Source organism: Apteryx mantelli, chromosome 1, assembly GCF_036417845.1.
Source record: "Apteryx mantelli isolate bAptMan1 chromosome 1, bAptMan1.hap1, whole genome shotgun sequence".
Lineage (NCBI taxonomy): Eukaryota > Metazoa > Chordata > Aves > Apterygiformes > Apterygidae > Apteryx > Apteryx mantelli.
In genome coordinates, this window is record NC_089978.1 from 105176111 (window position 1) to 105320289 (window position 144179).

The 144179-nt window shown below is 41.3% G+C and overlaps 2 protein-coding genes across 4 annotated transcripts; one reads left to right on the plus strand and one right to left on the minus strand.

The window, feature by feature from the left end:
- The first annotated feature begins 24656 nt into the window (after positions 1 to 24656).
- On the plus strand, positions 24657 to 73325 carry SCAF4 (SR-related CTD associated factor 4). 3 transcript variants are annotated; one of them, XM_067299304.1, is made up of 21 exons: positions 24657 to 24950; positions 36655 to 36738; positions 37346 to 37390; positions 38072 to 38233; positions 40017 to 40152; positions 42738 to 42877; positions 44066 to 44242; positions 44602 to 44702; positions 45202 to 45249; positions 46459 to 46567; positions 46929 to 47096; positions 48621 to 48706; positions 50122 to 50312; positions 52582 to 52682; positions 53767 to 53880; positions 54582 to 54738; positions 56339 to 56493; positions 61985 to 62147; positions 62281 to 62361; positions 62460 to 62648; positions 70616 to 73325. In XM_067299304.1, exons 1-21 carry the CDS (start codon positions 24921 to 24923, stop codon positions 71455 to 71457), a joined length of 3279 nt encoding a protein of 1092 aa, XP_067155405.1. In that variant the 5' UTR covers positions 24657 to 24920; the 3' UTR covers positions 71458 to 73325. The 3 variants fall into 3 exon arrangements, with proteins under 3 accessions (XP_067155405.1, XP_067155413.1, XP_067155418.1); XM_067299312.1 differs by having other exon boundaries at positions 44605 to 44702; XM_067299317.1 differs by lacking the exon at positions 45202 to 45249.
- Positions 73326 to 75341: 2016 nt separating this feature from the next.
- On the minus strand, positions 75342 to 80597 carry SOD1 (superoxide dismutase 1). Its single transcript, XM_013955290.2, has 5 exons — positions 80439 to 80597; positions 79551 to 79644; positions 78950 to 79019; positions 76597 to 76711; positions 75342 to 75647 (listed from the first exon to the last, which is right to left on the minus strand). Exons 1-5 carry the CDS (start codon positions 80511 to 80513, stop codon positions 75537 to 75539), a joined length of 465 nt encoding a protein of 154 aa, XP_013810744.1. The 5' UTR covers positions 80514 to 80597; the 3' UTR covers positions 75342 to 75536.
- Between the last annotated feature and the right edge of the window lie 63582 nt (positions 80598 to 144179).

The following is a 144179-nucleotide window of genomic DNA, read 5'->3' on the forward strand; positions in this document are numbered from 1 at the left end:
TGACCTTAACAATTTAGCTGGAGTTGCTAAAGCTGGCTCTCACCAAATCTGAACAGTCCTGTAGATAATTTTACTGCTCTTTCCTACATCAAAGCTGGGAGTGGGAAGGTGCCAGGACCATCCCTTGGTTCCCAGGGAAGGTGACCTGAGCTGTCCACAAGTCCGTACAGTGCCAAGGCTGGATCCGCCAGTGGCTAGGCCAGGTCTGTCTGCATCACAAACATCTCCAGTCATTGTGGTGCATGTGAGGTTTTTAACAATATTATTATATTGGGGGAAAAAAAGAAAGCAGTGCTGCAAACAGTTACACTGGAGGAAAAAGTACATACTGTTTTCCAGTTGTGGAGAGGCTACAGTCCCTGTTACCAAAAGACGTGACTATGCTAAGAGGGTTTGCCGATGCGTTTGCTGTATAGCTGTGCTTCTAATGGACCAAGACATGTTTCAGGCAGACAGCTCCCAGGTGTCTCCTATGTAGCGAACCGGAACAAGGAAATAGGAAACACGGTTGCCCAAGGACAGGCGAGCAGACATACCTGAGTGCAGCTTGCGGCCAGTTCTTATAAGCTGCAGCAGCGTGCAGAGGAAAGGCGTAGCCCTGTCTGAACACACCAGTATGCCCTTGGGCAGGAAAAGCTGCATGGTAGAGAGTGCATTAGCAGTGGGGGACCAGCTCCTAGGTTAAATGGAAATCTGCGTTGCACAGCTTATGCACATGCCTGCGCTCTTTGCTCCCGGACCGTGGAGCTTGCCTTGCCCACCCTTCTCCAGCCTCGTCATCTGTAAGCGTGGATGTGCAAAAAAGGATGCACCACGGGATCAGCAAACCCTTCCTGGGCTGCGAGCACGTGGCCTTCAAGCAATGGCCTTCATCGCCCACTTCCCTGCTGGGGCCAGCTGGGGCGGGGGGATCTCGCCCACCACGGGACGGTGTCACGAGCAAAGCCAACCAGACACTTTGCTTGCCCCAAGGAATATACCTTCAAACAGGGGCGCGTGCCAGGGTGTGGGCTCACGGCACCCGCGCAGCTGACAGAAACATGGTTTTGGCCACTGTGAAAATTAAGCAGATGTTCATGGTATATTTTTCAGTCAAACATCTGAAAAACAGCCTCTTTTAAAAATAAAACTGGCAAGAAATGGCTATTGCAGAGAACATTAGGAGAGTCTGAAAGAAGCCAGTGAGTCTTTTTTTCAATTTACTCAACTTGAGGACTTAATGAGTTGACAGTATCCTTTTAAACAAGCGAGACCTCTCCCTTTGCACGATTTCTATCCTGTCCAGCTGTGCCCATCAGGGTGCAGTCTGGATGGAAGGGGGATCAAAGGCTGCATTCATTTCTGTCCTTGCTTTAATTTAAATTTAACTCCAGTGTGCTTTATTCTGAGCTGCGGTCTTTCTAGGTAATGACATTTTCTGATTAACTGTTGAAATTACTAATGAATTAAAGGCACTAGTCTGTCCTCAGGTTGCAAAAGCTGTAATAACAAGCTACTAAAAATAATTTAAAGCTTGATTTAAATCCACAAAAGCAAAGAAATTCAGAGTTACCCTGGCAGTATTGTCCTTTGCTGCCTCATCATTCTAAAATATTGTAGTGAAAGGTATTACCAGCTTGCAGGCTGAGAGTTTTACAGCCACGAGGAAGACTATCCCCATATTGGCCTTTTCGGAGGGTCAGACCCTACAGATGAGTTGCCCGGCTGCGGCACCATGGCAAAGTAGGATGCAGCTGGGCAGCGGGCTGGAAACGCTGGGGCAATAGCCGAACAGGGCGCTGCTCCCTCTGTTTGGCAAAAAAACCCATTTGTCATCCTGAAAGCCTATCAGCAAAAAGTTTAACCTCACCTTATCGTTGCTGCTGCTGGCACAGCTGGTGGTGGCAGCTCTCCAAGCATTGCTTGCTGAAGCACGGGACTGTCGCCTGGGATGCCTGAAGTCTACTTACGCCTCACCTGCACGCGTAATTCATATTAATTGCTCTCACTTGTCTTTCTCAAGAGATTTGAGACCCTTGAGTGAAGGAATGGTGAAATCTTAGCTCTCTTCAGTGGTACGATGGCAAATTAGGAAGCAGGTAAATTCACAAGTACACTGCACAAGAGCAACAAGTAAATTCGATCTATTCTGTAGCAGTCATTAAAAGTGGGTGAGCTCTGTTTATCTGCCATATCACCAGGCCTTTTGAAGCCAATGTTAACTGATGACTTCAGTCAGACTATAGGAGAGACACTGACTTAGTACTAATGTCTTCAGTTAAATGAAGAAAGACATGCCATTATTATTTATTCTCTTTGATATTTTTTTCTGCATTGAAATATCAGGGCTTTAATTTTTTTTCAACAGCTGTCCAAAACTGTAATATTGGGATTTCAGATGTTAGAGGAAGAATATTTACTTAAAAAGTTGCTTTAATTATAATTTTTGAAGCGTGAATGTATTTGCATTTGCTCTTAAAGGACTTATATGTTTTTACGATGTTTAAATCCCTGTCCAAGTTCAAACTGATAAGAAGCTTCTGAGTTTCCTGGCACCCCCACAGTAACAGATGATTTACCAGGGTGCCCTTTCTCCCGTGTACTATGACCCGTAACAAGCACAGCAGTGAAGAGCCCAGCTCTTTCAGTCTGACAGCGATGGCCAGTATCAACTAACAACATTATGACTTATGTTCCTACATGTGGGTAGTGCATATACCGTTCAGCTGACATTAACAGCAGTATATCTAAATCTGTGGAGTCTTCTAATCAGATGGGATGAATGTACTTCCCCTTTCAGTGGCAGCAGGAAATGGACTTTCACACTAAAGGTTTCATAAGCTTAAAACTTGTATTTGAAAAATATTATTGAACAAAATTTGTCCTAAAAAATGATCAGTGTATGTAAATGCAAAAGTACCTGAGTAAGCAAGTATTGAAACTAGTTGATGATTTTCACAGACATATGCTGGTGATGGTTTTACCTGCCACTGTCTCTCTGAACACCAAATGCACTAGCTTTTCCTGTGCTCCCACCAAAATCTCCAACTTGGTCTCTGCCCTGCAGCTTCTAAAATACAGTTATGTACAACCAATATGTGTGCAAAGGCTTGGAGATACCATAAAACAAACTGATTTTGATATCAAAGTAAATAGAAGGGGGGTGCTGTGCTGATGTTATTATTCTCTTTCATTTTTCATTAATTTAAAAGTTCCATTTTTGAATTTAAAATAAACTGCTGTGAAACACTCCATGCAGTGCGTGGTGTCATAAAATTTAGGACCTTGAATTTAAGTTTCATTTACATATGAGAGAACACAAGAATATTGTATAATTATGCCTCTGTGAAATACTTTGTATTTTGAAAAGCCTTTAGATACCAATGATGGATGACATGTAAAAAAAAAGGAAAATCACAGTTTTGTGAATCTCCGAAATTAATATATCTTTTCAGATTGAATTTCTCAAGTTCATTATGGTAATTTTTACAGCAATAGTAGAGCAAAAATATTGCACTCAAACACAGGAATGACAATACAGTGACCTAGTCCACTACAAGAACGTGAAATTAAAACAACAAGCAGGGCCAAAGTCTGCTCTAGGTCTTACAGTGTGATACCCTTGAGGCCAATGAGGGCAGGCAGAAATAGGTGTGAGGCATTATGAATGCCGCTAAGAGCCACTTTCTGGGTCAATCCACGGTGTCATGTTGGCACATCATTAATGTCCTCTATGAGCAATTTAAATGAATAATGAGACTGGAGATGAGCGGGTGTTTGAAATAAAGCTTTGCATTTGAGTAGGACCTGACACTAGTCCAAATGATCCTGTACAGCATTCGAGTAAGTGACCTGCCACAATGGAAATTCAGCATTAAGAAGCCCTCAAGCCCTAAGATGGTGTCTCCTTGCTCTTCTCCTTTTTCTTGGCAATAAATAGGAAAAGAGGCCAGACCCCCAGAAGAGAATTTACATCTGTTGATTTTCCTCCCATTCTTGGTGCAGGCTAAGCACCATCATGTGTATGCTTGCACCTACCGTAATCGCTGTTTTTTCAGTTGAAGCAAGTCAGCCATTTAAATGCTTTCTGACTAGAAATGTTCCAAACACCTTCTTTACATCTGTGGTAAAATGCGAACAACCCAGTGATTCACTCCTGAACTCAAATTTCTATGTTTTCTTGAAGCCCAAAAGAGTTTTTTACGACTGAATGAATTGTTGTAAAGCAGAGTTTTACAGTGGTAAAAGTACACATTACACGATTACCCAACGATTACAGACACATTCCCTATACGTTTGGGCTCTGGGAGTGCAATTACTGCCACTGCTGTCCTGAAAGCACTCAGGTCAAGCTGCTCACCGTCTTTGGCTTGCTCTACTTTAGCCCCACCGCACCTTTTCCTTGCCCGTGGACCACAGCAGCAAGCTGGCTATATTCAGCCAGATGTGCAGAGAGGCTAACTTAGCAGTGTTCCTCCGAACTCTTACCAGCAACCCGTGTTCCTTCCTTCAAGGTATTTAAAGGTTGCTGCACGAGGATTAGAGCAGGAGTTGGCTCCAGCTGCCTTTAGCTAGAGTTACCTGGATTTTTTACCCCGAGCAATTCAGCGTATCTCAGTTCTGGCCCAGGCTTCCTTGTTTCTTAATAGGTGCATGGTAACAGCTGTCCTTTACACTGTCCATAAACAGCTGGGTTCCTACAGGCGCACAATAGACTACAGTGCTAACTGAGCAATACTTCATCTCTGAAAAATATACCGAAGACAAGGAGTGATACATCTTTCTGATTGCATAGCATGGCAAGAAAAAACAAAACAAACTCAATAAAAGAGTTCGGGCAATCATCGTTCTGACCGTGGCATGCAACTCCCATCATAAAACTGCTATAAATACAAATCTCATTAGTACAGTTAGTGTTAATTAGAATTTGGGAAATCTTGTGCATTTAATCAGATTAAAAACCTTGAAATGAATGCAGTCTTGTCCTCAGCTGTGAAAACTCATCTTGGTGCTTTCAAACTGAAAACATTAATTTTCCCTGTGTCTTCCTTTGTATACGGATAGACTTGCTGCATGATTATTGGAAATCTCATTTGCAAGTCATGATTAACTTGCTGCAGTCATGTCTTTCTGTATGCAACTTTCCTAGCTATTGAAACTACAACAAAAATTTGGAGCTGGGGGATCCAGTTAGGAAGTGCAATTTTTTTTTAAAGGTGAATACTTTGACATATATTAAAGGCTTGGCATAGTCTTAAACACATTTCCCAAGTGATATTAGCTTAATAATAAAGTAATTAAAGGAAATTTTAAATTGTGAATCCTTTTCATGCAATTTTACCGAAACGGGACTCAGTATTTGAAATTTCTAACAATTCACAATTAGCATAAAAATCTATAGGGGACTATTCTTAATTAGTTGTATAACATAGGGAGTGCACATTGTTCTGCAAACATGAAAATAGGTATGGGTCCAAATCCCGGTTTCTTTATTTATGAAAGTTATGTTTTAATAGGACAGTTTATACAAGGAAAAAGGAAAAGATTTGGCCTTTGCTTCTAGGATTTCGCAAACACTGAACGGCTGAAGCAGGTGTAGGAGATAAGCAGTGGAAGCAGCAACCACACAAGGAAGGATCTGACAGAGCTGCCCCAGAAGCAGCATAGGTGAACAGAGGCAAGACTTGGAGGAATGCCTGAAATTTCAAGTGGAAACAGATGATTATGAAGAATCGGAGGTTCTGTAAGAGTTCTTAGGTTGGAGCACAGTGTGAGCCCTTCATGATCTAGGGTGCTTTGTAACAGTTTTTTGACATCTTCCGCTTCCCACGAGGCTTTACATCCACTACAAAGGCCTCCGTGAGTTAATTAGTACCTGTTTATTCTACCACCCTCCATTTAGTCTCTAGGTATTTCAATCTACAGGTATCTCGGCTTGATGTCAGGCTTGTGGGTTTTTTTCCTTTGCTTGCTTAAAAGAAAGACAACTCCAAAAAAAAAAAAAAAAAAAAAAGAGAGAGAGAGAGAAGAAATGCCTTTCTTTGTTACCTTGAAATTATTTTAGTTTTAATAAGGGCTTTCTGTCACATGGGCTTCTTCTGTTTAATGATTCAGTGCTGGTTTAATCCTGAGGATATAATGTGTGCCAGTCTGTTGTCATGGAAGTAGTTGTGATATGCTTTCTTTGCAGGATCAAGAGAGAATGGTCTAGCAGCGATCACATTCTTGCTCAAGCAGAAAGAACACAGTTATTGAACAAATTTAGCACAGTTAACAAAAAAAAGGGGTGGGGGGGTGTTTGTTCCAATAAATCTATTTATCGTAAAGTGCCTGTAAGATAAAATTATTTTGTTTAATTTCCCTGTAAATCTTAACTTTCAGACAGCCTGAACATACACACATTTGAAAAACAGATATATAACATGCTGGCCACTGTTCATCTCACACAGACTCCCACAGGACAAGTTAGCTGTAAGCCTCACTGCCAGACCCCCAGGCAAAAATTTGAGAAAACAGATGGGCCTTCCTTACGCCCTGAAGGTCGATGGACTTTGGCTCCGCTCGGCCACTGGGAGAAGTAAATTCCTGAGCTGGGGATGCTGCACAAAGAGAGCGGAGCTTACACTCTCCAGATGTTCGTGTTCAGGGTGTGTCAGCAAAAGCACTCTGGCTGATCTCAGCTGTCAAGATAGCGAGGAGAGAGGACGGAGGGAGGAAATTCCTCCAGCAGCCATGACCCGAGCTCCACGGCTCCACCGCTCTCAATCAGTAGCCTCAGGCTCACGGGATCAGACTCACTGTACGAGCCAATACCTGGAAATGAACACAACGGCTCATAAATGATCTTCATGCACACAGCTTTTGTATATGATTTAAATTTTGTGAAAGTTTCCTGCAGTGTGAATATTTTTTTAACCCTTTTGTTTTGGTCTTCCTCACAGCATAGTGTAAAGCCTGTCCTTCCAAGGCTCGCTTGCGTCCCACTCGTGCTTTAGTCCACAACTGAATCTTTTCGTATCGCATGGTTCCCTTTCCGCACTGCCATGTACCTACCTTAAATCGAGGTTTCTGACATCGGTGTCTGAGACTGCCACACTGTGGCCGCAAGCAGCAGCACCTTGGGTGCTCTAGCTCCGTTAGGGACCTTGGCCAACAGCAGCCTAGCCTGTCGCTGGGTGCTGCCTGCTCAAAGGGAGGTTTGCTCCCATTCATGTTCTGTTTTAGTTTCTTGTATTTTTTTTCAGTCTCAGAAGTAATAGCAACAAGCCCCCTTTCTCTGTGGAACTGGAGGGATTCTTGAGTCAGTCGTTATTTTGTCTCAGGCAATGAACACAAGAAATTAGACCCTCTGGGACAATCGATGGTTTAGACTGTCTGTCACCGTCTCCACCTTGCCCTTCAAAAAGAAAGTGATGGTGGTGAATGAAGCTTTTCCTTGCTGCCCAGTTTCTCACTGATGTCTCCAGCACAGAGATGGGTTTCTCACCCCAGCTCCCACGCAGGCTGCCGCTGTGGCCACTCGGGCTCTGTTCCCGGTGGTGCCGGGAAGGATTTACTTCAAGCACTTGGGGAGAGCGAGGGTGAGAGTCGGCCTGCGTTGGCAGAAGGAAAGTTGTACAGACTGTTAAAATGGCTGGCAGATGACCAAACGCAGCAGAAAACAACAGTTTTTCCAGCAGTTGCCCGCCTAGCAGCTATAACCTCAGCCAAATCAGCAGAGCACAGCATGGCCATGGCCGCAGTCAGCAGCTGGCACTGCACGATGCTCCCTGGCTGCAACTCCTGAGTCAAGAGAAAGCCGAAAACATCCCTGATCTGCCAACACGGCCGGATACATCTTTCTGACTGCCTCAGCAACAGGTTGGGTGTTGGGCTCTGTTCGCAGCCATGGGATGCCCAAAGCATTTTCATAGCCATGGGCACCCCTGCTGCAGTCGGGAACTCCCGAACCTCAAACGTACCGAGACAATGGCTTTAGGAAGGATTGCGTTTGGCCCCAGCCTGTCTCTGCATGGAGATCTTGGAGCTACAGCCAAAATCCAGCCTCCCAGCGCAGCTGTGCCAGCTGGCTTTTGTGCTCCCCTCTTGTCCCTCAGCCAGCTCACCTGCAGAGGCCACGCTAAGGACTCCCTTCCCCAGTAACGCTAATCCGCACCTGTAAAAATCATTACTCCAAAATCACCTCCAAAAATCAGGAAGCTGGCCTGAAAATAACAAGTGTTACCTCCTATTGTCCTTCCCTCCTCAGTTCTGACTTTTTAGGTTAGTGTTGTACAGGGCATTTAATATAGTTCTGGGCATATGTGACCTTTCAAACATTTGTTTGCAGAAGTAATCCTTGCTCATAAGAACACCACTGTTCAACAAAATCAGACTAGTCCTAGCGAGGAAGTTTTACAGATTAGGCCCAAAGTATGTAGGGAATGGCCGCATCCATTTTGAATGTAGAAAGTGTCATTTCTAAATTTTCTGCATAAAGGTTCCAGCCAATCCCTCCCTGCAAGGCATTCAGTGGTAAACTGGAACCCAGATCCCCCTGGGTCCAAACAAAGCTTCTACATTTTTGCAGGTGGGCTTTCTAGGAAAAGGAAGAAAAAATTAAAGAGAAAAAAATATTTCTGGGTCTGTATATTTCTATGATTACAGCATCACTCAAAAATGTATTTGAATATATAAGGACATCAGGTTGGTTGTTACAAAACCAAATAGATTATTAATTTCTGCACCTGTGTCTGCAGCAAACACATTCTCTCTGAATCAGCACTGATTTATTCACCTGGCTGATGAATGCTAAGTATCATGAAAGATCTGGCAGGGAAGAGGCATTACTCACCAAATCTTTGGCTTTGGTATCACTTCAGACCTTGCTTCCCCCTGCCCCTGCCCCTGCCCCCCCCCCCCCCCTTTTCTTAACTTGAATGGCCAAAAGAGATAATGTGACTCAGGTGCTGGGTGGCTATTTCTGCCTGTCAAAATAACTTCTTAGGTCATTTAAAATGCAGCCCATGAATGCATACACAAAAGGAAAACCAAGTAGGAGTAAAGAAGTTAAATTGCTAGAGTATTTTGCACTCACATAACCCTTTCTGGAAAAATGCATCTGGTTCTGCTCCCCACAATTCAAGGAGTAAGTTGGTAAACTAAGAAAATACTGAGAAGAGCTATGAGAATGATTAAAGGCCTAAAAAACACACTTTACAGTGGAAGACCTCAGTCCTTTTAAGCCTAGCAAAGGGTGGGGATGATTGTTCATAGGCTCTGAGTATGTCTAGGAACTATGAGCACACACTCACAGACAAAGCCGTAATGAGATCCAGGAGTTGGGAGCTGAATCTAGACAAGGCAAGCTATAAAATAAGATGCACATTTTTAACAGTGAGGGTAATTAACCACCAGGGCAACCTAGCAAGGCTCTATGGCACATTCTCCTTCTTTGGAATTTTTTAAATCCAAATCAGATGTTTCTCTAAAAGATGTTCTGCTTCAAACAGGAAGTCTGATGCTGTATGTCAAACAGGAAGGCAGAACACAGCATCACAGTAGTCCATCTGGCATTAGAAATCATAAAGTAGAATTATTTTTTTGTAATGAACAGGATTCTCATGAGAATGTTTTGCCATTGGAATTAGAAGTAATATCATTGAAACAGTGACCGTGCAAAGGTAAAGCAAAGCATCATTTATAGGGATAGTCACTATTTTAGTTTGATCAGCTTTCATGAGCTGTCTGTTGTTTTTTTTTTCCAGCTATATCCATTGATTTAATAAAATATTTTCTCTCTCCTGACAAACCCAGCTTCACTTATCATGCAAGATGATCAAAAGACTAGTCACAAGGTTGTCATTAGGAATTCAAAGGGAGAGAGAAGCAGACTTACAGTGAAGAAGAGAAGAAGCTATAAGACATGGAAGGGTGCAGGACAAATGGGAGGAAGTTGTATCTATGTGATGAATCCAGTGATATATTTAAATTCCTAGTCATTAGGTACACAATCAAAACAGGATTCTTGGTTTACACATTACAAAAGTGCTGAGCTCCTGAGCGCGTGTGGAATTTGGCACAAATTTTTGGAAAAGTGATGATGGCTAAATTGCCTCAGCTTCCTTCTAATTAAGATATCTATCTCACTTATGGAAAATAAGAGATCTAACCTATAACATTAGGCACATCATATTTTTCTGAGGCAGACCTTTCCAGATACCTGCGTTATCTTAGGCAAAACTTCTAACCCTTCAGAAGTGAGAATACCACAGCTTAAAATTGCTTTTATGATAAGAGCCATCAGTAACATGCTTGATTTTGCAGGAATGTTCAAGTTCAGCACCCAGGGCATTTTCAGCTGCTGCTGGCCCTAAAAAGGACTTGAGGTGGAGCAGGGAAACTGAGTGTGGTGCATGCCCAGACACACTCCTCACTGTAAGCTTGTTCTTGATGCCAGTAATCCTGCAAGCCCCTTATATAAGTACAGAAATGTTTTACTATGTCAGCAAAGTGAGCAGAAAAAAACCAATCAACTGACAGACAGTGAAAATTATGTAGCAAGAAGATTATAACAAAATACCTAGTAACTGAAGGCATTGCAGCATTTTGAATCATTTACAGTTATGCTATGATACGTGCACTCATTTTGTAGAGAGCTTTTTCCCTAAAATACAATAATGTAGCTTAGTAAGACAGATGAAAAAAATAGATCTTTGTCTTGAAATAAATAGAAAAACTAGTTTTAAGTGGATCAAAACCATACACAAACATATTTAAAGCATGATATTCAAAATGAGTCCATTCTTACAATTAACTTTCCTATTGAAATAACAGGATAATTCTTATACATAAGAATTACTACTTGAGGGGGTTAAAGGTTTGGGTTCACAATAGCCAAGGTTTCACCTAACCTGTTTAAGCAACAATAAGGAATATAAACAAGTCATTCTGTGGTCAGATTAAAGCCCGTTTTCTCAAAAACTCATGTCCTTTGCACTCGATTGCCCTGCTCTCATCCCGCCACCGTGTCTCCCACAGCTCTCCATCAGGCATCATAGCAGTGATGTGCGCATTTTGTAGCTGTGTGTCTGGGATCATGGGCCAACCAGTAAACATGTTACTGACCCACTGCTTCTGTTCTGCCTGTCTTTCCCTCAGTGGGGGCATTCATGTGGGTCTCTCTCCTTTGCACAACTACCGATTTCCATTAAATCCATGGGAACTTAATTACCTTTGAGACTTCTACTCCTGTTTCAAAATCGCTTGAAATTCTCCAACAGGTTCAAATGGTTTGGGAGGAGAGGGAGGGAAAGATAGATGTACAAAATCGCGATTACATGAGCTTCATTTTCTTAGTATTCTAAATAAAATCCTGACAAACTTCATGGTCTTTAAAAGCATATGCACACCGTTACCGTACATGCAAAATGTATCTCATTTCCAGTTGGTTGATTTCTAAACAGAACACAGAACAAAAATGTAGAACAGTTCTGAGAATCTTTCAAAAAACTTCCAAAATATTTATTTCTGAAATAATCTCTCAATCACTACATTTAAATAAAAGATCAACATGAAAATCTTACTTAGAACTATATGTATTGAACCTTAATATATATTTATAACTATATCTGTATGCTTATGATGGTATATCAAAAAAACACTATAAATGTGCTTATAATTTTACAATATATCTCATATTTGTGGATACAGATTAGTTTCAGGAAAACAGGACAACTTACATAAAGTAATGAATACATCAGAAAATGTGTTAGCAATACACATTTCTTATCTCACAAAAAGCCCCAGTCTTGTAAACATTAGTAAAATTAAGTGCATGCATACATGCTTGCAGGACAAGGATCACACTAATGAACGTACTGTGGCTGCCATTAACTTATCAGGAGAATCTCTGCAAACAACACATTAAAATTAAGACAGAGGTTATCAGTTTATTCTGGTTTAGCATTAGGATAACACATATGTTTTATGTACTACGTTTCTTTTTATCCACCCACTTATATGGTACGCCAACAGAAAATAATAAATTGATTTTGAATACACAATTCACTTTAGGTACTCTCCTAAGAATGCTCCTGATGGAAACTCCTTAGTCGCACTATCAAGTACAAGCGACAGCTCTAAAAGTACAAAGGATATCAAGACCGGGTGCCTCAAAATAAAGGGGCCATGGGCCAGAGCCCACTTGAAAGCACAGGCCAGCCCGACTTGCCCAAAGAGAGCTGTGGCAGCGCGGGCATGGATGGAAGCAATCCCGGTAGTGGCCCCACAGGGCAAGCAGCCGTGCCTGCCAGCACGCTGCCAACCAGCTCTTTTCAAGAACACTCTTCTGCTTTGGGAAAAGAAAAACAAAAAAACCCCAGAAAAACAAACAAAAAAGGTCCCTCTCATATTAAAGACACTTTTCAAAGGCAGATATAGGTATTAAACACTAAATTGCCATTGATAGTCAATAGGAATGAAGTGCCTAAGTGCTATTTCTGCCTCTGAAAATCCATCCTGGTAATTGTGCTACCACTGAAAAGATGGCCAGAGAATTTAATCTTCCCCAGGAACGTTCCCTCACGGGCAACCAAACACATTTAGCTTTCACTGCTATTTGAAATGACTCCGTATTATTCCAAAGATAACTTTTTACACGGCCTTCCAAATTTCAATTGCTTATCATGACGCATCTGTCACACAAATCTTTAGCTGCATTCTTACTTTCTATCCTTGAGCATTTTTATGTTTTCAGTAAACCAGGACAATCTCCGGGCATTTATGTCATACTTCTGTCAGCGTGCAATTCTTATACACTACTTAATCCCAATACAAAATAGGGTAACTCGCTTTGAGCAATATTAGATGTCGATAAGCGGGCAAGAAGGAGAAGGTGGTGTGCGAGCGGTCACATTACCAACTTGAGATAGCACTAATGCCTGCATATTAATATCTTCCAAAGAAAGGGTCATGCAAATTGCTATTAGTGGGTAGTTGCCTAGCAACAGTCCGGTGAGTACAGAAAACACAATCCTGCCAGACGAGAGTGCTACAGCGAGCGCTCAGAAGGCAAAATAGTGCAAACATACAATGACTCTGCAGAGCGAGAGGACAAAATATTGCTCTTTTTATCACGGAAACCAAAGGGAGAACCTCAAAAAACTTGAACGACTGCTTTGCTGCCAGCATTTGCAGCAAGGTTTGGGGCCAAACACCAAGTGAAAGGGCAACTGAGGCACCAGTGGAGCCACAGGGCTGGCAGAGGGACCGTGCGGCTGCTCTCCCGCTTCCCTGCAGCCAGAACGGGTGGCATCAACCGAGAGCGTCGATCACTCCTAGCTCCCAGCCCCTTCCTCCCCCTCGGCCCCTACCGAGCAGGCGCACTTCACCACCTATGAAGATGCAGCAGAAGAGAGCGCGGATTCAGTGCAAGCTCACAAAAATGCTAGGAGCTCCAGTAAAAATGTTGAATCCCCAGCTGTTTTGCCAAAAGGGATCCTGTGCCGTCCTGCGCTGCTACCTGGGCTAACTGGGGTAATCACTCCTCGCGAGGTAGAGTTATATCCCTAGGAACAGGAAATGCAGGAACCATCAGATGGTTCAGGGAAGAAGAAACAGACTATTGAGTCCTTATCAGGCTTATCGAATAGTCCAAGACCTGTACTGCACCTATCGACCACTCAGGAGTAGCACCAGAGTGTGTCCAGGGGCTGTGCTGGTCTGTAGTTAACAAAAATTGCTGCTGGGTAGGTCAGTCGTGGCTTGGTAGGTCATATTCCCAGAAGTGTCTGAAAGGCGAAGGAGAAGAAATCCGACCTTCAAAATGGTATGAACCTATCCGTGACCCAGCATGGATGGCATGGGGACATCTGACGAGGGGCCTTCCCCCAGGTGTGGGGGGGTTACCCTCTGGAGCTCCTAGCACCCTACAGCCTGAGAGCTTAATATACTACTGCTGAGGCCTGGGGCAGCTGCCTATAGTCTTTCCATGAAGTGGCCAAGGATTACCCTGGGGTCAAAGCAGACTTCAGGGTACTCTTGAGCTAACTTAGGAGCTTCAGCAGTGCTTCAACCAAGAAGACGTCTTCCTAACTAGAGCCTTCTGGCTTTCTCAGCAAAGTAGACAGGCCGAATTACCATCTCAGCCCAGCTAACAGGCATTGAGGTCTGCTATATGACACGCTGGAAGGAATTTACACCGATACCAAAGTCCACTTGCTTTTCTGCAGAAAAATACAGGACTTGAATCTGCAGACCTGACTGACTAGCACCCTGCATGGGTGTTAGCTTCACATGCAGACAACAGGATTTGTGTGCATGTGTTTGTGTGTATTTTTTTAAGTTAAACCAACCTACATATGTTTTGTAGGAGGCTATGCAATTAGCTAAAAAATTCACCTCAACAGCATATTGCTATTTTGATAGGCTTAATACCAGTTAATGGATTCAGAAGCTGTTCTCAGACTCTACCCAGTAAAATGTAAATATACCCCATAACACATTAAGGCAATTCAAATACGAAACATCAATACACATCAATATGTATTTTCTTGTTTTGCAATGGAATGGACATATTTTTTTACTTAGCTTCATAAATGCTCTACTTTGCAATTATTTAGCACCTTCCATCTAGGATTCTCAAAGTGAGCAATGAATTCTTCTGATGGCAACTATCACCATATCTTACACAGGGGTGTCACAGCAGAGTGGCTGAGCAGTCTCTCACAGGACCCTGTAGCAGAGCTACAAAGAGAAATCAGGTCTCCTGACTCCCACATTACCTTACATTCAGATCTCAGCTGTATGCAACTCAGGCTCTTAAACACCCATCTCTGTAGGTACCTGAGTTTCTTACAGTAGCGCATGAAACCACCTACCCATCATACATAATTTTTCTCTGTTTAAGTAGGGGAAGATTCACATATGCAGAGTAATATTTATTTTGATAGGGTCTGTTTTACTAATTATATATATATATTTTAAATGTTTACATTTCTACCCTGAGTTTTGCAAATGAAGTGTTTAGCAGATGAGCTGAACAGTTCATGGTCAAACAAGGCATGGTATTACATGTGCTTGTAGTAGCAGGTACACACACACTGCCAAGGGTTGCTTGAAGCCTATGACCTGTGCAGCAGGACAGCGAAAGGCTTACACCCTGCTGCCAATCACCTACATCCAGTGAAAGAACTACTGAGACCTGGTTTCCATGAAAAATAAATGTCAACATACAGTCTGCATAACAATTGTGCCACGTTCCAGCTAAGAGCTTGTTCTGGTCCAGCAGCGAGGCAGGACTCCAGCACTTACGCTGCAGGCTCCCAGAGGCCAGCTCACTCAGCCAGCCCACCCATAGTGCATCTCATAGCCCTTCCTCCTTTCTCAGCTCATAATCTTTTATCTTTTGCCAGCAGTCAAGTATTTGACATTGGCATACAATTGACACCAGAGGTATTTTCCAAATGCTTTCCCTTTCCAGTCTGTTGACTGCAGTCTTACAACTTCATAAGCCCCAGGAGCCCCTTCGATTGCTTACTGACTTTGTATTTGGATGTGGATCTTCAAATATTGGGCTGGGGTTCCACGTGGCTTATTTGGCCTTGAATCACAAAAACTAGCACCAGAGCAAGACAATGAACCGTCCTCTGCAAGCACACTGACTTCTATAATTCACAAGAATCCTTCTACACGTAAAGTAAAAAAATTATCTGGTTGCTAGTGGCCATGGTGAGACATGCATGTAAAACAGCTGTGTCCTGCTGACCTGTTAAGCTATACATCGTACTTTTCCTACCAAGAAACATCTGGTGAAAATGCAGATAAAACGTTTTCAAATTGTTCTCACAATTAAATTTTAACTTATACAGGACTCATAGGCTGACAATACTTAGAGGCAAGTTAGCACTCTCTTCATTGCAATACTTGCTGCTTTTATAGTGAGCAATGCAAACGATCTGCAAATGAGTTCTGAAAATAAATCACTGATTAAAAAAAAAAAAACAGCGGAGGAAGAAGGATGTGGGCAATGTCAGGTGAAAGGGACAGAATATCAAGAAGGGTCCATAAGCGTGGCTGTTGTGTAACAGGAAAACAACCTCAGTGATCCCCTGGCAAACCTTGATATGAGATTATGCATATAGCAGGGATAGGGGTGACTGGATCGTGACCACATGAGACCACCACAAGCACCCTTCCAGGGATTCTAGGCAGCATTACGCCCTGCATGGCAGTCCAGACAAACTGCTTGAATTTCTGCTCTAATCGAGATGGGGCCCATGATCTGCCCAAAATATGCCGAGGGTTTTTGGACATTGCCTTTGGAGAATTAGAGCCACTTTATATTTGCTCCCTTTATCTCCTATGTGCAAATTCTGGGCTCCATTGCTTAGAGCTTGCCTACACAGAACAGTTGTGTTGTTTTAATAAGACTAGCTTGGAACAATATCCCTGATGTTTGACAAAATTATACTGGGATAAATAGGTTTATGCTGGAATGGCTTATTACAGACGGCGATGAGAATTTAGTTATATGGGAAAAGAGTGTAACTTGATCTCCACTATGAGTATAAATATCATATTTAGAGGAGGAAGAAGCAGAAATACAAAAACACTAAGTGATACACTTATTCCAGGACAAAAATCTTTCTTTAAATCAGTCCTTAACGTGTGGCACAAAATCTCAGCTAGAATAAGTAGAAATCTCAGCAGAAAAAATGCTAGAGACTGTTATTAGATTATCCTTTTTTTTAAATGAAGATTTTTGTTTGACAATTGCCTTCTGAACACAGGGGGCAAGTCAGATCCTTACTACTGAAGAAGGAAATAAAGAGTTTCTATGTAGAGTTACAAGTTCCTGGACTTTGTTCTTCAATCTGTGCTCCTCATGTGCTATGAGATCAAAGCGAGCTTTTATCCTGTGAGTCATCATTTGCCTGAGATATTTACTGAAAAAAGTGAGCCACAATACTTATCAACATATTCACTGTGCAGGTAATACACAGTATTGTGACCATTTACTGAAGCATGCTTTAGGCCCTGATCCTTCATTTAGATCTCCATATGCAAACATTTAAATTTGGATCAATGTCAACAGCACCTCATATATGGGGTCAGGGGTAAGCCCACACAGACGAAGTATTAAATCTTATATAACTCTAGGATTAGAACCACATTAAGGTTGACATTAAACATGTGTCGTTCCATAAACATAAAATTTCAGTGAAAAAAATTATTTTAACCTCATTTATGCCTTCTTAGTATGTACATAAGTGCCATCTACTGGCCATAACAGCAACTGTAACAGAAGCTGTAAAACAAATTTAAAACTTTTCTTTTTTTTAAGAACTGCTTGGAGTAAAGCCTGTAAAGAAACAGAATTATTTAACTGAAGGTGGAGAAAGAGCAAGTGCAACAAATTCACCATGAAGACATTTCACCTGGAAGTTGCTTCCTAAAATTCATAGTAGTGACATTAGCAAACATCCTCCCAATGGCAGAGTGGGGAAGGACAAAAACAAAATCTCCACTTATCAGATAATGTGGCTTGCCTCAGCTGGAAGCAGCTGCAACTAGTGGCCCCAAAAGTCCTTCTTATCCTGTGTTCCCAAGATAAACATGCCGAAACCTGGAAAGCTAAACAGAAAGAACACGTGAGGATTGTGTCAATGGTGCTTCTCAATAGTACCAAGGAAAAGTGTTCAAATCTCTTTTATGGCACTTAAGTAGAACTTCAGTAAACCTGACATTTCTGTCACCCCTGTACTCTGTTGATGGACTGCAGCCTCACTGTGTAATCCTACAGATATTATGTACCTGAACTGACTGAATCTCAGCAATCTGTCCACACATCTTCCGCTAGGACAGAGGCCTACCCAATGCCACATTTTATAAACTTCGTCGAGAATCACTGTCACTTGCATATGTTTCTCTTTCTCCTCTCTCAAGTATAATCCAATTAGAATTTTTTACTAATATCCTATAAAATCTTTTAAAAAGAGATAAAAATGGAATTAGTTACATATTCCCCCTCAGCCTTAAACATTTTGTGGCTACATCCCATAGTAAATCCAGCATAACTGCCAGTGCTCAGAATTTTACGGCATCCTGTAACATTTGTTAAATGCCTTAAAATAGCACCTCTTGAAGTAGTGACTACATGATGATCTTGAGTTTTGTTCAAAAAAACAAGCTTTCTCATCAACTTATCAGGCAGAAACACTGAAAAACAGGAGTTCCAAAAGCTAGAAAGAAATACAAGAATAATGTCTATTGTTCTTGGTGATTTTTAAGTATCGCTCATTATGGGGGAGAAGGAAGGACTGAATCATGTTTTTTGAATGCCTGACGTATACAATATAAAATAAGGCACTTTTTAATACAGGCTCAGCAGAACTGGCTACTGCAAACACAGATTACACACAAATAAAAATATCTTTAAAATCACCACCCCTTTTCCCCCAGATAATATGGGGAGAGAAGGCTGGCAGGAACAATAGGGGGTTACTTATTACTGTTTTTGTGTAAGATACTTGGCACACACACTTTTGAGACCTAAAGTAAGCATGATGTTTTATTTGTGATCATCACTAAGGACAAAGCCTCCAATACTTCTCTGACCTACTGATACCAGTAGGAGTTTGAGTAGGCTCAAGAACTGAGGCCCCAGTTCTGCAATAACATATCACTGAATCTTGTGAAGTCCCCCTAAAATCTGTGGAAGGTCTATCTCAGGGAAATAATATAGAAGCACAGAACTGAAACTAAGCACAGCAGGTTTTGGTCCTATTAGAGCTGATCTTGCTACACATTTCGCTAGAAGAAGTGAATGTACCTAAGTTTTCTCACAAGAAACACAGTAAGCTGAAAGTAGATTTATAAAAATGGCTTCTGCTTCTGTTGACTGTGACTGTGCAAACTGATTTTTCATCTCCTAAATAAAAAAGCAAACAAACAAAATAAGAAACATAATACCTCTTCAGATGGGCAAGAATAATTTTTTACTTTTGCTCACCTCATCGTGACATAAAAATAAAAAACAAAAAACCTCACACATTTCATTGAATTCAAAATTAAACATTCTGTTTTAAAACATGCAACAGCCAAGATAAAGAATCAGAACCACAAAGTTGCCAGAGAAGGACGCAGAGGTTGAACTGGTGGTGAATGGTTTTACATTTCTAAAACTTTTACTGTGTTCTTGGCTTACACACATACCTAGAAATTAACTCAGGCTCAGAATTTTGGCTGCCCTAGAACTGTGGGTTCTTCTTTTCAAGTAAATGATTAATTGAAAAAAATGTCATTTATATTTATTAATTGGAAAAAATTGCTTTCTACGGTGCAAGTTTTCCAAAGCACTGAAAAATTTATTTTAAAGTGATGATGTGAACCTATTTGTTACCAACAGTTGTTCTTAGTCCTATAAACCTCATATTGTGCTAGACTGAAACTATTAATCATCACATATAATACATATACCTGTATCTGTTTCCTTGCCCTCTATATTAAATTCCATATGTTCACATCATCTCTTAATCCACATGTAAACATTGAATTTTTCAAAAGAACTAATTAGTCTTTGTTTAATTTTTGTTTGCTCTCAGCAGTCTCTGTTCTTCTGATGGACTGCAGCAGCACTACAATATTACAAGTACTCTCTGACACACTTTGATTTTCAGTCTTGCACCTACAACAAAGCCTTGTCTAGTCTCACAATCTTGCCAGCCTTCACATCAGACCAGAAGAGGTTGGTGAGATAACTACAGAGGAACAAAGTAGGAATTTTTTTTCTCATGTGTCTACTGGCAAAAGCAAGGTAAGTCTAGACTGTGCAGAAAATGCAGTTTGCCTTCTACCAAGTTAACATTCTAGCCCAAAAGCTTTCATGTGCAAAAATTCCATTTACTAGATAAGGAGTTGTACAAAGATCTTGCAAAGTGAGCTCCTTATTGCCACCTTCTCTGTGTAAGTTGTAATCTCTGTAAACATTCAAGGTAACATTCAAGAGCCATGGAAGGTATGGGATTTTAGCTAATAACTTCACTGGTGGGCAGGAAGGTAGTCCAGTTTCCATAGGGTTGTCCAAGACATTTTGTTAAACAAAAGCTGAGGTTTCATCTTGTCTGCAAAATATTAAAATAAATGGTTACATTAAGCATCGGATATAGACAAGCCACACCTTAAATGATTTGATATCCATTAAAAGCAGTTTTAGGTATTTATTGTCTCAGCAGCACTTTAAAAAACATTTTGAAATACTAAATAAATTAAGTCCATCGTAGTAGAATCATGGCAGATCATAAAAATCAAAATGCTCATAACAGACAAAGCACACATTCCTAAATTCCTGCTGTTTCAACTTGCCTCAACAAAAATAATGCCTGGCCAGAAAGAAGTGTTTTACACGAGGCTCAAATCTCAATATTCAGTGAGAATACAAGAGAAAGTCCCACAACGAGCGCATCTCACGTTCAGACATCATAGATCTGGCTGTCTGCATCATAGAACTGTCTGCAAAAACACCTTATTTCATTTCACTGCAACAGTGCAAAGGAAAAGAGACAATCTCTAACATGACCAGCTGTCAAACTTTACACAGCTTTATGAATTAGAACCCAGAACTTTATGCCTGCATACTTATGGTGGGACTTAAAATCAAATTGAAAGCTACTGCTGTCTAGAGCATAGGCATGGCTTATGCACACTGATTCACTCCACTAAGCGGGCAGGAAAACGCTCCTTGCACTATGAAGTTTCCAAAAGGCCTTCAAACACAGTTCCAATACAGCCTGTCTGTCAGAAGTACTTGAGCTTACAAACAGTAAAAGAACAGATCAGCATTAATGAGCATCATGTTAACTCAGCTCTCAAGTGCAGAATCTCAGTGCCAGGCCAAAGGGTCTAATCCTGCAAGAGCAGAGATAAACAGCAAGAGACTGACATACCTTTCTCTCAAAGACCTACTGATTTCAAGGGTCTGATTTTAGTGTGGCTTGTACTTGGTGCAACATTTACAGAGAACAAATAAGGGAAGCCTTCTCTATGATATGAGGTACATCTACCTAGAATGCCAATCACACTGCAAATATTGATAAATAATCAAGGTAAACACACACGGTATTACGTTAATAAAGAATAAATTTACTATAGCAATGTAGTAAACAATACACGAAAACTGATTTTGATACTTATTGTAGAATATGGGATTTCAGGAAATTCTAGCCAAGAAGAGTTGCCCCATAAATTATGCCAGTAAATTAAAGAGTGATAATGGATTACAAAGCCTTAAGTGATAACTTATCAAATGAGTCATCACAGAAAACATTCAAAGGCAGACATAGAGAATCAAAGAACAGGGAATATGACGTTTTTATGGATGATTATTCTCAGTCATTTTCTTAGTCAATAATGATGCACAATGCTAATAATAATTTAGGAGACTGAGCAAAATTTACAGTTCTTAATAGTTTCAAAGATCAAGACTTAATGTTACTGTAACAAAATATTAAGTAAGAATTTTACATAATGATATATCTGTCAATGCTCTAGCTAACTAAAATTTAGTGAAACTTGCATTTCATTAAGTATAGCATGACAAGGACTATACTGAAGGCAAAAATATTTCAGCTCTCAGCAAGCTTGAATAAGGCTCTGCACCAGCTGATGAAATACATGTGCCAAAGAATCATTACATCACATAACCGTAATTGATGTTCTGAATGGCAATTTCCATACATTTGCATACCTATTAATTGCCTGTCAGAAACAAAAGTAGGTAAACTGAACATAACTAAATAAATTAAATCCATGCACCAACAAGAAGCAAAAATGTTAAATGTAAGACGTAAGGGATAACATGAAAAATGTTATTATGAATAATGTTGTAAATATAACATATTGCTGTATATATTACATAAAAATATACAATTTTAAAAACATATAGAACATACGTATACAAACAATATGAAATGCTCTATTAGTCATGCATGATCTTCAGGGCAAGGACTGTATTTATATTGGACAAATATATGACATGCAATGCTAGGTACCATATTTCAGATATTTGTATAACGCCTAATGTTGTTATAAAAGCAGATTTTAAATAACAAACCTGCCATGAGCTCAAGTATTGACAAGTGTAAATTTGACAAAAACATAATCAAGAGAACATGCTTTTTATTAATAAATTATACAATTGTCTCCTTTCTCACCATAGGCAGCCATAGTATGATATAAACAACAGGAAATTTTATTTTAAAATTGCTGAGCATATGATCTTGCTGAGGCAGGTCTGCTCTGAAGGGCATAAGCACAGCCTAGTAAAACCAAGACTTAGTCTAAAACCTGAGTGATTAACCCGCTTCACCCTTCCACACCCCCAAACGCTGAAAGAAAATATATTCAGCCCCCAAGGAACCAGAATTTCATTCTCAACGAACAAAAGTTGCCAGGGATAATTCTACTGACACTAAGGATTTGCTTATACTGCAAGCAGAACAGGGACCATACTATAGCACAGGCACAACCACTCCAGATTTGAGCTTGGTAGTGGAATGAGTATGGAGCTTACTTACCACAGCAAGGTAAGCACTAACACAGCTAGCCCATTGAGCACCAAGCCATTGCAATTATCAGTGCTTGTATTATACAAGTTTTAAACACACTAGGGTATGCCTAAACTATTTCTTCCTGCAGTTTACATAAAATCTTATTATTCACAAAGCATTTTTACAAACTTGCTACAAAAGTAGATGCTTTTGTAAGACGATTCATAACAAAACAATAGCTAACATAAATAGTAATGAGGAAACTCAAAAGTATTTACATGCAGAGCTTTCAGAGGAACCACTGCTAGACTCTGCAGTGACACCCTGTAAAAGGCAAATACATAATATAAGCAGTTCAAGAGGTTTTAATATGTGAAAGAATTTTCAAATTTAATGTGCATTTCCAGGATCACTGACAGCCTTTCCTTTCCTAGGAAGCTTTTGTTTTTCTGTACTCTGTATAAGCTATAGTGTTGTGTTGAGAGAGCTGCACTTGTATCATCAAGTATATACTGAAAGGAGTTTAATGTCTGACACCCAGCATTACAGAAAGAGCTGTCACCACTTAGTGTCTAGGTTTCAAATTTGAGAATAACTTGCCAGTGTAGGAAGTTCACTCCTTCTCTCTCCTCAACTCAAAGCCTTCGAAAGAAATCTTTCTTACTTCTCCACCTTCTAGCTGCGGAGAGACCTGGACGGAGACAATTCACAATTTTCAAGCTCTCACCAAGTAATCCAGTTCTCCCATACATGAAAGTCACATATGAAGTAATTTGTCATGTTGAAACTGGCAAAATCATAAGCAGCATCACAAACACTGACACTACAAGTACAGTATTATCTTTCTTTTCCTTTCCTATCCAATTTGGAGGCTTTCTTTAAAGAATAACTGTGCGAGTTGGAAAGTGTTTTCTGTGGGTGTGTGGGGGTGGGAGTTGGTGAAGTCCAATCTAGAAAAATGGGTGACATTTGGACAAACTTCCATTTGCCTTCATAACCTGTTTTAAAGTGTCTTCTGAATATTAGCTAGTCATACAAAAAAAATCTTCTCTATATATTTTTGTAATCCAATTAGAACAAGAGGTCTTGCCCCTCCATTAACTTTCTTGAGTTTTATCGATGTTTAAACGTGAGTAATTGTTGGAACTGCCTTATATTGATGGAGGGGAGAGGGGACTCTTGAAGGTAACTTGCGCTTGATTAACAGTTCTATTAAAAAGCAGCCACAGTCTAACTGGACAACATAAATAAAGCCAAACATGCTTTCTGCGAGATTTGTGCAGCACTCTGAGCCCCGTCCTCTAGTTCACTCCCCGGCCGATGTTCTGGACTAGAGTCAAATGATTAAATTATGGGTTAAACACTATCATTTAAAACACACCATATCACACAGCACTACGCAAACCTCAGATTGCTATCATTGGACATGGATACTAATACGTTGCTATAGCACTTGATGATGTGCTTGACAAACGTGCCCTTTAAGAGATGCCACAGTCAATTAATGTCCCCGAAACTACATTTTGCAGGATGCATGCAATGTTAGGTTAATAATGTTAGTTCCCATTTTTAGTATGAAGGCAGCTACAGAAACGGTCTATCACATCGGATTAACCATCTCTTCACCAGCACAAAAGGCTCATCTCCAAGAACGGCCTTTGCGTTTTGTCCAGATTTACGATATTTAAGGCACGTAGCGCAACACGGGCACAGACCTCGTGCCAGGCTGTAACGCACGGCCTGAGGCCAGTCCGTGAGGCCACCGCAGCTCTGCCCGGCAGGCGCCTGCCGCGGCCTGCCACACACGTTTTACAGCCGTTAAAAAACGGGCAATTGCGTAAGGGCAAGCACAGCAGCGACCCCGCACCACGGGAGAGGGCCCGGCCGGCCTGCCTGAGGCCGCTGCCGCAGCTGTGGCTGCAGCAGCGGCGGCGGCAGCAACAGCTGGGAGCGAAGGCCGGCAGAGCGACGACGAGAAGGATTTATCCCCCCGCCATTTCCCCTCCCCGGGGGCGGGGCCGGTGCTGACATGGCGGGGGCCCGGGCGGGAGCCTGGCCCGGCGGTCACGTGGTGCCTTTGCCGCGCCGCGCGCGCTCCCTCCCTCTCCTCCCCCCCTTCCCCTCCCCTCCGCGTTCTCTCCTGTGGGTGGCGCGGGGCCGGGAGGCCTGCACAATCCCAGGGTGCTGTGCGCGGCGTGGGCTCCGCCATCCCGCTGGGAGAGACGGTCTGTGCCGGGGCCCTGCCAGCGAGACGCTGCACGGAGCGAGCGAGCGAGGGAGAGGGGAGAGCGCGAGCCCCGCCGCCGCCGCCAAACGGACATGTCCGCGCGGAGCCCCTGAGCGGGACCGAGCCGCCCCTCCTCCCCTCCCCTCCTTCCCTCCCCCGCGCGGACGCCCGCATCAGCCGCCGCCAACATGGAGGCCGTGAACGCCTTCAACCAGGAGGTGGGAGCCGGGGAGCGGGGGAGGGGAACGCGGCGGGGCGCAGCGCAGCGGGGCGCGGCGGGGGTCAGGCGAGCCGCCATCGCCCCCTTTCCCCCCGTCCCCGTCCCCGCGCGCCGCTTCCGGCTCTGGGGCGCGCGGGCCCGGCCGGAGGCCTGCGGCGGGCAGCGCCCGGCCGGAGGCCTCCTCCTCCTCCTCGCGGCCCGAGGGGGCGGCGGGGGGGGAAGGTCGGGTCTCCTGAGTAAGATGGAGGCGAGGAGGGTCGGGGCTGCCCGCGCTGGAGTTGCCGCGGCCTGAAGCGCTTCCCGAGCGACGCTTCAACGCACGGGCCGGGGAGGGGGAGGGGGAGAGGGCTGAGGGGATCCTCGCCGCCTCCCCGCCGCACACGCGCGCACCGCTTTGCTCCTCGCCCCGCTCGAGAGTGACAGAGTTGCAAGGCGTTTCCACTACGTGCGCCTTGATAAGGGGGGGGGGGGGGGAGCGGCGTTTCGGGAGCGCGAGGCACTTTATTTCCTAGCAGTGGTTTGGCGAGAGACCTGCCATGTGAACGGACAGCAAATAGGATAGGCTAGAGGTTGAATAGAGAGAGGGAAATCTGCGAGGGCCCTTGTAGCTCGGTGTAGCAACGACGGCTGGGGATGGGGCTAGGGGATCTATCCCAACACTAGGGAAGTGGGAAAGTGGAGGGCATTCGGCCTCCTTCTGTGTTACGTGGAAGGTCCCCGTGTTCTGATGATGTTTGTGGTACCATGGACACCCAGTCAGAATTCGAGACAGAGCAGACAATGAATATTTTTTCGTATTATATGACAAAATACTCTAATCTGTACTTTCTAAAGTTTTTATCACATAATTTAAAATGATTCTTGGATTAGATACAGCCCCGCTTCAGGCTGGTAATTTGACTTTTGCAGATCATTACTGGACTATAGAACATGCACATTGTCATTGCAGGTAATCAGTTAAAGCTAAAATAGAACCTATTCCAGAATGTTTAATGCATTTTGAAGGTTAGGTTGCTGTGCGTGTTTGCTGAACAGAAACAGGAAAAATGGCAGACTACTCTCATGTGACGAAGTCATACTGTGTAAAGTTCACTCCCTGCAACTGCTTGTCAGTTGCGCTAGAGGATCACAACCAGCACAACTGAAAATCTACTCATCCTTAACTAAATTGTAAAAGTACAAAGTGAAATGTAGGTAGCAAACTCTTCTCATTTACTTTTTTTATTTGTCCCTTTTACGGGTGTGTGTTATGCTGCTTTGAACCAGTACATGTAAGGGTACAAAGCATCCTTCCTGAGTACATTAGAGTTGAATGGCATGTGCACTGCATTTTCAATTTTCCTAAAAACAGAGGACAAATATATTCTTACCTGACTAAATAGAAGTTCTGGCAGGTGATTGCTTCCACTTCATTCATTTCAACATGTTGCTCCCTGATAAGACTTAATTGTACGGACGGTGCTTAGTGTTTTTCATACAACAAAAAATATTTTTTTGCTGACCCAGTTGTTAAAGTATATGTGACTTTAGACCAACAACAGTGTGTCTTGGTATCCTAAGTCTAGCCACAGTTTTAGAAAAAGGCATGTTTTAACTCTTATATCTTCCTCAGACATGGTAAAAACCTGATGCTTTTGTCTGACACAGTCAGAAATAGTGTGTGAAATTCTGATAACCGTATGCTGAAACATGGTATTAAAACATGGAATTTCATTTGAACACCAGTTATGAGGAAGAAAACTGTACTTGCTAAAATCTCTTCTGTGCATTCATTTGTACATATGGGTAGTTCCATAGGACTATTTATGCATAAAGTTAGCATGTTCATAAATTCATGTTTTGGGTCTTTTGTGTAATTTCTGTGTTGATCGTAGGTATGTATATGATATTAGATAATGACATAAAGTCTAGTTCTTAAATTGCCCTCTGAACTTCCCAGTGTTTGTTGTCTAAAGCTGTGCACGCGAAACGATACATACTAAAGTTTCAAACATCTCAGACTTCTTTGATGAGGGGAAAATTTACAGTCAAATATTGTTAAATTTCTGGTCTTTCTCAATGAAAGTGGAAAAAGTCAAAGAGCTGTTTGGCAAAGGGTCTCAGTGTTATTCACAGAATGATGGGAAAGTGAGTGTATGAGAAGAACTGTAGTGAGGTGGGCAGAGGAATCAGCCGTCTTCTCTCGTTTTCTCCTGCGTAGAGGTTGTAGGGACTACAGAGGTATACCAGTCTCTGCTTCACTGAGTAGTTAATTATTTTATTGATAATAGAATAGCTTCAACAAAGAAGATCAAGGTTATCCCAAAATACGCTGTGGGTCAAGAATTCCTGAACTTACTGGCCAAAATAGCACCATTATACAATACCATTGTAGAAAGAGAATTGTGGTTTTATAATGACAACTTTAACTGAAGCAACCATGAATTTTGCGCTGGACTTCCTATGTATGCTAGAGGTGATCTGTTTCCAGCTTTACTGCCCCTTCTTGTGTAGAAGGAGAGGCTGCTAGCTCTTTGCCAGTCTACATGTGAGAGGAGATGCTATTCATTGCATTAGGTAGTTGTATGATCATTTGGGATCTATTGAGCTACTTGATTACAGTGATTTCTTGAATGGGGGGAGACCCAAGTTCAAATCACTGCTGTAAATTAGACATCCTCCAATCTATTAGATTGGTATCCTCTTTTCAGAAAAAGAAAGCTTAGGGAGGAAGAGAAAAGCACCAGCAGCATTACATTTATGCAAGTTGTTTTGATTGAAATTGTTCACCCAGTTCAGTACAAATCATTAATAGTTTTGGTTGCCTTAGGTTCCAGTTTCACTCAGAAGTTCAATTTCTGTCCTTTGGGTTATAGGCTTCTGACGGCTTATGATTACGTTGCAGTGAAGTAACAAGTTTCTGCTTGTCAGATAATTGTGATAACTATGTGATCTTAACTGCCCATCTGAATTGTGAGGTAAAACTTAAATATAGAGGTTTGAGCTAACGTGTTGCACTTGGCAATTGTGGTAAGCTAGGGAAGAACACTTAGAGTCAATTCCTTTGGCACTGCTGGTGGGTGGTGACTTACACGGGTTGCGTAATTTGATCATGTTTGATTGTGTTGCCCATACCCTTAATCCTTCCTCTGTATCTGTATTTTGAAAGTAAGTTTACTGGTTAATTTGTCTCTTTAAAGTTTTCGTTTTTCTAGAGAAGTAAGTATGTGTTTGGTATTGTTTTTGTTTGTTTTTTTGGTTTTGGGGTCGTTTTGGGGTCGTTTTTGGTGTTTTTTGCCTTTTTTTTTTTTTTTTTTAAGTCCAGTTGCAGTCTAAGCAAATACTACCAAGTGAATAGGTGGGACTTGACAGTTATATAAAATGGTATCTTTTTCCCTGAGAAAACTAGTTTAAACTCTGTCCTGGAAGAATTAGTTGGAATTCATGCATTGTTTGGTGTATATGGTTTGTCATATTAATAGTACGGTGTAAGTAAATCACAAAAGGTAACTTGATAATGGTGCAAAACTTAGATATGTTTTCAAAAAAACAAGCTTTAAAAAAAACACATTTGCTGTGGTTTGTAGAATTTGTAACCCTTGCCATGTTTTAATTTAGGGGATATGTGTTTCATTTTCTTTAGTTTGGAAAACTTGAGAGATAGCTTACTAGTTATAAAAGTTAGATACCAGAAATAGAGATTTCCATGCACTTCTTCCTACTGGAAGTAGAATAAAGCCAACTTTACTCTGTTGTAATTTTATATTTGTATTGAGTAATGCAGTATATTCATTTAACTGTGTGTCTCAGGTAGGTAATAAGTGCTCTGTACTGCTAAAACGGTGATATCCCCCTTCAGTGTCCCTAGTTCACAGAGTAGATATTTTTGGGATATTTCTTTCAAGTTACAACTGCAGCTTGTTCCTTTACTATTTTTCCATATTCAGTAAACCAGGCAATTGTATTTTGATCTAGTATAGCAGTCTTATGCTAATGGTAGAGTTCATTTTGTAGTTTGCATGCTCTATTATAATCTCCTTTCCCTCCCCCAATCCTTTTCTTTTTCATTCTGTTGTTGCCAGCAAGCTTTATCTCCTTTGGAGAAAGTAGCATTCACAGGTTTTAACTTTGATAATTGAAACACGGGTAATCTTTATTCTCTGTTGCTCCCTGTTCTTCCCCCACCTCACCCCAAGTCCTATAAATAGAGTTTGGCAGGATATCCTTCACAGTAGTTCTCCAGCAGTTTACTGAAACTTGTGAATCCCCCTTAGTTTTCCTCTGGCAAAGCAGCAAGGACACAACTACCAATATTTGTGGTTGGAGGAAAGACTAACCATCACCATCTTCTGTGTGTTCTGGCACCCTTTGTCTCCTTTGGAAAACAGTGAAAGCTGCTACCTGTTACTGCTGCCTAAAACATTTCCCATATTCCAGTAGGTGCAGTAGGGTGTATTTTTAAGTGATTGCTGCCTCCTACATATCCTGGGAGAGTGCTTAAGCAGCAGTTCAAATGTTATTTGGATGGTGTAGAGGGGGAAGGATGAGAGAATGCCATTAGAGTTTTATATGGAATTTAGTCTCTTATTTACTCTGTGCCCAAGACTGAAATCATTGCAGAAGTAATGTGCACTTCTTTTGTGAAGGAAGTTGCTTTGTTTGCTTTTATGACCTCTTTGCAGTAACTGAAAGAGCAGCATCACTATGATCCTGAAAGAGCTCTGTCTTTTTCTTCTGGGCTAGCAAAACTGTTTCCAGAAATGTGGAAAGTTGCGATGTCTTATTAGAGACTCTTGGTAGGAGAAGAAATGAGATGAACAGCTTTTCAGAAAACATACAAGACTTTTGAGCATAGAAATAAATACATTGATCCTAAGAGGCAGATAAGTTTCAAAAAGTTATGCTACCATTTTTATTTGAGTGTTTTTGTAAAGATGTTTCTCCCCAGTGATTCTGATTTTGTGAATAGTCTTTTTAGGCAATAGAAATAGCTTAGCGGATGAAGTATTATTTTGCTTGATTGCCTGGAGTTCATATCTGGTCAAATTTAAATCTTACTTTATTTTGCAAAGAATGTAGCCTGACAGCCATGAATTTTATGATAGTCTCTTACCTTCAGCAGCTCCTTATATTTGATATGCTTCACAGCTCATTCAAGAGTTTAAAACTTACATTGATCCTCTGGGACGTAGCTGAGCGACAGAAGTTTGGTAGACATCATTACCTTTCTCCTTTTCTTAGAAGCTTAAGGAAGAATGGAGACCTGAAGAGGAAAGTAATTAATGGGTTTTATAGGGGAGGGAAAATATATCCAACTAATAGATTGTCTCTGTAGCCATGTGTATTTTTTAAAACCTCTGACCTTTTAAAGATCTGATTTTGCATTAATAGTAATGGTGCTTTGTTAACAAAATAGTATGATATGTGTACTTGTTAGTCACATCTATCATCCTTCTTTTTCTTTAAGTACGTGAACAAGTAGCTACAATTAATTATGTATGGGTGACTTGTAGTTTGGCTGCCTTGGGTGATTTTTAAATGCATAAATAAAATATATTCCAAAAATAATGAATGAATACTGACTCCAGGTAGTGACCCAGAGTACTGACTGTGCCATCTGTGTGTGTAAAGCCTGCTTAGAGAAATGTTCTTGGACACGTTAAACTTGTTAAAGTTATTGAGGGCTTGTTCGACTACTCTGTGAAAGTTGGAGAAGACAGGTTGAATGAGAGTATTGTAACAATGGCCTGTTTGATATCAACTAATCACTAAACACTAGATTTCTTTCAGTAGATCATGCGTCTGTGCTCCCTCTTTTCTGTGGATATTATAAGTATATAAAACTGAGCTGTGCATCTTTATTTGTAAACAAAGATGCATCTTTATTGCAAAGAGACTTCAGCAGAAGAGCAAAACTAGGGAAGTCGCTTCAGGACTTAAAAGGTAGTTTTATTTTCCCTTTTTACCTTTCCTACTATGTTATTTCATACTGAAAACAGGTAAGTGACCTAAGATCATACTTAAGACACAGCAAGACCCCTGGTCTTTTCTCTTCTGCCCTAGAGGCTTATTCCTGGGTGATACTGTTTCACTTCTTTCCAAGTAGTTATAGGCTTGGAAAGTGCTAGAGCTGGATTTTTCCCTGACCTCGTGTCTTATATTTTTTCCCTGGTGCCTCATTCCCTCTCCGGGGGCCTGCACCTATCACTGCCTGGTTTTGATTTTCCTGTAATGATGTCCGTAACAAAAAGAAGCTGACAGGATTCCCACATTTCGCCTTGCTCTTGTTTCTAAGCATGCTGTGCCCCGACATGCTGTCTCCTTAGGGTTCTAAGGCAAGGCTGTGGGTAGAAGGAAAATAGCCGTTCTGCCCTTTGCTTCAAAACCCCATGGTTCTCATGCTTCTATGTAAAATAGACTCTCTAAAGGAGTAAACTACAGAATGGCAAAACGAAAAGTTTGCTTCTGGGAAGACTGAAGGTTATCATCCCATTCCTTCTCCTGCTGCCCACCCCTCCCAGAATACCTTACCTGGGGCTTGAATATGAATTTGGACAGGTTCTACAGTTTGAGGTGGAAAACCTGTTCTCTTACTTCATCTCCTGCCACTTGCTCTCTACGGTACTTCTGCACTTTACTTTGAGTTTTAATTTGGGAGCACTTACTAGCTTGCTCTCAGAATAGCAGGCAATACAGTTAGTGTTCCTGATGCTATCCGGTAAGATTTAAAAAGTGGCTCCTCTTTGTTGTGAAGTTATTAAGCCTGAAAATGAGCGGGTGATTCTTCCACTTCTGAGGTTTTTGGCGTTATAAATTTTTTTGTTCTCTGCTTCCATATTGCTGCCAAAAGTATGCAGGAATAGTCTTGAATCATTGTTTTGTATTGTGGCTTGAGTTTAGTAGGCAGCTTTGTACTTTCTCTTTTTTTGCTGTACATAGGTTGATACAGCAGTGACAAAGAAGAGATTCCTTTTTAAAGACATGGTGTTCCCCCAGTGCTGCCGCATTACATAGGCTTTCATATATAAGGAGGGAGGTTCCAGAAATGTGTTTCAAAGTTCTTAAATTGAAATTGTATGCTATGCTAGAGCTTGTGTAAAGTAGAAGTGCATTTTTTCATATTACTTTGAACATCTAAGACTGTTGTACCTAAAATAGTAAAGGTTCCTTTTCATAACATTTTGTGGCTAAACCTTTTTACTAGTTTTTCTACATTATTTTTCCCTAGTGTATGAAAGGATCCACATAGACAACAGGAGAGAATTCTTTTTAAAATACTGAAATTATCAGAACTGAATAAAGAAGCAAGTCTTGAATAGTCCTTAGGTTAGTTAGTCCTTACTTACAAAGGCTATTTCACTTCATCTCTTTTCCCCTGCTCTCTCTTGCCCTACTGTGCTCCCCATCCTAGTAAACAGGGCTTTCTTTTGTTGCTCAGTGCTGAACCCCACTTTTTCTCAGTGTCTTAACTTGATAGCTAGGGTAGTGTTTATTGGTAAAGGAGTGGTTTGGGGGGCAGTAGACAGCAGAAATAGGAGTTTGGATCCACCTTCACTTATTTCATTAACCAGTGGTGTCCCTAGGTGGGGAAGGGCGGTAGGGAGCAACTGTGAAGCTGTTTGTTTTTTCCAGACATCCAGTTATGGTCAGTAAGAACGTGGTGGTAGAGAGAAGTCGTTTCCTAGCAGGGCAAGCTTTACAGGGCAGAGCATTCCAGGGAAAGACTCCTTTCCCTGTGAAGAAGTAGGTTGAAAAAGTTCTCAAGCTGCAAGTTATTGTTGCCTTTGCTACATCTTTCAAAATTTTTTTAGGTAAAGTGTAGCTTTTTGCATCTACTTTGCTTCTTTAGCTGGTTCTGATGCCCTTTGATAAATCAGATATCTTTCAGTATTATTGAAAGGACACTTCTGAAAATAGGCTTTTTTTGCATATATTGATTTGGGAAATGTATGTACATGAAAGAGGACACAAGTCTAGGTGAATATATGCAGATGTGAAATACATAGAGGTAGTCTTACTGAAAAATTCTCCAATCTGATGCTGAAATTTCATGAGGAACTACTAAGATTGTTAAATTTTTAGATTTGCCTTTTTCTTCTTTAAGACGTTTTTTACACCTGTAACCATGATACTGAAAATTAAATAAAAGTCATCTTTAAAATAGTTATTTGCTATTCTAAAAAGCTTATGAAAATTTAAAAAGACAAGTTTTTGATTTTTTTTTTTTGTTGTTGTGCTATTCCAGAAAATAGCAATAGGGTTGTGTGTGATGAGAGGGCAGAATATATCTATATATGTATAAATATAGATATTCCAAATGTATTTGCATTTTGGTTTGATGCGTGTTTTAGCGATAGCTCATTCTGAGCTTTACTCCCTGGAAATATCTGCATGTACTGACCTCATTGCTTTTACTGTGTTTTTGTTGCTGTTGTCCAGAGTGCTGTCTGTAACAGCAAAGGAGCAATTTACAATGATCTGCTCAGTCCTCTTCTTCCAAAGCTCTTGTTTATTTGTGGCTTATTAGCCTCCGTTCCAGCCTCTCGTGTTCTTTAATTAATGGCTTCTCCAAGCTACCATATTGTTTATTGCATCCTCACTTGCTACTTCGGTGCATCTAGCTGAATTCCCTTCTTCCCGCCCTCTGGCAGTTTGTTGCTCCTTGGGTTCTTTTATTCCCCTGTTGTTACATCATTCTTGGGATGCCTTCTTTTCAGGCACTTTTTTTACCATCTTCTGTCCAGTTACGAGTTCTCCCAGATTCCTGGTTCTTTTCAGTTGTGTTCCTGAAGTTCAAATGCTGAAGCTCTACCTTGACACTGCCGCCTTTGTTCTTGCGGTATGGGACCAGCTCCTTTTTCTACAGGGCCAGGTGCTTCTTGGTGTGCAATGGAAAGAATGTGGTGTCTTTCATGTAATGCTGGCCCATTCTTTCCCTGATCCATCTCATTTTTCAGGCCTTCTGTTGGTTTGTTAACTTCTTCTTTTTTTCTGTCTGTCATTACCTCTTAAACAGATTTTCCAGTTTTAATGTTAGCATTGACTTTGTTCATCATGGTTCTTTGCACTTAATCTAAAGAAATACAATTCAAAATTAAAATTATTTTTTTAATGAGTCACGTCATGAACACTTTTCTTCTCCTTTCATCTTTCATCTGACAGATTTTACTTGGCCATACCATGATTTCTGAGTGAGCGGGTATGTTAGCCTGTAGGGTGTATAATGGCTTGAATGGCTTTAAAAATCAAGCATTCTGGCAGTGGAGCTTGCCTTTTGTGGAGATTAGTAATGAGAGGTCATGGTCTTGACTTCATGTTGGTATTGACCAGGATATCTGGCTACCACTGTCTCAAAGGACAGACTTTTTTCATTCATATCTCCTGGAACAGGAGATTTAAGAAAGTGAATTAAGACAGTAATTAAGAAAGTAAATATCTTTTTCCTTACTTTTTATGTTTTATTCGTATAAAGCTTTTGTTTTGGTTCGCTGAAAGTTCTGTTATCACTTTACCTGCCTTTAAGTAGTTGGCTGTATTTTTGTCATCCTGTGCATAAACATATTTACTCTGTTTTTTTTTTTTTCCTTAACTGAGACGGGGATAAACCTGTGCAAGTTGGCTACTTCAGAACTATCTTGGAACTTTAAATTAATAGAAAAATAAGAGATTAGTTTTGATTGGCATCTTACTTTCTATTACACCATCAAAGGAAAATACTTTTATTCTCTTATTTTACTTTAGGCTAAGTTATTTATCACATTTTTGGCTAGTATTCAGGGGCTCTATTTTTTCTGTATTTTATTGTGAAGAGTAAAATCAAATGATGTAATGCAAAACAATTTTTCTATAATTTGTTGGGAAAATTTTAAGGTACAAAAGATTTTGTAAATATAGGAAATACTGAAGATCTCTGTGCTTTTTGGATTACACAAATCATGACAATCTAAGCGTTCTGCCTTTAGTAAGCAATAGCTAAGTAGCTGTTAAGTTTATGGGAAGAACACAAAATAATATTTAAACTACTGGAGCACTGAATCAGTAAGTGGAGTTGTAAGATGGAAGGAGGAGTTAAAAAGCGGTAGTGGAAAGGTACGGCTTCTCTTTCTACTTGGAAGATGGGAAATAAGATTGGAGAAAACAGTCCTGTCAAGCCAAAGTGGATTGTGCTTCCAGTTTTACAGACAGTAGAATAAAAGCATGCACGCTGCAAAATGAAAACATAATGTGGCATATGGTATAATTTTTGCAATTAGTTATTTTACGATGTGAGATTATCACAGCAGGTTATGGGATGTATAGAATTCACTGTAGGCCCAGAGGAAGCAGACTAGTCTGGAAAGTGGTGAAATGTATATGGGATTTTAGTTTCTTCCTGTGTATGCGTGTGCATGCTTATGAGTGCCTGGCTGTAGGGCTGCTGTTTAAAAGCAACCCCCCACCAAAAAAAAATCTCCCATTCCCCTATTGTCTTAAAATGCTGCTACATGAAGCCAAGTGCAGCGAGGACATTGCCCCGTTTCATTGGTGCTGGGGACTTGAGAGGCTAGTGCTCTGTTTCCTCCCCTTTCTGTGCCCACGTGGGTGTTTTACCAGCTCTGATGGTGTTTTCTTAGAAATGTCTGGACATTTCTTCAAAACTGGACATTTCTGTTCAAAACTCTGTGGAAGTATTTTGTAATAGAATTCCTCACGTGGGAGATGTAAGTTGTGGTGATGCCACTTGTGAATATGAAGTTTGGATTTTTTTTTTCCCCACTTAGATTCATGCTCGTATTTGAAGAACCTACTTATCCTACCTGTATTCTATATGTTTTGAATACAGAATATGCTTTCTGTGAATTCAGACCTGAATTTTTTTATTGAGTATTTTAATTAGTACTTATGATTCCCTTTTTGTTCTTAATGGTTTTAGCAGAACAATGCTCTTCCTAACTTCTGGTATAATTAAAACTCTGTGAAATAGCATACATGGGCTATGTTTAAAGAAACTAGATTGTAATGAATCCTGTAAGTCAGGTTCACAGAATGCCTCAAATTGTCATTCTTAAAGACTAGTCACTTTTGAAAACTTTGGCCTTAAGGAATTAACCTTTCCACTGGTGACATTGGTATGGAAAATAGTTCAGAGGATTCTCCAAAACAATTGATACAGTTAATTTTAATAGTAACATGGTATGTTCATAGCAAACTAAATAGTAAATATCTCCATTAAAGACATTTGCAATGCCTGTATATGGCAGGATAATTTGAAAACTTAGTATTGATTTGGTCATCTGGATGGATAAAAGTTTGCAGTAACACTTGTATGCAAGCTAACTAAAGGCATATACCAGTCTTGATGTCTGTAGGGCCATCTTATTTCTTTTTGTTAAACAGATACTCAGGCTAATTTAAGTCAAACTACACTTTATTCTGCTTTATATTGTTTCTTTAAAATGGTGACTTCCTAAACCATAACTTAGCAGATACCTGTTGTTAGACATAAATGGAACTTTGACAGCAGCCTTATCAAAAGCTTGTAAATGGGTGAACGTGGGTTAGTTCACATGGAAAACAGCTTTGAACATTACTTAGAAAGCTCTGCCTGTTAGTCCCTTCGTTTCAAGGGCCAGCACTGAGGAGTAGTGTGGAATGTCAGTAACAGTTGTCTGAAATACTGTCTTTTTGTTTAATTGCTCAAACTTCAGAATAGATTTTTAATATTTCTTGTTTTCTTTGTTTAGCTCTTTTCACTCATGGAGATGAAACCTCCTATTTCCCGAGCAAAAATGATTCTCATCACAAAAGCTGCCATTAAAGCTATTAAGGTAACGTACAATAAAACAAAAATGAAACCGTAATAGTAGCAATATTTTTATTATTTTACATCTGAGGTAAACGCATCTCTGGATTTTCCAGTCTCCGTAGCTTCATGGGTGTTTTATTCTAGTTGACTTTAAGAATGTTATGTAGAAACAAGTGGGTGGTGAACATCGTCTTTTGATTTTAGTCTAGAAGCATAATGACAGCTTGATTTTTGAATCATTGCTTTCTAATGCTATACCCACTGTGGTGTTGTGATTTCTATTTGACAAAATATAAAATGTTGCAGCATGCAACTGCACCTCATCATATTAGAGGTCTTTCTTAGAAAGTAAACCCCCAAAGTTGTCACTAATGCCCTGAAAGCAGTTTCTTTTGTGTACACACTGAAACACTTCTAACAGAAAGAATGACTTGTCCCAGTCCATTCCCTCCATGAAATCTTTTTCTCAATGCTTGATTAACTGTGCACTGTTTCTTTCTAGAACATGAGTGCAATATTGTGTTTGTAGTCCTTCCTAACTGGTAGTAAGCACAAAGAACTAAAAAATTTCTAAAGCAATGCAGCAGTGTCAAGTAGATGATGAATTAATCTATCTATTTCTTTTTCAGCTCTACAAGCATGTTGTCCAGATTGTAGAGAAGTTTATCAAAAAGGTAAAAATAAACAAATAAAATCTACAGATAAGATATTCACTGCCTTTGCCAATAGATATTATTAATAATGCTAGTTAATAGCAAAAAAAGGCCATGGTTATTTAGGAATTGAGGGAGGAATCCTGGTTTGTTAGAATTTTACACATTTGCATAGCTTTTTGACCGAATTGAAAGCTTTTTTAAGTTAAGATTCTTAAACTTTTTCTTACATATTTGCCATTTTAACTCATTAATGAAGCCCCATACCGATTTCTTCTTAATTAGGATAAAATTGAGTCTGACAACTTTTTGTAGAAATTTGCATGTGAACAGGGTATTACAGTTCACTTTTTCTTGTCCTTAAATAATAGCAGTGTGTTAACAACTATTGCTCCCTTTTGAATGTATTTAAATATTTGTTTCCATATAAAAGATGGTAAAATTTGTTTCAAAACAGAATTTTTTTTGTTGGCGTTGCCATAAATACTAGATCTGTGGATCAGTGGGGAATACATCATGCTATTTGATATTATGCTGGACATAGTCTTCTCTGGAGTCTTTATAGTTCTAGAGATAAATTAAAATTGTTTTGTTCTATCAAGTATGCTGTAAGTATAGAGAGCATATTTTCTTGGAGAGCTAAGGCAAATGCATGTTACCTTATTAGTTTCACTGCATAATGGAGAATTATTTTGTTTTCAGTGCAAACCAGAATATAAAGTCCCTGGATTGTATGTCATTGATTCTATTGTTCGTCAGTCTCGTCACCAGTTTGGAACGGACAAAGATGTTTTTGGGCCAAGATTCTCTAAAAATATTACCGCAACATTCCAGTATTTGTATCTCTGTCCATCTGAAGACAAGGTATAACTATAATTTATCAAGTGTTGTTGTGAATTGATAACAGCATTACTTTGGTGTTTTCGCTTGTGAAAGCTAATTTGATGAGTCTCTGTCAATTGTAGTGTATGTTACTATATGAGATGATAAAACATGCAGAGAAGGATTATTAAAGGTGTTACTTAAGTGCTGTTCTAGCTATAAAATTACTTTGTGTAACTTAATCATTGTTGTTCTGCATGCAGACATTTGAATGTTTTGTGACTATGCTAAAACCTTTTTCTTCTTGAGGAAAACTTACTATGGAAGGTGGTGTCTCTTCCCCACAAAATGAAGAAAGTGTAGGAGAAGTGCCAATGTTAGTACTGCCAGTGGCAGTAAAGATTCTGCTCCCAGACCTTTTCTAACAGAATTGTGATCTTGATTTCTCCAGCCTTTGCAAATCCAACAATTTCATTGCCACTCTCTGTTGTCAAGACTTAAGGCCTCATTTTTCTTACTTTCGCCCTACTTGCTGAAAGAGCAGAACCTCAGAAAGTATCCTGAATTGATGATGGTCCCAGTTGCTACCAATAGAAGAAGTTTTTTATGCCCTAAGTTGGAATAATTTCAAAAGACTCCCAAGAAAAGTATGTTTTAGGAGTTGCCAAGTGGTTTCCAGAAAATTACCTACTCACCTGTTTTCATAGCTGCAGTCCTTTAAGAGTAAAATACATTCCTCCTAACTGATTTAACAGCTTTTGAAAGGCTTTGCTGCTCTGCAGTTTCTTATATGAAACCTGCAGACCTTTAGACCTTAAGTCTGATACTTCAAAACTTCATGGTAGTACTCTTGCAAAATGGAGCAGGCCCTTCTTGTTTCTCTCTTTGTGGTTGCCATTTTGTTGACCTAAATGGATTAGACTATCCATCTCCTTTGTAGAACTACCTGATATCTCATTGCAAAATTAATTTTAAGATCCTTTCCACTAGGGAAGTAATACTATTTGTAGTGTGCTTACTTTATTGAATTGCCGGTACATAAACAACAAACAGCTCTGCAGTTATAAAATACCTATATCAAAAGTTATCTGATATCAAAAGAGAATGATGTATATCATTTTTAACAATCTTTCTGTGAGGTTAACATGTAACTGAAAACAAGAATATTAAATTTACTCATTTTTGGCCTTCATTTTACTTTCCAGTCTTTCAGGGAGCTAACAGTTAGAGGTTCTAATTTAATCTTACTGCAATAATCAGAATATTTTCCACACGCTTTCCTGATCTTTCAAATAATGATGGAGATGGGTTTTCTGGTGTCAGTGCAGAATTGACTGGATTAGTAGAAAAAACTTAAAGCAAACAGTTTTTCCCCAACTTTAAGAAAATGCTAGGGCATTTTCTGTTATAATTGCCCCTCTGTTAATCAGGCTTTTCCAGCTTGTCTTCCTTTTCTTTATCTTCCCTGCTGCATTTGTTTGTTTCACTCCTTTATGACCCTCTGTGAAGAAGTGGTGGGGATGATTGACTTCCTATATTGTATGTCAAACCTGGGTTTTCTGGTTGGCCAGAACAGCTTAAGAAAAATGGCACAAGAAGCTTTTTACTAAAGGGGATAGCAAAATAAATTGACAGTTTGTATCTTTCCCATATACAATGTCTAGCTGACCTGTGTGACAATACAGGTGGTTGTTTAAAAGGCATGTTTGATTCTGTTAAACTCCAATACTGTTCAACCCTTTCTTCTTAATTACAGAGGATAATTTGGGAGTTTGTGAATTAGAAAAGCTTTATTTAGTGTTGATGCTTCCTTTTGCTTCAACAGAGCAAAATAGTTCGTGTCCTGAACCTTTGGCAGAAAAATGGAGTGTTTAAAATTGAGATCATTCAGCCTCTCCTGGATATGGCAGCGGGAACTAGTACTGCTGCCCCAATGACAGAAAATGCTACTAATAATGAAGGTATGAATGACATTACAGCTTTTACTTATTCTTTTTAAAAGGTGGAATGATATTAGAAGCTTGTTAGCAAACATGAAAAATTTTGTAAGGCACCTACTCACAGTTGCAGCAGTAACATTAATAAACTCAACTTTACTGTCACAATTATGTGGAGCAGCTGAACTCATTCTAGATAAATGCTGATACTCTACTTCCTGTGTGCATCTGGAAGTTGTTCGGGTGTGAATGATCATTTATATCGTATGTATGCATATATACATATATATGTGCATATTTTCTTTAAAAATGACTTTGTCCCCTGTTTAAAAAAAAACAAACAAACACTTGATCTTTTTGTTTGAAATATTTTCTATTCCTTCTCAATTGCATAATTCTCACTTTCTTTTTTTGTTAGAATCTGGAACAGTAAAGCATGATCTTACATGTAAGAGCTTCGCCTTACAGAGAAGGACTTGGTCTGAAGGCGATTGCTGTCAATCTCTTTCAATTTGCAACCCCCAAAATATTTTATATTGGCTTTACAGATCCCTGAGCAGTAAATTTATGCCTGATAGTAGACTTCTATATGGATCACTGGTTGAAAATACTGACCTGAAGAGTAAAGTAATGACTGTCTGCTCACAGTATTTTCACTGACTTACGTGATGCCATGTAAATAGCTGGTAGCGAGGCAGTCGAATTGTGAAGGAGAATATGCATACCACACTTCTCTCTCTTTTTGGAGGGCCTTCTTTTTGAATTTGTACTTTACATCTTAGACTTAGCTTTGGTACCTTCCATATTTATTGCACTGAAGTCTGTTAGAGTAGGACTGGCAAAAAATGTAATGGTGTGAGTGAGCTGTGGTGACAGACAGTGAAATAATGGTGGACAGCAGCATAAGTGAAATCTGCTCTAGCAGTGTTGAGGAAAGCATATCTATTGACATGATTTTTAAACATGGTGGGGCAGGGGAGAAATGTCTTAGCATATAAACTTAAATGCTAACAGGCAGCTATACAATTTCAGTTTGATATGACAGGTGAGTGGCACTATTTTTCCATCTCTGTCTCATCACTAGTAGCTAAAAGATTATGTGCCTTCTGCATGGATTTACATGTACGGAATTACTGATTTCAATGAGATTATGCAAATACACCAGAGGGGATAATTTGGCTTGGAAATAAACATGTTAATGAATAATAATAAATACATTAATGCGTTATGTGAAATATAGAGTCTGTTTCACTTGTAATGCTGCAAAGTCTGTTTAGCCCCAAAAAAAGAGAGAAATGTAAATAGCTTCTCCCTTGAGCAAGCAAATATCCTTCTGAATATATACAGGAAGTAATTTGGGAGTTAAATTATATTTCAAAACAATCACAAGTATCTTTCTGCAGGATTTTTCTGTAGTATTTGACTTCTGGGAAAATATCAACGATTGTCTCTATTTGCTGTATGTCAACACTGCAGTTATTTAAACTGCAAACAGATTAATGGCTTTAAAGAATCTGGTATTGTGAGGCAAGCATATTTGCTTAGTTTTTCAAACTAATATTTCTGTACTGCTTAGTTTTGAATCACAGTAATATTAAAGCACAGTTACTGCAATATGAGTTTTTTAAAACCTTCTTCCCTTGAACTGTTTTATGATATTTCATTAAAATAATTAACTGTATTTGCCAAAGAACAGTTACTTGCTCACAGCATTTAAGAATTGATGTCATTACTGCTAATTTACTTTGTACTAGTGAAATGCTTATTTAAAAAAAAAGTGTTGAAATCTAAACCAAAAAGAATGGGGAAGCTGCTCATGAAGTTAAAGATAATAGCATGTCTTAAAATTTCATCTCAGTTTTAGTAAAGCTCAGTGCAAACAGTCTCTTCCTGGAAGAATTAGTAAAAGCTGATTTTTACTGTAGGGATATTTATCTATCAAATGCAGGTTTGGCTTATGTTTACACAAAAATGGCACGTTGACAGACCTTACCAAAGAAAAGTTGCCATGTATCCTTTGGAATAATTTTTAAAACCTTCATTACCAGACTTTTCAGCAAAAGTTCAGTACTGCTAGAAAATATATTCTCTGTGTCTTCTAAATTTCAAGTGGATTGAAGGAATATGATTATAAAAACTCCAGAGTTTCTTTTAAAATAAACCATTAGATCGCTTATTTGACATACTCATCCAAAAGAACGAGTCCAGATTTTTAAACTTTGCCAATAGAACTAATATAAGGTATTGATATTCCTTGATTAACATTGCTTGAGTAATGTTTTTTTCTCTTAACTGTACAATTGTAGGAAAGTTACAAACGCCAAATTTTGATCTAAAATACCACGCTGGACTAGTTTTCAGAAAGCCTGTTTTTCTTTTTTTTGTGTCTTAGTGTACATAATACACAGATGTGGGCAGCAAATGGAGCAGTTAAAGGAAAAAAGGACAGAATGTGCTCTTGGGGTAGTTCAGATAGGAGTACTGACTGACTTTTGGGGCTGAATATATTATTGTAGATAATTCTTTTGAGAAGGTAGATGTATGCACTGAAGAGTAAGATGAATGTTTTGGAGTAACATAGTGCTTTCTCAATCCCATCAAACTCTCAGGTTCGCCGCCCCCTCCAGCAAAGGTTCCTTCAGAGCCCCCTCAAGTCACTGTTAACTCAGTACCTGCTGTGCCACAGTTGCCCAGTTCTGATGCCTTTGCAGCTGTAGCTCAGTTGTTTCAAACAACACAAGGACAACAGGTAACCTGATTTTATTTGATTCCCTTCTAACTTAATTAGTATGTGAAATACTGAATGAGGGGGAAGAAGATGGAAATAGTATTCCTGATCTGAAGCAAAACAAAAACATCCCTGAAGCCTTGAGTGGGAAACCTGTAAGGGTTAAAATCAGCATTTGAATATTCTGTGACCCTTATATCCAGTAATTATAGTATTTGAGGAAAATTCAGTTACGTATTTGTAAAACATTAGCTCTGAATTGATGCAGTTATGAAATTTCAAGTTTATTTTTTGATACACATAATAAAATGTTTGCAGTGTTGGAATGCTTGAGTACTGTAATCTTGGGATCTGCTGAAGTTTGCCAATGAAGTATTGAAAAATGACTTTTGGTCTTGCTGAAAATTCTCCACCTCAGTAGTTCAGTCAGGTGGTTGTTGATGTTCATCCTGTGCCCCAGTCTGGCTTGATATAAAATTTACATGCTACACCCCTTTTAATACTGGTAGACTCAGACTTGGTGAAGTTTCCCGATCTTTTTATTTCCCTTAAATATGCCATCTTTTCCCCTCAGAAAAAATTGATTTGTGTTTGTGTTGCTATGAATTCAGTTTATTGGTCCTGAATTTCATCAAATAATCTTCTACCCTGGATTGATGTTGTTTAATTGTTCTTAGTTTGTCACAGCTTTCTATACTGGCTTTCGAGGGAAATTTTGTTAATGTACAACAGTTTATCTAGTAAGACTAGTAAACTGAAAGTGATGTGATTGAAAATTGAAGTGATTTGAAAGTGATTCATAATTGTAAACTGGGTAAGCTTGTAATAAAACAATCTATACTAGAATAGACTCATATAATTTTAAGGGGAAACCTTTTCTGGTCTGTGGGAAGAATTCTTTCTGATAGTCTAAAATGAGGAAGGTTAAGCCAGTTAAGTGTATTTGTCTGTCTCCTTTCAAATCTCCATGCCTTTCCACCAAAAGATTCTGTTGCCACAGTGTAAAATTAATTTTATTGTACTGATTCAGCTATTGAATGGGGGAATTACTATTACCCCAGCTATATATTTTTTTAACCCTGTTTTTAAGATTAAACACCTGCCTAATAAACCTTTTAAATTCTGAACAATACTTAAGAGAGGTAGCATTCATGTTAGTTTTTCTGCTTCCAAAAAAAAAAAGATACTGATTCAATATGTATCCTGTAGCTTCAGCAGATTCTTCAGACTTTTCAGCAGCCTCCAAAACCCCAGTCACCGGTCATAGATAACACTGTGATGGCTCAGGTTCAAGCTATTACTGCTCAGTTGAAGACAACAGCAGCACAACCACCAGAACAAAAAGCTGTTTTTGCACCACCTGAGCAAAAAACATCATTTGACAAGGTAAGTCTTAATTTGTTTTTTGTGTTTAACAGCTTAAAACTCAACAGAAGATTGTTTGATGGATGATCTCAATGTCTGCCGTTTGTTAGGAAAAATTGGTGCAAATTTTGTTCCTTGTCTTCTAGTTTGGAGGTTGCTTTCCTGTTCTTTTTCCTCAGGTGTAGACTTCTTGTGCTTTCCAAAGCTGAATAAAATTGGTTTTGAAAAGTTTGGTTAACTTCAGTATTTTCTCTGCTTCTTATCTTTTCTTTAATTCCAGAGCTGCTGCATGAATAGTAAGACATTGCTAATAAGGATATTTTCCTTGCCAACTATATAAAATACTGGAAAAATAGTTGGCTCAATGTAATTTCTTTCAGAAGCTGCTAGATCGATTTGACTATGATGATGAACCGGAAGCAGTGGAAGATTCAAAGAAAGAAGAGTCAGCTCCTTCTCCTTCAATTTCTCAGCCAGCTTTGTAAGTTTTGTGGTCATAATAAAATTGATCCTCCTTGTAACCCAAAGATTTTTAGAACAAAGCTTTGGTTAAAAATCCACATAACTTGAGTGCTTAATTGTTAGAGTCCAAAGTTAAAACGTTGTTAGCAGCTGTTGGGTTTTCTTACTTCAGTATTCCTGTGCAAGTTTGGCATGTTGCATCATTGATTGAGGAATGTGTTTGATAGAAAAAACTCAATTTTGGTTGCAAGATGAGTTTTGTGGTTTTATTGCACAACTGTGTGTCAAGGCATTGTTATTAATCAGCTGGATTGCTTTGCTGGCAGCGGCGAAGATGCTGTTCCGAACGTTGTAGTACTTTTATGTATTAACTATTTTAAAACTTAAAATTGGCTTTGCAGCTTTAAGATCTCAAATGTTAAATGCCCATGCAAACTAACTCAGACCCCTCTTCCCCTTTTGATATGTATTATGATAAAGTCTTTAGTTACATGATCACATACTAGTTTTTTCCACAGGACCTCTCTCTCATTCAGTGCACAGGCTGGATGGTGCTCAATACCTGGGTTAGTCAATATTTCTTTTTTCCCTGCTTCAGTATGTGGCCCCATGTCTTATTTTCTGTATATGCCATCCAAACCCTGCTCTGAAAAACAGAATCAATAACTTTGTCATCAACTTTCTTACTGTGTTCATCACCTTAAACACTATAATGTTCCACAAGTATTAGTTAATTTAAATGCCTTTTAGGTAAATTTGTAGCATCTTCCCTATTATACAGATGGGAACTCGAGTTCAGAAAGATGAGGTAGGTCAAACATGTCCACTGTTTGTGTATTCCCAATTAGAGATCACTGGACTAGGCTTTGCAGCATGTTTATACTCTGTTTATAGTACTCTAAAGCCGTTGTCCTTACTACTTTGTAGTAGCGTCAGATGCCTCTGAAAATTGGATTCCAGTAGTCTTGTTTTGTGCATACAAAATTAGAGATGCTCTCCATGAAAAATTGAGCTGTCCAGAATCATGTAAGAATTGTAGGGCACCTGTATCTCAAAACACTGCACAATTCCATTCACGTCACCATGAAATTCCTTTATCTTCCTGAAATCTTGTTTAGTTTGTTATATGAACAGCATCCTGTAACCAGGTCCTGTTAACTGCACAAACCTCATTAATTCCCTGAGCACTGTCCATTCTGTGTGTTGAATCAGGAAGTGAATGGCATTGCTGTAATCCCTGTGTGATATACATATCCCTTCTCCTCTGCCCTAAACTCCTCCCAGACTCCAAGTTCCTGCTCCAAAGCTTGGAGAGTAAAGTTTTTTTTGGTTGTTGTTTTTTTTTGTTATTTTTTTGGAAAAAGTATGGTTAATTTATTTTTCCTAGAGGAAAAAGTCTCACTTCTGTTGTTCCTAAAAGAGGAATTGGTAAGAAAGATAGTTAGCCTAAGGTAGACACCCTTCATGAAATGTTTCCATAGACTGAAGAGTTTAGCTGGATTGTATAAAGGGGGAAAAGAGGTTTAAACATGTAGCATTTATGTAGCATTTGTTAAAATATTAAAGGACTCCTCTTACAATGGAGGAAGGATAAGGAAGCCATTCTTCCTGGATTTGTTTTTGCTTTCCAGAGGAGAAGTGGGATCTTAATGAAGATCATTTTTCTTTCTAAATTTGAAGCAAGAATGCGTAAATGTACATAGGAATATGTAAAATAAAGGCAAAAAACCCTGTATGTCTCTTGATTTTTCTCACCAAAATATTACTGGTTTTAGTGGATTTCCGGGAGAAGGTATGCAACAGCCGGTATTTCCACAACTCCCAAATATGGATCCTTTTCAACAACGAATGATGGGAATACAACAGGATCCAATGCGCCACCAGGTAACTTTTTTTTATTTGTTAAAGATATTTTGGTTTTAAAATTGTTGTCTTAGTCTTTTGTGTTTTGTCCTTTTCTTTTGTGGAGAAGCAAGGAAGGGATGCTTCTGCTAAGTGAAGAGTGAATATGGCTTAGCTCTCCAACTTTCCAAAGAAAGTTGTTTTCATTCTCTGTTCTAATACAGCTTTGAAGAACATGTTTTTTATTTCAGGATATACACGTAAGATGCTTAACCTGTTTCATCTTTTTCAGGCTTCTGGCCTTATATTGTGACTTTGGAGTAGAGGGACAATTTTACTCCAAGCAAACTAATCTAATGTAATTTTATCCTAACTGGAAGTTTGTGTTCTTTCTTCCCTGAAGGTTCCTCTTCCTCCTAACGGGCAAATGCCAGGTTTCGGTCTCCTGCCTACCCCACAGTTTCCACCCATGGCTCAGCCTGTGATTCCGCCAACACCACCTGTGCAGCAAACTTTTCAGTCTCCTTTCCCAGTACAGAGTGAAACACATATGCAGAAAACACATCAGCAGGTGAGGACCCTTTCCAATAAATAAGTACTTGTGTTCTAATATTTAACTTTCTCAAATATACGTAGTTTGTTCAGAAGAAATATCATGATAACCATGTCTGGAGGTAGCTATGAGGGTAGCTTATCTGAGAGAAATTTGGATAGCCACGGTGCTACATGACAAGTATGATATTCAACAGTCTTGCAGAAGCAGCACGTATATGCTGTATGCCTCTTTCTGTGAAAGACTTTGGATTGCATCTTGGTTGTCCACTTCTCAGTTCCCCTCATCGTCCCTTTTGCGTCCCCATCATGCTTCAGGAATCTTTTGTTCACCGCAGTTCTAACAACATAATCTCATTCTGGAGAGAAGCTATTTGAAAAAGCTAGTTTTGAAGGGCTCACTAGGCCTCTGAAATAGTGGAAGTGGACTCAGAAGTCTGTAAAAGTTCTAAAAAATGAAAGTGTATGTAAACACCTTCCTCCTGTTCCGAAGGTTTTGGAGGGTATTATTCATTCAGTGACTGGCTCCTGTTAAGAAGAAATCAAAGAGCAAGACTGTTTTTGAGCCTTTATTAATAAATAAATAAACAAAAGTTTTAGGAATTCCTAAAGTAGATGCTAACATTCTGCATCTGAAAAAAATTTTTAAAGGAGTTTTTTTAGGAACCTGTAGATAATGTTGAGATACTGAAATTTATGATATGCTCTCAGCAGTTGAATGAGAAAAATGGCACTAAGCTGTATTTATGTGGAGACCTGTGATATCAGGTTCTAGAAATTATTCTTTTTTTCCACTTGGAAGAAGGATCTACTTCTCAAGAGTATCTCTAACTAGTTTGTTAGTCTTGAAGTCTGAGAGATTGTCTGTTCAGATGTTCCCTGCCAGGGTTGCATCATGAAGACTGTTTAAAGTGTGGGCAGGATACAGTATGTTTTGGATTCCTTCCAGCAGAACTGTCTTACAGGATTGGTTAGGGTTTTCTTTGTTTGTTTTTTTTTAAGATCTCCTGTATCTAGAAATTGTGTCCTGTGTTGCTTCCTTTCAACTTAAGCAGGTGGTCATATATTTATAACCCCCGTTTCTTTTATCTGTGTTCACAACTTTAAACTATTTCATTTTAAGGGGAAACTCATTCTTTAAATATAAGTACCTTTAGGAAAGTTTTCAGGAACATAATGTAGGCAAAATTTTGATGAACATCATAGAAATAGGATATAGGTTCTTCATTTGTTGTACTATGTAGCTATGACCTAAATCAAACATCTAAATACATTTAAATTAATTTATGAACTGAAGGTGTGAATTTTGCATAAATTGTTTTTAATATGTTTCCACAGTGGTTGTATTAAATTCATTTAGTACTGGACTGTCTCCCTGTTAGTGACTATAAAGTAGTGGTGAAGGTTCTGAGAAGAATTGCATTACATTTCAATTTCACATATATGAATATTCAGTATAATTTTAGTGCTGTTATGTAATTCAGTTAAGGCACAAAATGAAATAAAATGCTCAGAGTAACAACAATCAAACTGAATATTTTAGGATATGGAAGTGGAACAGCCCCCTATTCAAGAAGGAAAAAGACATCTTTCTGACAACAGAAAGTCAAGATCTAGATCTGCATCAAGGTAAATTACTGGAAGTTCTTTTAATGAGGATATACATTATATCAAGTATTGGATTTTAACATAAGAAACTTCAGTGCATCATGTCCAAAATTTGAAGTGCTTTACTAATTTTTTTATGAGTACTGAGGAGAGTTAGGCTGATAGCCTGGAGCTCAGAGAATCTAGTTTTGTGCTGCCAAATCTGCCATGGGTGAGGGGGTAACTGCTAACTGTGAGACAACAGTGACTAGCTGAGAGGTGAGCTAACTCCTTGAACTGTTGCTGAAGCTCATTTCCAGTGCCCTAGGACACAGTCCTGTTATCTGTGTTCCCTGTTGGCTACACGAATGCCCTGTTCTGCATGCTTGCTTTTGTGGTTGCTTTTAGGTGCCCAGCTTTGCTGCACAGGTCGGGTTCTGTTAATGAATGCCAAGAGACACATTTAGCAGTGGTGTCCCTTTTTGTTTTAATCTAAGGTTTAATTGCAAGAAATTATTGTCCTTGTATTATTTCCTGTATGGACAGCTCTAGTGAATTTCTTGGTAAAGTCAAACTGCCAAGGGCTTTACTTGAATATCCCTTTTGCGGTGGGGAAAGACCCTTTCAATCTCTTGCCTCTCAAGAGAGTCATGAGGATAAATTCAGCTAGCTATTGAATGTTATTTGAATGTGCTGGTAATGGGAAGCAGATTAGTGATTTAAGGATTTGTACACCTCTGAAAGCCAGCTGCCTTCTAAGGGAAATTGGAGATCCATACAGTTCTCTCTTACTAGCAGAGGATAACTTTCATATCTGTCAGTGCTGGCTAAATTTTAGGAAGGCAAAATATGATGATTTAATTTTGTCTGTGCTTGAAAGACACTTTTTCTTATGAAGAGATCTGTGATCCAGTGTGCTGTGGTCCTTTGCCTGTCAGAGAGGCAGTTTCCCATGACCTAACAGATATGGCTCCAGTACTAAAGCAAAGCCATCTCCTTTGCCAAACTTCATATGACTTCTTTGGAAGTTTACTCTCTCTTTCAGACCCTGAGTTGCTTAGATTTTGATCCCACTGTTAAATATAATTTCACTGGCAGAATTTATTTTTAACCTCTTTTTTTAGCAGTTCTTTTGTAAAAGCAACAAGCATTTTCCTCCTTTAAGCAGATGCCGTTTTCTTTCTATTATAGCATGACATAGTTTTGATACTTACTTCAATACAAAACTGATACAGAGAAGATCAGAAATTTAAAACTAATTAACTGTTTAGCTAGAATGCTGTTGTAGCAGTTTGCTATAGTTCTAAATGCATGTGAATGGACCTGGATGTATATATTTTTTTACAACTGAACTCATGCCTGATTAGTTAACTAGATATGTGAAGTGGCTGTCTCTCTCTCTCTCTCTGTTGGTGTCTGGGTCAGAAAAACTGAATGTAAATTGTTGTTTAAATTAGGTCACCTAAAAGGAGGCGTTCAAGATCTGGCTCCAGATCTCGAAGATCACGTCATCGTCGATCTCGCTCTCGATCCAGGGATAGACGCCGACACTCTCCTAAGTCTCGGTCACAAGAAAGACGTGAACGTGAGAGGGAGAGAGAACGCAGGTCAAAAGGCCTTCCTCAGATAAAGTCAGAAACTGTTAGTGGTAAGTTTGTTCTTTCTGTTTATTGCTGATGATACTTTGCAAGTTCTACTAGTACCATTTTTCAGATGCTCAAGATTTTCCTTGTTCACATATGGATTTTTTTTGTGCTCAATATTTTCTTTAATGAATTCTAGAGTTCTGTGAGGTTAAAGAAATTACTGTGCTTTCAAACAAATACTATGCCTGTGTAGGAGTACACTAACAAGACATACTTATTTGTATAAAGAAATTTTTAGAAAAATTATAAATGTGAAGGAAAACACTTCTTACATCTATTAGACCCCCCCCCCCCCAAAAGAAAAAATATATATATATATATCTATATATATCTTGTCCAGTCCACTTACCTTCACTACGTAATGTCTGCTCGGGGTATCCCAGAAGACAACTCTTAATCTGACTGAAATAATTCACTGATGTGTTACTGTCTCTTTTTTTACTTACCAAACTACCATCTTGCCAAAAACACATGCCAGAGACACTTCAGTATACTGTGGAAAAAAAGGGGGAGGGGGGCTTATAACTTTTAACTGTTTTGTCTATCTTTGCTCTGTTTCCAGTTCTTATAGTGCTAGAGATCAGAGGCTGAGTTTAGATAAGTATTGTCTGTTTATCAGTAATGTATAGATATAACTTCAGATTTTGGCTTTCTTGCTCTTTGAAGAAACTTAGGTCCTTTCCTTGGAGTCCCCAATGTATCAGGTGAAGACGGCAGACAGCTTAGTGCCATTTGGAATACTTTCTCTGATCCAGATCCCTCTTTCTTTCTCTGTCCCTTTTTCTTGGGTTTAGTACTATTTGATATGGTCCTTGAGACTCATCCAAACAAAACAGGAGTAAACTGTGCTGTTACTTATTTTTGCAACTATTTTAAAGCTGGTAAGAATTAATTCACCACATCCCTGTTCTTCCTTACCCTCATATTAGACAATTTGGCCTTTTTGGACTATCTCTAAGTTGGAAATATTTTGGTTCTAAAATGAGGAAAGAAAAAGCTGAAACAGTTTTCTTTTCTTTTCTTCGAGACATGTAAGGTAAAGTAGATTGAACAACAAGAAGTTGAACACATGATTATAATTTCTATAATGATTCAACGTTGTGGATCTCTTAAATCTGTAGAGGAGCTTTGACCTGGAAAACACAAAGGCTAATGTTCTGAATTCTGAAATAATTCTGGCTTTGCCTATGTTTATAGACAAAATGTAGTTGTTGTCTTCTGAATGTTCCCTGGGGATGTGAAATCTTCCCTGTAATTATCAAGTAAAATGAGAACATTCTTCTTGATGTAAAAGGAACAAAAGCTTAAAAAAATTTTTTTTGTTTAACTAGCCAAAACTTGGGGGATAACGATACCATTAATTTAAAAGAACTGCAAAAGTTGGTAGCTGTTAGTTTAAAAGCTTACCAGCAGTGATGTAAGATATGCTTTTTGCCAGTATCTCTCCCAGATTCTGTCACATCAGGCTCTTTAAGTCTAGCAACTATATATCACTTAGTGGGGAAAACATAGATGATGAGTGTTAAAAGTTGCCATAATAGTCTTCAGAGAATATGATATTTTGAACTCATCTAATGTTTTATTAGCCTGGAGAATGAAGTGAGATATAAGCATGTTGCTTACTCTTTCATGACAAAAAAATCCTTTCAGTAATTTCTCTCTTAACCATAGAAGGAAATGGCATTGAATAGGTCACTAAAGAGGATGTAAGTTCTGTTACTCATTGTAGTTGATTTGTCACCACATTCTGGAGGAAATCTCACTAGTAAGGGGTGTGTCACCATAAGCAGTCTAACTATCATCTTGCTAGTAAGTACCGTCTGTAACTTGTGATGCTGGCCTGTAGCTTGGATTTCATAGTAATTGGAGCGAGTTACCTTGTTGTGGAATACCCACCATATGTGCTGGGATATTTCGTGGAGCAGTGTTAGCAGCAAAGTGTTTTTTCCTTTTTATGATTTGCAGAGCTCACAGTCTGAACTTGCAACCACTTTAATATTAATTAACTAGGAGCTTATCAGTGAGTGCATTCTAACAATGATTGTGATGGCGTTGCTGTGGTTAACTCTCTTAACTCAGCTCCCAGCAGACAAAAAAGAAGTTTCTTTTAAATACTCCTTTTCAAGATTAAGAAATATATTTTAATATTAGCAGACTTTTTCATTTGAATGTCATAAGTGACTGTTAACATGACTATTTTAACATTTTTGCCTTGTGAAATCTGTATTTACAAGTGCTTTTAAAGCCTATGTTAACTCTTTTTGATTGTAGTCTGTAGTACTACGCTTTGGGTAGGACAACTTGACAAAAGGACTACTCAACAGGATGTTGGAAGTCTTTTGGAGGAGTTTGGCCCAATTGAATCAATAAATGTAAGTATAAATGGCATAGTGCAAGCTACTTTGATATGCCTTGGTTACAAAAAGGCTTTTCAGTCTATGATAAGCCAAAATTTTTTGGGTACATTCATAGTAGTCAACAGCTGTCTTTTTTCTGTATTCTAACAATTTCTGTTTTCTAACCTGTAAACTCAATTCATTTGTGCGCTTTGTGGAAAAAAAATAAGACAGTTGCTTTAGTGTAGCTTGCCATTTAAAAAAGAATGCCCTTAAGGTTAATCCAGAAGATGACCTCATTTTCATAAAACTCATGCTTTCTCTAATGAGAATGGATTGATAAAAGGCCACTGAGGAGTAGGTACAGGGTAAATACTCTGCTACTGAGTTTGTTGTTTTTCTGCTTGGTTTTGTTGTCTGGTTATAGAAATGTAGACCTTCAGCTGGTGTTTTTGATGCTTTTGCTTGTTTCTCTTCTATCATTTCAGATGTAAGCTTGGAAGAACATTAAGAATTCTTGTGTTAAGGATATTTTATATATAAACAATAGTTGTGTTCCAGTAGCTATGCAATTTTATTTAAACAAAACAAAAAATTTAACATGTGGTTGTAACTTTCTTGCACTTTCCAAATTTTGTAAAACAAGATGGAGTTTTTTTTCCTCAAATGCATTAAAAAAAAATAAAAATTATAATAAACCTGCAGATAGAATTGAATATGAAGGTATAGTTGGCAATTTTTGAGATTTGGAATAAAGTGAGGTATTAGTGTTTCTTGTTTCTTCCAGCAGATTAACTAATTCTAAGGCCACAGCACTTTCATGAATACTACTTTTTAGCCATTTTAAGGATTAAATATGTAACACTAATCCATCATCTCACATGGAATACAGTTATAAAATTCCCACATAAGAAGTTGCTTCTCATTTACCAGAAATTCCTATTTCAGGAAGATACTTGTTAGCTTAGCTTTTTAAACATTTAACTATTTCATACTTCTGTAGTCCTTTCTGAGAAACTTGCTGATGCTCCAGCTAACTGTAATTGAACTCTTATACGTTATTCATTACTTTGTTATTGTGGTAGCAAAAACAAATGTTTTTTTCTTAAAATACAAACAGATGATACCGCCTAGAGGATGTGCCTATATTGTAATGGTTCACAGACAAGATGCTTACCGTGCCCTACAAAAACTGAGCCGAGGCAACTTCAAAGTCAATCAGAAATCTATAAAGGTATTTCTTGGAACACGTCAAATTGTTCTAAAATTATTGTAATCTTTACATTTTTAATGTATTCTAGACTTCTATGTATTCTAGATATGCTGTTTTGTAATTTTATGTGAATGAACTCTGTTTTTATTGGTAAGTATTCTTCTTGTTCTGTAATGTGATTCATGGAACTTGTATTCATTTTCCTAGAAGATTGCCAGCAATTATATCTTTGACCAGCACAAAGGATGTCCGTCTTCTAATCATCAGAGTGGACTGTTAACTATGTTTTTCTTGGTGCTGGTTATTTTTTCTTAAAACTGAGTTTAATTATATATGGTAATGCTTCAAAGAGTAATAAATACGGTAGAACTCATTCATTAGCGAAGTTCTTCCTTTTGTAGAACATCATACTAGAGAATGGCACTGTCCTCTGAAGTGAAATAAAATTAGCTGAAGTGACAGGGGAACATTTGAAGAAACCATTTTTATGCATTTTTAAAAATTGTATCCAAGAATCAAGTCAGAATAGTGCATAAGAACTAATTCTGCTTCAAGTAACACTTATTTCAGGGTTTTGTAACTAAACTACTTTTCCTGCTGTTTCAATTAAAGTATTCTCTTTTGCTTCCTAACCTCAAACTGTCATGCTGTTTTGTGAAGACTGAAAATTAAAACCATTAAAATGAAAACATTTTACTGACTACATATATTTTTTCCCCAAGATTGCATGGGCTTTGAATAAAGGAATAAAGCCAGATTACAAGCAGTACTGGGATGTAGAATTGGGTGTTACCTACATACCATGGGACAAAGTGAAACCTGAAGATCTTGAAAGTTTTTGTGAAGGAGGAATGTTGGACAGCGAAACTCTTAGTCCAGGTAAAATATTGCTAGATCTTAAAATGTTTTTAAATAATTGTCCTTTATACTGGTGTACTGAAGTTGGTGTGGCTGATGTTCCTGTGCGAGTTGCATGTAAAAGCCTTCAAATGGCTAAGAGATGCGGTATGTGTAACTTATGGATTGCAGAGAGTGCATAAGTAGTCGGCGACAGTCTGTTATTAGGCGCTGTGCTGTCCTAGTACAAGGGGGCCTGGGCTAAACAAGCACTTGGACTGCTGGTGCCCTGCCAGCTGCACTGCGGTTTGCCCTTGACAGTAATCTGTGTCGGGAGTGTGTAGTACTCGGCAGCCCCTGAGCCAGCGCAGACCCCTCCGGTTTGTGGGAGGTCTCCCTAACAAGGGAGCCCGCATTTGAAGTACTTGCGTAGCAGCTGAGCTGCCAGCAGCTTTATTATTTCCATTCCAATTGCCTTTTGTTTTCATACATGTAAGAGTTTCAGTTCCTTTAGCAAGTGTATTTATTTTGACCTAAGTAGAATCCTTGTTATTTTGTATGTAGGCAGTAAAAATAGCAGGGTTTTTTGTTTGAATTAAGAAAATTACACCTGTTATCAGTAGCTTCAAATCAATTACAGGTTATGTCAATACAGAATTGCTAGTGATAAGCTTTAGTGCTAGCTGTTGTGGTTTTAAAAGTAATATTAAATAAATGCAGTACTTACATAAAAATTGAAATTATCTTATGTTCTTTGAATTGGCACTCTAGATTACTTTGCTGATTTTAACTGTGCAACCGTTGAATGATGTGCTGTCTAGCTACTGAAACGTGATTTGACTGTTATGTCATTCTGTCCAGTTTGCCATAGCTAGGTGGTTATTATTCTAAACAGTAACATCTCTTCATGAGAATTGCACACAAGTAATTCAAGTGTGTTTTGTAAATGAAAGTCCAATTAGTGATAAACATAACCTCAGTGTGTTCCAGTCTTCTCGGTTTTTTTTCCTCTTTTCCATGATGCCTCTTTTTTGTCCCCCCGCCTTTTTCTTCCTCAGCTGGCTTTTCCCAAGAGGTATTGACAGACAGTAGGAGCTGTGTTTCTGCTCTAAAATCAGTTTAAACCTGTAGCTGATGTTCCTCTTATTTTGCTGTGATTCTGTATTGTTGTATTCTTATTTTGTTTTGTTAAGAGTTGTAAATGTTGGGTTTTCAAAAATAACTTTTCAAATAAATGAAAAAGCTGCTGCCTTGCCCTAGAATAATGAAATCTATTGAAAGCTTGTCCCAAAACAACCTTACTGTTTTTGTTACAGATAATATGCTTTAGAATCCTGGACATGCATACATGCAGTCAGTGCAAAGAATTGAATTGTGAAATGACTAATGGAAGGAATAGGTTTACTTGCCGTGTTTCAGAGCCAGTGGTTTGCTGTACTGTATTTAAAGTAATTTGGAGTTTTTATCTTCAGAAATACACTTTAAATAAAGAGAAGCCTATAGAAATAAAAATTATTTGAAAAATGATTTTATTTAGCTTGGTTCATTGTTTTAAACATCACAAAACATACTGGTTTTACATGGCAGGTACTTGACTACTTGTCCACTTCTACTGAACTTTTTTTTTTTTTTTTAAATGTAGAGTGGAAGGGGATTCCCAAGAAGTCTGAAAATGAAGTAGCTCAAAATGGAGGGGCAGAAGCTACGCATAATGAACCAGTGTCACCTATACCTAAAGCTTTACCTGTTCCAATTCCTGTTCCCATGCCTGCACCAATAACTGTACCTCCTCCACAGGTGAGAATTGCTTCTCATTTGCTCTGGATATCGCAACAAAAACTTAATTTAAATTATAATTCAGGATGGCAATACATAAGTTACAGAGAGGGAGGACACATGATGATTGATAGCTTAAGTAGTTGATTTTGTTTGTGTTTCCTGTTGTTGTCTTCAGTTGTAACTGCTCTTGTTGGCAGACTGGCCATGCTGGTGATTTATATAGGTAATTTTCCTGTGCCATAAATCCAGTATGCACCTGAAATCAGTTACTTGACCTTTCCTTCATAAAAGAGCAACACAGTGTAAGTGAAGAACACTTCCTGTTCTGCTAAGTCACAGTGGCAATGGAAGACTTGAAAAACCAAGCCCATTAGGGTTTGGAGCACATTTTGTGCCCAGCAGGAACAGAGCTTCTGGTTTCATTCCCTTGAAAAGGGATACCCAAACAGCCCTGGGAACTGAGTCAGTGCATGGTTAGTGGGAATGATGGAGGATTTGCTTCAAAACCTCGCTGCTGCTCTGAACCAAAATGCTAATGCAGACATAGCCTCTCAGATCTTTCCTCAAAGTAATGTAAATCTCTACTTCTAATATCCATTGTCTCAATCCAGAATAAATTATTACAGTAGATTCTTTTTATTAATGGGAAGAGTTGCATCCTCTCAGTTTTATGATTGCATGAATTTTTTTTCTGATTCTTTTTAGCTAATTTCCCTCTCTATTGGTTTAAATAAGTTATAAACCTTGTAAAATATGCAAGTTGCTTTCATTTTTGTTCATATTCTGTATGTTCTTATTGAACAGCCTTTGGAAATTCAATTTAAAAATTTTCATGATATTTATTTGTTGCTATGCTTCTTCAGTCAAAGTTATTATTGTATGTTCATTCTGTAAAACAGGTCTGTCTAAAATTTTACTGTTAGTTTAAATAACATGCAGTAATAATTATTCCCTCCAATGTTTTATAATTTGTTTTTCTTTTAGCTTTACTTATTGACAAAAGATTGTTACTAGTTTTATTGTAATAGTTTTTCTGGTCACTTAAAATAGTAGTATACCTTCTCCCAAAAGGAAGATGTTTGAATAAAACTATTTTAAAACTTGGGAAAATATGATTTGTGAACCACAACATGGCAGATACTCGGAAAAGATCATGAACTCAAATTATTCAAAGACAAAAATAATTTAGCCAACTCCATGATTTCAGAACATAGACTGTTGAATTCTGTGTTGTTTTGACACAGAATTCTTGTAGTGCTGTAAGGTGTTTTCGGTAAATGAACACGTGGGTCAAATTTTGAATTTCAGAGAGCTTTAATACTGATTAGCTGTAATTAAAATTAACTGTAATTAATACTAGTGTTGTTTTTTATTTTTATTGAATTCACACTGAAAAACAAAGTGTAAATAAGAAACCCACTAGTTTCATAACATGAAAATGAAGCTAGTTTGTTCCAGTCTCATCAGTTTTGTTATTTTTTACTATGGCAAAGAAACTTTTCTTGTAGTCTTTGCAAATTCAGACTAGGATCGGGGAGCCATATTTGGTCTTTGTCTCTGGCTTCACTGCAAACTCTTTTAGGCTGTATTATACTTGACCAGTTCAGTTGTCTTCTCCAGGGTGCCATAAATTAGAATAGTTTAATGTTGTGTAAATAGTTCTCAGAACTTACAAGTTTGGTTCAACTGTGATGATATAAATGGTGTTAGTGGTAAAAGTAACTTGTTTTTGCTATTCAGATATCCTAATGTGACATAATACCTGAAGGAAACAGCTCATTAAATGCTATTTTTTTGTTCAAATCACTTTTTAGAATAGCTTTGCAGTTTATTTAGCTGATGTGTTTTTGTCCTGTGATACAAGTAGAATTGCTCTCATTTGTATTTGGCTTCAGTGTTTATGGCTGTAAGATGTGTGGAGGTTGCTACGAAGTGGTGGGTAGCTGCTCATTCCATCAAACCTGGAATGAGTGTTGGCACAGTGATACCAGCATGCTCCATCCATCTGTGTGGGTGCTCCCCTGGCACCCAGGGAAAGCACCCTGGTCCCTCTGACTGTGGAGGCAGGTTTAACATGCGTGGTATGCCAGAACAGCAGTTTTGATGCATTGCCCTGATTTAGGCTGTGGTGGTCAAGCACAGGACTGCCTAACAGGAACCCCCAAACAGCTCTGGCTGCATGGTTGCTGTACCTTATTCTTCCTTTTCCCACTTCTTGACCACCTTTTTTGCTGAGCTTGTTCCTCCCTTTCTCTGACCCAATCTTCTCCCAAGTAAACAACTCTGCCCTACTTACTTTTTCCTTGTTGGTCCCAGTTTTGCTGCATCAATACCTGAATTTGCTATTTCTGACACCATTACCTAGGTAATACTGTCCTTGTATGGTATTCCTGGATATGGTTACCTAGGTGGTGCTGGCCTTCCAAGGTCCTGCTCCCTGAAAGGTCCTCAGTGCTCCTCTCCATTCATCTGTGACGTTTGGCCATTGCTCATATAACGCTCCCCTTAGCCACCTGCAAAATCCAGCCATCCCTCACAGCGCAGTCTGTAACTTTCGTCAGCTCATGTTGTTATCTGTCACCTCTGGCAGTTTCTAATGTTGTGGCCAGTAGTTTCTCATGTCCTGTTCAGTTAGCTTCACTTCAGGCCAGGGCCTAGTCAGCGTCTTTGTCATCTGCCTGCAGCCCTAACATTCCTCCACTTAAAGGTAGTATCAGAAGGAGCTGCATCACTCTGTTCTCTGGCAGAGCCGGAACGGGCCTCCTGTGGTACCCCCAAGTGGGCTGCACACACAGGGATGGGAGCCCAGCTCTGCTGGGCAATACCAGCGAGGGGTGTGAGTAGCTGCAGTCTGACCTGTCATTGCTTGCACCGCCTTCGCCCTTTAATGCAGCCTGTACATAGTAAGGTGCTTAAAATCAATAATGTCCCTGTAAGAGAAATAGCCCATGTAGGTAAGTCTAGTTCTTTGGCCTTGATAGCCCCCACAGCCTCTTCCCAGCCACAGGGTCCTGGGCTGTTGGCAAGCTAGGTGGAATGCTTTGCTTGCCTCGGGTCGCTGGAGTAAGCCGTCTTCTTGCCCGTAGATTCAGATATCCGAGCTGTTGCTGATTGTGGTCCCCCTCCTGCAGGTCTGGGTAATTCACCTCAGTGGTCTACTCTGAGGGTAGGTCCATGTTTATTTTTTTAAGTCATACTGTAGTGTTGAGGATCAAGTTAAATCTATTTCTTGGTTATCCAGAATCAATTTCAGTTGAATACCACTTGTGTCAGTTGTTACACATTTTTTGCTGGGGGTCATACATTGAAGTTCAGTGGGCTTGCTGTGGCCAACCCTCCCATAAGTTTCCCAGTCCAACCCGAAGACCCTTCTCATTTAATGGGTTGTTAGCCAGAAACCAAGACCCAACTTGAGTGTGTACTTCCCAAATTTCAGGCTGTATTACCCAATCCCACATTCCTTCTTTCTATATGTGCATGTAGCACTTGTGTATTGGTCCAATGTCCATCACCTACCCCTTGCATTTGAAATTAGCTCCTCCTTGACAGCCTTTCTTGGGGAATCCAGGTGCTCTTGAATATTTAGCTGTCTTGGAGCAGTGTAAGTTGACTGTGCACCTTTTAGTCCACTGGGCCAATTATTCTCCTTCAAGGCTCTCTGTCTGAGAGGTTTGCAGTAAGAAATAGTTGTACCTGCACATAGGCCGAACCTCAAGACATGTTGACTGAGATGCACCTGGTGATTTGCGTGTGAATTATTGAGAGGTTAATTATTCCAGGTCCCAATGTTGCTAATGAAATATAATTTTTCCCAATGTTTGACTCCCCATTAATAAAGGCTCTGCTCAGTAGCATTTCTGTTTCTGTTTTATCTAATTCATTACCTGTTATTCTGAAACTTCACCATTCCTCTGTGTTTGTTACCTGTCAGTGTTTATTATCTATTGGTTCCATCTCTTTAACAAACAGAGAAACTTTCATGCTTTAAATTTTACCTTAAATCAGACTTTATGACATTTATGCATAGATTTTACCACCACCTTTTCTCTCTCTTTGTTTAAAGGAAAGTTTTTAATAACGTTAGTTACAAATATGCATTAGGGTGTTAACTTTTTGGAAAAAATTAAATACAGCAGTTAAGTTTTGGTAATTAGGTATGAATATCATCTAATGTGTATCTACACCATCTTTCTTCAATGTTTATTTCTACTCTGGTTCAATCAGAATATTTTACTATTCAGTATCCCCTTTCAAGTCATTGTATACATATGCTTCATCCACAGTCTTCCCAACTTTTAACCCATTAAGTACTCATAGCACTTAACTAGTTTCCCATCTATTTTAAATCTTTTACCTCATTGATATCCCTCTTTGATTCCTTCTATTACATTCGCACTCTGTATGTACACGCTCGCTTAATAGAACATTACTGCAGTCAACATTCTATCACTAGGTCTAGTTACTTTTCTCAAGTTGTTTTCCTTTGGAGGATTACTCTTTAAATAAACAAAAGAAGACCTACCAAGGCTATTGGGTTACAAGATTTTCAAAGCACTTTTCCAAAGCTTTAACAGTGATTAATGGAAACAACTTTAGGGTTACTCAAAATTAATGTTCATCCAGTTAATCTTGGCCTTATATGGTATTCCTGGCACCATGGCCTTACAAAGTCCTATTCCCTGAAAGGTCCCCAGTGCTCCCCTCCAGTTATCTGTGAAGTTTGGTTGTTGTTCACATAACACCTCCTTAACGACCTGCAAAACCCAGCAATCCCTCATGGTGCTATCTGTAACTTTTGTCAGTGTTTCACATTGTTATCTGTCACCTCTGGCAATTTCTCGTGTTGTGTCATATCCATTAGTTTTCCACATCCTGTTCAGTTAGCTTAACTTTACACTTGGGCCCAGTTAGCAGATTATTATAAAACTAAAATTAAAAGTGACACTCTATATTAGAGCCTATTAATTAGTTTCATGTAATGTAGTTTTTATATTACATTAATGAAAACTATTTTGAGGGTTGACTTATTTTTAGGTTGGCTTCAATCCAGAAGCAACTTGACACAAATTGGAATGAAAATCATAATAATAATAATTGACCAAGGAAGTAAAAGTTGCTCTAATGTAATATGCAAACTCAGGTAGTTAAGATACCTAATAAATAAATAAAGTTCTTTAATTGCTCCGAAGTTGTGTGCATAATAGTATGTTATGCTGGTTAGTAAAATTTATTCCAACTATTGTCAGCATGTCTTAACATTGATTTACCACAGAGGATCATTCTTTCTTTAAGAACAGAGGCAAACAAGATTAATGTTGATATTTTAAGCTGGAGTTCTTTGACTGCTAATTAGATCAATTATTTAAGGCACCTTATTGCAGTGTAATTTAAGATAGCTTAAATTTTCTTGTTTTGATGGACCAAGCACAGAAGAAAGAAGTCCACATTCAAACAACAAATAATCTGTTCAGTCTTGATATAACACTTTTTTTCCTCTTCCTTTTCGTAGGTTCCACCACATCCATCAGGTCCTCCTGTGGTTGGTGCACTCCAACCACCTGCTTTCACAGCACCTTTAGGAATCCCACCTCCTGGATTTGCTCCTGGAGTGCCACCACCACCACCACCTCCGTTTTTACGACCTGGGTTCAACCCAATGCATTTACCCCCAGGTATATTTATGTATTTCTAGAAATATTAAGTTCTTTTTTTAATCACATAGCCAATAAAAGTATTTGCAATATAAACTACACAACCACATTTTGGTAAAGTGATATGCCATGTTAATATATACTTTTCTTATAGGCTTTCTTCCTCCTGGACCACCACCACCTATAACTCCTCCTGTATCTGTTCCTCACACTCCAGCAGTAAACATCCCAAATTGTAAGTGTTTGAATCTTAGGCAAGTGGCTGTAGAAGAAAGGTATCATGCAGGCAGAGAAACTGACTTTTTTTTAAATGTCAATACAATTGTTCCTTAGCTACAGCAGCTGGTGTAAATGAAGACACTACAAAAGATGCATCTGTTGGAAATCCCATCCCTACAGTGGTTTCTGGATCCAGAGGGAATACTGAAACTAGTGATAGTTCCAAAATATATGGGACTGTTCCACCTCCTGTAGCACCTACTAATGTACCTGCTCCTGTTACCCAAGCAATTCCACTTCTTGGTAAGTTCTTTTTTGTATATATTCTTCAGTTTATTGTTTCCTGAATTTAAAATAAGATTTTCATTTTCCTACTGATTTACAGTTTGTGGGAAACTAAAGTGGATTTTTCAACATTTGTTCAAATTTCTGTCCTTCTGTTTAGCTTTTAAATAATTTTTAAAGGCTTGATTTTGCACAGAAGAAACAGTAAAACTGATGTTATTGAAGATCTCTATTTTCTGAAGAAACAAAAAAGCTGTAAATTTTAAATTACAAATTCAGGACAGAATGACATGCTGTCTAGTTTAACAAATTGCAGTTCATAGTATATAGAAGATTATCTTATGAAAAAATATTTGTGTGACATGAACTGTATTTTAGGCTTGACTATTACATGTATAGTGGTTACTATTAACATAACTTATAGCAGAACAGTATTCTTTTAAAACTGTATTTTTTAAATCTATGAAAATATGGCATACTTTTTCTGTATGGAATAAATTGTTTTAATAAAAATAAAAAGCTTTCATTTAACCCTGTATTACAGGTTTTGAAACCTTTTTAGCAATATGCTATTTTGACGAGCAAAACAAGTTAACCTTGGATATTTTATGTAGATTATTTTTCATGTTGAGAGTTTTCAGATATTTAAAGAGATTGCATGCTGTTTTATGTTACAGGGGTCTGCTAAATATTTATTTTAGGATGGCCCTTTATGGTTCAGTGTCAAGAATATGCTCAAAAGGCAACTATAAATTTCCTATTAATTATAATAGGATTGTTCCATTTATGTGATTTCAGACCTCTATATGAGAGCATGACAAGGATATGAAAATGATAACTTTGTTTAAGTGTGTTTATGCCCCAAAATGTGCAGTGTTAACTGCAGAACAAACTAAGATTTTTTTTTTTTCTCTCTCTCTCTCTCTCTGAGAGCTTACTGCTCTGTTGGATTTGATGCATAAATTTTCCAGCTGTGACTAGTGATTTTTTTGAATGCTTCATGTTAGAAGCTCAAAATGACATCCTTCTAAGCAGACTTTTTCAAAAATTGAAGAGCCTCTTCTCTCTAAAAATCAGGCTGCTTATAAAGTCCATCAGGGCAGACATCCAAAACCAGTAACTAGTTGTTTTGAGAGTATCTTGGCCATTTGACAAATAGAGACAGACTTAAGAAAAATCCTTTGACAGCATGGGTTGAGTTTTATAGCGATAAGGATTATCTGGCTATACATTTTTTTCAAGACACACACACCTTAATGGCTAAATGACATTTTTTTATAATTGTAATACAGTATTACCAAATTATTTGAAGTTTCATGTTATCGTGTCTTGTACATCATAACCTGAACTTCTTATTCCAAGCCTTTGCAATGCATTAAGTTACTCTGTGGTGTGCTGTATTACTGTATACAGAAGAAAAAGCTTTTATAAAATGAAGATTGAAGTGAAGTAAATTAAATGTCCATATCACTTATGTGGACAATAGCTTTTATTACTCTTACAAACTCAAGGAAGCTGAATTTGATAAATTGGAAAATCAAGAATTTACCTTCGTTTTTATTGGTTTGTTTATGGGATAGTTGAGGATGGAGTTGCCATATAGTCAGTCTCATCAATAAGGGGTCAGAGAGGTGTTTTTTTGTTTGTTTTTTAAGATTACAAGTCTGTCTTAAGGTGTGCATTTACAACGTAGGAGAACTGAAGTACTAACTAAGAGCTCTCTGTGTTTCTTTTTCAAGTAATTGCATTTTATGTTGACAAGTGTCTTATTTCAAGCAGAAGTTATAAAATCAATGAGTTATGTAAAATCCTTCCATCCTGACATTTCAGAGTTACAGGGGACTATTCACAATGAGATGTAAGATATAACAAAACTAGCAGAAATAGATGATTAATCTTTAATCATGTAAAGTGTTAAAAAATTAGTATCAGTCTCTTTTGCTTTTAAATCTTTTCAGTAAGTTGAGACAAATGAAACTCTTGTCTTAAAACCACTTTGATTCACGTAACAGTTGAGCTTAACTCTACATGTGAGAGACCAGATCTGGTCTCTCCTTAAGCTGGAAGAAAAACATGGAGGTGATTTTCCCCCCCCACCCCCCACCATTTATGCTGTATCTAGATTGCAAGGAAGAAGTGTCACTTGAAGTCTTGCCCTCCCCATCATGCGAATTCAAGAGTTGGCCAGGCTGTGTCATCATTCCTTTTCATTCTGTGTGTCAGGTTTCATCCCTAGGGAAATCAAAACATGGGAAATGGAGTGTGCCAGGGTTTCACCACCTGTGTGGACATGAGATGCAATCTACATATGCATCCAGGTCCAGGAGCCCAGAAGTACTCACAGGTCTGACCATTTAAATGTAGCCTTAGTGCTTGTACAGGTCAGAGACACGTGAACTGGACAAAGTAAGCAAGTAGGTACAGCATCCCCTTCAGTTTGCCATGGGAAACTGTAAGCAAGGGACATCAGATGCTTCAGACTGAAGGACCTTGTGTTCTCAAGTATATGGTTTAGCAGTTTGGATAGATAACTGGTTATGTGACTAGTTTCTCATGAAGTCCTCTTAAACTGCTGCTTAAACATGCCCATGATGTGGTTCTCAAGGCTGAGATAAGAAGGTAGAAGAAAGATTTGTTTGACAGCATCATGAAGTATATCATGAGGACTCTGCTTGGGGAAATAGGGATGAAGGGGCTTCAGTAGTTTAACAAGAAGAATGAAGAAATGTTCTTCGGATATTGTGGGCAGGATAGAAGAACATGCTTCAGCAAGCTGAATTCAAAGAATGAAGATTGCTCTGAAGAGACTCTCATAGAAATCTAAACCTAATAATCTTGTCTGAGAATACCTTATGTAATCTGTAAAAATGCAGGAACTCTTTCCTAACTTTTGTAACTTCAAAATGAAGCTTATCTATCTGTCCAGTTTTTTTAATGGAAGATATGTTATAAAGTAATTCTAAATTGATGGATTATTGTAAGATTTCATATGCTTTCTTAGTAATGTAAGTTACATTCTGTTTCATCTCCACTAATTTCATTCATTCCTCCAATGTAATTCTTTCATCACTTCCAACAACGACATGTTTGTGACTCCAAAGCAGTGATCCCTTGTGGACATTGTGTCTAAATTTTTTGTGCTAATTTCTAAAAAACAAAACAAAACAAAAAAACAAAAAACCCACCACCTTCAGATTGTTTTAATTTAGTTGTATCCTTGATCATATTCACTGTTGTTATAACTTCTTGTTCTTAATTTGGACAAGATGATCCAGATTGTAACTGATTTTGTGAGTGTGTGCTCATCATTTCTTTTAAACAATCTGCAGAGCAGAATTTTTTTAGACTCTTTTTACATGCAACTACTGCAGAAAGTGATAGGGTTTGAGTTGTCAACTTGGTCTGAATGCTGAGCAAATGCTGTAATTTGGACCAGTAATAAATTGCTGTTGCAGATGCTTTGTTTTATTCAGATTCTCTGATCCATTATCTTGATTAAATACACCAGACTGCAGTTTTGTAGGTATGGTCTAATGCTCTTTTTATCAAAATTCCTATACTGATAATTACATTTTATCAAAGATTAATATACCATAGTTCTCATGGAGCTTGGTATTCATTTCCTGTTAATACACGCTGAATTATTATTCTTTTCTCCCTTTCTGGTTTGCTCCTAAGTAGCATCATGTTCTTTTTGTAATCTGCATTAAATTATAAAAGACAGTGTAATATTATTTAAGCTTATCACAGTATTAGTGTATTATAAAGTGGATCCTGGGAAAAGGAAGTATCAACTTTTTAGTAATACAGGATATTAACAATGATAAACTTGCTACATTTCCAAATTTTTTGTGATGGTCCATGTTAAACACCTAACAAACACTGCGTGTTTTCTAATTACATATATGTATGCTACTTTCATACAGATAATATTACCTCTGAACTCTCATTCAGTAAGGTAAACGTGAATTCTCAGGCACCATTCACGAAATTAAATTTTGCCTTCATGATTCACTTGACCTGGATCAGTTTAATGTGTATGCTTTATAAAGCAGGAATTTTAAAAGTCTAATACCTGTAACCAACACTGTACATTTGTGTAGTTTGACTCTTACATCCTTGTTTAAGAATCTTTAAGTGAATAGGAGCAAACTCCTATTGGCTTCAGTGACGGACATTGACTACCTTGGAAAATGTTGGTACTTACGGCAAGTCATTTAAGTTGAGAGTCCATACTTAGGCACTTAGGTTTAGGGTTCTTTCTTTACAGTCTTGGTCTGTTCTAAAGGTTTCTGTATCAAACCCTAGAGAAAGATACCAGACTTAAAACACTGTATTTAGTACCATTTCCAAGAATTTCCTGATAGTATTTAATTTTCTAGTTTTAAGATGCAGCATCCCCCCTGGAGCCTGACTGTACAAAAATTAATGTGACATGCTAAATGTTGCATAACATCAGCATTAAACTCATGGTGTAAACCTTTAGCCCGTTGTTCTGCTAGTATCCTAAGCTTTTGACTTCTTGTTCCCATATGTCTTTCCATCAAATTTCCAGAAGGAGGTGTATTTGAAGCAAGATTGGTATGTTAGATACCATTGCTTCACTTGCTTTCTTGTAGCAGCACAGCTGAGAAATAATTTAATGGATTATAGGAGATATGGGATGGAATCACTTATTGGGCAGAATTCTGTTTAAAAAAAGAAAAACATCAGATGCTACGCTTCTCACCTATGTTAGCATTTATAACTCTGATAACTGTCACAAGGGAACATGGGCTTTCTCCAGCCAGAAGAGAAGATAATGAGAAATGGAATTCCAGGGACATGGAAATCTGGCTTTTTACTTAATTTATCAAACAGTAAGGAAGACTACTCTGGCCTCTCTGGATAGAAGACACTTCTTCAGGACAGCTATAGCAATTTTGAGCCTGATGAGTAAAGTGATATTATGAAACTTGTGACACTGTGTGATTGTTCTTGCATCTCTGAAGTAACACTCATGGGGTGGGTGATGGGTTATTCTAGTATATTTATATCTGAGCTCTTCATATTAAACACTTTTCTCAAGTTCTGAGGACCTTATAGTATGCATCACTGGTAAAAGTCACAAATAGAAATAAGTTGTGAAAGCAATGTATACTTTTACACATTTGAACAAAATGAACTTAACATGTTAGGTGCAAGGTCTGAGCATTATAACACCAGTAATAAAAGCCATGTCTTAACTAAGTAAGTCATGCAGACAAACAGTTGGTGAAATGGATGGATGGAGATTCATTTGCATAAGCAAGGAGAAAGGGTTACAAAAAGGCTTACACTTATGAACAAATACATGCTGGGGCAGATACATTCTGTCACTTGTCTGCAAAGGTATGAGATGGTTATTAAATCACCATTTCTTCTCTAGGAGCTCTGGTATTTCTTTTCAAGTTTGAGAATCTACTTTAAATTTTACATGTCTTTCCCTTTATGAGATAACAAAGGTCTTAAATTTTCCTGCAAGTTGCGCATGCAGTCTGTGCCATTAATTTTATTGAGTATTTTCAGTAAACTTGGATGTGTTTCTGGCCAGTTCTTTTGGAGCAAACTTTTAACTAGTGCCTGACTTGTCAGCACTATAAGGAAACTCTAATAGTACTTTCTATAGAGTACTACAACCTAAAAATTTGAGCAGATTTATTTAAAACAAAAATTGTTCAGCTACCTGGGTGATGCAGTCCAGATTGAAAGAGAATGAGTTTCTAGATACCGTTACACTTCCTCTATGGTTAATTTTGTGTGGAAATAAGATTGAGACATTAAATTACTGGTACTTGTTTAAAAAAAATTTTTTTATACTTGACGTTCACGCTGTCATAGCCTCACCTACTCTATTGCTATAGAGCAAAAGTATTCACTTATCCTCTTCAACTCATTACATCTCAGTTATGCCTTTATGCTTTATTAATCTTCTGGGGAAAAATTGCTTTGCAATGTAAAAGCAAAAATATCCCCAAACCTAAAAATTTAGCAAAATAAAATTCTTGGAAGACATCACTAGCCATATGTCTGTCTCATCAGATCTGCACAGTACGAAGTCACAAGGAGCTTAAATTAGGTGGCTCATAGCCCTGATTATGAATGCAAGAGGAGGGGGAGGTCTGCTCATTTAAAATTAAAAAAGAAAAACAGAACAAACTGTTGCTGGTTGATCATTTCTTTCAAAGAGTGTGACATAGCAAATCCTGTCTTAGAAGTGACTGCTTGGAGGGGAAGGTAAGATGATACCGTGGACTGGAAGAATATTCATGTCTTTGCCACCTGAGCTTTACTGATCAGCAATATATAATTTCCTTCTAATATGAATATAAAGGGCATTAAGATAAAAAGGTTTCTGTTAGAGAAGGTTCTGGGATGTAATTTAGTATAAGAAGTGGTGTGGTGAAAGGGCATTAAATAATTTTTCAGGAGGCTCAGGTTTAGTTGGGATAGAAATGCTAAATCAGTTGCTGAAGAGAAGCTACTGCAACTGAATGAAAGTTTAATTGGGATATCTGTTCCATTTTGCTCATTAAATTGAAATCAAAGTGAAGTTTTCAGTGATGATACTTTGCTAAATATTTAGTTCTAGTGTATATTAGCTTACATATCTGTTTGAAGTTTCAGTTTTACCCGGGGTAGGAGTTAGTTACAAAATTTTAAGTAACCTGTATTCTTAACTTTCATTTTTATTGATAGAGCCAGAAATAAAACATTCTTTATGGTCTCAACAAAGTTAAGAAAGAAAGCAAGAGAGATTAGGAGAATTTTTTTTTGCTTGTTCTCCTAAGAACTGTTGATGGTCTCTAATGAGTTGTGGAGTTCACTTTCTAAAAGAAAAATACATGTTCTGGTCATGTGCTTTCTCAGATGTGGGGCTTATTTTCAGGTAAATGACTGCTAGTGAGCAGAAAAGCATGGGACAGAGCCAATTTAAAAGCCGCACACAAGATGAGACAATAGTGTTACCAGTTTAAATGAAAGCAGACATGCAAGATGGTAGGCTTGCACACAGTGCTTCATGTGAAGTTCAGTTCGTTCGTTCTTCAGTTCATTTTGAATCACCACTGCTTGCATTGATGTCAACAAGCTTTGGGCTGAGCTTTCTCAAATGGTGTATTTTGAGAGTTTTTTTTTTTTTTTTTAACTCCCCTGAGGACCATGCTAAAACAGAGTCCATGTGTAAAAATGGAAAATAGTTGACCTTGAAAATGTGCTGTAAAGGATGGCAAACTGTATTAAAAAAAATGTCGAACAGTCTCACGTTGCATTTCTTTTTAGTTTACATTGCAAGGTTTAGTTTATTAAAACTAAACTTTGTTGTAGCCATTTTGTCTGGAATGGTAAACTGAGCTGTTCATAATCTCCTGTTTCCTCCCGCTGTCCTGTTCTGACCTTAACTCTAGCTTCTTGGCTTACTTTGTATCTATCTGCTGCCTCTTCCGCACTTTGAAAATCTTGCTGTTGACCCAGGTCAGACCTCAAGTGTTGTCACCAGATATGATGTGGACTATGTTTATAATATGGGGGGGGGGGGGGGTTTAAGGCTAGCTAAAGGAGGTGCAGTGTCTTTAATTAGAAAACCTGGAAAGCAAAACTTATTAGGAAGATGTTCAGTCAGGAGTCAGTTGACAAAGCACGTCAGTGAACTGTATATAAGAAAGAGCTCTATCCTGCAAAAATGGCAACTGCTTCTTCACAATGTGAAGCCCTTAAGATAAGTGAATAATTTATCCATTTGATTATTAATTACTCAGCATAAAACAAACTTCAGCTTAAAAACTGTGTTCTCTTTGCAGTAAGTTCTCATTAAACCAGCAGATATATACACACACACACACACACACGGAGCTGTTACTTGTTTCATGAGACAATGAATGCCTGAACTTGTAAAAATGCTTTTTTTCTCTCCTGTCAACCTGTGGTTTTACCTTTTTTTTTTAATTTGCATGTGTTGTTTGTTTCAGGTACTCAAGCAGTTGCACCACCCCCACCGGCTCCTGTTGTTGGGCTGCAGACTCCATCCACTGGCCTCTTAGGTGCCCGGCCTGGTTTGATACCCCTCCAGCGACCACCAGGAATGCCCCCGCCTCCTCTGCAGCGGTTTCCCTTGATGCCACCACGACACATGCCTCCCCACATGATGCACAGAGGCCCCCCGCCTGGGCCAGGGGGCTTTGGGATGCCTCCCCCTCACGGAATGAAAACCCCGTTCCCGCCACCCGGTCATTTTGTGAGACCTGGGGGGATACCAGGAAGCGGAGGACCGGGCGGACCTGAGGATAATAGGGATGGAAGGCAGTTCAGGAATGATAGGCAGACTTTCACTCCTAACAGAGACCAGGAGAGGTTTGGAAGGAGATCTTTTGGAAATCGGGTAGAAAACGATCGCGAGCGCTACGGTAACCGCAACGATGACAGAGATCATGAGCGACTCGGTAATCGTGAGAGGAGAGAATGGGGACGAAGAAGCCCTGAACGTGACAGACACAGAGACTTGGAGGACAGAAATAGGCGGTCCAGTGGACATCGAGACAGAGAGAGAGATTCTAGAGATAGGGAGTCCCGTAGAGACAAGGAAGAAAACCGAGGGAAGGAGAAACCTGAGATGACAGACAGGGCAGATGGTGACAAAAACCACGAATCTCATAGTGGCAAAATGGAAGATGCAGACATTGTTTCAGAACTTAGTAAAGGCGAGTCTGAACCTACGGGTGTAAAACCTGATGAAGAGTTAACATCTGAGGCTACCTCATCTGTGGAACAAGCTGAAAAGGATATTGGCTCAGTTGCAGAGGCTCCTCGTTAGAGACTGGAATTTGTCAAAACCTGACAGTGACATTTGTTGGAGTGTAGAGCTTTAGAGTTGTACAGTCTGCTGTATTATACTTGCTTCTGCTTATATCACAGCCCCTCAGTAGTTGGTGGGGAACTGTAAGCAATTTGATTGCTTCCCTTCTATTTAAAATAGCCACAACATAACACAAAATACTGAAGATATGATTAAAATATTACCCATTTTTGCTGTAACTTTTTTAAAGTTTTGACTTTAAAAAGTTTACAAATCAGAAGTAGAAGTGCTTTCTATTTTTTTTTTTTTTTAATTTAAGAAAAGGTAACGGTGAAAGCTCCTCAAAACAATAGGGACGTGTTTTTAATAAACTCTATTTTCATAACAAACTTTAATGTGTGCTATTCTTCCTACACTGCACTGAAGTGGAAAAGGATTGTTCAACATCTTAAAGTTTGAACTGTTAATGCTGTACTGGAGTCTAAATTAGACTGTTTTGTTTATATTTGTTAAAAGAAATACATCTGTTTGTGTAGCTATTCACAGAAGCAAATTTTTATTTGTAATAGTCATTTTGATTTTTAGATTGCTGCATTTTAATGATCTACTTGACCATACTAGGTAAAAGTTAGTGGTTTTAAAATGTTAATTGAAGAGGTAACTGTTTAGTGTTTGCGATGCAATCAAGGTTTTTTTTCTTTTTCTTTTTTTTTTTTCCTCCAATTGGTTCTGTGGTAAATGTTGCCCTAATTAGCCTTTTTTAAAAAGTGGACACCTTCAGACATATTTAGTCTGCTCTGCTTGTAATGTTATAAAATTATTGTGTGTGGTGGGCTAAGAAGCGCACCGGTTCAGCATCTTTTGTACTTGTTATTCATTGATGCTTTTTGGAAAGTGGGCTGGAAGAGAAATCAAAGACACCAAATCACAATATAAAATGCTAACCTATTTTTTTTAAATGGGGCTGGGAAAAGGTGGGGAAGTGGGAGGGTGCTTAAGGATTTTAAAATGCTGCCTGTTCATTCTCACAAATCTAGGCTGTTACTGTTGTCTGTGTTAACGATATCTACCTCCTGTAATCCAGCAAGAGGTAGGTTTAAAATTTTTACTCAGTGTTGTACCTATCAAACTGATGGAAAATGAATGCATATTCTTGTATTTGTGTTTTACCATCTTCTCTCCGTATCACTTAAATATTTTTGTCAAATTATAAAAGGGCAAATACTAGTTCTAGTAGTTGACCCTTCAGGTGCAAACAGTTTTAAGAGACTGTTACATTAAATTGAGCAGAGGCACAGAGCCCTTGAAATTCTGCGTTTAGACATATCCTCTCATTGATTAGCCCATGCACCAGAAGAGGAGGCTCAGATTGCACCAGACATTCAGTTGAAGCTTGTTATACTCTAGAAGTGTAGTGGAAAAATTGTATGAATCCTGTGCATATTTTTTTTTTCTCCTCGAGATAGGTGTATTCTACATTTAAAGTTGGTTTTTTTTCCCCTTAAGTGAAGGGCAGCTGCTTTCTTACATCAGTACTTTTTCATAGCTGCTCTGCGGCAGAAGGTTTTTTTCTGGGGGAGGGAGTGGGATGGGAAGGCAAATATGGAGTTATTGATGGGGGAGAGGACATATATTTTTATGTTCTTGCAATAGCAGAATAAAGAGAGAAAAAAAACTGTTTACATACTTGTAGTGAACTCAACTTCCATATGTTAAAACTTGTGTCCTTAACATTTGTTTCATGCTGGGCCAGTGGAACTAACTTTTTTCATACAAAACCAGATGTTTATGTCTTAAGTTTAAGACTGTTTTTAACTGCCATAATTCTGTAAGGAGATAGGATTTTTTTAATGAATACAGTTTATTAAAAGATTTGAAGACAAGAATGAAGGAAATGGAAGGCTTATCTGTTACAGTTTGTGCAAATGCCACCTCACATTTTCAGTCTCCTAAGGGGTGATAGTGAAAACACCACCCAGGAAAAGTTGAGAATGCCAGTTGCAGAATGGATTCTTACTTCCTTCTGAAGCATTAGTTTTAGAATAAAACATACTGGGAAAGCTCCATCTTTAAGGTTATCACCAGCATAACTGTATCCTACCTTTGTATTAACTACCAAATTTCTGGCTTTAAAAAAAGACAATCCAGAAGTCTGTACCTAAGATTAATTAGTAAGCTCAATGTAAGCATTCATTACTAATACAGACACTACAGTTCTTTCAACATGAGCAATTAATATCTTGGTTACTGAACCCATGCCTGACAGTGATTTGTTTGTATATAAATGGAGTATTACCTTTACAGTTTAAAATATAGCATTAACTTCTAGGCTAGTCTGCCATCAGACATTTAACCAAATAGAGAACAGATTTGAAAGTAAACATCTGTATATACCAGACTTCCAAAAAAAGAAAAAACCCCACAAGGTTCAGCACTAAGAACAGCTGGGAGAAGACATAAACATAGTACCTCAATCTAGTACTTGCTCTTTTTCCTTTGGGAGAGGCAACAATTGTCCTCTAAACTTCTAAAATGTAAAGCAGCAATGGTGGTGGTATTTGTATTATGTTCAAAGTGTTCAGCAGCCTGTGATGCTAAGTGACATGAAATATGCATCCACTGTCTTAATTCTGCTGCTATAGCTAATTCAGAGTATACACTAATCCACTGGAAAACATACAGGTGGGTAGAGACTGTACACACAACTGTTTGCCACCTACAATGAATGTAAGTTTAAGGTGTTTTATAATATTCTTGCTCTACCAGGAGCCATTCCATTTGTAACATGCTACACTGGAATTTGGGTGTCTAAAACTACAACCACTTCCATGAATATCACTTATGTACAAGATAAAGGAATGTTGATACAAGTCTTTATTAATTTTAATGATTTCCTCTATTGAAAGACTTGAAAATCTGTTTAAGAGGTATATACTAAAAGAGCTGGCACTATTACACAGTAATTACACTGCTGAAAAGCCTTATGAATTTAAATATGGGACTTCTGGTCATGTATCTTTTAATCAAAGGTCTATCCCCCACTGGACACTTCTAGATGCATAGCTTCAAGAAAGGGGTCATTCACTAATGCATCAAGAATTTGTACTGCACAACAGCCCTGATTTTTTTTCCTGATGGGAGGTTTCTGCATCTGCCCAGAACAACCCAACCATACAAAGCTGAGGTCCAGAAGATAAGGCACAAGGATGCATGTTGGGCCTGAACTGCTTCATAGCTTAAGCCCCCCCCCCTCACTCCCCCATGCAATTCTGTAGTCACATTTGAGCATCTCAAGTGTTTACACCATTACACTTCACAGCAAGATGATATTTCTTCAAACAAGTTGCCCTTAGGTACCTGCAACCCAACTGTAACATGCAGAGTATCACATAAGGCCACAAAATTTGGAATACTACTACAGGAGAACACATGACAGGGTTTCTTACTATCAAACATACTGATTGAGTAAAGGTTTCAGTTGGTCCAGGGTTACTGGCTAGAAGTGATTTGTTGGATGCTGCTGGAGTCCTGCAAACTGACTATTGACATTACAAAGTCCAGCCCTATCTTTCAGAGGGTAAAGGATCAGCAGGTAGCTCCCCCCATAGACAGCAAGACCAAGGTGTATTTGCCCAGCACATTTATTAGGTAAGGTTGAAACCTACAATGCTGCAACTTTGCCAGGAGGAAGCCCTGATGCATACAGGGTCTACTGCTCTTTGGTGAGTAGTCTTGCTAGAGCTCATAAGGGTGATCAAATTACACAATACACTAAAATTTTAGTGTTCAGCATTTGTGGTCACTATTAAACATCTTCCATTACACAGAACAAAAGTTCCAGTTAGTGAAGATTATACTTGAAATGATTACAGCAGAAGCTTTAGCAGAAGACTACAGAGACATTCCATCAGGGTCACTTTAATTGCAATATACATTGTACAAAATGAAGTCAGTCTTCACCAGTTCCACTGATACTCAGAATGCAAAGTAGTAATGAGATTAAGTGATAAAACTTTCTTGAACAAGGCCAGGTACAACATTTGCAATGAAATACAGCCCATTTCTCACTGCCATCTTAAGCACTTCAGGTGCAATATTTAGCACTTTGCTATTCCAATTACACCACAAGCTAAACGAGGTCCAGCATTTCCAGTTAATTTGCTCTCATTATCTCCCCCTTTACCCAGGTCATCAGATTTTGCATGGACCTAAAAGAGAATTGAAGATATCTTAATCCATGTTATTACATCACTAACAATCAACATTTCACAGCTGTTCACATTAGTACTAACAGCAACAAGTAGTATTGCCAGCTGTCTGCAAGGTATACATAGTTGACTGGTTCTTTCCACTGTACCCCTGAATGCCAAATTAGTACTCATGCAAAAAACTTTAGACTTGTATAAAAAAGTAGCCTTCAACTGAATTTTAGAACTGCAAGTCAGCAAAAAAACCCAAGTTTCAGAAGAGTTATTTGCCCAAGAGCAAACATTGACTTGAAATTCAAGTTCATCCTTACAACACAAGGCTGACTTATGATGAAGGCACAGTGCCCTGGCTGCAACTTTACAAGCATTACACTACACACCTCCTGGCTACTTGGTCATCAGGCCAAACCCATGTTTCATGCAGCAAGAGTACAGTGGTCTCAGCATGCACTGGAGTCCCAGGGGAAACCAGACTGATTACACTCATCTATTGAGAAGTCCACAGGCTTGTTAATCACAGCAGCCACATCCTCCCTCCTTCCCCCAGGGAGGCCATGGGGCAAATTAAGCCAGCAGCCATTTGAACAGTAGTAGGGAACACAGCCCTTAAGTGCCTGTTGTCATGCCTTGCAGTGACACAGCACTTGTGCCAAGATTGCCAGCTGCTTCCTCAAGTAAGGTGGCTTTCATCACTCAGCAGGAAGAAGCAAGGTTAAATGGAGAGGAATACCCTCAGCAAGGCATGCAGCAAGTTTTAAGATCATGGTAACAAACTACCAGATTGATACATTACATTTTCAGGCAAAGCTTTGAAAAAAACTCTCCACAGTTGAAGTCTTGAGCTACAATTTACATAAAAAACACCAGGCACAAGCCTCTAGCAGTAAGAAAGCTCATAAGACTGCTCTAGAGTTCTGCAAAGCATCTAAGCAGGCATCAAAACACTTACCACCATGGTACGTCCAATGATGCTATGTGGTCCACTAAGAGAAATGAGTGGATCTTCTATTTCCACTTCTGCCACTCCTCCTTTAGCAGTCACATTGCCAAGGTCTCCCACATGCCTATAAAGAAAAAAGACAAACTTACAGAAGCTTGGTACATTGAAAACACTAAGTGATGGTTTGGCCAGTACAACACCCATCTTTACCACACTGAGGAACTCCGTAAGCAGAACACTCATTTAACATCACCAGTGACTTCAACATATCCACTATTAATACTTAGTTCAAGAGATTTGATTAGAATTCAGTCCTAGACAGAACTTGGAATCAAAAGGTTAGTCACAACTGTAGGAAAGGAACATCATGATTCCTAGCAATGCAAGCTGATACCACACGACTCCTGTGGCTAAGGATTTCCTCCATGTTTACCTATTATAAGATATTTTCCTTTGCTCAGAGGGAAGCTCTCAATTAGGAGAAAATCTTTCTGCACATACAAGGTTTGGTATAAGCACTGCACTATGCTTAAAGCTTTTAATGTGTATCACAAATCAGCTATTCCACAAGCAGCTGCGGACAGACTTTTGGTATAATAGGATTAGTAAAAGAAGTTTGCCAAGCGATAGCTAGCATTTAATGTATCCCCATTGACCTAAGTTCTGATCAGTACTAGGAATGACTAATTCAAGTTTATTCAGTATCTTCCCATATTCATGACATTAGTTTTGTCACAGTTTTGTTTAGAGCTAGTTCTCCACCAGGACTTTCCATTAGAATTTAGCCTCAAGCAGCAAGTCAGTTTGCAGCTTTTGGACATTCCACTGTGCTGTTCCCAACCCATTTGTCCCAAGTAAAACAGTCAAACAAGCTCATGTTCAGAGAGCTACAAGACACTTCAATCTAGACTCAGAACCTTGAATACCAGCTTGTTTCTAATAAATTCTCCATGTATTGTGGAGTGACCAGCTCAGCCAATTGAATGCTGACTACCAGCTTTCTTAGTCTAGCATAGATTTCTTATTTTCAACTAAGTCATAAAATAAGGACAAGGGCAGTTTTCCCTTTAGGAATTTGCTTCATTTTAACTTCCGGAAGTTTCAGTCCAATCTGTTCCAACCCTATACAGACTGAAACATGACCTAGTTCTGTCTTCATAGAGAATTCCCTAGACTACAACTGTCTGTGCATGCAGGTTATGCTTAGGCAAGGGGTTTGACTAAGCAGAACTGGCAGTTGCCATGATGTTCATGAAATTTTGGCCTTTAGCACAGGAGTGTTTGACTGCCTGGAAAGCCCAAAACAAGCCATTTCATATTGCTGTTATCCAGACAGGTGGCTAGCAGCCAGCTAGCTTGGTTTGGCAAGCAGTTGAACATTCAAGTATTAATTCATCAGTCACAGAAGTTGCAGCTATAGACTTAAGGTGAGCATTTAAAAGCAAGTCACACTGCCAAGTCAGTCACGATGCTACTCTAGACCTATTTGTACAAGACCAGCCCATCTTTTATACTTGCTGCCACACAGGCTTTCAGTTCTTGCACAGCCCCTTCCCAATCAGCATACTATTTAAGCCTGAGCAAGTGGCTTAAATAGTACAGGCCTCAGACATGCAAGGGCCTCCTTGAAGGGACCTGGACTATGAAACTGACCCTACAGAAGAGCTAGGCCTCAGCTCCAGGTCTCAGCTCTCACTGAGGCACAGCAGCATTCAGCACAGACCCCATACTTGCACTCAGCACAGTACCCCTAAGGCATACATCCTATAAGCACTACAGTGCCTAAGCTGACAGGTTAAGCACAGCCCAGTACCCAATAAACAGCCACCATGCCAGGCACACTCAGCTTTCTACTCATTTTACAGTCCACCTGAAGCTCCAGTCCCTTCCACAGATGATCCCAATTTTGTCACATGACAGGCCTGCATACAGGTTAGCAGGTCCTTGACAGCTGAAGGCCCCTGTGTGAAAGGCTGTTTGCTGAGCAGGCCCCCAACACAGAAGCAAGTCACCACTGACCAAGTGAAGCATTAACACATGAATCCCCCTTCACTCATCCTCAAGTACCCTCACTCAGTAAAAGTCTTATTTCTCCCACAAGCTGCGATTAAGCCAAGAATATATTTCAGAGACTACATTTTGTCCATACTCATGGAGCAAAGAAAACTAAGAAACCATTGCAGTCAGCAGGACCTGTATTAACTGACCCTAGAAGACTTGCTGCAATTAACAGTTTTCTCCATAGTTTTGTCCTAGCATTATTCACAAAGTGGCCTCCCAGGCAGAAAGAAGTCTCACTTAAATAGCTGCTACATTAAAGTCAAGCAGCTATCCAATAAAGGATCAGGCACATTAAACTCACCTTTCTGTATCAGTTGGTCCACCATGCTGCTTGCCATAAGGATTAAAGTGAGCACCTGCACTGGTACACCCTGAAACAGATCACAGTTATCAGAAGTACAGATTTTTGCTACAGCTAATATAAACTTGTCATTTACACAGTATAAGAAGGTAGTCCTCCCATAGATAGATGAACTGAGCATTCTAATGATGAAATAGCTACTCTCATGCTAGATATTATACTGATCCATTGGAGGCAAGTAACCTGTGACAGATTTGCAAGCATTACTCTTAGAGCCCAATAACATAAGGTTTTGGGATGCAGAACATTTTCTGATGTTCTTCATTTAGTCAAAAGTAGTATTCTCAGTTCTTAACACTAGATTATCATAGTATTTTAATGCTTGATATATCAGATTCTGAATATTAGTCTAAACATGTTTAGAGTATTAAATGGGGGAACAATTCCTTAGGGAATGTCATCATTTCATAAAATGGATTTGCAGTCACGAGAACTACGAAGTACATTTTATACTACCCAGTGTTGCAACACTAGAAGAAGCTCTTTAAAGCTGAGTAGTCAGGATACAGCTCTACCTGGTAAGCCTAAATAGAAATCTTACCATTTGTGTTGTCCCCAAATTCATGGACATGGAAGCCATGATCTCCATCAGTCAAGCAATTAATTTTTCCAGTAATTTTTACTGGTCCATCACCCTTCAGTGGAAAGAGAGTTTGTTAGTGCCTAAATGGCTACAGTATTAAGTGGGCTAATAGTGTCAAAATGAGGCTTCCTGACCAATAGAAAGCACTAGAGACCCCACTCCACATTCAGCAACTGACATGAATGGTTACCTTCCTGCATGAATTGCTTCCATCTGCCAAGATAGCATTTCACAGAACATTTGGTTTGTTCAGCCACCTAGAATGCTTTTCTCCTATTAATCTAACAAGACAAATGCCTTTTATCAAATTACTTGCTTTTGAGAACAGTTACACACTTCAGCTTGCAAGCACAAGCAACCCTAACATCGGTGCTGCTTTGCAGGCACGGCGTTGCCCTAATACAGCCCCAGCTACTGGGGATAACCGACTCGGGAAGCGTGGAAGAGGGCTCAGACCACGCAGCAGTTAGAGCCACGCCACGCCCTGCGGCGACAAATAAGCTTCGCAGAAGGGCTGCGGCAGGCTTCAGCCACGAACCCCGCTGGAGACCCCGGCAGCGCCGCCACAGCACACGCTCCCTGCCAGCCGCGGGCGGCTCCTCCGCGCCCCGCCACACGGCGCCCCGCGGCGGACCCGGCGCGGGCCGGACCCAGCCGCTCGCAGCCTCTCGGGGGCCCAACAGTCGCGGGCCCAGCCTTCTCCGCATCCCGTGGCGGCGCTGAGGCGCGGCCGAGCCCGCCCGGCCCGGGGCAGCTGCCGGCGGCCGCCCCCCGCGGCGGGCAATGACTCAGCACCGGGCGAGCCCCCGCGGGCGGGCCGAGCCGCCATCCCGCAGCTCCCCTTGCCTGCTGCTGGAAGTAGATGATGCCGTGCACGGGGCCGTCCCCCTTCATCACGCACACGGCCTTCAGCGTCGCCATCTTCCCGCAGCGGCCAGAGAGCAACACACACCAACCCCCGCCACCAGCGAGCGAGCCGCCCCCGCCGGCGGATCTTATATAGCGCGGCCGCTCGGCGCCGCGGCCAATCACAGCGCGCCTTTTTGGTCTCCTCGATCAATTATATCGCGGATTGCGGCCAATCAAGGGGGAGGGAGCGCCGCGGCGGCGGCGGCGCCCGCTGCTGAGCCAATGGGCAGGCGAGGCACCTCCCCCGGCCGAGGCGGGGGGGGCGCCGCCTTGTGTAACGGACGCGCCGCGGGCTGACGGCGGCGATAAACACCGCGCGAGCGCGCTCCCCCCGCCCCACGCCCTACCCTCCCCTACCGCTCCCCTCTCTCCCGGCCGCCGCCTCGCGCAGGAACCGCCGGTGCTTGGCTGCTTGCGGCCCTCAGGTGTCTCGCGTTTCCTTCTGAAAGTCACGGGGATGGGGGATTGTTTCTTGTGTTTCACAGCGTTGTGACGCTTAGGCATTTGGGAAAATGTGTGTTTACTAAGCAGCCTCACTTTAAACCCTCCCCGTTCAAATGAGGAACTTTCAGTTTCTAGGTCTTTTCGTGTTACGATTTCATACGGACAGGAAAAACATTTTGCGACAGGCATACCCTGAAGCAGTAACATGAAGAATCATCTGCAGTATTTTTTTCTTCTCTGCGAGTGTTTTCTTCTGTGTATTTTTGTACCTTCCCCTTCCTCCCCCCACCCCCTGGGATATATTGAATTATGAACTCCAGTTTAAAAGGAGCGTGCTTACAAAGTTGCCGCAGCATAGCTTTGTGCTTCAAACAAGAAGCCCTGTCCGGAAAGTGTTTTGTTCCCTCTGCAGAAGCCATCAAGATTTCAGTCTGGTGCTGGAGGCGGTGTTGCTCAGCTGCTGACCGTGGTTATGTTACAGAGGGCTTCTCAGAGACCTCTGTGCACACGCTGTCTACAATGACAGGCTAGTTACCTAGTACACAGCTCAGAGAGATTTCTGCTTAAAATGGGAAGTCTCTTGGTGTCGTCACTGATCAGTACCTGCCTGAGGGATGTGTAGGGAAGAGATGACAAAACAGCTTCTCTCTGTACTGATATGCTTACAAGCCTTAGACTCTAAGGAAAAATTAACATCAGACATGGGGAGGATACATCTGTGCACTTTTGTTCAAAGATCTGCAACCTCCAGGTGTTTTAAGAATAAAATGATTGCATTTAATAAATGCCTTTTCAGTTAAACCTGTGTTCCTTGTTTTCCTGCTGTGTTGTTGAGGAAGAAGTTGAATCAGAAATCCAAAACGGTCCTATAATACCTGTAACTTGAGGTGATCTGTGTATATGATTGAGGGCCCAGGTGGTTTTAAGACACCTGGCTGAGAATGCCCTGTGGTTAGGGAAGGGAGCACCACAGTTTCACACATTAGGCTCAGTTATGAATCCTGGGAATTTTATGGGGGCCTGACATTAATTGAGAGGAACAGGGATTAGTTTGGTTGTATGGTGTATTTCTCTGCTTGAGAAAGAAGAAGCAGGGAAAAAAAATAAACAGGACTAATAAAGACTCTTTATTAGTCTGAGAGACAGATAAAATGTTTGTAGTTTAATCCTGAAAGAAGCTGAGAGAGAAGGAGAGCTGGGCTGCATCCTGTTTAGGAGGAGTCCTGGCACTGGGAGTTAATAATCTTCCTAGAGTTTCATTCCTGCTGTGCACGGGGAGAAAAAACTGTAAATTACCTGTGAACAAACAAGTTTGTGGTAATGGCACAGCCTGCAGCATCCTGAATTTTACCTGGATCAAAACAAAATATTTCAGTGCTCTCAAGGCAAATTTTGTTTGATTTTAAAAATGGAAGGATAAATGATGATTTTAAACATGGAAGGATAGTAGTGACTCATTATGGTATCTGCCATCTTTGGCTTCCTATGGCACTATTTTTTTTTGTCAGTGTCCTTTCATAAGGAGGAACATCTTGAGTGCTTTGCTATGGTGCTTCTTCTTATTCTTAGGCCTGTCTCCAGATCCGCCTTTGTTTTTAGGTTTATTCTTTCTTTCCTGGAGATGTGTTTTCAAGATCCACCCTTCTTCATGCTTCTACATGAATGTAGGACAAGCAGAAGGAAAAGCAGCTTTATCAGAGAAGAGCCAGATGTGTCAGGCCTCCTAATATGTAAAGTGAAATAATTCCAAATAATGATTTCAGAAGTTTGTCACAGTAGGCGTGAAGAACAGGTTACAGAGACCTATGAAAAAAGCCTGAACTCTGAGATGCTTAAAATCTAAGGTAGAGTGTAGCTGACAAAGATGCAATGTTAAGAGACAGTGTAGAGATCAGCAGTAGAAGGCTAAAGGAAAAATGTGAATTTGAAGGACTAACACACAAGAGTTTGTATGGTACATGCAGATCAGTAATTTCATACAGGCTGTGGCCTCACCCTTTAGAGTGTTTTCTATTCCTTCATGCAGTACAATAGTAATACAAAAGTATTGGTTTACATGAGTACTCTTTAACAGGAATCTTACACAAGAAGCTACGGAATTTTTTTCCCCACATACTTCCTTTTCACTCATTTACTTTCTTAAATCTTGCTAGCAGGGAACAATTTCTGTGAAAAGCCACCACAAATGAAGTTGAACAGTGGTGGCAATAACAAATTGTTTTATTATTCAGAATATCAGAGTCGAACCAGAGAGGAAAGAACGAAGTGCCAGGTGGGATTACTAACTTTGACAGTATGAACTACAGTCAGAGGATTTGTCAGACATGAGGAATGAAGTGTGGTCTATTACAACTCTGGCACTTGCTGTTTGATGCCAAAGCCCTTCTCTTCTTTGACCTGTACTCTTGTTCTGCCATCTTAACTTGGAAAAAGTCTAGAACTTGGGCCTGTTCGCACCTTATATGTAGATACACTGATGAAAAACATTAAGCTGGAGCCCAGAGGCTTGAAGCAAGTATGGGAGTGACAGGCTCAGGGCTGGGTTGACACATGGTTTTGAATATTTTCTCTACTCTGCAATTAGCTATGTAGTGTATCCATTCTAGCAGGGGAATGAAGCTGTTTTTAGTGTTGATCAAAAGGGCTGCTCACATTGCATAAAGAGACTCACAGGTAAATCTCTGAAGAACTGGGATTCATGTTAGCCTTGATTGTTTCCTAATTTGCCTATTTAAAGGGCTAATTTCAACAAATGAAATAATTAGTGTGTTATGTGGGTTAATAGAAGTCTAATCTATATAGACAGAAACTAATAAACTTCTAAGCGAAATGTGCAAAAATAACAAAAAATCACAAACTCTTTCTGTAGTGTAAAAATATGGCAGCTGTCAAGCATAAAGCCTCTGTAGCACATTAACATGCATTCTGATTAAGATTTTATATGAATTAAAAAATTAAAGGGAAGTTCAAGAGTTATGGTTCCCATGTAGCATTTGGGAGTCACCTAATACACAGAGAACACAAGATGTGCATGTCTGTTCAGGCTTACTCAGTAAGGGGAGTGCTGTACTGCATGTAGATTATTATTCTGTATTATGAATGGCCTAGAATAGGCTTGTGTGTGTGTGTGGGGGGGGTGTTCCTTCAGAGTCCCACAATCTAGATCCTAGATGCTAAAATCTGAAGGAATCTAACACTTGCTCTGTCCTTGAATTCAGCTGCCCACACATAGGTGTCTAGCCCCATCTGCTATACCCCCAGGTATCTTATCTGGTCTCCAGCTGCTGCTGCAGGAGGGGTCCTGGAGCTCCTGTTGCCTACCTGCCAGCCCCTGTGCACCCCTTCGGGCTCTCTGCTGCATCCCGGAGAGCACTAAACACCTGTGCTGAGGAACCCGATCCAACCCTGAGCCTTTGTGTTGTCCTGGAGAAGACTTCGTGTGCCATTAAACTCTTCCCATTTGATTACATGTGGGTAATGATAGTTTCCTACCTCTAAGGGATTCTGGGAGAGGTAATTAACTCAGTTAATGTTTGTATACCATACTGAAGATGAAAAGCACTGTGGAAATCAGGAGTTATTACATTAGAAACTTTGTGACGGAGACTCCCTAGTGCAAAGCCTGTAATTCCAATTAAGAGGTGGTAGTGCTGATAACCAAAGTATTCATATAATTAAAATAGTGTCAGCCTGTAAAACCTTTAAATGGAACATAAAAAATTAAAAATAACATTCACTTTTGACATCTTTTTGTCCTTTTGGTAGCTAAGCTGAGGTAATTTGTCTCCTATTAAGTCACTAATTCTCCACTGCTGTACAAGCTGAGTAAACTTGAAATATGAGACTGAAAGGACAGGTTTGTGTAAATATTGATGAAGACCTTTGTACTCAGCATGGCACTTGTAGCCACAAGTTACTACAACCCTTCTTAGGCACTGGTGCTATTCACAATCCATCCACTGAATTTTTTTGCTGGTTAACATTCAAAGCGCTGGATTTTAAATACTTCCTGTAGTGCCAAAGCCTGTTCATGTTATTCCAGTGTGTTTTGCTAGTGAATCCAATGAATCATATAGATCCCCTGCTGAACCAGGATAGGACTGGCTATTTCCACTCTCCCTCAGGGGAGTTTGTGGGTTGTTCTGCAGACAGCTGGTGATCTCAAAGTCAGCAGTGGGCGCTCTGTGAAAGCAGTGCAAAATTGATGCTTAACACTCCTTCTCTCACCCATACACCCCAGTATAGGTACACTCTTAAGAAACTGGGAGGCACATGCCAGGGCATGACAGTGGGAATAGCTGGGAGAAGGTACTTCTGTCAGTACCTGCAGGCAGAAGAATTTCAGATCAGGTTCCTAACAGCTGTCAGTGGGCAATTAAAATGTTTATAATTTCATAATTATATTAGTAATGCTATGATATTGTTTGCCTAGGTTTCTCACAAACAGCACTAGCCTATAGGAGAGTCTCTAGACTTTTTTTCTCTTCCAAAGGCTGTGTGGACCTTTGACTAAAAAAATTAGGAGAAAACTGGGTTCTTGGAGTTTCTCCTGAGCATGTTCAGTCCTGCAGCGCCCCCATTCAGACCGCCCATGCAAAAACTGTGTTTTTACCTCCATTTACATGGGACAAGCCACCTTTTGGTGAATTCTCCCATCAAAACTTTCTAGGAGGTTGAAATTAAGAGCACAAAACAGCTAAGAGTTACCAGAATGATCATTATTTGCAAGGCGAGTTAGTCTGTCACATTCACAAAAAAAGAATTTTGTGGATTCTCTGGTGTTTGCAGGAAAAATAACTGACAAATTTTCTGAGGCCTTTCTGAGAGCTGCAGCAATAGCACAAAGTGATCCTCTGGGCTAGTGCAATCAAACTGAATTGGGAGGCAGCATAACTGAAGTTTAGAATGCCTTTTAAAGTATTAACTAAGTGTTTTTCACTGGGCTTGAATAGCTTATATCAAATTCAAAGTATATTTTGATTAAAGTAATGAAAAGGCATAATTTCAGCCTTTCCACCATGAAATGTTGACTTTGCATTTTGGCTTCCGTGAACTGACATGACTTTCTCTACAGTTTACCATGATAAGCTGTTGCTCTATTAACCCTTTTTCTCCAGCTCTGTAACCCTGTCACTGCAACGTTTTGACACAAAAAAACATGAATTCTCCCAAGAAACAGACAAAGGAGATTATCACAAAAATATCTATTTATTGCAGTAAAAGGCATCACTTTGCTGCCAGTCCCAGCTGTTCAAAAAACTCTTAGATCCTAAAGTCACAAGAGGTAATCCCCCCCATAACTGTTTACACTCCTTTCCTTTTCTTCCTGTTCTGAGACATTAAAATAGGACTTCCACAACTTTTCTGTGCACTTCTCTCTGAGTGGCTACAAATGCACTTAAAATAAATCTGGGACTCTCAGATGTTCTTAGTGATGCCAGGAGCAGAGCTTACATTCCTAAATGTACCAGTTATCAGAAAACTCCTGATAAAATAATATGTTAAATAAGAGGCAGAAAAATCAAGCTGAAACGTTGTTTTCTTCCCCTGTGTTGGAGTCAGTGATTCCCTTCCCATTCTCAGCCTTCTGCTCTCCCACAGCTTGGCTTCCTCTGAGCATTTCAAGCTCCCTGTAGAAACCGAGAGACCAGGAAGCCCACAGAAAGCATTCAGCCCCTGGGCAGCCAAAGGGGGACTCCACTGCTTGCAGAGGCATTGCCCGTGCAGCCGCTTTCTGTCTCCGCTTGAGCTTCGTGAATCTCTTGCCAAGACAGGTGTTTCAAGAGCCCACAACCAAGGGGAGATTTTGAACACGCAGATGATGAAGAAGTTACCTTAGGAGCTAAGACGGAAAGGGAGCATGGTTGTAGAGAAGGACGATAGAGTTATGAGAGGGAAGGGGGGAGTTGTGAGGAAAAGAACACAAAGAAAAGGCAGAATTAGAAAGAATTAAAGGGCGAGAAGGAACAATGCTTAAAATAAAAACATTAAAAAACTGAACTAATTACACCAAATATTGCAGTATCACCAGTGTGAGATCAAGGGCCTCATTCTCCTGAAAGTACCTATTTTAAACTAGCATTCCTAGATGGATGCATTCTCCACCTGAAGCAGTTTATTTGCCTACTTGGGTTATGGGCTAAGAAGCACAACCACAGCCGGCAGCCGCAGGAAACGGCTGCCTGTCAGTGCATCCTGCCGAGCCTACAGGCACCTCTCCTCCGGCCACAGCAGCCCCCAGCAGCTCCAGCCACCTGGTGCGTCTGGGTGAGCGTGCAGAAAGCTGCAGGGAAGCCAGCCCCGTGTTTGACTGCTGCATGTGGATTCACTGGAGCAAAAATCAGGTCCAGAGGGTCCAGGTTTCTGCTCCTGTGGGAAGATGGGGCCGCAGGCACGGTCATCCTAGGGCAGGTCAAAGTCCTTCTAGCCCTTCACCCTGTTTTTGACAAGCGGCTACAGGCAGGCTGTGTCTCGAGGCTGCGCCGGCAGGGAGAAAACTGGCAGGTGCACCTTTGAATGTGCTCGGTGGTGACTGGCAAGGCTTCTCATGCTGGAGAGCAGCACTGGGACTACAGACCAAAGTGCACTTCAGGTTACCGGGAATTCAATTTGTCATGAGAAAAAATAAAGATATTACTTTTTAAGCTGGTCAGAGACAGACTATAGTCCAGAAACTTGTAAGAATGACTTTTACTTAGAGATTGTAAAAATGTTTATGTATTCAGGAATGTTATTTTGCCCATTGAGAGAGTCCAGACCTAAATGAATGCAACTGAAACATTGTGTATATGTATAAACATACATATATAGAGAGATATTAAATGAGGAAAATATATTTAAAATGTCAACTAGCATAAAATCAATAAAGTTCAAAGAAAGCCTGTACCTTTTCATACAAAGATAAATACATTTTTTAATGTATAAAAATGAGAAATCACCTAATAAGGATTTAATTTACAACGTATAAAAATAAAAATCCCTATTCTTATATTTTTAGCTAGGATTTTCTCTGTAAAGTCCTTATAGTTGGAATTAAACTGTTAATGTCACTCAATATATAAGTTGCTTTTCAAATCTCAACCCACATAAGCATATACCAGAGTCAACTTCCCATGCAGTTTCATATGGATATACTTTTCAGCACTTCCTGACACATACTGTTTTGTAGTATTGCTGTTTGGTATTTGCTGCATTTACATTTTAGTAATACAGAACATGACAGCACACGAAAGGATGAGGTGATTTGTATTTACATTTTACTTACCTTTGCTGTGTTGGGTGATCATGGCGATTGGAAATCCAATCATATTGATTCAGTACAAAATAAAGATGGTGAAAATGCTAATTAAGACACAGTTAGAAAATACCTAAATGATACGATAGGGGAAACTAACATATTTCTGCAATGGGAAATCAAGCTTGCCAAACATATTAGAATAGTCTAGGCAGGTCTCCAAAATAATGGATGAAGATGTGTTTTTATTTAGATTTTTAAACACACAATTCTCTCAGCACACTAGGTGGCTGGGGAGCAACTGAGTTGTTTCATGAGTAAGAAACTTGTTAAGAAGAAGAACGCAGGTAGCACGCAAGCAGCCCAGCAGTCAGTGAAATGAGGCTTCTGGGTGCTATAGTAATACAAATAATTAATAAGTGGGAATAGAGCTCCAAAATGCATTAGCCAGGTATCGTAACATAATTTCCACATTGCTGCATAATTAATGTTTATATGACTACCTTTGCATCTGTTTGGAAATTTTCTCCATAGGTCAGCAGACTTCCACCAGCCTGCCAAAAGCACAAAGTGCACCACAGGAAAAAAACATGCAGACTTTGCACCCAGCGAGTGTACAGAGGAATCATCTCTCTGGGTTCATATAATCTGGAGTGCTTTCATAAACGGTGGCCAAAGCTGATTGATACACAGATTGCCAGCCAGGACGCGGGCATTACTATTGTCAGTTTTTGTTGATAGGAAGAAAAAGCCCCCTTCCATTCACCCGTAGGTATCAAGAGACTTTTAGCAACCTGTCCGTAGGCCTTTCCCAGGCCAAGCTTTGTAGCTGTTCTGGAATAGGCTGCAACATCCGCTGAAATCTGCATCTGCATTGAACAGCGTCCAGCTCTTGTCAGTGCCAGGACTCGGAACAGGCACGCAGGTCCAGCGGGACAGTCCCTGTATGTTTCCAAAATGGGAGTAATTTTAACCTCCTAACATTGCCTGGCAGGCGGCCCACTTTGTCACGTGCCTGGGAAACACTCCAATAATGCTGGTCAGCCTGCCACTGCGGAGGAAGAAAAGGTTACTGCACCCAGCTGCTGGAGATTAGCACCACTTCCTAACTTCATGCATAGCTCTTCCCTAATCCCGTCCTGTCAGTAAGATCCAAGCTAATTCACACACTGTCAATAGCAGAGATTTGCTAGCTTGGATCATTCTGACATAACCTGGTTAAAGAGTAACTCCACGGGCCATTTTGCTGGGAGATCTGAGGGACAGTAGTAACCTTTGCTCATCACAGACTGAATGTGCTGCTCAGCATGGTCAGGAGTAACGCAGCCCCAGCAGCGGAGTGCCATACAGCACTACAGACTAAAACGCTAGCTATGAGTATTCGTTCCAGTCTCTGTTGGTGCCCCTCTGGCGAGTAACCAGGCCAGCTAGCTTCCACAAAGTAACTCTCGTTCTTCTTTATGGCGTGGCCTGGCTGCCAGTGAGTGCCTGTCGGTGGCATTAGGATCTGGGCATGCACCAGAAGCGTTCTGGGTAGGATCACACTCTCCTGCAGAGGTGCAATGATCAACAGCAGGCCATTAAATTCAACACATGGAAGGCCACTTCTATGGCACTAGCTCTGGATGTGCAATTTTTATCGTCTCCGGCCCCTCTCTCATTTCAGAAATGGGTGGGGATTGCCCTCAGGCAGCCCTGCCTCCTCGCAGCACCAGACACCCACTGACCTGGGTTACAGCAGTTCAGAGCCGGCAATACCTCGAAGCGCCCATCATCCCAGAGGTGTGCAAAGCCATCTGCTGTCTAGTTTCCCCCACAGCTGTTGGCTTTCCTTGGCATCCTGAGCTTCATGAGGGTATTCTGGAGAAACAGCAATCGCAGCAGCTGCTACTGGGTCACAGATGGGACCCTTGACTTCATCCTGCCTTTTGCGGGAGGAACAATCACCACCACTGTAGCGGATATCTTCCCTTACACTGCGGCAACACTGACCGTAGGCAATCTGTGTGCAGCAAAGCCAGTTGCACCAGCTGACACATCGACTTTGAGACCCTCAGCTACTGCCCTGCTTATTTAGAGAGTTTTCTCCTTGCTTTTGCCCCAGCAGCCTCTGCATGCTGTAGCCCTCCTCCTCCAGCCCTGAGCCGGCTGCACAGGCAGCCCGTGCCAGGATGGCTCGCCCTGTGGTACACCGGAAAAACCTGCTTTCTGCCTGGGGGGGGGGAATTCTAGTTTCTCTAGTACAAACCGTTGTAACTGTAGCTTTCCCCTTGCCTGCTGCCCAGCAACCTCCATTCAGAGCTCCCGTTCAAACTGTTTTATAGGAGCTAGGTGAACTTTGTATGAGCCGTATGTGATTCTGTAATGGGTCATCACAGAAACAGTCAGTTTTGCTCTATAGTCCAAACTCACTTTAACAAATTGCCCTCATGACACTCAGCTCAAGGCAGTCACTGTAAAAGAGCAGGACAATTTATTACATCAGAATCATGAAGAAAGATCAGAGACAAATTCAGCAGTATATACAATTTTTATAGGGATTACTTCACAATGACTAATCTCTAAATTTCTTCTTTCTTTTTAAAGAAAACAGAAGTGAGAAGGGAAAAAGGTACTTAAAACAAGCTAAATACCTCATTTGCATAGTTTCTTACACTTTTTCAGTCTTTTTTTAAGTGTTAATTCTGATAGGACCAACAGGAAAAAACAGCCTGAGTGATTATAAACAGTGGCTGTGTGTGTGTGTGTGTGTGTGTGTGTGTGTTTGTTCAAGTGAATTCAGGGCATATTAGCAATGTCAAGTGTGTTAATACGTGCTAACCACTGGATGGCACTATTGGTCCAGGTTTCATTGGACAGACTGGCTACCTTTCACAGTACTTTCCACTCTTTATTTGCGAAAATACTTGAAATTCATAATGGCTAGAACAAGAAGTAAAATAACCAGGTGCAGTGGCTATTTTATAAATACACACAACTCCCTCTGCCCACTCACGTAAATGTTACCATTCTTCTTTAGGTAACCCAGAGGTGAAACAAGCTTCAGTCGTGCCTCATGAACCAGCAGAATAACCACCAACTTTCCTAAAATGGCCACTGATCTTCTACAGCCCGTCTCCTCCCATTTTTTGGCCCCTAGATTTTTAGCAGTGTTGGATTCAGGCAGTCCCTGCTCAGTTGAACCAATGCTGTGAGAGCTGATGGTGTCAGGCTCTGGTAAGTTTTTAGCACTTCAGAGAAAGTCCTTTGTGGAGAATTCCTGTACTTAGCAGCCAGACATTCGCGTCTAGCCACTGTGAGAAACTGAAGCCTAGCTGAGCCCTGCAAAGTTTTATAAGTCATATAAACTTAACTCTGTGATGGTGCATAGGTCAGGCCATTTCAATTAAAATAAGACCTAAAAGGGACATTTTCAGAAGACAGTACTGCTCCACTAAATGAGACTGTTTTGGTGGATTCCTTATTACCCTCAGTCCAGTATACTTCTTTACCCAACCAACATGCTTAATGACTAATCCTGTTTTACGCAGATTCTAACTTCAGACATCTGGCCAAGAGCAGGGACTGGGTAAGACCTAATTGTCTGTGCCACATGCTTGATAATTTTAAGGTATGTGGCTGAAAGGTTTGAGGAAGCAAATGGAAGAAATAATGTGGGCTTATCAGCTCAACAAAAATAAGTATGCCCTTTTCTAATTAGGTTCATAATTGGAAACCTAGATGAATTTTTGGCAGTGTGACAATATAAACTGTGAAAAAAATCTCCTTTCTCATCTCACAGTGTCTCGCAAGGGTTGAAAAACAGCAGTCTGAAAGGAGATCAGAAAGCCTTCAAGTTAGCATAAATGAGTGCTCCAGTTTCTGTGGGGACATGGAAAAGGTCTTTATATGGCATCTTATGTAATAAAAACAAGGGGCATAAGGACTTGCTTGGGGGAAAAAACATCCATTACAGGACACAGAACCAGTCTGCCACGTGCAAATGGTCTGCTGGGGAAAAAAGAATTTGAAAATAGACAGCACAGAGATACTTTCTGAGTTTTCTGTAATAGAGTAAGTAAGAATTTAATAATGTAATAATCATGTAATTTCAACATCTCCATTAAAAATACCAGCACGAGTTTTCTGGCCCTTTGGAAACATGCGCGATCCTGCCAGGTCAAAGAGAAGCCAAGCAACACAACAGCCCCAAGTAACAGAATCCCCCTTGCACGCCCAAGCTAGCGATATAAATTTAGAGAACACCTGGCTCCTCTAACATATCATTTCCTGATCAGCCAGACCACTAAACATGTTTCAGAAATGAAGAAAGCAAAATGCCACCAACACATAATCAGGTAATGACAGTAATGGGATTTAATAAGAAAGGGACGCAGGGGTAGTACCAGCACCAGCTTGGTACTGCAGGGGCTGAATTCCACGTGAAGCCTCAAAGCTTTTTGCGTCGCCCTCTCCCCTTGCTCAGCCAAACCCTGCAAGAGCAGGGATTGCCTCTAAAAAGAGGCAAATTTCAGACAGGATAAATTCTCACTTGTCCATCTTGTCCATCTGTGCCAAGGGGCCGGCAGTCTTTCAGGGTCACCCAGATCAAATGCTTCTTGTGTTTTTTCGTGTGACTCCAGTGATTCTAAGAGCAGTAACTTACCCAGAGGAGAATAAGGTGTGGTGGGGAGGAGATAAAGAGGCAAAGAAGGAGGTTATGAGATATTACAATAATGGAAGAAGTAGAAGAAATAAGCTGCTGGAGGGGTAATTTTTCCCTGCTCCTACCACCAGATGATGCTACAGAGCAAACTACAGTAGCATTAAAGGCTAAGTCTATGAGAACCCACATGTTTACAAGTTCAATAATACCATTTTGAAGATAAATGATTTTTTAAAATCCAGTTTTGTTAATCATACAGGTACTTCTTAGGCATTATCACTGTAGAGTATCAGCTCCTCACATGAATTAATAAACTGTACTCTCTTCCATAGACCCCCTCCCCCCCATATGGGCAATTACTTTAGTGCAATAAATGCAAAACTTGCCATGACACAGCCACAACCACCAAATCAGTCAGGGATGCAGCACTCACACACACACCCCAGAGTGATGTACATACCGCTCAGTGCACCACTACCTTTGAAGAAATAGCATGGGGGAACTCAGGCAACCACTAATCACCAGAATTAACTCACACAAACAACCCTAAATTGAAAGTAGGGGGACATTTTTTCATAAAACAGACACTCAGAGGCACATACAAAATACTTTCAAAAAATGAACCTGGAATTAAAGAACCTACTGACTAAAAAGACATCTCAGATTTAACAAGATATTAACTTTTAAGGCATATTACAGATTTTTCCCTCCTACTAGTTCCTCAGTATCCCACAAGCAGCTTTTACCCACCTCTCTTAGAACCTCTCACTCATGAGCACTTTGCAAATACTGACTAAACTTGTTCCTGAGCTGTCCCGCTGATTAACATAATTCAATTAAACCCAGAACAACTGATCTCAATCTGTTTTTAACATGAAGATTGCTCTTTCTGTTTCAGAAATGAGGAAGAGCTTTTGTGCCTGAAAGCTGCTCTGTTTCTCCAACATTATCAACTGATCTAGTGAAAAAACCCAACAACAACCCAATATCAAACCAAACTTCCTCTCCCTACAAACAGCTGCTGATTTACTGGCTTAGGCTGTGCTTTTCTCAATGGCAACGGCAGTTTAAGTGTCTTCTGTCCCCTCTTTACTTTCCCTGTCCATTCCTAGCTCCGTCCCATCCCTTTTGCTGCAGCAATACCACTGTTTGTGGAGCTGCTTGCTGGACTCTTTACATTATAGCTAAAGCAATGTAACAGCTCTCTGCTAATGGGAGGCTCTCCTTTCCCTTATGCTGGCACCCGCGCTTGCCTCTCCCTCCAGCCAGCCTGTTCAGGGAGCTAAACCAAGCGAAAACTGCCGTCTTGCTTTTGGGGACTCAGATTTTGGCTGACTTAGCTTGCTGGCTGTGGGGTCAGACCATGCAAGGCAAGCGGTTAGGACGGGTGGCTCAAGGGCCGAGGTGAAGGTGCGGGACCCGCGCTGCCCATTTGCATGCTCATTTGCTGTTAGGTAGCTCTGGTGTAATCTCAAACTGCATCCCAGGAGAAGAAGTGAGACTGGTGAGCATACCCAGAGGTGCCCCAGAAATCTGAGCTCTCAGCTTGTGTCTCCTGATGGCAAAGCCCGCTGTCCGTCTGGTAGCCTGTCTTTCTTGATCTGCCATCTGTAAGGGTTATCTTTCACATACAGGCACTCACCTTGCATCTAACTTTCAAAAATGCGGTTATTTCCATCTTCTTAAAGTACCTCCTTGACATTTAGGATGGTGCTGGTGCTTTTAATGAAATTGTCCTCGTTCACACACTCAGCACTCAAGTCTCATTTTTTTACCCCATACCTCTCTGTTAGTGTGTTCACACATGAAAGGGTAGAAGATGAAAATCCTGCCAGAAAGCATGCTGCTCCTGCCCTCTCCTCTGCTGACCTTCACGGGCTCATCGTGATTCTTTTCACAAAGGCAAAAGCCAGCCATGAAGGGCTGGAACCAAATCCTGCTGGGGGATTGGTGAGATGGTCACAAGGGCAAGCATTCCCTTTGGGATTTAGTTAAGGACAATAAATGCATTTCTGTCTGTGACCTAAATCAGGGCTGAGGCCAGGTTTCCAGAAGCAAAAGGGTAATGCAATAACCCGGACTGTGCTTAGGTTTACATGTGTGGGTTAAGCTAATCCAACAAGAAACAAATATTTCATTTTAAATGATGGTCCTTTTTTATCTCACATCAGCTTTCAGTAATGCATTCTTTATCCATAACTTAGCAATGAAATTGAAAGAAATCCTTTAATACTGTTACATGACAACAGGACTGGGATTGGAAGCAACGGCTATTGCCTTCCCCGTACTTTGCTTATGATTTTAGCAATCATACCCCCAGGAAAGTTCCTGCTTTGCTATTATCCAAAGTACTCTGTGACTGTATATGTCACTTCAGTGTCTCAACTGGCAGTGAACACAGATAAAAGTGTTTTTCAAAGAGAAGCAGAGGCGAAGGTGGACCCTAATTCGTCAAATGCATTCCCTCTTTTACAGAATCCTAGATGTACTATTGTTAGCCTTGCTGCAGCCTGATAATTATACAGAGAAATACTGGCTGCAAAAAGAGGGAAGGCAATATAGTTCTTGAAACATGCCAAGACCTGGATAGGCTTCGTGAAGGTACTTTATAAGGAATGACAGATATTTTGCACTTGTGAAAATAGAGACTGTCCCTAGTCTAAGGGATACTAAGCAGGGAGAGCTATTTTTTGTGTACAAATTTCATGGCCTTGGAACCAATCTGAGTTATTAAGAGCTAGAAAAAACCCTCTATTATTACAATTTTGTTGCCGTTTTCAAAGAAAAAGAGAAGGCAACAACTTCTGGGATGTGGTGAAGTGTGTTTTTTTTTTAAGGTGAAGGCAAAACTGACAATAGAATGAGTAAGAAGGCATGAAGTTCACCAGTACAGCACAAGTCCTAATTCAACCCAATTTTAGTGGCTTGGTTGGGACCTTGGTGGTAAGCAGTCCTTCTGCTAATCGTCTACAAGGAATAAAATGTCAGCCTACACCCATGCAACAGCACATCCTTGAAAGAGTACTAACAGTGTGCAACTACTTTTCAATAAATGACTTCTGTAATATTTTTAATTACTTTCTCAACTTTTGAACTTGAAATGTCCTCTGCTATCCCTGTCCCTCAGGTACTTAAGCATAATGCTCAGGAATAACAGACTTTTGTGTTGAGAAGAAATATCAAAATATGCATTACAAAGTGAAAAATGCATTATTTACAGATAATCAATTTTAAAAACGGAAAAGGAATGACTAGGGTAGAGATCGAATGTTGCTTTTGAGTTTTCCTAACCTGTAACAATCTCCTGATAAACAAATTTTATTTCATGTTTCCAATCACCAAGTTATCATCCTTACAATAAATCATGCTTGTTAATTGTGAATTGCCAAGTTTTTTTTCTGAGTGAACATTATCCTGGATGCCCCATATACCAGTCATGTCAAAAACAACTGTGGTTTTTGCAACTCAGTATTCATAAACTCAGAGTCTATTTAGGATGATAGTCAGTTTACTTCTGGTAAATTACCTGAAAACAAGGTTTCCTCATGTTGGGCAAGTAGTGTTACCAAGGGGAGTTTTACGTACAGTCCCTCATTCTTCTTCCTTTTTAATTTTTTTGGAGGAAACTGAACTTTTTATACATACAGTTATTGTGAGCCAAAAATAACAACTCTTAAATTAGCACTGAGTAGGTGGAGGGGTACAACTAGCACACAAGCTTGCCATAACAGTCTGAATATACAAATAAAGAGATGGGACTTGACATGCAGAATAACTAGAACTGTCAGATGACTAATGGATTTCACCCATTATATATTGAGGCCCTGGTAAAGTAGCTAATGAAGTGGGATTACTTAAATATATGTCTATATTAGCTGGCATAAGACCCAATTTTGCAATCAGATCTGCCGAGATGCAACTGTCTGCCCACACACATTTGACCGAAGGATCTGTGTTCGGTGCATGCGTGGGCTGGGCTGGCTGCGGCTGCAGCACGGGGAGGAGGACGGCTGCTCACTCACACATGCACCGTGTCCAGTAGCACCAAAGGGAGGGAAGGGGGACAGCTCTCCTGCGCTGCAGTTTGATGAGCGTTTAAGCCTGCACCGCAGCCAAGAAAAGCTGTCCCTGCAGGGTTTTCACCCTCTGGCCTTTTTTTCCTGCCCCACGCTGCTCCTGGCGTTGTGCTGACATAAGCGTCTGTAGAGCTGAATGGAGAATGGCATCAGGAAGCCGATTTGGCTGGAGAACAACTCAGCCCTTCTCCTTCCTAAGATATTTGAAACTTTCTACAGGAACAAAAATATTCCCTGACCAGGTCTAATGGTAAACTTTACCTACAAGTCAATTCCTCTAACACTTTTGCTTTGCCCAGATTCTGGGGTAGCTGCTGAAAATAGCATCAGTGTTTAAGCAGGAACATGCCAGTGCCGTACACGGTAAAGTAAGCAACAGCACCTCTCTGGTCTGCGATGTATCAGACCTTTATACACTACTGGATGTTTCTTGCTATCATGTTGCTTTAAAAGGTACTAGAAAATGTCCTGGCCTTTCTTCACTATTAGGTCTTCTTAACCATGCTTCTCTGTGTATCTTGCACTGAGAAGGACCTATAGAAGAAAGTGGATATTAGGTGTGAGAGGAGCCTAAGAGGTTTTATGGTGCTCTTCGGGAGCAGTAGACTTGAGAAATGGAGGAGAAGACAGGGAGCAAAAGGACCTGTAGGATGACTGCCTGGTCCTAAGTGTTGCCCTGTGTTTGTCTCGTAGCCCGCTGACTGCTGCAGGACTTCTCCTTTACATATGTACATAAGCCAAGTCTGGAGCATCCTGTGCAGTTGCATCCCCAGTACCAGAGGGAGACTGACAAACTGGAGTGTGTCTAGTGGAAGGACACGGAGATAGGGGCTGGACCCTGTGATGTGCAAGGAGAGGCTGAGAGAGTTTAGCTTGGAGAAGGGAAGGTGTGGGGAGATCTCATTGCTGTCCTCAACTTTTCAGAAGGGGATTACAAAGAAGACAGAGCCAATCTCTTCTCAGTGATGCACAGGGGCAGGAGACAAGCAACAATCACAATTTGCAGCAAGGGAAATTCTGATTGTACATAAGGAAAGTCCTTCATGATGGCAGTGGTCAAGCACTGGCAAAGACTGCTCAGAAGCTGTGAATTCTCTGTCCTTGAAGATACTCAAACCTTGACTGGGCAAGGCCCTGTGAACCTGCCCTGACTTTGAAATTAGCCTTGCTTTGAGCAGATGGTTGGACTAGAAACTCCCTGAGGTCCCTTGGAACCTTACTTTTCTATGATTTAAAGTCACATTCATGCTACCTTTGCTCCAGGTTATAAGGAAGTTTCCCTGTGCCATATTGCCTTCCTTGGCCCCCAATGAAATGCCTCAGCTTTCATCTCTGCTTTTCTCTCTTCCCCAGACTCACTGTACTGAAACTCTGCTGAATTCCTTTGTCTACTGTGTGGGGTGGTAGGTTTGTATCCTCGCACATAATGCAGGGACAATTCAGCATGCTGAACTTTCTGACTTTTCCTTCTGGCTTTTCTTTGCAGAATCAGAGGAAAGGAAGAGTGCTGGGTTCGTTGTCCTGATTTTGCTTTAGGCTCCTTTGCAGTCGCCAGAGAAGCCCTGCGAAAAGCGAGGACGGCTCACTGTCAAAGCACTCTGCTGCCCAATGGTGTTGGCTAAACCTAGGAGGAGATACAGCCTTTCACAACCTCCATTTGGGCAAAACAGTTGAAGATCTGGCTGTCAGTTATACTGCTAAGTACAAGCTATAAAATAAACTATTCTTGGGATAGCTTTCACATGCTTGGGTTCTTCTGGTTATTCTGAATGGCCACTTGGCTTTTGAATTTTCCTAATCTGGAACCGTGGCGCACTATCAAATTTTAATAAGACCTCCTGGTTGAATCAGTGGGGAGTTTTACCTAAAAATCAATGTCAGGAAAGGACCTGCATTAAATCTTGCTGATTAAATGTTTTGACTCAAGTGCCCAGTGTGGTAATGTCATTGAAAACCTGCCATTAATCAATGACTTAATGAAAAAAAATGATGTTTTATATTTGGATCTGATTAGCAAGCAAAATAATGATTAGTGAGTAGATGAGATTTTTTATTTTTTTGAACAGACAACAAATATTTGATATGAAGTATTTGAAAATAAGTATCCTTAGTTTGTTATGCATCCAAGTATTAACAATGATCATTGCTTTGTATTTTCCCATCTGATTTTCAGAGTTGACGGGGGGTGCTTCCACTTTTATGTGTTTAAAGATTGCCTTGTATAGTTTGGTAGGTTTTGTAAAATATTTTCTGTTAAGACACAGCTCATGTTTATTTATTAATGCATTTTAAAATGTACTTATCCAGATTTGAGCTGAGTTATGAATTAAAAAAAATACTATGGCAGCTGGGGCAAGACTTGCGACAAGGTGCTCCCCAGCTTCCCTAAATCCTGTCAAACAGCTTGTCTGTATGATATACAGCAAAGAAACTGGCTTAAGTTCCACCAAAATGTGAGGAATACATGCGGTGCCAAACGTGGGAAAGAACCAGGTCGAAGATCCAGTGTCACCAAGAGGAGTTAGTGCCGATGACTCCTTATAAATGTTTGGCAGGAAATACAAAGGAAGGAGGGGAACTACTTTAGAGAAAGGGTAGTATCAGCGCAGGCCCGAGGGATTACCAGCGGGTCAGGAGTAATGTGAATGGGGAAGCAGAAGCAGGTCCCCGACCACCTCAGAAGTCAGCTTTCCCAGATGTAGCAGAGCAAGCAGGGAACCGAAGCCGATGGCACTTGATCAGCCAGGATTATATAGCAGAAGAGGGTCAACCCTGGTGACAGGAGGTTTGGCTTGTAATACGACTCCCAGTTGTATGTCCCAGGTCTGTTATCTTTAAGGAGGCTTGAAGGAGATAGGGTAGGTGTTATATTCATCTAGGCTAGATCTAGATCTATATTCACCCAGATCTAGGGCTTCTGCTGGTAACTTGCATGGGCCAAGAAGGCATTTTTTCCTCTCCAGATACATAATTCATAATTTAGCTCCACCACATGCACTTAAGATTGCTGTGACTGGAGCTACAACGGCGGGGGTGATGCTCTCGCGGCGTTAAAACGTGGAAGCTAAGTGCTTAAGGTGGCTCATGGAAACCAGGCCCGGGTTTCGAGCGAGGAGATACTTCCTTCAAGCCAGGCTGGGACGGTGGTTGGAGGGCTCTTGATTGGAGGGCACTGGGGTGTGCCTGGAGGCCCACTAGCAGCTCCCCTGGGGCCGCGGCGCCCCTGGTGGGTCCCCCCCCCGGGGGTCCCACCGGAGCTCTGGCCCCCGAGGGGGGCCGGCCTGAGGGGGGCGGCGGTTGGGGCGGGGCGGGGCCAGGCCCTCGCCCACGTGCCGGGGCTGTTTACGGTCCCGCCCCGGGGGCGGGGCCCTCCCCGCCTGCAGCCAATCCCGCGGGCCGCGGCGGCGGCGCGCGCTAACTTCGCCCGGCTGTACCACCTTGCCCGGATTGGCCGGGCGCTGCCCCGCTCGGCGGGCGGCCGGCACGCCTCATTGGCCGAAGCGGGCGCGGAGCCGCTTTTGTTGCGGGCTCCCTTGGCGCTGGGAGGCGGCGGCGGCGGCGGCATGTGGCGGCGGCCCCCCGCCTCCCTCCCTCTCCCGGCGCGCCCCGGGCCCTGGGTACCAGCCCCTGCGCCGCGGCCCCTCTTCTCCCCACCTGGGTGCCGCGTGGAGCATTGTCACACAACATTCCAACTCCGAACGCCCCGCTGTTCGCCGCCGGCCGCTGCCATTGGCCTGCCGGGGCCGGATTGACCTGCGGCGCAGCCAATGGGCGCCGGTCTCCAAGGCGCCCGCTGGCGCCGCCCCTCGCAGCGCTGGCAGTAACAATATGGCAGCGGCGCCTATTGGCGGCGGCGGCGGCGCGCTCTGAGCCGCGGCGGCCCCGGGCGCCCGGCGGCGGCGCGGGAGCAGCAGCGGCTCCCTGGGTGCGCGGCGCGGCGGCAGGTGAGTGGGCGGCGGGTGCCGCGGTGCCCTCACCGGCACCAGCACCGCCATCGCCCCGGCGGGGCGCAGCCGGCCGGGCATTGTGCGGCGCCGCGGGCACGGCGGGGCTCGCCGCCGGGGCGCGGGGCGGGGCGGGCGCCGCGCGGGACCGCTGCCGGCGGGCGGGCGGCGCTGCCGGGAGCCCCGCCGCCGCCGCGGGGCCCTCTTTTGTTCGGCCGGTGCGCGGCTGGGGCCGGGGCCGCTGCGGGGCGGGCGGGGGGCCGGGGCCGCTGCGCCGCAGGAGCATCGTCCTGCTGCCGCGGAGGCGCCCTGCGCAAGCCCGCCTCGTAGGGCACTCATTCACAGCTGCTCTGCTCCTTTCTTAAAAACTGTCTTTAAATATCTGTTTATATTTTACGCCCCCCCCCCCCCCAAGAGGTTGCCCAGAGGGGCTGTGCAGGCTCCGTCCTCGGGGGTTTTCAAGACCCTCCTGGACGTAGCTCTGAGCAGCCTGGTCTGGTCCCAGAGTTGGCCCTGCTTTGGGCAGGAGGTTGGGCTGGAGACCTCCTGGGGGCCCTTCCTGCCTGAGTGACTGTGACTGAGCTTTACCTGACAGTGCCGTGGGAATACGGGCAGTGTAATTTAGGGAGTGTGTCACTGATTTGTGTAGAGTAGGCAAAGATCATGTATTTCTGCATACGGGGGTGTGAATTTAAGCATACATAGGCTATAGTTTTGATTATTTGAAAACTGGTTTAAATTACTCCTGTTGTGGTTTGCCTGTGCAGTCCTTGCTCAAGTTAGGGACTGCTGGCAAATGCACACAATCCTGGACTTAAATGCAAGTACTTGCATAGATGCAGTCTTAAATAGAGTTGCACAAATGGATGCTTAATTTCTGTGTACAGCTCATTACTACCAGAGATTGAAAAGTGTAGAGAGAAACTGACTTTCCATTCCTCACCTTCCCTTAATTCCAAAAACCTCTCTCTTCCCCTCCCCCTACTCCCAAGCAGCCAGAAGACTCTGGGATAGTGAAAGCTGGCTACAGTTGGAAAATAGGTAGTGTTTATGATTTGTTAATCATTTTTTCTATGTATGAAATTCTGATTTAAAAATGTATTGGAATAAATTAGGAGAAGCTGAGATCTATGGAGTGATTACTCGGGTACCTAATCTGTGATTAGAGCATCCTTTCTCCTTCCTTTATTATTAAAATGCTTCTGTCAAGTTCAATGACACTTCAGTGCTGTGATATAAAATTATGGAACAAGGGCAGAAGAGACTTCCTTTGCCTTAGCTGTAAGGGCGTGATCGGGCAGAGAGCATCTTCCACTGACCCCTTCAGATGCAGCTGCCATTAGAGCCCCTCTTACGGGTATTTGCTCCATACTCCCATCCGTATAAGATCCCGGTCTGCCCTTCCCCTTGCAAATGCTGGCTTGTTCAGGCAGAGCATCGTTTATCAGGTTACCTGTAACAGTTGTCCTTGCTGCTTCCTAGCATGTTAGCCCATGTGGATGGGGCTGTCCCACAGGATTTTAAAGACTCGCATGACCTTGGAAAGCGCTGTGGTTCTCTCTCTCTGCATTTCCTTTAATTGTCCTTGTAGACTGCAAGCTCTTCGATTTGGGGACCGCTCTGCAGAGCGGTCTTGGGAAGTGTCTTAAACATGAGGGTGATGAGCAGGTTTTTTTTTTTCTGTTATTCTGTGAATGGCAATGAAGGTGCTACACTAGCACTTCTATATGCTCAAGATAAAATGTGATGGTGAGGAAAACTTTTTTTCCTTCCCTTCCAGGCCCCTGGAGTGGTGGATGTAGAAGAGGAATGTGATATACCTGTGGGGGCTTGGCACGCTTCTGTTTTGGCTAGAGGCAGATTAGTCCTGCTCCCACTTAGGCTGTGGGAAACACTTACTGTCCAAGAATCATGTTTCCTGCAGAAGAAGAAGCCATTTGCTTATTGAATAGCAGAGCAACTTCATAATGAGAAGTTGTTGGAGAATCCCTTTAAAAAGAGTTTAATCTATAGCCTTTTTGTTATTGTTGCTCTTGCATTAATGATCAAATTATGCTTTACAGTATATTCAAGACTGCATTTTGGAATCCTTAATGATAACTGACTTTGAGATGTGGCCCTGTGTAATCTTATGTGATGGTGACTGTAATTTGGTTTAAAAGAAACAAGGTACACTATTGTCTTAAACTGCCTTTTTGTCTTGTCTAGTTATTCTTGACTGAAGTAGAATTCTGGGAATCCTACCTAATATCTGTCCAGTGATTCATCTATTTTTGTTTGGAAGAGAAAACACTTTTTAATCAGAGGTGCTTATGGTGTTTGTACAGTGTAGGCATTCAGTAGCCAGGAACACTGGAAAAATCTTGTGATGCATCGTTTGAAAGGACCGCTGTATATAATGGGGGGAAAAGACCTGTTTGATACCAGCTCTCACCATTTCTCAGACTAAGTTCTCATGCTGTAGTGAGGAGCATGGTATAAATAGAAATGCTAGATTTTAGCCACTGAATTCAAAGTTATGGTTTCCACAGCAACCAGCACTCAGGCCGTTGTCTACATGTGTAATATTTTTCCCTCTTTTAAAAATCTGGCTTCTTGTGTTCTCCTGTGTCAAACCCTCTTCCATGTATCTAGCATTTATTCCTCCTACTCTTTTTTTGGTGGTCTCCTTCTGCTTTCTTGTTTCTGTTTGCTGTCTTCCTCCATTCCCAGCCATCCTCTTGTCTTCTCCTGAACCAGCGGTTGAAGGCATTCTGTGCAAGATCCCTACTTGTGCAACACATGCATCAGTCTTTTAAGTCCTTCTTTTGGTATAAGCATTTACTTCCAGCTGTGCCGGCAGTGTGATAGGCACCACACAAACACAGGAAGAAATAGTCCCTGCCCTGAATCCCTGGCATATCCCTGAAATAAGGGAAGGTTGGAAAACACATGATTATCTGAGGAGTTGTCTTAGTGGTAGGTCCACACTCTCTCCTGACTTCTGTCTCCTGCTCAGTCATTTCTCTTGAGGCATAATGGAAACGCAGCCAGAGAACTGTGCCTGTGTTGAGGACTTCAGGATATGTGCTTCCCATATAAAGATCATGATGCAAATACTTGTTTTTAAAAATGTTTGTCACATGAGCTTGCAGTGTTGCTGAAGTGTTTTCATTTATAGCTAGGAGGTGAATGTATATACACAGTTGTGTCCAAGTTACGGTTTCCAGAGCAACTAGAGCTTTGTATCTCAGAAGGTTGTAAACGTTAACTAAAATGCAAAATGTCACATCAAATTTTCCTTTCTTAAGTTCAATATTTTTAGTTACTGTTAGAAATGCAGCTGTGCTTATCTGAGGATACATTTAAAAACCTTAAATGACCAAGCAGATCATCTTCAGATGTGCACTTCTGGGCTGAGAGCAAGAATGTGAAATTTCAGCCTCCAAAGTAATTATCCTTAGAGTTACAGCATAAGGCACATAAAGAAGGAAGGGGGGGGAGGGGGGAGAAGAACGAATGGAAGTACTATCATCTCATCTATATCTATAATCAGAACTAATGACAAAAGTGCAATCTGGCAAGAATGAGTAAAAAGCTGATGTAGGCTGAAAGAGAATATTGAATGAAGGATTACAATGGCTGGATAATCAATTCTGAGGAGGAAGAGGACTTGGGATCCCCTGTACCTGGGAGCAGTTGGACAGGCAGTGGTGCTGGAGGCTGCTCTGATTTTTCTGCTGCTCCTTGTGAAGCTGGGTCTCTTTGGTGGTGTTCCACAGATGCTTTTCCTCTGAGCAGTGGTGTCCAGGACCTTATGCATCAGAACAGGCCCCTTTCCCATTATAGCTCAATCTGAGCCAATGCTATTTTCAAAACAGATGATGTATCTGCATTGTAGGTTTTCTGCTTGCTTTGTGAAGAATTTTGTTAAGAATAGGCATGTCACTCCATTATAAATTGCTCTACTGGAGACTTGAGGATTGGTCTGAACAATGATGCCATAAAATGTTTTGTAGGTTACCTGGGGAATCTTAGGCAGGAGCTTTAACTGTTGGCTTATATATAAAGGTATCAAACAGAGGAGATGTCTCAGGGGTCTTGCTTTCTCTTTTTGTTAGTAACCTTTCAGCTCCTTCTCTTTACACTTTTTTTTATATTTCTTATTTTTATATATATATATATATATATATATATATGCACACACACATTCTATTGATGTTGCCACCTATAATAGCACTGTCAGCAGCCTATGGGTTTTGCTTAATAAAATGGAGGAATGATTCTTCCTTGTGAGATGATTTTTAAATTAAACATAAACCCAAACCTTCATGATCTTTGGTATGCTGCCCAGACTATAGAAGCAGAGTGATTAAAATAGCAGCTGGTAATGGCTTGAAGCAAGTTGAAATGCCTTGAACATCTTACTGGGTATCTCTTAGCAAAGGTAGAGGTTTTGTCTTCTCTGTAGTGGGCCCAATCTTTGTGATATTGCACAAGCCAAGAAAGGGTTTTAGATTGTGTGGGAGCAGGTTGTTCCTCAATAACTGTTACCTGTCCCCATGACAGGCAATGTTGCATGTTGGGTGGCAGCTGGTAATAGGCTGGGAGAAGAGCCGGATTGTTTGCTGGAATAAGAATGACCTATTTATTTTTTGTGTGCTCAAACTACCAGTGTGTGCTATCAACTTAATTGACTAAGCCTTTTGAAATAAAGGTACTGATGCTGGGGTTCAACATGAAAATGTGTCTATCTTGGCAGTAGAACATCTAGTTTTTCTTTTCTCACGTGCACAATGTAAATATGCCTCTTTCTTGACCTTCTCCATTAGTTTCAGTGGATAAAGCCAAGTCTTCAGAGGAACCAGGCAAGAGTTGGAATAACATACCTAATCCATTAACATTGAAACAGACTTGTTTTAAGAGTTTATTCTCCTACAAAAGTGGCCAGTGATTAAGGAGTGCTGGGGAGGTGGTTTATTCCTAAGGGCTGTTGCTCTACCTGGTTTGTCACCACAGCTGTTTAATCTACCTGGGGACCTACATCCTTAGTTTCTAACCGGCTTCCTTCTGTGGTAATTATTGCAGGGGAAGTTATCTAACAAGGCTGCAGTGTTTTCCCCCATATATCCTCCACCTAGGAGGTCTCTTTTGCAGTTTTGGGCAAACCCTTGGCCTAGAAAAGCAAGATGGAGAAGGACAAAGTTGGTGTCAAAGTAGAAGAGCAAGAAGTTATGTCTATAGGTAAGTGATGAGAGATGGATTGTTGAAAACAATCATTTTGCATTGTGGTTGGGAAACATTTCTTCTCGTAGCAGCAAGTCTGTCTATTTTATGATTTTTGTAGCCCACACTGCAATAATATAAATACTTGGAATGTATTAGGTGTTTAAGCTAAAGGATCTTTTTACCTTTGGACACAGTAATCTTGTGCAGCAGAGTTCTGCATAGCTTCACATTATTCAGTATGTCTTTATGTTTAATTGTTTTTCCCCTTCCTGTGCTCTGTTCCTAACATTAGTACAGTTTTCCACCTCATGGATTAATAATTTAAACACTTGAACTGATTAAACACAAGCATCTGAGCTAAGAACAATCACAACCACTTTTTGATCCAGAGTGACTTCTCTGAAGATTCAAAGCGACTGAAAATAGCTTCATCGCAGAAACATCAAGCATAACTTGAAAATTATTACTGTAACGTCATGGCTTCTGGCGGTGTGTGTTTGTCTTCCGATTAGCAACATCTCATTGAACAATCGAGGGTTTATTGATAACTCATTTACTTTGTCTAACCGTGTGACTTACCGAAGGGCAGGACTGTCTTTCCCTTTGCAGAATGATGTGGAGACTTTGATGCAGGGTGGTTCTCTGGTGTGCAGTAACTTGATTACTCTGTTGAAGGGCATTTTGTGGAGATGAAGGGATTGCAGAAAGTTTGAGGAAATTTCAGCTGGTGAACTTGGAATGCATTGCATGCGAAGCTTCCCGCAGACAGCATCCTTTGGGCTGAGTGTGGCGCCTGCCTGCAGAGGTGGCCAGGCTTGTGGAGGAGAGGAGGACAGGTAGCTGCTCCCAAGAGACCAGTATGTGGCCATGACTTGTCTCGGCTGTGCCACCCTTGCCCTTGGTGCCAGGAGCTGCCCCTCACGGGTAGCAGTGGTTGATGCTGATGTGAAGAGAATGGTAGGAGAGGTTGGACAGCCAGGAGCTGCCAGTGGCCCCTTGGCCATCGTGGCTCTTGCTGCCACGTGCTCAGCTTTTGCAGCAGAGCAGGGAGGGCTCGCGTGAAATCGCTGTGCTTGGGGACAGGTTCACTCCTCCTTGGGGAGTGTGGAGGGGCAGGAGCAGTGTCTCCTTGCTGTCTGGAAAAAGATGTTATCTTTTCTTTCCAAAATGTCTTTTCATAAAAGAATAGCTCTTCTCTGCTCTCCCCATGTAAAGCTGTACACGCTCCACAGCCTCCTTCAGAGAACTGCAACTCTAACCAGCTACCCAAGGAAAGAAGTCTGTCTCTTTTTTCTTTTTTTTTTTTTCCCTGCCCTGACGTGAGACCCACATCATCCTGCATTGTTACCAGCCAGTGCTCTGCCATTTATTCTGAAACTGGCTGATGATAGTGCTCTCAGAAGACAAGAGTTTCCTCTTCTTTTGTTGTAAAAAATACTCTCAGGAAGCTACCTTATAGAATAACAGCATCTCTCTAGGCTAAAGCTAAACCACAGCTGGAAAACATCTCTTATCTCTCACTCAAAACATCTTGCATTTAAAGATTTAAAACCTCCTGCCAGAATGCTGTGGCCTTACACTTTGTCCATAATTTTCTGCTCTACCAACACTTACTCTGCAAGATCACGAATACCGTGGTCTCCTTTATCTTGTCCCTCCTCGCTCACATGGGAAAACTGGGAGAAAATTTGCTACATTAAGCTTCAAAACTTAGTTTGCATTTTTTTTTTTTCCCTTTACAATAACCTAGCCATCTTCTTCATTTGAAATCACACCAGCCCTCCCTCTGGCTTTCCACCCTCCCTGATAAGCAATACAGTCAGGCTCCAGGCTTTCCGCAAGTGAAAGCAAATCCTGCTCGGATCTGGTTACTGCTTGTCTGTCAGACTCTCCATTATCATAGAAGTGACATATTTGTTGTTTTGAATGATCTCTTGTCCTTTCTTCACAGTCCTCCTTCTTTTTCTTCTTCTAAGAAAAGTTCTGTTCTGTCCTTTGTCTCTCCACTCAGTTTGGGGAGGGGAGAACGGGAGGAGACTTGTTTTCCTTGTTAATCCAGGACAGGCTTCCCAACTACTTTCCACCTACCTTCAACAGTTCTTGCAGCACTGATCTCACATCCTCTCCTTGCCTCTCTGATTTGCAGTCTCATCCTGTTCCAGCACTGCCTTGATCTCCTGGACCATAAAAACCCCGTGAGCTTTGAAAGTTTACTGTCCCACTGTCAGTCATTACTCTTGCAATTATTGACCTTGGGAACTGATCAGGCTCTTTATGCTGTTCCCTGGCACTCAGGCCCATGACTATATTCTGTTCAAGGGCTTTTCCTGCGACTCCTTGAAATTCAATCACCAAATGAAGCCTTGGGCAAATGGCATCTATCTTCATATCACAACCAGTGTTTTAGCAGGGCTTTTTACATTTTGCTGATCCAGTTGCATCAGCTCTCCAAATCACTTTGCTTTCTGCTTATCAAAAGCATGTCTTAAAACCTTAAGCCTGCTTCCTATAGTTTCATCAGCCACCAAGTTTCTGGAGAATTCTGATGCTGTTTGAAACTTCTGTTAAAGCCTTAATTCATGTCCTATCTGCATTTTTATCCACACATGCGTAACTTGCGCTAGTCTTCTGCTTGTAGCTTGCTCCTTCATCAGAGACCTGCACTGAACTTTGCAGATTCCTTAGAAGTGCTGTCTGTGTGATATGATTTCAGAGGCACTTTTAAAGGTGTCATTTGCTGACCACGTGACAGGCGATCTAGAGAACCACATTAAACAACAGAGATATGGCTGGTTTTAGTTCCCTCCCTCCCCCCATAAGATCATCTTCCTTTTCCATTGTGCTTTTAAGAGATGAAAGTGTTTCTTGATCCAAAAAGTTTGAGGTCTAATCTGCTGAGAGATGGAGAGCTGTTATGGTGACTAAGTATCCATCCCTGATGGTCATACGGCTTACTTGTTCCAACTTGGGGGCAAAAAAAAGGTTAAGCATCTTCCCTGAAGACTTGGATTCTCTGCACCATTAGCCAAGCCTGAGCGAGAGACCAGAATGCAAAACACTGCGCAAATTACAGAAACTGAACTAGCAGAGAAGCACTTCTAATCACAGAAGTTGCTGTCTCACCTTCTTACTAGCTGCAGCGTAAAGCAGTTGTTAATTGCAGGAGTCCTTAGCTTGAGCTTTGTTGCGGTTCCCCAGTGAAGTGCCCTGCAGAAAGAGCTGAAGCAAAAGAGCCGCCAACCACGTTCTGCTACCTTTAATGCTTCCAGGCACTGTTTCTGGTACCTGAGCTATCTCGTTCCAGAGAACTCAAAGTTTTTCAGCATAGTACTCTTTCACACAGGTATATGCATCCCATACGTATGTGGGAACTGTGATGGGCAAAACACGAGCTAGCTGCAGTGGTTTAACAGGCAGGAGGAAACTCAAGGAACAACTAAGGGTAGGCAAATGTTGTGCTTGGTGTTCAGTCCCCTGGAAAAGCCTCCCTAGAGTCTGAGTTTGACTGGTGCTGACACCTACTTCTCCCTGGGGAGAGGAGTGTAGGGTGCTCTAGAGATGCACTGATTGATTGAGGCTGTGCACTTGTGAGTTACTTAGCACTTTGGCAGGATTTTCACCATGATACTAACCCAAAAAAGAAGAGGCTGTCAGCATTAAGTGGCTCTCCCCCCCCCAAAGCTATTTGTCTTGTTTTGTTTCTAAATAGCAATGGGCCTGTGCAAAAATTCTGTTAAGCCCTGGTAATGGGGGTGTTGAAGTACAAGGTGATTATATGGGGTGGAGGAAGAAAGAAGCTTTTTTGAAGACTTAGCATGTGATGGTGAGAGAACCTGTTGCACTGCCACAACAGAGGAGGACAAATGCACCTTCCATTTACTGTGTTATCTGTATGGCATGTGTTAGAAATGTAGGTGTTATGCTTAAGGAGGATTGAACATAAATCCTCTTATGCTTGCTTGTTTCTAATAAAACACATTTTTCTCATTTGGTCATTGTTGTCTCCTGGGAAGGTCATGCCAGTTGTATTAATTTGATGGCAGAACTGCTAATGAAATCAGTGGGGTCAGGATTTCGCTCCATGACTCAAACCCTTCTATCTTCTGTTGCTATAGGCTGTGGAGTTATAAAAATGTGATTGCTTTGTGCTCTGAGTCTGCAGAAGGATAGTTGTGAGTAAGGAAACTTGAGCTGACACAATTACCTGCCAAAATAATTAAGTGCATAGCTAAATGAATATAAAAAGACCAGACAAGTAAATTGCTTTTGTACAAATATCCTTTTCTTTCTGAGGCTTGCTGAAGTGTGAAGATCCCTCTGTGAAAATAAGGTGAGCTATTAGTATTAATTGATTTGGTGGTTAATATCAGTTGGGATGAACTTGTTGAGGATTAATGTGGCAACATATGCAATTTCAGGAGAAATTGATTGCATTTCATCGCTTCTGTGTGTAGCTTTCCCTTAAACTGCTAATGAAAGTTCAATAACTAATGAACAGAATGTTTCATTAAATGTACGTTAAGCTTGGAATAGATAACAAGTGTCTCTTTAGGATCCCCTTTTCTCTCTACTCCTTTACTGGATCTGCATGCTTTTTATTTTTTTTTATAGCTGCAAGTGAAGATAACAAGACTTCTGTGTTCATGCTGTATTTCTCTTTGGAGAGTGTTTTGTACGGCAAGACTTCTTGTGTGTCTTGCCTTTGGTAGCAATTACTGCTGCTTGCAGTTGTGGCTTCTAGTTCAGAACAAAGCTGTCTTGTGTGTCTAGTGAGTAATAACTGTTGACAGTTGATAATGTTGGAGACATCTCATTGTGGCTGGGATCTGAATTATACCAACTGCTACTGAGCTCAAATTATAGGTTTATGATTTTAGCTTTAGGGCTTGTTGCGCTTTCCTCTGGTAATAAACTAAAAATCGACATTAAAGGTCTTTCTTAAACATACAAAGTGAGACGTAGAACGGAAGTGTTGCAAATACTGTTTAAACTTCTCTTCTTACTGTTGCCTGCTCTCAGACTTTCTTGGTAACACCTAGCTGTTGTGTCCCAGGAGACAGTTAAACTTACTCACTGCGTGTTTAAACCCGCGAAATACGTGTTAAGTAGAATGAATTGAGTAAAGGGGAATTGCTGGGGGACCCTGTGTATCCAGTTACTGATGCAGCTCGTGGACCAGGAGCCACTTAATGCATGGGCGAGCAGCTGGGAACGGGGGGGGGGGGGGGCAGCTCCCCGACGCCAGCCCTGGCGCAGGGCAGCCTTCCTCCTCGCGCCCGTGACGGCACGGCTGTCTCTGCGGCTGCACCAGCAATGGCAAATTGCTGCTGTAGAGGAGGCCTCCGCTGCGAATCTTCCCTGCTTGTACCTTTTTAAATAAGGTAACTGATGTTACCTGAGCATTTCTCAATTTATTTTCATGGTTAAATTTTTCATGAATAGGATGGTAGGAAAATGAATGTGTCATTAGCTAATGTCCGGGAATGCTGTTTGCCCAGAAGTGATTAGGAGATTAAGTAATGGATTAATTGTAATTATTCTTCTGGAACCCTCCTAATGGATGAAGACACAACGCTTGTAACCCTTTTTAACAGGGTTATGTGTGAAATTTGCTTGTGTGGGGGTGTGAGAGTGGGTGTGCGCTTTGTTTTACTTTTCAGTGGAGAATTATTTACTGGCAATTCACGCTTTCCTCCTTGCTTCCCAAATTAAGTCAGTTTAACTAGCAACTCTGAATCTGTCTGAAGCTTTCCCTCTTCTGTATGGGGAAATTGTTTGTTTGGGAAACATTGTTTTTGTATCATAGTTTAAATCATAGTTTAAAAAGCATGTGAAAACAAACAGTTTTTACTTTGGTCACTTCAGAATTTTTAAAAGTGTATGGTAGGGGACTTGTTGGAGGTAGGTTCAAACTGAATAACGAGGCAGTTCTTCATGCAGTCTTTCCTTCCCACAGGGTCTTGAGGTTCTCATACCTTTACATTGGATTTTATTTTTCTCTTTCATGAATATGTCAGAGGTTATTAAATAGTGACAGGCTATTCTGTCTTAGGGAAGAGTATAAGAGCAGGGCAAATATTAGTGAGGTTTCTCTAAAGTCCTCTCCCAGCACCTTGTGGCTCAGGGATTTCATAGGCTAACAGCAGCCTCTTTGCTTGTAGCAGCTGCTGATGGCAAACGATTGCACCAGCTTTTCCCAGGGAGAGCCAAGTGAGCTGCCTAATGCTTTATTATTCCACTTCTCAACGTGGCTGTGGCTGTGAAGCTTTTGAATGGTACAAGTCTGTGGCCCTAACTGGTGTGTCCAGGAAGGGTAGCTGAGGTGGACCTTTGACTCTGGTGTAACCATAACCTAAGAATGAGAAAACCTATGGTTTAAACACAAGCAAAGGTTTACTTCACTACTACCTTGGGCTTTAAGGTTTCAACTTGTTGCATAAATGGTAGTACTTGCCTTAAACAGCTACAACTGTTGCGGAGTAACTTGTGGTTGGGGTGTATACATTTTTAGGACTCCTGGGGAGATGCTTCCCCCCCCCCCCCCAATTAAGATTATGCCTAGAAGTTCAGTTGGTTTTTTTGGTGCCTTGCCATACATACAGAAAGACACAAGCCTTCTTCTGAATACTGTGGCATAAGGGATTTCATGTCCTTGAGAGCGTATTGCAGGGCATATGAGACTGCATCCTCTGATTTAGAGGTACACAAATGCTGATTTTTGTCTCTGGCTTAACTCCTGATGGTCTGCATTGGTTTTTATGATGACTGGATACGTTTCTCTTTGAGTAATGTGAACACGAAATTCAGCAGTGTCATCGTTATATATCATCTGTTTTGGGGGTACGTATGTATGGGGCTTGTGACGGGTCAAGGAAAGGGCCTGAGGAAAGAGAAGGAGGTTGTAATGTTAACCAGCAACCATCACTTAGCTGCTGACCAAATCCATGTTGTGAGTGGTTACTTTTTTTTTTTTATGCCTCAGGTCAAGGATGAAATGATTCAATGTTAAAGGCCCAGGCATAGTTGTGGTGGGCCATTCATGGCTTTCTGAGGACAGTCACTGAAGCATGTGACTGAAGATGCTTAGTGGTTCACTAATTACATTAGTCACTTCTGCCTGCTTGGGCTGTCTGTGGTTAATGTAGGGCTGGCTCAGCGCAGCCTTATGGTCTGATGGCTGGCTGAATAGTCTTGCTGTAAATAGTGCTCGCTCTGTTTCCCCCATAACAATACTCAGAGGAAGAATTGGACATGAGCCGCCTCCCTTGCCCCTATAAATAGGCGTGCTTTGAAGGGGAAGCGTGGGGCAAGTCTCCAAACGTGGAATTTCTAGGTGCTACAAGCTTGTGGGAAGAAGCTGGATGGAAAAAATCCTGCGAAATGTTTATGAAGTGTCGTGGCTTCAGATGAAGATAAATTGACTGGTGGTTTACTGAGGAAACTCAATGTCTGTTCTGTTTTTGTTTGTCTACCGGGAAGCAATAACTGTCTCTTGTAGGTAAGTGTGGCTGGCCCGTGCCAGCTGTGGAAAAGTGGAGGGAATGAAGGACAATGAACAAAGTCCGGCAAAGAAACATGGGAAAGCTGCTACAATAGCCTTCTGGTGAAAGGGGCCCTGAGCAAAAGCAATAAATGGCAGCTCATGTGTGTGTGCGGTAGGTGAGTTTCTCTCAAGCTGTGGATATATAATGTATAAGGGCTTCTGAAATGACCAAAACTACCCCCTGCTGTACCTTGTTTTCCACCCATGTTAAATTAGAAAACACTCTCATTTTTTAACAAAGCAGACCCTGTTCAAACAAAGCTGTGAGTATGAGCACCCTTGGATTTAAGCAGGAGAAAAACATACCCGTTCGGTGGTTGAGTTCAGTTTTGAAGCTGTACCAGCAGGGAGTGTACCTGACACAGGCACCAGAGTCAGCATTTTTTCAAATGTTTTTCTTCTAGGGGTCTGGGGCCCAGGTTGCAGGCAGCTGTGCTGGCTCTCAGGCAGGAGGGAGGTTACAAAACCCACGAGGCCAGGGTAAGTGTGATGAACTATTGCACCAACCCATTTGGACAAAATTGCTGTTGTGCTAGCCGTACCTTGCTTGTGATTTATTTCTGGCTTTGTTTCTATTTTCTTGCCTTTGTCTTTAAAAAAAGAAAAGAAAAGTCTGTCTAATCTTTATATTTTAGTGCTGGTAAACACCCCTCTAAATAAGACTTTTTTTTAGTCTGGGAAAAGAGGGCAATTCTGGGGGCTTGTGCATTTGTTAGCTTCAATGGCAGACTGAAAGCCAAATGACTGACTTAACCAAGGGATTCTGCATGTTGTTGTTTTCCCTTGCCTTTTCTCCCTACTGCTGTCCCCTGTTTTCCCTGTCTGGAGAAGAAGTGGGGGGGGGGGGGCGGGGGGAGCTTAAAAAAGGATCCACCAGTGTATGATGAGCTAGCTGCATTTTTGTGGTATAGAGAGGTCTTTCTCTGAGCCCCTACTCCTTTTGCATATACTTCTGTATCCATCTCCTCCCCATTTGAGTTGTAGGTTCCTGTGGTTTTACTGACGTTTTTAAAAAGAAATAATTAGTCAGTCCCATGCAGCTTCCTCGAGAGGATGCGACTGTGGCTGCTGCAGACAGGGTCCCAAAAGGCTGAGGTATTCTCCTGGCTTCCCTGGTTTTGCACAGATCAATGTGGGGCAGGTTTGTTGGGGCAAGCCACAGACCACTGCTGAAAGGAAAAGCAATTCCTGAGCAAATAGCTCTTCCTCCTGCAGGACTCTTGCAACCAGCTGGGTGAGCTTGCACGCTTACTTCTTCATTGCTGCTTTGCTGAGTTGCTGTTGCCGTTTCTGGCTCGGGCGCCTCTAGTTTGTTTTCTTGATCTGGACTTCTGTTTCTGTGGAGTTCAGACATAAAGTACTGGTTTGTCGGGGTGATATCTGCTGTCCCTTGGTCTAAGGTCATTGCATTCAAATGGAGCAGTCCTAAAAGTTTAATGACTTTCTGTCAGCACTTTGCCTGTTGCCCTGTTTTGTCCTGAAGTGTGAGTGGGAAAGGTAGCTGAAAAGACGAATGAACCTTGTGCTTTAAAAACAGGACTTTCAGCTTGGGGGAGCTGTAGAAGTGAATTTGTAATTTTTCTGCAGAATATCTAAATTGTTCAAATGTGGGAGGAGAGGAAGAGGAATTCTTCTGCAGGTTGCTCCCTTCTCCCCCTTGTGCTGTGGGCTGGCAGTGTGGGAGGACATCTTTGGGCCTGGGTCTTGCCTGATTTGTTTGCTCCATCCTCAGGCAGGAGGGAGTAAAGGGGAATGATGTAGCTCTGTCCCTGAAATAGAAGAGACTATTTTTCTAGAAAAATAATTTGAGGTGTGCTCTGTCCACCTGCTGTGAGGGTTGACAGCAGTAGTGAAAGCCCAGTTTTGCTGCCAGTAGAGAGCCCTCAGGATCCGCACTAGCTGAAATCCCGATCAAAGTCTGTGGAAGTGGTTGGGACATCCTAATGGGAATGATCATGTGGCAGGGTTGGGAATGGCAGTACATGAAGGGCCTCTAGATATTTGCCTGCTGCAAATGCTTGAGGTAACTGGAGTCAATGAACAACCAATCTCAGTCCCCCTGGGAAGTAATTTATTTCTTCTTTTGATGAACAGAAGAGAGAAAGGCTCACATGGTGGTACTTTGCAAGTGCAAGAGGGACTGAGCAGCAGAATAATGCGAGTCACTTGGGCTGGGGATCCCGCTGGGGGACTTGCACAGCCCCAGGGCTGTGGGCCATAACAGACAGCAAAAGCAGCAGCCCAAGGGGAACTGAGGCTCAGGTTTGACACTGGGGACTTGCAGCTTGAGGAGGTGTGCAGACCTGTTCTAGTCCATGCAGTGAGATGTCCTGGCCTGCAAACTGTGCAGCTGAAAAAGACTCGGTGCAAACTGCTGGTTTAAACAAAGCTGGGTGGAGGGAGAGAAGGACAGAGGGACATGCCGTCTCTGAACCAGGCAGTCTGCAGGCCAAGAAGGTACCTGTTGCATCAGCGAACAGAGTCCAACAGACCTCTTCAGAGACTGTTGCTAGTAACCAGTTGTAAGAAGGAATGTGCAAGTTTCTTGCCTCGTGCCTCCTTCTCCAGCACCCCTCTACACACATACATAGAGACTATCATGGGAGAGAGGGACCTGTTTATCCTGCTTTCCTCTCGGTGACCAATAATATTTAGATTTTGGAGCTGGAAAGCCTCCTGCTGGGTTTCAGTTCCTCTCCTGAACAGAAAAGGCTTATAAGTAACTACAGAAATGAAGGTTGTCATAAAAATATTTAAGCTCTTGGGGAGACAAAGTTAGAAGGCCTCTTTACCCTGCTTGGGTTGACGGCTCTAGTTGTGGATAGGAAGAACAAGTTGTGCCAGAATGATGATTGGGTCTTATGTGTGTGTTACAGAAAATAAAAAAGAAAGCTTCCCTCGCTGCCCCAGTATGTTCTTGAACTTATTCTTCACTTCATATAACCTAGATTATTTGTTCAAGTGCAGTCTCAACTGGAAGAATATCAGAGGGGGAGGATTTCACCATGTTTCTGTGCACCAATTCTCAGTTTTCCACTCCCCCTCTACCTCATCCCATAGACATGGTCACTGGCCTGCCAGCACTGAAGTGGCACACACGTGAAGCGGTAGAAGACCTTCCCTGACTCATGAGCACTGGAGTCCTCTACTGCCTCTTTCTCTTCCACCACCACCGACGTTGCGTGCTGTGTTTGTTGAAGCCTGTTGTCTGTTTTCACTCATGCATGGTAGCCATAATCATCTCTTTAATAAATGCGGGTATGCAGAAGTGTTTATATCATCAAAGGGTCTGATGCAAATGTAAAATCCTCTCTTGATACATCCTTCCCTACTTCCCCAAGTACTTTAAAGCTTCCTCCAGGTGGGAGAGGTTGTTACACAAAACGCTCTTTATCTTTCCAAGAGAAGGTGTCTGAACCTGTTTGTACTTCAAGGGCAGATACTACACCGCCTTCTTTTTTCCTCATGAAAGACCTGCTTTTCTTTTGTTTGCAGGATGCTTCAGGCTTTCGCTGTGCTTGGTGGTGTCACAAGCCCCACAAAATATAGGAGGACACCAGAAATACAGGAAAGGAGTGGCAGTCGTGTCCCCTCCCCCCCCCCCCCAAAAAAAAAAAAAAGACTGTGGCAAGTAAATAAATCTCTGACAAGTAGCAGTGTCTGGCCGCCAGTCTCTTGCCTGATTAATTTTGACTAACATGAAATTGGAGGATAATGCCTGCTGTGAAAGCTCAGGTGCTTCCCCTACGGTCCTCCGAGCAAGGTGCTGTGCAGCGTGAGGCACACTGAGCTGTGGCAGGGCTGGGAAGGCCTACTGCTTGCCGAGCGCGTTGGCTGGCAACCCTGCAAGGAGGCAGTAAAACACAGAGTGCTGGCCTTTTTGAGGGGGATGTCTTTCCTCTAACTTAATAGTATACCATTTCCAATCTTGTCTTAACGGGAGGCTTTCCTTTCCCTCCTCTCCGCACCCATCCGTTAATCTCTGTGCTTTTCTACAGGGATTCTTGGTGCGCGTTGCCCTCCCTCCTTTCTAGTCTTTAGAGGCCTGTTTAAGAAAATTGATACTTTTTTCCCCTGTCATGCCAAGTGCTGACAGATAAAGGCTGCTGGAAGTGCATCTCTTTCTCATGGCATTGAAGGTGACTGCATTTCTAAAAGAATTAGGAAATGCCAGGATCTGATCTGTTGCCCAGAACAAGTGGAGCATATTTCTTGCATGTGGTATTATATATTTCATGGCAGGGATGATAATTGTTGCTGTTTTGACTCGGTGGCATATTGAGATGGAAGATTTGGCTGAGTCTGTAGACCTTAATGTTTCAGCGGGACATGCTGTTCCTAGCTAATAAAAGCTCAAAACTGGAATCATGTGCAGTGTCATAAAATAAATCCTGGCTTGGTGTAAGTGGGTAGGACAGTTGATATCAAAGGAGTTCCACCAGCTTGCCAACAAAACTTAGTCTAGCCTTAAATCTTTTCTTTCCAATTATGTATAACAGTGTCACTTGTCAGTGGATGCTTTCCTTTAAAATTACTTCTTTAATGCTTGGTGGAAGAAGATCATTTCTACCCTTCTAAGCTTTTGAAGAGATTGAATCAGTTTCTTTTTTGTTAACCTGTGCCAATGTTTTCTCTATTTAAAATATGGTTTCTCCTAGCTGAGGTTAAAATGTTGAACTTCCCATTCTCATTTAACTTAAAAACATTCTGAATTTCAAGGGTGGAAAGTGTGTTGCACTGCAAGAGAAGATTTTGTGTTGAAGTACTTGTAGCCTCTGTTTTGGAGACAATATTAAAAGCCAAGTGAAATATTTCTATGTTTAACTTCTTTTTAAAGCATAAGGTAAAACTTTAGAATACTAAAGAGAGTTTAGACATTAATATCTATCAATCCATGCACCTATCTAAAGCTACAATGAGATTGAGATAGTAGTCAGACCTTGGCTTCTCCCTTTAAATTCCTCAAAGATTTGTCCTGGTGTTTGAGTCTGTTTTAATCTCTCTTCTTCCTTATCAGAGGCCTGCTGCTATTTATGGCTCTTTTTTTACTCTGATCATAATAGCTGCTTCTACTCCAAATGCCTAAAGTACACCGGCTGCCACCTTATGTCAAATAGTCTTTTTAGTTGTTTTTTTTTGGAGGTGAATATAAGCTGGCATACCATAAATATTTATTTGTGTTAAAGTGGTGTCACGCAAGTGACCAGAAGTTCAGTGCGCTAGACTTGTCACACAGGATAGCCTCTGCCTGAGGAAAAATTGAGGTCTAACCATGAGGCTGTGAGGGTCACTAGATGTTGCTGGCCCATGGTTCAGGCTTGTTGCTTGTGCTGCTGGGTAACGATCCTTATAGGACTGCGAGGTCACTATTACGCTGTATAATGAGAATGAGGGAGCTGGATGGTTATGTTGGGTACTTGTGTTATCTGCAGTGGTGGGTGATATTTATGCAATTTCTAGTGGTACCTGGAATGCAGCTGTGGCTGCTGCTCCGGGTGTCATTGCCAGGTAGCATGCACATACAAAACTGAACTGCCTCAACAGTTCAGACGCGGCCTGTTGCCTCTTCTTCAGCTGGTGTGGGCTCGCATGGCCCTGTTGCTTTGGAGGAAGCTTGTTCCGGATGAGAATCTGTTGGCCTGTTCTACAGAAGGGAATGAATTTTGTTTTTCTTGCCAGCCTTTAAAAATGCAACTGGTGGTCACTTCAGTTCTGAAAAATCAGTCTTGCAAAGATAGTACAACTGAAAGATAGTACTACTGAACATTCTTGAAATATAGTATGAATTTAAGCTTATCTGCATGAGATATTAGCCAGCCTAGCTGTAATAAGATGGTTCTGGTTTGTTATAATTGTGCTGATCTAAACTTCTATGGGTGCTCTAATACAGGGAGCTACTAAGGAGCAGACTTCTCTCTGAAACCTGCAATCCAGCCAACCTGTTATGACAGTCTGAACACTTCTTTGGTGTCCAGGAAATAGATTTGAGACCTATTGGCAGTATGAGTCAGAAGGTAGAAAAGAATGTCTTTCTATTGCTCATTCTTACTGGTCCTTGCTGCTTGTGCTGTGGATCTGAAAATCCTCACACTGCAGCTGACCTACATCAGAGGCAATGGTAATTGTCTTTAATAAATATTTAAGTCAGAAGTTACTCATGCATACAGTATTTCCTTTTATTTATTTATTTTATTCAGTGTTAAGAGCACAAAGTGGAACACTCAAAGTTTAGGGAAAACCCTGAATGAATATTGCTTGTGCACATTTGTTGTAATGGTCTTAAGTAAATGAAATGCAATTATATCTTTTTTTTCCTCCCACAGACCTCTCCTTCTTTCAGGATGCTTTGTTTTAGCACAGAATTAATGGATTTTTTAAAATGGCCCTTATGTAGTATCCCCCCCCCCCCCCAAAAAAAAAAAAAAAGTATTTTAATTTTGCTTTTAAGCAGCAGGTTGCTTTATTTCTTGTTCCTTGTAAAAGTCTGCAAAAACAGCAGGATGCATCTTCAATTTTTTTGTCTTTAATCTCTTGTGGCTTTATGGGGTTGCTGTTTCTCTAACTTCCTAGGCAGTATGAATTCCCTATAGAAATAAGATTTAGATGCTAAGAGAACTTTGGCTGTGCTTAATGTTCCTAACAAAAACTGATCCTCTCCAAACTGCAAAATCTTCCTTGTCGGGCTAGAGAGGAGGTTGTCCTTCTAACTTTCAAATTCCAGTGCTATGTGGAAGGAGATCAATACTAATTCTTAATCAAGTCATAAAGACACACATGCGAAGCCTCCTTTCTTATTTACAGAAAAAGCTCTTTTAGCTTCACTGGAGAAGCAGCATGGTTCTGCCCAATGAATTGGTTTCTCCAAACCAGCTGCTGCTGGAGTAGTTGAAACCTGCCCTTGCTTCTATTTGCCATGCTTGTATTTGGCAGTAACCTCAGAATTAAAAATACATAACTACTCCCAACTGACTCTGAATCTGGTATCCTCTTTTTCCCTTCTACGCGCCAGGCAGGAATTTTCCCTAAGGAACTTAAAACAGATGCTTGTGTGGATGGTGTGCTCTGCCCCTCGCTTTTCCAGTGCGATAACCCTGTCAGCATTGGAGTCGGAAAGTCTAGTTCTGCCGCTCAGTCTGTCGCCTCGGGAATACCTGCCCTTTCCCTCCTGCTCCCCAGCCCTTCTCCACAGCTGCCAAAAATGTAAATTTGAAGCAGAGGTGGGAGTAGGGCAAGGAAGGGGCATAAATGTGATGGGGGAGCTTCCCCATGTGGGAGGGCAATTACTCTTTTTGGGTATTGGAGCTGGAGTGCCCAGGCACTGCTCCAAAGTACAGCGCATCCCGTTGGAGCGCTCTGTATAGCCGTGGTGTAGGCGAGCTGTCCACTACCGCTGCGGTTGTGGGGCCCCTTTGTACTGGGTATGGAAACAGGGGCCGGCACTAAGGCAAAGCGGAGCCCAGCAGGGACACTGAAGTGTAAGGGGGCCCCTCCTGAATCCCTGGGTGCAAAATCCGTCCTCTTGCCCTGAGCTCATAAGGGTCTTTTTGCTAAACCGCCAGCTCTGACTAAGACTTCACGTGCAGTGGAGGATTTCTGGAGGGGTTTGACACCCTGTCCCTGCACACGCACTCTCCAAAAAAGCACTAGAGTTCAATAAAAGGAGGAATTACATATATGATACTAGTCTACTACCAGTGATGTTCAGTCCAGGTCAGAGTATGATGGGCATGCATACACACATGCCTGTCCTCCCACTTCCCCCATCCTCTCGGCTCAGTGTTTTTGTGAGTAGCTGGGATTTCTAGCCATGGCATGGTAGTAAAATTCTTCTAGAAGGTGGTTGGTTTTACCAAAGACAAAAGTGGGCAGGACAATCTGATATGCTCAAGCCGTGACCACTCCTGAATCAAATCAGACTGTAGGCCTCCTGGATACATCAGTATGAAAATGAATGGAAATGGATTGACTTAGAATATGTTGTTACTATTTTGTCTCATCAAGTTGTGATGAAATGGATTAGTGTTTGAGAAGAGGAAAAGGTTACTCAATGAAAACTCAAGCTGATAGAGTTTGTGCCTGTTGGGGTGCCAACCACTTTTCTCAAAGAAGGTGAATGGCCTTTCCCCACATGAGACAAGCATGCTTTTGCTAGCTGATTTCTCCATGTCTTTTCCACAGTAGCTGCAAGGCTTTAGAGCATCATTTGGAAGCAGGATTGCGGCTCTGCAAAGACAGAGAACATAAGAAAGCTGGTTGGTTTTTGTTGTTGTTGTTTTTTGTTGTTTTTATTTTTTGTTATTTCTCTTGGGCAGCGGCTGGTACCTCCTGTCCCTTTTTATTTGTGAAACTGCGTAGGTAGTTGCAGCGTCCATGTGCCTGTACGACAGGGCTGAGGGGAATGTGTTGGTTGTGTCTCTAACCATGGAAAGAGAGAGAGAGAGACCAGCACAGTTTTTCTTTCAATTTGTGTTTTGGATCAGACGTTTGGTATAATAGTGTCACAAATTGAAGAGAGGAGAAAAAAAAACACATTAAAACCCCCAAACAGTAGCTCTGAATATTTTACTATGCAGTATTTGACTTTAATGCCTTGTTTTAAGCTTTGCTTTTGAGTTTGTTTTAAATCAGATGTATTGCTGAAGCTGGTTTGCAATATTTATAGAGTTTTGCCACTGAATTTACTGTGTGTGAGAGGGAATTGCTTTCCCTTTCCACTGAGTGAATCGCTGTCAGACTGGTTCTCCTCTTCATGGAATAGAGCTTGCTTCAAAAGACTTAAGAATATAAATTCTCTATCTGATATCTGACTTGAATGGGTAGTCCTGCTAAAAAAATTAATTGAATAAAATAGCCTGGATGATGATTTCTCTTCTGATGTGTAGAAGTTTTATATACTTTTCTTCTTAATTGCCTGTTGAGCTTTCTTCTTAACTATCCACATTATCTGTCTGATTTTTTTTTTCCTTTATATCCAATTCCCTCAGATTCTGATATTCCTACTTGTATTTGGGTTAGCAACTTATTCTGCCGACACTGGCATTGGTTTTAGTGATCTGACTGAATGGGGTGCTTTTAAAGTGGCTAGGCCAGTTGCTGATGCCTTTAAAGTGGCTCTGTTGTACTTTTGTTTGTATTAATAATCTCAGACAATGTGAGATACTTCAGCTACATAGAAATGGAGCTGAAATTAAAAGCTTTTGTGCTCAAGAACCATTTTCTGTGCTGAAGCTACCAGCGACTTCTAATTTTCTGGAGCTTTGGCATAACTTTTGGTTGCACGTTGCTACTCTATGAGTAGTTGTGCTGGCTTTGCCTGTAATTCCCTTAGGGAAGGGGCAGTGGGAGGCAGCGGCTGGCATGGTACCTGCTTCCTGCCAGTCCCTGATCTGTGTGCCACCCCGCACACGACTTGCACGCGGTGTAGGATGGAGTAGGATGGACATAACTTGTGATATTGGTCTCAGCATGCTTTGGTTGTGTCTGAACCTGAGATTAATAGCAGCCACCTGTTGCAGGTGGTCATGGAGAAAGGTGGTATTCAGCCTGGGAAAGGGACGGATGTCAGTGTCTCTGCCTTTATTGGATTATCTGTTTCTCTCCCTTCACACACACAAAAATTTTCTCAAGGGAGTAATGACGACAGGGCAGGGACAGGTTTTACTTTGGAACAGTATTTTATGTAATTTTGCAACAGCGTTTATTTCCCATGAGTTAAGCCAAATGATAAATACTTTTTAGATTGCAAAAAGAATTAATTACTGTAACATATTCTTTTCCTTGGCTAGACTCTCTCTAGGTTTTAAAAGCCTAGGTATGGCGTTTTCCATAGCTTGAATCTGTTTATGTATGAAGTCAGAATTATGTAATTAACACAAACATGTTTTCTAGCAAAAATATCTTCCCTTAAATAAGTGCTCTATGTGAAAATATATAATTATGTATCTTTGAAGTTCCTTTCTCCTCCTTCTTTGAAGCGTTTTTATACAGTATACCAAATTGGAAATTTCCAATATTATTCTGTGTAATTGTTCCATGGTTGTTGTCTGCTCTGGTTTGGAAAGACTCATTACAAAGAAGTGCTTGATCCCCAGATGAAGAGTGGTATTTATGAAGTGTTATGTGCTCTTGATTTGGTGAGGGTAGTTTGCAGAAAGCAGGTGGTTTTTCTGCACCTCATTACTTCTGGTCCTGTTGCTAACTGAAGTGATACTGATGGGGAAATTGTTTCCTGTCTACCATACCTGAGCACTTCATACATGTATGAAGCACTTCATGTATGAACTGCTGGGAAATAATAGACTCCCTAGGATTTTGGCTTTGATTTGAAAGGCAGACGGTTCTGCTGCAGTCCCCTTCCTTCCTGAGGACCTGATCCAAAGCCTGGTGCAGGTGTTAAGATGGTGGTACTACTGCTGTGTTTAGCCAGAATGGAGAAACAGTGGGTTTCTGGACAAATGGGAATGCGCATGGTTGGGATTACTGGTGTTAAACAAAACAAACATGCAAACAAAATCCAGGTGTTCTGTGTGTCATTTACTTCTTGCATGTTTTGAGGGCTTACGCTGCATCTTGGCAGGTGTGCTGGCTCTGTGTCTTTGGCTGAGGAAGGGGCTGGGGTGGTGCCCACGAGGACACTTTGGGCATGCCCTGCACCTCCACCGGAGGGACCTGCATATGTGGCTAAGGTGCAGCGAGAGCCCTTCCTTGTTTGGAGGAGCCCTTGGTTGACAGCTCTGAGACGGGGGCTTGGGTCTGTGTTTGTACAGTGCCTGGCAGAGCGGGCTCCTGGGCCGTGGCTATGCCTCTTGGGCCCCTTGAGGGTGGAAACACCTGCAAATAGTAATTCAGCTCCATTTATTGGAGAGGCCTTTTTCCTTTCCTCACTGTTGCAATGAGGCATGCCTTACTGTGACTTGATTCTTCCCTGTTTTCACACTTAGCTCCTAATTTTATAGTGTCTTGATGCTGGCATCAGTTTAAGTCCCTGCTTGAATACAATCCCATAGTTCGTTCCAACTGGAAGCTTAGAGCTTCCTTCAGCTTCGCTGTGGTCAACAGGTTCACCTGTTGAGTGAGGAAGGCCTGAGGAGGTGCATCCTTTTAGAGATACCCAGATAAGCTCTTCTGGATACAGCACTGAAATATCAACCACGATCCTGCTGAGATCTGGGAATCTGCTTAACTCTTACAGTCATGATGTATAAATATGTGGCCATGTGCAATATTAGAGCTGAGCGTGTGCCTTGTCCTCTGCAGGACTTGCACCATCAGGTGCAATAGCTTCAACAAAAATGGAAAAAATAACCATGTGTTCATTATGTCTAATGGATATGTTGCAAGAAACAAACTGCAGGTTTAAAAAACTGACTTTTCCACAATAGTTACATTTTTGGAGCACAACTATATATCTGTGTGCGTGTGTCTTCCGGCATTTTAGAAGACCTAGTCTCTGAAATGTATTTATGGAACAGCTAGCCATTAGGAATTGACCTGGGGTTGTAAGGAGCTAAAGGCAGGAATTACGACAGCCTGTGAGACATAGATCCTTAATTAAGGTTTTGCATCCTTTGTGCGTCAGTGGCAGAAGGGGACTTACCAGTTGGCTGGATTCACAGAGACAGCGGGTTCATGGAGACAGGCGCACGAGGCAGAGAGACCAGACGGAGCAGTTCTTCTTGTTCCTGCTATTCATGTTTTCTGTCTTTTCAAAGCCTGCTTTTTCAGCAGCAAACATGCCTGTGCTGTTGCTCTGCATGGTTGTTTTTGTCAAGTGAAGAACTGATCCTGAAAAGCTCTTGTGGGGTACTGAGGTGCCTCACCCTGTTCCTGCTCAGCACCAGAAAAAGTTGTGCATGCTGTTAGCATGGGTGTCAGCTTGGCCCCTGCTGGCTTCAGGGGAAGGTGAAGGTGCTTAGGGGGTGCCAGATCTAGCCCTAAAACTTCCCAGTAGCTCATGCATCTTTTTTTGGCTGCGTGGAATCAGAAAGGTCACCTATATTAACCTTTTCTTCATCACTTAATTTCAGCGTGACTATTACCCTTTCTGCAATCCAGCTGCCTGGCTGAGTACGCTAATGTCTCAGGACATGTCTGTTTTCTAGTCTCTTTGTGTAAGCATATACTAGCTGTCTCCCTAATGTAGTCTCAACCTAAATATCCCTCTGGTCAGTAAGCAATCCAGCAAAACAGTAGCTGAATGTAATGGACAAATGTCCTTTTACTCTCATAATACATACTGATACATAACCACATTAGTGGGCTATCAGGGATGGGAAGAGGTTGCCTGTGAAGCAGTCGTCACGATTCCCATCGCTGATTCAGATGCTCTTTTGCCATTGAAACGAAAAGCAAAAAGGTTTCAAGAACCTTTCTCTTCTGAGTTCATGTCTGTGGCCGTAGTATGTGTTACAATATTTACTGCAGGGTTCTGCTGTAAATGCAAGGCTGAATCCAGCAGTGGTGTTGATCTGCAGCTTGCTCTTCCTCTCTCCCTCCCCTGGCCTCGGCCCCTCGAGTGAATTATGCCTTGTGTTTGGGCTAGGGCCATCTGTTTCCCTGTATGTTCTTTCTTCTACTGCATCCTGATTTGAATGGAAAGGTGAGCCTAAATACATATGACAAGGAATGGCTCTTCTGTGCTTGGAAGGGCTTGTTTTCTGCAGAGGAAATATGGAAATACTGTGTTTTTTAGCTCTCCAGCAAATGTGCCTGTAATGCAGTGGTCAGATGGATTATTGGCAGTAGGGGGACAGAGTTGAGGGGCACTTGAGTTTTGGGATTAATTTTGTGTTCTCAGTCATGAAGGTTTCTTGTGACCAGGCCTCAGCAGCTTTTTAAAGATGCTGAAATTTCTATCATGACCTAAAGCTACAGCTAGATATCCCCCACCCCCACATTTCCTCCTGATTCATGCAGAGGAGAGAGCTGTTGCTATTATCTAGTTTTTTCTGTGCTATCTCATTTTACACTGTAAATGATAATTTAATTTCCACATTTAGAGGCCTTAATTAATTATAAATAAAATCATTTGTATGAATTTTATAGCTGGAGGGTGATGGATTAATGACTCTGGCAATGTGAGGTAGCTTTATTAGAAGGGATTCAGCACAAGAGCAACCATGCCAGCCCTTCAGCTCTGCCCTGTGTGTCTCCTGGCACTGTGGGGTGGGAGGAAGAGGAGGACAAGGGTTTCTGTCCCCTGGCAGTCTTAGGGGGGCTGCACTGTAAGATGGGGGGCCAGCCAACTTCAACACAGGTCACTTACCTGGCTAAGGACAGCTGGTGCAAGGGAGAGGACAAGGAGAGAGCTTGTGACCATGCAGTGAGCTGTTCAGGGAGCCAGCCTGCTTGAACCGTTTTTGGTTGGGTAGATTTTCACCAAGATCAGCCCCCTGTGCTGAGTGGCTGCAGGAGCACCGAGGAGGGGTCCGGCACGTGGGACAGGGGTGGAAGGTGGAGTTGCTGTCTTTGGCAACAGTGCAGGCTTTGACCAGCTCAAGATGTGTGAAGTTGCACCCTCCATCTCCGCTGTGCTCTGGAAGAGGTCTGGTGCGCCCCTCTGGGATTTCCCTTTGCTTGGGGTAGGTACTGGCTTCGCGCTGGTGATGGGTTCTCCTCGGTGCTCTCTGTTCACCTCCTCTGGGTGCTTCAAGCCTCTCAGCAGCCTAGGGCTTACTGATGTTGAGTTGTGTCCCTGCAGTGTTTTTTTTAAGTATATTTGATGAAGTAGGAATTTGGTTCCAAATCTATATTGTCATATTTCATATATGGTTAGATTTGTTACTGGCAAAACAGCACTAAGCAGATCAGATCTGATTTTTTTTTTTTCTTTTTTTTTTCCTTTTTTCTTTGAAGGTCATGGAGTTCCTGAGACCTGAAGGTCAAGCCCTAAAGTTTCAATACTAGTGGAATTCCCACCAGTCTCAGCAGTCATCTGTGACTTTGGTGTGAGGTGGGTTCCTTGATGCCTGCAGGCTTCAATCACTTGGCTATTGCAACAGTATCAGGTACTACTTGAATAGCTCTCTTCCTCCAAGAAGTGTTCTGCATTTTGGAGTTCTTTACAGATCCCCTTTTCTTTTGTTAAAATCCTGCAGAGGTTGATAGGCCTAAAATTACTTCTGCCGTTTGTTTCCTGGCTTGTGAGCAAAAGCATCAATGTTTGATGCCGACATGCCAGTGTGTGTTGCACTGTCCTTCTGCTCTCTCTGCCTGATCCTTTTTATTCTAATGGGCAGGCGGGGTAGAGAGACGAGTACAGGCACTCGTAGCACCAAAAGGGTTTTGTTTGCTTTTCCTAGAAGCTTTGCTTGCAAGAATGAAGTAAAGACTGAGAAAAGCAGCTCCTAGGAGTTGTATTTGGCAAGCGTTTGCACTCACAGTACTGCTCTAGCTCTTGCTCTGCAGAAGCAATGGAAATGTTGTCGTTCAGTCCTAACAGCCGTCTCGAAGTCAGTCGTTCTGGGTTTCCACTCACTGCCTTCCCACGCACTGTGGGTATTTATCTCCAGTCAGACATTGTGCTGGGCGATGCCTTGTCGCTGGCTGCAGGTCAACGCTGTTGCAGGATTGCACTAGGTCTGTCTGTCTGGAGGGCAGATTGACATAAACCAGCTCCAGTATCTTTTCATGAAATGGTACTTAACTTTTCCAGGGTCGGCTGGAGGTGACAAGATTGTGTTGCTTGGAGTGCCGGATGAGGCAGTGACACAGCGTTGTGCTGTGTGGCTTGGGTTAGCAGCTCCGAGTGGGATAAACAGCTCTTACGGACCCTGAGAGCTGCAGTGAAGGCAGGCTGGGTCAAGGCTTTAAGTGCTTTATAGAGTACTTTTTGATGGTTTATTAAGCAGAAGCGGTCGAACTATTCTTGGGGCCTCCAGTTTTGTGTGATTTCTTTGTGCTTAATTGTTTCTTTGCCTACCTAATAATTTTATAACATTTCTTTTCACAAGGCTATAAAACTGAGTCTAAGCGAAACAAATGCCAACTCTTTGTAAGAGCAGAGCATGTAGGTGAGTGCGGTGGCATATGTTGAAGTCACAGCACTGGGGGTGCCTGTTTCTGTCCCCTCAGCCTGTCGTGTCTCTGGCCAGAGCACTGCTGGGTGCAGGTTATAGGGGGAATATTATGCTCTGGAAAGCCATGTGAGCACGAGTGGATGTTTAGTGAAGAGCAAGGCCAGGAGCATTGCCACTGGCCTCAATGGAGCTAGAGTTTTATTCTGAATGTATTAGAAGTGTTTTAAAAGAGGAGGAAAAAAGATATATATTTTTTTCTTCCCCCAGATTAATATTTTACAAAATACAGCTTTCATTGTTCTTTAAACCATCTCTATTACTTCTAAAACACTGGTATTGTAGCCTTGGCTACATTTGGTGAAAAGGCTTGCCAGGGTAAAAGAGAGGCACAAGCTGGAGGCCTTTACTGCTTCTGTGGGTTTACCCCAGTACTTGTTGAGTTAGGCTGTTCTTAAGACTTTCTTAAAAGAGAAAGAGACAGGCATATTTAGAGAAGTGTACTGAATTGATAGATAGCCCCTTCTGAAAACAAGACGTGTTCAGTTATTGGAGTTTCAACTCCGGCATATAGCCACAACCTCTCTTACTGAATTGGTCAGATGCTTTATGAGCCCACTCAAAAAGGTCTAATTTCCACTAATAGGTCCAAAAAAAAAAAAAAAAGCGCAGAACTTTGGAGCTTTCCTATCAACATATTCTTCCCTACTCCTTTTTTTTTCCCCAGTTCCTTCTTGCCAATTAATGTGGCTGCTCAGTCTTGTTTCTATTTAAACCCACGGTATTTTTATCACTGATCTCTATAGGACAAAAATCAAGTTTCTGGTAATTAATATTAACATACCCTAGTAGCTGTTAAAGACATGGTGATATGTCATTAAAGTACCAAAATGAAAAAGACCTATTTCTTTGAGATAGCCTAATACAATAATTGTTGCTCCTCTTTAAGGTGATTTTCAAAAACAAAAAACAAAACAAGTCTCATGCAGCTGGCAGATAGGACATCCTCCCTGCACCACACATTTGCCACCCCAACTGGTTTGCCAAAAGGATAAAAGCCTCAGAGTTATGAGGCCCCTGCAGATGCTGAGAAACTTTGCAGGCTGGTGAACACAGGGCCCCAGGTTTAGTGCCCCCATTGAAGGGGACAGGGGAAACTTGGCTGCCTGGAGCTCAGCTTGGCTGGCCTGTGGTTTGGTGCTGGCTGGCGTGTGCCTGCCCAGCCCTCGCTGTCCCCTCTGTGCTGGGATGACATGGAGGGCAGGCAAGGAGGCATCTGGGTTACTGTATTTCCTGGTATGGGGACCTTGGTAAGGAAAGGTCATGGAGAACAAATCCAGAGGAAAAAACAGACTTGATTGTTTCTGCCCACCCTGCAATCATCAGTCTATTGCGAATCCTTGTGCTTCTGGGAGAAAAAGTAATTAGATTGCCATTAGCTTTCTAAGAACAGCATGTTTTTCCTGATAAAACTGTGTTTCTGAATGTTCTTCTAGTTCATTGGGGTCCTTTTGAGCGTATGGTACTATTGATCTTGAGGATGTCATTTGTAATTTGTAGGCCCTGTATGAACTGCCGTTTATTTGGGCTTGCAATTCCTTTGGGGCTGGTAGCCAAGGAAAATGGTGGTATTTGCTCTAGGTTGTACCAGTTTGGAATTATTATGCCTTAGAAAAGCAAGTGTGAATTCCTGTTTGGGTGAATGTATGTTATGTATGAGCATCCTATTCCTCATCTCTATCTCCTTGAGCTCGGGGCACATAATTTTCACCGGAAATCTTTTAGAAGCAAGAGGCCATTAATTTTCCTGGTCAGGATGTATGCAAGCTGCGTCAGGGCTGCAGCCTTGTAAAGGCTTCTGTAAGAGTTTTTGATGCACATATTCACATATAACATTGAATATTGTGTTTTAAGGCAAGGCATTAGACAGATCTACAGTGTAGTCTTACTTGCTTCCTACGCTCACACCTTCATCTCAAATCTGTCTGTAGTAGTCTCAATACTCACTTTGTTGACTTTTGGCCATTGCTAAACTAGCCTTAAAGAGTATCTGGAGCAAAAATGGGTTGCTTAGCAACATACTCTGGTCTAGGACTGTTGGAGAATGGGTCAGTGATTAACAATTACGTACAATCAAGGTTAAAAATGCAGGGCAGCCTGTAACATTACTGCTCTGACAACTGGAATATTTCTGCATTATGATGCCTTGATTTATGGTGGTGGTAAGTACACTTATACTAGCTGTAGTTCTGACCTCACGAACATGATTATTCAAGACTTCAGTTTTATTAAATTGGATTGAAGCCTTTTTTCTTTACCAGCGTATTACAAAACGGCATTAAATAACCATCTGCTAAGTAACGTAGCAAGTTCTATATTTTTCATATACTTCTTCCTGAAGGTTTGGCCCTTCACATTTCATAAATTCCTAAATGAACATAAATGGGTCCACATTAGAGAGTAGAAACTGCAGAGTCAGCAGTAGAGGAGAAATGCAGGGAAGGGGGGTTTCTGGTTTTGGTCACCTAACTGGTGATGTGTTCCTCCAAACACGGAAACACCAAATACTGTATGAGCTTGAGGAGAAAAAAAAAAAAATATATATATATATATATATATATATATATATATTTTTTTTTTTGAGCCTTATTTTGGCAACATGAACACTTTCATAAGTCCTTGGTGGTGCTTTGTTTTTTTGGATGAAGGAATCCTTGGCAACTCTTCTTCCTTCACTGAGGAGAAAAGGAGGTGGCTGGCTGTGATTCCACTTACCCCATTAAATATCCTGGTTCTTATCATTTCTATGGAAACATACAGTGAGAATATAAATCATTAAAAGAGCACTCCATCTCTTAGATGTTTCTATAACCCCAGCAATGAAATCGGCATTGTTTAGCCAAGAGTCATTTACTTCCATTGTCTAATCAATTTTTAAATGTTCTTGCGTGTTTGCTTTTTTGTTTGATTAACCCTTCTTTTCAGCCTTATCTCACCCCAGTCATCATGCCAAACTTGAAGATTAACTGATAGTACTTCTTTAGCAGGGAAATACTGATTTCCAGGAGTCTTCACTGAGGATGATTTATATGCCTAAGGCTTAATTTTCCATCACTGTCTGAAGCTGAAAAAGTCGCAGGCAAATGGGGAGCTCTTCTCCTTCACTCCTTTGACCTGTCTTTCGGCTCCTGCTGAATAGCCTTATTCACTACCAAATTGAATATATATTTACTTTTAAAAGATCCTTTTCAGGCTAATACTGCTTATCACCTTATTCACCTGCCATCATTGGTCAAGTAGAAAAATTATCTTAATGTCACTCTTCAAAAGAGTTAGCGAAGGTCCTAGTGAATGCTTTCCTTTCTCAGTTTTAATCATACTTTATCATCAAACATAGGACGAAATGGTAAAATACGTATTTGAAATTTTGTGGATGCTGTTAGGTGTCATTAAGAATCATTTATTGTTATTGTGATTTGTTATTGTGCGAGCGATGCTGCACAGCAATCTTTAGGTTGCTAGGATAGGAAATGATCTCTATTGCCTGTTGTTAAAGCTGCAGGATGACAGTAGGTAGGTGGAACGCAGGTGCTGAGACTGGAATTTGGCAAGGGTTCCTCATTTACTGAACAAGCTTTGAGGTACTTAAATGGCCACCTGTGTTTGGGAGGAGAGGTGGCAACCTGAGCAGTGGTTCTTCCCATCCTCATGCTAGAATATAAATTTGAAACATCTTTTGAATCCCGTAGCTCTTGCAGTCATTCTGTGTCTCTGAACTACAGAACGACTACCCCCACTTGACAGTTTGGACTATATTTGTATAAATTGAATGAATCTCCTGTTTCAGAGTATCCGCTGTCTGCTTCCACAGGCCCGAATTTTTCCTTTCCTTCCTGTTTTTTTGATTAGTGTCTTAATTGCTGTGTTCTGAGGCTTTTTCTGTTATGGTTTGTTTGTTTGTCACTAGAGATTGATCCCTCCGAGACAGATGCTTACGTAGAGAGTGCTTGATTGGGGTGGCCTGTTCATGACAGCGTCGATGTATTTGGGGGCAAGTATGAATTGCTGCCTGATCAGATTGGCAGTGACCATTTGCGTATCCCCCTCCATGTGCAAAAGCAAGTCGCAGGGTGTGCTCCTGAGAACGAGATGGGAATTTTAACTTAAATTCCCTGCTATTGGAGAGAAGTAGGATTTTGTTGCTGCTGCTGCCCTCCATCTCTGGGATGTTTTAGTTTTTGAAGCTTTTGATCTTTTGTACTGCAGGCTCAGTTTTTGGTCGGGGGAGAATTTTGAGGCTTGTAGGATATCTGTGGATGCTTGTGATGAAAAGACTGTTATCTGCTTGCCAGTGACTGTAGGATGTATGCTTGATAACCTGTGTGAGCTTTTTGTTTCTTTGCTTGCACTGAAAGATCTGGGAGCCTCGAGGTGGATGTGGCAGCGGGCAAGAGCATTTCCTGCAGTCTGTCGTGACTGTACGAGGAAGGAAGACTGGATGAACAATGAATTATATATCTCATTTATTTAAAGCGTGTTTTTCCACTTTCAAAGTTCAAAAGATTATTCTGTGTACTGATTTCTGATACTGAAAAAGCTGGAAATGTTAGTGGTTATGTTAATGTTGCTTCTGGCTCTCACTGTGCTCACTTTTCAAAAATGAAAATGGCTTATTGCTAATGTGCTTGGCATGTGAGCTTTGATTTGAAATGAATGCTGTCAGCCATATTAAAAAGATGATAAATTACATTTACAATGTGCGTTTATTTCAAGTAACAGCATTAGGGTTATGTCACAAATTAAGTAAAAGCAGAATCATTTAAAACGCAGGCTTCTGCCCCTCCTGGCTCCTGCCTTCTGCTTCCCTGCTATTTTTGTGTGTAGTCCCAGGTTCATTTTTTGCTGGTGATGAAGGTGACTCCCTGCGTGATGGCCACGCTCCTGCTCCTGTGGTGCACCTCTCTGTGCCTTGGTGGTGCTGGTACAGTAGAGCCACGGGGGGGCTCGCCCTGCACGTGGCTGCTTTGGGGCAACCAGCCTGGCTTGCGTGGGGAAGGGGCATTCCCTGTCCTGGGAGTGCTCCTGGGGCTGGCGCAGCCCTGCCAGAGAGCAAGGAGCCCTCCGAAAATGGGGGGATGAGGAGACAGGGTCGGAGCTCCAGAGTGCCTCTTTGCTGGCCTCTCTTTGCCCATTGCTGGTTGCTTTATGTACTCGTTAAATGTGGTGGGAACTGGTGAGTAAAAGAGAAGATAGAAAATGTAACGCAGAGAGTAAGTTCTGATAGATTTGTAGATTAAAACCAACTTGACATATTTCTGTATTCAAGATTTATAATCTAGTCATTCCTTCACTTGCACAGCAGGGACAGAAACAGCATGTAGTTATTTACATATAGGGAACATTAAACAGCAAGCTCTTTAAACCATATGTGAACATAAAATCTAACAACCACTGCTGAGTAATGGGCATCTGAGAAAGACAGGAGTAAAAAATGCAGCAGAAACAAACATAATGAAAAAGTATTATTGCAAGAAGTATCTGTGACATCAGCATATTATTTCCTTATGCTGAAGTGAAAATGTGGCCCTGTAAACCTGTATTTTTCTGCCTCTTGAATGAATACTAAATATATTGAACATGTGCAGAGGCTCTGCTTTGTGTTCCTCTGTAGTTGTAGTTCTTGCATTTGATCCTCACCAAAGTGACCTGGTGGAGGCTTTGTACTGGGTGTTACTTCTTTGCTACTAGGAGCTAGAGGGTGCCTTACCACATTGGTCCAAACCTGCTTCAGATTTGTTGTCATTTCTCCTTTGGGGACAGTTGTAATTCCTCAAGCCTTTGAAACCTTTTAATTTGCTATCAGCTAACTTTGGGGACCTGGCTTGCCTGGTTGCTCAGCGTACTGTCCTTCCTGCCAATGTAATATCTGCCAGTCGTTCAAGATGTGGTACCAGGTAGCAGACTCTTGAATTAGCTCTGGCCTTGCAAGCAGTGGCATTCGTTTGCCCAGGTGCTGAGACACACTCCTGTGACTATATTGCCTGTGCTCTAATGCTACCTGCAGAGCCAGCATGGACATCTTTGCTTTGGTGTCCTTATTGTGGCTGCTTGGCAACTCTCGTGACTATTGCCAGGCTGCTGCAACATAGTGGTGTATAATTTGGATGTTTTAGCTTTGAGACCGGCAAAAGGAATTAGGGTCTGTTAGCATTTTTCCTTCTTTCTGGAGAAAAAGGTACAGTACAGCATCCTCTTTATAGAAATCACTGCTCTCTTTATATAATCTTGAGTAAATATATGTAGAGACTTTCCCTAAAATGTAGCATTTTATGGATTCTTTCCGTTGCTTGTTTAGTCTCTTGCAAATATACTGCTGACTGTTTTTATTTCTCATATTAATTACGGACCAGAACTTGAAAATAATTTCCTTATAAAGGATAGATACCCCCAGGGGGGTGTGATTGTGTGCTACAGAAACCATGTTTATCCTATAGGCATGTTCTGATAGCAGATCTATGTACTGTGGTCCCAGCATGCAGGTTAGATGCAGGGAGCTGTTAGTAGAAACCGAGATGTGTATTCCTCATAAATGTGCATCCAAAGCCCCTCGTTGCTAGAGTCCTCTATGGTACTGGTCATGGTGAGCCTGAGAAGAGAAACTTTTATTGATTTTTAGGGTAAAAAGAGAAGCTAATTTCTGTGATGTAGGGGAATAAGGAAGTGAGGTTCTGTAGTTTCCTTTCTGTTGTATACAGCATTTTAACAAAGAAAATACTGGCCTTTGCATCTCTTTAATCTTTTTAAATCTAGAATTCCTGTATTCTGAAGGGAAGGGAATGAAAATGTGCATGGTAGACTTAAGAAATTTTGTTCTTAAATCCCCATTATTTTTAAGTAGGATTTTAGAAATCTCAACTGTATTTTAATTTGGTTTGTCAAGGTATAATTACCACGAATGAGGTAGGAAACTAATTTAAATACAGCAAGTGTAGTGGAGAATCCAATTTTCAGAAATCAGTAGAAATATAATTGGAGTCATTAAATGCTGGCTTTGGTAATTAAGAGTCAGTTTTTGATGTCTTAGGCTTGTATTGCTAATTGTCCATGAAGAGGATAGAAAAATATTTTCTTTGCTGTGAAATTGGTAGCTCTCTAGGCCTGCGAAGACCACAGCACATGCCCGGCCTGATGGCTTAGGCAAATCTGTGGCATTCAAGATGTGCTTGTTCAGATCCCCGGTTCTTTATCCCTCCTCGTTTTGCCTCTTTTCACAGCGGAGGACATGCGGGAGCGAGTTTTGGGCTGCTCGGCATGCCAGCACCTGCGCTGTGAGGGATGGCACCATGCTTACATCTGGAACTGGCTTTACTGTCTCTAAACAACCCCTTGCACTCGGGGGTCAAGGAGTGCCTGGCGGGGCAGTATGCAGAGCTCGGGTGCCCCATGGTTAAAAAACTTGGCCGTGGCTGGGGCAGGCCTGGACTTCAGCTGCTCTGTGTCCCTAGCCTTGGTGAGGGAGGTTAATTCAGCCGCCCTGAAGTCTTCTCAGGTCCAGAGCAGCCCCTGGATGCTCTTGAGTAGGTCCGTACCACTTCAGGAAGGGCTCTGTCTCAAAAGGTGGCACTGGCCAAACTCAGCCAGGGTTTTGATAGCATCAAATGACTGCCAAGAAGCAACATACTCTGATGGATGATGCTGTGCGGTGTCGTGTCACAGAATATGGAGCAAAAACTGATCATTTCTGCTAATATTCAGGAGAGGTGTTCTACCAAGTCGAAGATGTATGTCTAGCTACTTAGCCTATCTTCCTTTCAAATTTTGATCTCATATTGCAGGTCTGGTAATTGGCACTCTCTTGCAGACTTAAAATGCTGTTAAAGTTTTTCATATGAGACATCGGGGAAGGAGAAGTGCATCCTTGTCACTTCTTGTTTGCAGAATTATCTCTAAGAGGTCAGGATGTTATGCATTTTTAACTCCTGCAGTTCAACCAAGACGTTTAGTGTTCTTATGATGATAGTGGAAACCCTAAAAAGGCTAACATGCTGATAGTTATCATCATTTAAAACAAGCCTTATGTTTACTTTTGTATTAAAAATGCTAATTTTCCAGAGCAATGGTGTATATATAAGGCTTTTTTTCCAAAAACTCAGATAATGCCATTGTTTGGGCCTCCAGCATGGAAACCAGTGTGATGGTTTTCATGCTCTTGAGCTTTCACACCCACACCAAATCCATCAGTGGCTGAGATCTTTTGCTCTGCTTTTTAGTTTGTAATTATCTCATGGTCCAGTGGAAGCCAGAACACAGCTAGGAAGTTGTTTAAAACATGTGTTTTGAAGCCTTGGCCATGCTCATTTCTTAGGCGTGTAAAAACCACTGGCAGTTAAAGTATTTGCTCTAACCAGAAATCAGTGTTTGCAGTTGTGCAGTTTCTCAGTGCTTTGCAAAATTGTGCTTCCCTTCTTTTCCTGGTGGGAGGGGTGCTACCTTTAAAGCTGAAAGGGTGGTTTCTCATGTACCTGTTGATGCTAGGTGTAGGGGTATTCTCTGAAAGGCATGGGATATTCATCCTTCCTTTGGTAGTGGAGGGCACTTGGCAGCTTGGGGGTTGCACTGCCGGGGATGTGCATCTCAAGGGAGTGCTTGCTGGAGCAGCTTTTGCTACCAGCTGTAACTGGACCTAAGCCAGTGTTTAGGGGGCACAACCTCCCTGTCCCTCTTACTTCCCTTTGAAGCCACCTGGTTCTCTGGGTAATGCACTTGAGATACCTGCGAACCGTTGGACATGGTGTTATAAAAGCCAGAGAAATGTTTTAAATAGCTAGAATAAGTTTTAAGTTTAAACAGCTGAGAACAAGTTCTCATTTATGCCAAGCTTTACTGACCAGGTTGACTAGGAAGGACTGGTTCTTCTCCATCAGAGAGCCACTCCTGTGCTGGATGGCAGCCACATTTTCCAGCAGGGATGCAAGCTCAGCTTTCTGCCGCTTCTCCTCCTCTCCTCTCCCCAGGCAATGGGCACCCAGCTAAGCTCCTGCTTGCAGACACAGATTAGGAAAGTAATGAGGATATGCTTTTCTTCTTTATACATAATTTCCTTCCTGTTTTTTCCCTTCCTTCCCCCGCCTTGCCCCTTTGTTTTATTTCTTTAGACAGTCTGTGTTGCTGCCTGATTGGATTGCTAGGTCATTTACCAACTGACTGTGGACTGTGCAGAATTGGGACCAATCCTTGAGGTTTAGCAGTTTGGGGAACTGATGTAGGCTGGCAGCCTGCTAAGCTGCTACAATCCCGTGGGACCAGAGCAGAAAATGGCATTTCCCACAGAACCATATAATGGCTGCGTAAAGAGACTAATCCATTGCTTCGTTTCACCTGGCTTTTTAGCTTTAGGGAAAAAAGAACAAACTCTTTGTTTTAAAGCCTGCTGCATGGTGAATAGCCTACAACTAGGGGTGGCTGTCTTCTGGAAAACACATCTAAATGTGAAACCTTGAATGCTGTTCAGATATTTGCGTATTAGAGAGATGAACAGCTCTTACTTAAAAAGTGTGCTCTGTATCTTAACAAAACACCTCCTTGCAGTTTCCATGGTAAGCTCTCCTTCATAATTGAATAACAGTCATAAATGGTTACATAAAACACAAGTGAAATGCCACACCGAAGCTGAAGGCTGCTCTTGTCAGCTCTGTGTTTGCTCTTGGTGCAGGGGAATCCGCCGGTGCCCTGCGGGGACTCGCAGCAGCCGCCGCCGCCACGGCACACCTCCTGTTGCTGGACTGAAACTCCCTGGAGAGCCTTTGCCCACTTGCCCCAGAGCCGTCGCACCACTCGTCTCTCTCTGCTAAGAAGCAGCCTACTAGAGGAACAGTAAGGACCAAAATGCATTAATAGGACTACATGGAGAAAAACTAAGAGCCTTGGCTTTGAGATATCTCTGTGCAGATAGTACTGTCAAACCCCCTCTTTCCGGAGCTGCTGTATTCACCTAGAAGTTGTTATACCTTCAGAAAATAAGAGATCTTGCCAAGGTGAGTACAAATGCTGTGTCAAACCATGTTTTAACAGTTCTTTTATTTATTTATTTTTCTTCAGTCACTGAGGTATTCTTAAGGAAGAAAAAAAGAATAAAATGCTTGTTACTTCTAGGAAAAGAACTCTTCTGTGCTGTTCTAGCTCTTAGTTTTTTCAGTTTGTGCGTGTGTGTTTTTTTTTCAGTTTAAGTGTTTGTCTCTAATTCTAAGGTTTTGAGTCTTGCTTAAAATTTGTTGCATGAATCAAGCAGTTGTGTTTAAAAAAAATATAATAAAAAAAAATAAATAGATCTCAAGATTTGTATTCCTGAAGCTTGGCAATATTGCATTCCTGTTCGTGGAGCCCCCTGGAAGAAGGGTGTTTCTTCTCCTCGGTAAGAGTACACTTTGATCTGTTGTGCCCAATGTATGCAGCTCTGATGCCTGCTGAGGGCTGTTTTGCCTCTACACTATTTTCCTGCCTGTTGTGGCTCCCCGTGAGTGGAAATCCTCCAACTGTGTTGGCAGGTTTCCTAATATGAGGCAGAAGTCCCAAGAATTGTGCTTTAGGTTGCAGGGACTTGGTAGAGCCGATGGGCTGAGCTGAGTCTGTGGTGGGCAGTGATGTGCAGTCCCTTTGGGCCCTTTGCGACCTTGACCCTTCCCTTCGCCACGCAGGTTGCTGGCTTCAGACGCCTCGTGTGGGTCTAACGATGATTATGAATGCTGGATTTTCAGTTTTTCACTGCCAGCCTCGGTGCACATTCGAGTGGGTGACACCAAAGTGTGTGTGTGGCCTGTTCTCATGTGTTCCCCCACGTTTCATGTTTCATTGGGAGCTCATCCAGGAGCATTATGTTACATTTAAAAGGCTGCATGTGACAAACTAACTGTGGACATTGTTTTGCTTTTTTCTCCCCTTAGCACTGCTGATTTTCAGGCAGTTGCTGCGGCTGCTCCTCCATCCCTGCGCTGTAAGCATTTGCTGATTGCCGCACATATGGCGTGTGAAATTACCCAGTGTTCAGAGGCCTGCGTGGCACTGACAGTAATGGAGCGCATTAACAGCAGAGTGGCAGACCGAACTCTGAATTTTCTCCCCTCTTCCATAGGGAGGGGGTGAGAGTTTTTGTCCTTTTGTTTGTTCGAGTTTGAGTTTTAAGTGCATTGGAAATAGGCTTGCTCTGTGTGTTTGTGTGTAGAGGGGAGGGGAGGAGAGAGGAAGGGATGTGGGAATGGTGACAGCCATGCCATTCTCTTGCTTTGCCTCATCCTAGGAGCAAGTAGTTGCAGTTTGGTCCCCTCCTTTCAGCTTTGACAACAGATGCAAATCATCCTAGCGACTGCTTAGACCAAAGGTGTGAGTGTCGTGTCAGGCAGCCTCTGACTGCATCTCAGCACAGCTCATCCTCACCTCTCCTGCCAGGAGGTGCGTTTCCCCTTTTGCTGGCAGTGGAGGGAGGAAGAGGTTGGGGTTTTCTGGGGGCTGTCGCTGGCCCCCACGTGTTTCCCACTGCTGTTTGAATGAGTGGGGGCCACGTAACGCTCAGACTCTGGCCTGCTCCTGCGCTCTGGTAAGGCTACGGCTTTTATCGACTCTTCCTTCCTTCAGACTTTCTGATTTGTATGTGTGGTGTCAAGGGCTTGGTGAGGAGGGAGGATGCAAGGTAAGAGGTTTCCAGCGTTGGAGGCAACGTCTAAGCCCTCACCTCTCCTTTTCTGGCGGAGAAGAAAGGGAGGGGAGGAGGAGGAAGGAGGACAAGTGTTGTCTCCATCCGTAGCCTCCTGCAGCTTTCTCAGCCTGGTGGCTGGCACTTGTGGCCCCTCCGCAGAGCCCCATATGGCCCCGGCACACCGCCTCCGCCAGCCTCCCCTCGCAGCACAGAGGGGCGACAGAGGCACCGGAGCTGCTTGTGGGCTCTGGAAGACGTTGCTGCGTCGGCTCCTGTCCATAGCGTTTTCCACACAGCCCAAGGGTAGAAGCCACATTTGTTTAGATGAGCTGAAGCCCTGCTGAAAAGGGTGGCGTGTGACTTCCCGTCCGCAGAGAGCACTTCTGGCTCTAGACATGTGTGAGGGGGTCTTGTATTTTTTCCTTTCTTTTTTGTTTTTCCCTAGGGTTCTGCTAACCATGAAGCTGTTAATGCAAAATGAAGGCATGGAAATTTCATATTGTAGTAATTAGCCCTCCCTAATATTTTCCAGTTGTAAATTGCCGGTGCTAACAGATACGTGTTGTTGCAACCGAATAGATGATCCTTGCCAGGAATTGATGATTGGTTTTGTTTGATGGGTTACCACGTCCTGGGAAGCAGTTACACACCCATTACCTAAATATAGCGCAGTGATTAGTTTAACAGAGTTTCCAGTTAAATACACTCTCAATATTTTTTTCCTCCTGTACTTAAGAAAAACTAAAATAGAAAAGGTGTTATATGGTCATGGGACAGCCAGTGCAAGTCCTACGGTTTGGCTCAGTCCCTACAGTGCATGAGAGCTGGTTGGTAAATTCTTATTTCCTTGCAGTAGGCGTAGGATTATTTTGGCTGTGGGCTGTACAAACACAGATCTCCTTGTCAAGGATTAAAGAAAAGAAGAAGAATTTTCCCTTTGACAGAGTCTTTTTGCAGGAACACAGAAGAGAGGTTTCTTGCCCTCTGGCTTCTCCAAGTCAGAGACCTCCGAGTGCCCGAGGTTGGGATTTCCGAGGTGGTTGTTGGTTCAAGCTGCACCCTGCTGATGTGATTTGTCAAGTGTAATCTGTGCAGAGAGGTGGTGCTCTGATCTGCCCCGTGTATGCTGGATGTAGCTAGCTGGAGCATTTTGATTAAAATGTTTCAGGGAGGTAAAATAAAAAGAAACTAAGCGCATTTTGTAGCCTAGATTTTAGGAGTCACTTAAGGGAGTATGCTTGGATGAATAAGGGCAAAGGCAAACTGCAAAAGGCACTTACTAAACTTGTCTGGGGATTTCAGCCCTGTAGTTTGTAGTATGAAAGCTGTGCTTTTCTTTAGGAAATGGCAATAAAAGCCGACAAGCCTAAAGACCCAGATTAATTTAGAAACTCTACAGCTGGGGGAGGATGGGTAGAAACAAGTGCAGTGACTCAGGCTGACCTTTCCACAAACTCCATACAATGTGCAAGGTGTCTGAGCCCTGGCTGTGGCTGAACTGCTGGGTCCCACCAGCTGTACGGGGCAGGCTGAGCCCCAGGCTGCGCTCACTGCTGTGATGGGTGCTGCACCAAACTGGGCTGGCACTCGCGTGGGCAGCTCCTTTATTTGTGTGTGCAGCTCCGCTGCCAGCGTGTGAGAAGGTTATGCATCCATCGGGCTGATTGGCATGGTAGGGCGCTTCCAGAGCGGTGGCGGCAGAATCCATCCCAAAAGCACTGAGAAATGCTCAGGTGTTATTTTGCAATACATAGCAGCCCTTTTGTGCAACTTAAAGAAGTTGGCTTGCTGCTATATGCACTCTCTGACGCAGATTAGTGGCTATTATAAAGGATTTAATTATCCTGATGACCCAAAGTAACAAAAGGTGCAGGTCTGTTCATGTTGAGGGTGATAGTGTGCGTGGTTATTTTATTTCCCTCTTCCCTTCTCCTCCCTCCTCTGCAGCATAAAGCTACAAAGTGAAAGATGATACCTGTATTCCTCTTTCCCAGGCTGGTATATATGATTATTTCTATGATCTTTGTTTATATAGATCTAAGGTAGATTAAAGCTCCTTTTAATATTAGAGTACTTGTCAGGAGACTGGGTAAGTCTGTGTATGCATCTCACCAAAATATTTCAGACCTCCTGGTACCTTTCCTCAGCTTACATTTGTGCAGCTGTTCATTTTGTATAGCTATGCAAGCCCCTACACTAGGAAAATTTTAACCATTTCCATAGTCTAGTTAAGCTACAGACAGATTCCCTCCTAACATTTATCAACCCATGTTCCCTTCAGTAGGAAATGGGGAAGAGAGGATGACAAAGATGATGACAGAAGGAAAGGCTTGGGGAGATGCAGATGGACTGCCCAGAAGGAAGTGATGTTGCAGGAAATAAAAGCTTGGTCTCCTTGCTCCTGGTATGATGGGTTCCAGACTGCAATGAATTTCACTTGAATTAGAGGGAATATTTTCCCCTTTAAAGCTTTCTCTACAAACAGATCATCATATGACTAAACTCTCTCCTCTTCCCTGAAGTTTTATGTAAGAAATTATATATTGTGATACTTGTGTATGAATATATACAAATATGTGTACATATGCATAATTCATAGTACATATAATGGTGTATAATCAGCTTAAGTTATTAGATTGCTTTTCTGCAAATGTTTTTACCTATGTGGAATGGGAGTATTAACTGATTTATTTGTTGAAGTCTTTTCCTGCTCTTCAACTGATGATGTCTTAAGAAAAAAAACTTGCTTTAGGAGCAAGTCATAGAAATCCTGTTTTGAAAAGCTGTTTGGTTTCTTAGGAGCATGTGTGTATGTTTTTGCATCTTTATGATCTTGGTTTTTCAATGGATTTTAAGACCCATTTTTCAAAATTGAATGAGGTATTTAGAAGAATTAGTCTCTTTAACATTTTCTAAAGTGAACAAGACTTTGTTTCTTAAATTGCTGCATGGATGTACCCACATGCACAATACAGTCCTTATAGGCTTTGAGTTGCATTTTTGATCAGTGAGGAAGTTCAAGAGTGCCTTAGCTGTGTGCTCCGCTTCCAAGCGGCCCAGGTAACTCTGCAGGAGCTCACACAGCGGAACAGACTGTATGTTACAGGATAGGTAGAATTATCAGTTGCATGTAACTGTCTAGGAAAATCCCATATACAAAACAGTCCAATTTGAAGAGATCTTTGGGAGGTAGCTGGAAGAGCACAAAACCTTATGCTTGTTGCTATGGGTGATACGGATCTGAAGGCAGCTGCAGTTCGAGCTCTGAATGGTTCAGCTAGTTCCTTATCTTTACTTACTGTAACACTCCATCGAGTAAGAGTTCATTTGCCACTTCCTGAGCTGGGGAGCAAAAGGAGGACTGCTGTTACAGTGACTGCTGAGTGGCGTCAGCTCTTTGCAAGGCCAGTAGAAAGGGGGAGACCTTGCTGTCAGGTTTGGTGTGCTGGCCTGTCCCTTGTGCCAGGGCTGTGCCATGCAGGCAACCTTCTCCCTCGTACGGACAGGGGCAACCCTTGCAAGGAGTCCCTACATCACACACGTGTGTGTGAGGAATCTGCAGCCCAGAGACAAGTCAGTACCTTATTTTGAAAATTGCTCTCTTGTAAAAGCAGCAAGTTGCAGATGAGCTACCTTGACACAGAGAAACAAGCTGATGTCTTGTACGTCATCTGGTTCATGGTTGCCCTACAAGGTAGCTAAGGGAGTTGCAACCCATGTTGTCCAGTGCCCGGTGAAACATGCTGCGGGACTGTGGTGTACGTTTCTGCCCTGCTGTATGTCCATCAGCTGGGGCTGAAATGTCAGGTTCAGTCTCAGTGGTCATTCTTCTCGGTCCCGCTCCTGGGGTTGATGTTATAAATTACAGCAAAAATGTTTAA

Coding starts and splice junctions, on each gene's coding strand:
- SCAF4 (XM_067299304.1), top strand. CDS start 24,921: ATGGAGGCCGTGAACGCCTTCAACCAGGAG. Junction 44,243..44,601: donor AAAAAACATCATTTGACAAG/GTAAGTCTTAAT, acceptor AATTTCTTTCAG/AAGCTGCTAGATCGATTTGA. Junction 53,881..54,581: donor TCAATCAGAAATCTATAAAG/GTATTTCTTGGA, acceptor TTTTTCCCCAAG/ATTGCATGGGCTTTGAATAA.
- SOD1 (XM_013955290.2), bottom strand. CDS start 80,513: ATGGCGACGCTGAAGGCCGTGTGCGTGATGAAGGGGGACGGCCCCGTG. Junction 79,020..79,550: donor ATTTGGGGACAACACAAATG/GTAAGATTTCTA, acceptor GATCTGTTTCAG/GGTGTACCAGTGCAGGTGCT. Junction 75,648..76,596: donor TCATTGGACGTACCATGGTG/GTAAGTGTTTTG, acceptor ATTCTCTTTTAG/GTCCATGCAAAATCTGATGA.